The sequence below is a fragment of the Peromyscus eremicus genome, unplaced genomic scaffold (assembly GCF_949786415.1).
Source record: "Peromyscus eremicus unplaced genomic scaffold, PerEre_H2_v1 PerEre#2#chrX_unloc_1, whole genome shotgun sequence".
Classification (NCBI taxonomy): domain Eukaryota; kingdom Metazoa; phylum Chordata; class Mammalia; order Rodentia; family Cricetidae; genus Peromyscus; species Peromyscus eremicus.
The window spans coordinates 2,784,280-2,924,412 of record NW_026734288.1 but is presented as its reverse complement, the minus strand read 5'-3'; the positions used below and the strand labels follow the sequence as shown (position 1 = coordinate 2,924,412).

General features: G+C 38.4%; 2 protein-coding genes across 2 annotated transcripts; one reads left to right on the top strand and one right to left on the bottom strand.

The window, feature by feature from the left end:
- Positions 1-52,970: 52,970 nt before the first annotated feature.
- Positions 52,971-137,790, bottom strand: LOC131900909 (zinc finger protein 431-like). The gene is made up of 6 exons (XM_059252229.1): positions 137,782-137,790; positions 137,558-137,684; positions 137,096-137,156; positions 135,244-136,151; positions 102,538-102,551; positions 52,971-53,603 (listed from the first exon to the last, which is right to left on the bottom strand). The coding sequence occupies exons 1-6, from the start codon at positions 137,788-137,790 to the stop codon at positions 52,971-52,973; spliced, it is 1,752 nt and encodes a 583-aa protein (XP_059108212.1).
- On the top strand, positions 103,693-107,009 carry LOC131900882 (zinc finger protein 844-like). The gene is given in 4 exon segments (XM_059252208.1): positions 103,693-103,756; positions 104,517-104,636; positions 106,054-106,676; positions 106,746-107,009. Coding segments are annotated over 4 exon segments (1,071 nt in total).
- Positions 137,791-140,133: the final 2,343 nt, after the last annotated feature.

Here is a 140,133-nt window from a genome sequence, read left to right as displayed (position 1 = left end):
TCCTTGAAATTTGACATTTCAATGTTATCTGTTCTTTCTGCCACATTTACTGCCTCTTGACTTCATCCCATGGCATAATGGAGTCTTATTCTCATGGTACCTTAACCCCAATGAAACTCTTAGTTTTACACATTTCTGGTAATGGTGTTTAATCAAAATAATAGAAAATCACACATAGAATATAAAGAATAAAGCCAGCATTTTACCACCACCCCCCAAAGTCTATCAGTCTCATAGAAATATTCTTCAATCCATAATTGCCATGATACAAAAGATGGAAGAACTATCATAAACACTATTAAAGTAGAAAAAGTGCTTAAATTAGACAAACAGCCCAATAAAATTAATGAGAAGAACCTAAAAAACCTGAGTGATGTAAGAAACACAAAGACGTAAATGAAGACAGTCCAGTTTCAAAAAAATTCCAAAAAAGGATAGATTTATTGATGAGAACTCAGTCTAAAGTGAAGTTGTAACAGGAATATAATAAGAAAAGTCAAGATAAAGCTTTATAAGTAAGACAGAAAAATAGCAAATATAATATCAAACTCAGTAAAAACAAGAAGAGCAATTTAACTGCATATCAGAAACAGACACATATATATTTGTATTTCTAAATATAGTACTAAAAATATTACACAGGTAATGATCAAAACTATAGTAATATATATATATATACATATATATATATATATGTATGTATATATATGTAAGATAAGAATCTTACCTCAATGGCATAAATAAAATCTTCCCCAAGATGATGAAAGACAAATTTGCCAAACTCAAGAAAGTCATAACATTGCAGATACTGGAAACCTTCACAACACCAAATAGGCAAAAATATAAAAAGAAATTCCACACAGAAAGCACTAGTTAATATACAAAACAAAACAAGAGCATTAAAATATGAAGATGGGGGGGGGCTTGAGAGATGGCACAGTGGTTAAGAACACTGGCTATTTTTCCAGAGTACTCAGGTTCCATTCCCAGCACCCACATGGCAGCTCACAGCTGTCTGTAACTTCAGTTCCAGGAGATCTGACACCTTCACACCAATGCACATAAAATAAAATTAAATAAATTATAAAAAAATAAAATAAAATATGAAGAAGGGAAATAAATGTCTCATGTAAAGGAAAGCCCATTAGAATAATAACTGATTTCAGAGGAGAAGGAACTAACCAAAAGAGCAAGGGACAGTGCAATTCTAAAGAGAATAAGGGCTGATACTGACTACAGTAGTAAGCAAAACTGTCTGCTATAATTGAAGGAGGAGAAAATTTTTTTATGAATTAGAAGGTATGAAATGATTCATAACATGCACACCAATAGAAAACAAGGGACAAAAAACAGTATTTAAGACTGACAGGTAACTCCAGCCAGAACAGCAGATATACTAACTGTAGACCTTCACCTCAATTTTTTCTTTTCTTAATCCAATCCCACAGTCCCATCTTCAGCTCTGATAAAATGGCCTGCTGCAGGTTCCCTGCTGCCTGTGATTTCATCTCCAATAGTTAAAACACATCTTCCAATTCTAACACCATTTTTCACAACCTTTCTTGATCTCAGCACACAACTCTGGCAGGAATTCCCTGGAACTCCAGAGGCCCTCCTGCCAGGAAAGACGTAAACTCCAGGACTTCACCTCTCACAATGACTCTTTAACTCCAATGTAACAGATTCAGCCCAAGCTCTGTAGGATAACTCCAGCAGCCTCATCCTTCCCTATGTCAGAGTATCCCAAAACCCACCGCTGAACCTTCCTTCTATTCCTGATTGCATTGTCCACACTCCAAATCCAGCAGAAACAAAGACCCAGGGACCCAACTGGGAAGGGAAGCAGGGAAGCAAATTGCTGATTTTCACCTTTTTCTCTGCTCTTCTAAATCTATCCCTCAAGACTCATCCCCAGATTTGGAAGAAAACACAACTTCTGAAGACATTTCTTCCCTCCTGCCCTAATCTAAAAAGGATCACACAGATTTCCCCATCCAAATTTTCATCTCATAACTCATTGATTTGTTCCTACTTGAAACTACAGCAGTAATTCTCTTCAAACAGAGGCCATCCTTACCAGAGAATCAAATACACTAGTTGCACATTATCAATTCTGCATCCATGTCCCCATGTCCTATGTCCCAATCTCATCCTCAGACCTTTATCAGACATTCTGTTATGGACTCTACTCACTCATGGTCCACTTATTAGTGGATAAGAGCCATGAAGAAAATGATAACAAAGCCACAATCTGTAGAAGCACAAGGGGAATGAAACAGATATATCTTGTTTAGGAAGGGAAATAAATAAACAAGTTTGAATAGATAGAACAGGGTGAATAGAGATGAGGTTCTAGACAGGAGTACAGGTTGAGACTGATAAAATTAATGTCATTTGAAGTGTAGCATTGAACCAAAATTCAGTAGGAACTTCCAGATATACATGAAAGATATCAAAAAAATATTGCTAAATAATAGGGGAATCAGAGTCCAAAATATCGCTCTCTTATAATCTAAGACACATTTCATTATAAAAATTGTGTTCCAAACAATTGAATGTTAGCGAAGTAGACCAAAGTATATACCCAAACATGCCTGGCATTTGCTAGTTTTACCCCTTCCTCTCTGTGAACTGAAAATAAAATTTAATTACTGAAGACAATAATGATATAAATCATTGAAAATTGAGACATAGGCCTAGTGCCTACAGAGAGCACTAAACCCCTATTTTCTTTGAAAGAAGAACAACTTCTGCATTTTCAACAGAAACATATGCCAACTCATTCCAAACAGCCATTTTCTTCAATGGTATTCTGCCAGCAAGATAAGGTAGGACAAAGGTGGAACAAAGATTGATGGAGCAAGTAACCAATAATTGATTTGAATTAAGGCCATTTCTCTAGATGGATACCATACCTGACATTTCTTAGATGACCATAAACTTGATACTAGAAAGCCCATAGAATTAGGATAAAACAACATACTGCTTATCTAAAGAAAGAAAAATTGTAGCAATAAAATGGCTCCTCATGACATTCTGCAATACTCATAGGTCAGTGTGTTGTTTACATGTTGTCAGGGAAGGTTTCTCCTAAAGAATATACAAAAATAAAGAGATACTGCCAGAAATTCTACAGTGAGTCAGAGACCTTGAACACTCAACTCTAAATGAGATCTTTCTATCGAATACCTCCCCTCCATTGCTCAGGAAACCCTGCAGAAGTGGAGGTGGAGATAGTGTAAGAGCCACAGGGATGGCAAATATCAAGAAAACAAGGCCCTCTAAATTAACATGGGGGGATTTCATATGAACTCAGAGAGAATGAAGCAACAAACACAGGGACTGCACAGGTTTGTTCAAATTTTCTGTGTAAAAATTATAGCTTCTGGTTTAATGGTTTTATGGGATTATTGAGCATGACAATGAGTTGATCTTTGATTATTATGCCTGTTCTTTGACTTTTTTCTGTTTTTTTGTCTTGTAAAACTCCAACATGATAGATTTAAACTTATAAGAATTAATTTTGTCATATTTAAAAATAATCAAAGATTGAATTAAACCAAACCACTATTTTACATGTGAACAAGTGAACTGACACTTAACATGCTGAGACACAACATAACTTTTCTCCAATAGAGTGACACTCAGTCTATCTATAGGTCTTTCAATTTTTCAGTTGCCTAAGAATATCTTAAATTTATAAAAAGACTTGCCTTTCATCTCAGCATTTGAAAGGCAGAGACAGGTGATTATCTATGGTTATTAGGCCATCCTGATCTACATATTCAGTTCCTGGCCAACTAGGGCTACATGGTTACACACCCTGTCTCAAAAAAGAGGAAAGGTGAGAAAAGTAAATCATATGTCCAGACAATAAAAAAATGCCAATAGCATCAACTAGGCAACGTTGTCCTGAGGAACATTAAGATGAATGGGTTTCTCCTCTTTAAAACTAGTTGTCAGCAAAGTAAACCTTGATCTTGGCCTCACTATGTCCTGTCCTAGTGTAACTAACTGATAGAACTACCCCAGATGGCCCTTCGATGTGAATCACAGTCTGACTTTTTCTTAAAGTATTCTTCACTGCCTTGAATGCAGACTGTGAGTGGTAGCCAGAGTGCATTACAATCTGTATTTTGCAAAGTCTTAGATCTCTAATAAATTTCTATTCAAAAACGCAGAAAAGCAAGCTGGACAGTGGTGACACATGCCTTTAGTCTCAGCACTCAGGACACAGAGGCTTTAATTTCAGAACTCTGGGGGCAGAGGCTGGCAAATCTCTGTGAGTTCCTGGCTGGCCTGGACTACAGAGCAAGGTCTGGACAGCCAGGGCAGTTACAAATAGAAACTCTGTCCCCCAAGAAGCACCACATTGATAAAAGACCTACTGAATAAAATTTATAATTTCAAAGTAGACTGAAAGGTAGAATTGTATTTCAAAGTAAAATATCATAACTCAGAGTTTACATGTGAAATTCAAAAATTCTTCTTAAGTGTAAATTATTTTAAATATAATTATATAATTTCATTTTAACATTATCCTTGCCACTTTTCTTCCAAATCCTCCCATATCTTCAAATAAATAATATAACCTCCAGTTGATAATTGTTACAGTTACATATTTATGTAAATATTTTTTCAAGTATACATACAAAATATATAACTTCAGAATATTAGTCCAACTTTATTGTTAATAATTATGTCATTTCAGGTCTCAACAGTTTGCATTAGACAAGCACTAACAGGGATAACCCATGGCAGATGGCAATTCTCCTGGTCACAGCATTCAATAGGTGTCTATCATTCTTTGATTAGAGATTTGAGATAGAGGGACACTATGAATTGGGAAACAAAAATTTGGGAAAAATTTTCAGTTATGATGGAAGGAAAGTCAGTACAATAGGTGAAAGAGAGAATAGCAGTAACCTTAGCACCAAGCATAAGAATCTTGATTCAAATTTTCTGGTATAAAATACATATTATGTGTAATGTAGATTCTATGTCATTTCTTTTCCTACCTGTATCCCCTTGAATGTCATATCATCTTAGACTGACACATAAGTCCTCAAGCATAACATATAACAGGTATGGAGAGAGTGAGAATCCTTTATTTTCCCATTTACAGAAGAACTGTTTTGAGCTTTCTCCATTTAAAATGTTTATGTTGTAATTACTTGCAATAAACATATTCTATGATATGTAGATGTGTTCCTCCTACTGTTGAATTTTATAATGAAGTGGTATGTTCGTCAAAAGACTTTTCTGAATTTAATGAAGTGATCATTTGGGATCTCATAGACTGTTCTAATGTATTACATGTATTGATTAATTAAGTTGATTCTCATTAGCATCTCTTTGATGAAGCCACCTTGATCCTAGTAGACAATTATTTTCATGTGTTCTTGAAATGAAAATTTTCCATTTTGTCCTATAATTGCAAATGTATTGGTGTCAGTTTTTCTCTAATTATCTGGAGGGATTCTTTCCTGTATTCATTTGGCTTTCTTAAATTGAATTTTTTTTATTGTTCTTTCTGTTCAACTTTAGAATATGCAACATAATACATTATTTATGTCATTTGATTTATTTTTGTTAGGTTCTATGCTAAGAAATTCACTCATTTGTTTTTGATATTATACATATTGTAGGTAAATGGATGGAACTGAGAAGATTTATAATAAGTAACTTAACCTAGAAAGACAAATATTGCATATTTTCTCAAATTTATGGATGCTAGCTTTTAAGATTTTAGTCTCTATGTTTTCCAGAGTTTTTAATTAGCTAGTATGAGCCAAATGGGATGTTGGGATTTTCAACAGAAGGAATAATTAAAAACATCACTGTTAAAAAAAGGAGAAATTAAAACAGTATTAAGTCATTGAAGTGATGATAGAGTAGTGTAGAAGAGCATATAAAAAAAGGAGCTACTATGATTATAGGCTTGTTCTTGATAATCTTAAAATTTTATTTATATATTTATTGACTCTATGTATATGGGCATGTATATGATTGGATGGTAGTTTTGAGAAACCTTGTTCCACTGTCTTTGTCCTGGTGATTGAACTCTGCAATTCAGATTTGCAGGAAAGTATTTTTATCTCTCTGGACCACTGGAGAAATCTTTTGAAGAAGCATAGACAACTGTACTTCTGTAGAATCTTGTTAAAAACTTGTGTATATCTAAAAACAATTTAAATGTCTTTACTATGTGGTGGTGTACCCAATACCCAAACATGAAATCATGTGCCAACAAATAATGCTATATTGTTATATCACTAGATTTGTGCATCACTCATCCTTCACTTAAGAAACTTAATGTGAAGATTTTGGAGAACTAATCCCTACCTAGGATTCCTTCATCTTAATCCTTGCATCAGGGTTCAGGCACATATGAATAAATGGATGCAGAGAGAACATAAAGACAAAAAATGGTAAATGACTCTAGGGAAGAAGTTTACAAATAGTATAAGAATAATGGCCATATAATCACCAAGTCCGTGACAGTAAGGCCAAAACTCACAGAAACTCAAGACAGACAAAATCTCAGCTTGTAAAGTCAAAAGTAGAACAATAGTCACAACTTTTTGACAAGAACATGTGCAGTCCTTAGCTTCCAGGAGTCAGAAAACCATTTTTTTAATTGAGTAACACCAGGGTATATCAATCATATTCAAAGCCTTGTGTTCAGAAATAGTTGGCCAGCAGAAATCTTCCTCAATTTTTTAATGTATTTTCAGTTATTTCTTTGATAGAGAGAATGAGATGGGATGTGGGAATCAGGATATTAGGTGAGTGGGGTAAAGGGATGGTATGCAAGAGGTAAAAGAAATAACAATAAATTGATCCAGAAATATTGTAAAAATTTTCAAAAAATACAGAAAAACACGAAAATCACTTTCATATAGGAAAAAATCCAGGTATTTACTGGAAAACAAAGTACCACAAACATTGTCAAATTGCTATTGGCATTCTAAATTTCACCTACTCACTATTCTGAATAAATGAGGAAAAATCATGTAAAATTCTCTGTGTGCTTGATCCTAGTATACAATTCTAAATGAAATTCTCAGGCATCTCTTCTTGTGAGGATCTAGGCTAATCCAAATGAAGTCATTATTTGTTTCTTTCTTTGTACTTGACAAATGAACCAGTTCCCTTCTAACTCACCTGAGTCTCTACCTTCTACTTCCCCTATGTTCGTGATCCAGGGTTCTTTGTTCTGTTCAAGACAGCTGACTAGCTCAGGTTTTGATACAGAAAGGCCTGTGAATTAGAGGAGAGATATGAAAATTACTTAACATGATGTGGGAAAGTATTGGGATCTAACACAGGCTTATACTCAGTGAATATGAAGTTACATAAAGAAAGACTAATAAGTGGAGTCTTTTTACTATATACTTGACAGGTTCTGTAGACTTTTAAGAAAACTTAATGTTCATTTTGTATACATTCCACTTTTCTTTAATTACCCCATTACAAAAACAAAACTGTTGGAATCAAACTATATTCACAAATTATTATAACTGACTGACTGACTGCAAATATTTGGATTTAAGGAACTATTAGGCTAAATTAAAAAGGCCATTTAAAATTTAAAATAAGAAAAGTTTCAGTCACTATTACTCTCACCAAAATGTAGAAATAATTGGAATTCATTGATAGAAAACATTTCAAATACTAATACAAGTTGCTAGACATTCCTGGTGCTAAGCAGCAATCATGAGAGAATTTATTCTCACCTACAGAAACCAGGTTGCTGTAGTTCTCCAACATGACCTCTCTGTATAAATTCCTCTGAGAAGTGCCCAGGCATTCCCATTCCTCCTTGGAGAAACTGATGGCCACGTCCTTGAAAGTCAATGGACTCTGAAGTGAAAATTCAAATTTTCTTTGTTATGTTGTTTTGAGTCCTTATTTGCTCCACAAAAGAGTATTTAACTAAATAAATCCCTATATTATCAGTAATCATTCTTCAATTTTCAAATGTTATACGTTAAGAGGGAGGATGTTGTGACACTTTCATGAGATCAAAGTGCCCAACATCTAAACATTTCATGAAATATGTACCTTTTCTCAGTGATAATGTCTGAAGTTGTCCTCAGTATGAATTGAGTTTCAATATTCATCTACAATATCAGAAAATTTATAAATACTTCAGATCATGAAGTCATGTAGAAAAGTCATATTGGGAAATAAAAGAGGCAGGAAAGAATTAAAATCAGGATGTAGAACAGAAATGACAGTGATAATAAAGAATTTATTTCGAAAATATAAGAAAATATAAAAATATAGTTTTTGTAAGAATTTTTGAGAGCTCTGCAAATGAAGCACTTTTGTGTGGAATGTCAATCTGTCCCATCCTTGTGCAAGCATTTACCTGAGAACATTCTATCTGTTCTTCCCCTTTCCCATGGATCCTGTTAGGAAGTTTATCCTTTTATTTTATTCTATTTTTTTTTTTTTTTGGTTTTTTGAGAAAGGGCTTCTCTGTGTGGTTTTGGAGCCTTTCCTGGAACTCACTCTGTAGCCCAGGCTGGCCTGCAATTCACAGAGATCCACCGGCCTCTGCCTCTAGAGTGCTGGGATTAAAGGTATGTGCCATGACCGCTTGGCCAGGAAGTTCATCTTAACGTTTCACTTTTTTGATACTATTCTACATGCAAAGGTAGCAGCAGCTGTATTCCCTGCTACCACACTCAGAGACCAGAAAGCAGGTTAAAAAAATGTCCTCCATCAGTGATTTGGGACATAGCAGAGATGCAGAGATCATGAATTTTTACAGAGAGATCAAAACTTAGTTTCTCCTTTTCTGCATTGAGAGTGTCTGTTATTCCAGCAGATCATGGCAATTTCTACAACCTGAGCAAGTGGCCTCACCACCCTGATTTTTATTGTGCACAGACATTTTAAATTGAGTCTGAACACAATTGTAAGAAATTGTAGTGACCCCTTCCTCACATTCCATTTCCCTGACATCATTAATTGTAACATAACAGACACCTGTATTTGAAATAGTGCATGGAATCTGAGCCGTAGCCTTAACTGAATGTATTTCTTGCCCTGGCTTAAATAATACACTTGCCTACAACCAAGGCACAGTAGAAAATTGATACCTCAACAGAGTCTCCAATGAGGCATTGCCTTTAGTTTCCATGTTTCATTCTACAATTCCACTATTTTTCAGTTTTGCAGAAAAACAAATGATTAGATTCTCTCTTATGTTTATTTTAAATAGTGAAAATCCTTCTTTTGGATTCACTTGCAAACACTATCTAAATAATGGCATCCTTGCACCCAGGTTAATATTATTGGTCATAATGAAGTCACTTCATCTCCTACCACCTAAAATTTCCTTGTTGAGACTAATTGATTGTTTGTGAAATCAACATGAATATAAATACACTATGCCTACAAATTCTCCAATAGTTCATTTGTTCAAAAATGTACTCTATAACCATAGGATGTAATATTGCATCAGCTCTCAGGTGAGTGATTGTTAGCATGTGTCAGCATAACAGAAGAGCATTGGAAGTTCACTGTAGGGTTAATAGATAGCAAAGAGAAACAATGGAATAGACTCTCTGAATCCAGCCACAAAACAGAACAATAAGCAGAAGAAAACTTGCCTGATAGGATAATTTCATATTACCTTATGACTGGCAAATTCCATTTGGAAGTTTGTATTACATTTAAATACCTCAACCTAGTATATAACACGGTATGTCTTTCATAGAAATAATAATTTAAACATTATCCATTGACAGGAAGACATTCCATCCTTTTTCATAGTGCCATTTTCTTCAACAGTCTATACTGAGCAAATAGATACCCGAGTAAAAAGATCATGGAACATAGTTTTTTTTCTCATTCATATGAGATGACTCAATTCCATTTTCTTAAGACATGGGTATGCATGTATTTTTATATATCAAATTTTTATACTATGCATTAAGTGCAGTGAATTTATTTTGAAAAATAAAGTGAGAAAACAGTGGAAAGCAGCACACACTCATATAACATGCATTCAAAAAAAACTTTACATTGACAACCACATCAAAAATAGAAAAAAAGAGCATTGTAAAAACTTTGAGATAATGTAAATGTTTGGGATCATCACAAAAGAAGCATTTGTAGGAGAACAGGCAACAAATCTCACCTCCATACACACATTTACCTGAGAAAAAGCCATCTTTTTTTTCCCTTCCATCTGGATCCTCTCAGGAAACTTTATCTCAAAATTTCACCTTTCTGATAATATTTGGGGTTTCAAAGCAAGAAAACCCTCTATACTTTTTACCACACTAAGAGACTGGAAGGAGGATCAAAAACCTCACTCTTTATACTTTATTGGAGCAGTGATGTAGAAAAAGATGGGCTCCCAGAAGCAGACAAAACTCAACGTTCTAATTTCATGCATTCATGTAGGTAGACTGTTTGGCCAGAATAAATGACTTTAGAACAGACCTGGCAACATGGTTAAATTGACTTGCTAGAGCTAGCAGAATTAGGTGGGCATTGCAAATTGAGGCTGAGCACAGCTGACATCGAGAAGCATTAATGAATCTCACATTTTCTTACTCTGAGGTGCTTGATTAAAGCAAAATGCGGCTTCCATGGAGGATAACACACAGTATCTGTAGGGTATCTAAGATGAAAGTAATTCTTCAACTGGGTAAAAACATATAGTTGTGTCCAAGAACCATAAAGGCAATGCATTTCCCTCTAAAGTTTCCACTGACATTTCCATTTGTTACCATGATACAATTTATAATATTAAGATTCTGTAACTTTGCAGTGATTAAAACATTTCACAAATTTATTTTCACAATGACATTAATTCACCCAGGAACACTGTTAAGTAATTACGGGTGAAAAATGTGGAGACGGGCACTGGTGGTACATGCCTTTAATCCCAGCATTTGGGAGGCAGAGGCTGGTGAATCCCTGTGTGTTTGAAGCCAGCCTGGGCTACAAACTGAGTTCCAGGACAGGGTCCAAAAGCAACATAAAGAAATTCTGTCTTGAAATATCAAAAAAAAAAAGAAAGAAAGAAGAAAGAAAAATGAGAATCAGGTAGAATTTTTTTTTACAAAATGTGAGCTCCAAAGAATCATCTAATACCTTAAGATTTTAGTTGAAAACACTGAATTCCATCCTTTAACATCATTGTTTTTGGTGGCAATTTAACATATATCAATGGTTACAATAGGGGAAATTCATGGAAAATACCCTGGAAGTTACATTGACAACATAGAAATCTACACACACTTATTTTATCTTTGTTTTCTACATGAATTGCATTGTAATTTCTCAGACATTCCATTAGTATTTGAAATTAAATAGACATTTTTTTTGTCTTTTTTTGCACATATGTAAAGTATCTACTGGTATACAGAGCGAGCTCCAGGAAAGGCGCTACACAGAGAAACCTTGTCTCGTAAAACCAAAAAAAAAAAAAAAAAAGGATCTTGCTCTGTAGACTAGGCTGGCCTTGAACTCACAGAGATCCACCAGGCTTTGCCTCCCCAGTGACGGGATTAAAGGCATGCACCACCACCACCCAGCCCTGGTGCTGATTAAAAAGTAGAATTCTCCTTCATTTGAGAGAATGAGGCAGGGAAAAATTCCCTAATTATTTGTCCAATACAACATGGTCAGTCAATTATCCATATATGTACAACCAACAACAATGGATGCAGCAGGTTGTATTCATGTACTTCAGCATACTGATTCACCCACAATTAACAAGGAAGAGATTAGAAGGGATTTGGGATGGGCGTGAAAGAAGAGATAAAAGGGGAAAGGGATATAATATCCTTTAGTTCAAAATTTATGGATATAAATTTTAATTAAAAAGAGGGGCTAGATGGTTCAGTCTTTCAGAACACTTGCTGTTGTTACAGAGGACCCAGGTTCATTTTCTAGAACTCACATGATAGTTAACAATTTGCTATAACTCCAATCCCAGGGATCTTCTGCTGTCCTTTGTTAGATTTAAGTACTATTCATTGGCACATGCATGGAAAACATCTATATAATTTTTTTTAAGTTAGAAATGGGGAAGAAAAGAATTTTCTACAGTGATGTCACAGCGCTTAGACTGACAGCAGCCAGGGCTAGTTAAAATGACATCCCTGTGTTCTTACATGACAGAAGTGGTGACCTTTCTCTGAGCCACTCTGTTCAGAGGAAAAAGCAGCCTTGTTTTGACATTAATAAAACTCATCATAACCACTCATCTAGGATCAGAGTATACAGTACAGTTAAGTGACTTTTCCTTGAAGTTTTCTGCATTTGTGTTCTCTATCTTTTGTGTCTGTGAGAATTGTGGCATTGGTAGTTAACTTCTAGATTGAACATCAAGATTGACAGATTGCGTAGGCTTTAATGCAATAATTTTTCATTGGTTTACTTAGTGATTTTCAGGTAAGACCTTGTGGTATGAGATGCCTGATGAATTTCTTTCCATTATTTTTATAATTTATGTATGTTTCTGCATGACATTGCAGTAAGAATACCCCTAAATATCTTGGCTTTTACTTTGTGATCATGTTCAGAAGTGGACTTGTTTACTCACTTGTTTAGGAATAGGGAGAATTTTATATGAACATGTCCAGATTTTCTAAGTAAAATTAACATATTCCCTAGTTTAGGAAAAGCATGCTTTCCCTGCCTCTTGCAGGTAAGAAAATTTTCTTGTTTCTTCTTTCTTGGCTGTTGTGATGGCTATTCTTTTTAGTCACACTGACTACTTCTGGAATTAACTAAAACCCAAAGAGTTGGGTATGCTTATGAGAGATTTTTGTTTTGTTTTGAAATTAAAGGTCCATTTTTAATCTTGGTTATTTAAGGTGATATCCACATTTAGCACCTTGGTGACTGTATACACCTTTAACTCAAGCACCCAGGAGGTAGAAACAGTTGGATTTTCCGGAAATTGTCTCTGACCTGGTCTACAGAATGAGTTCCTGGGCTACAAAGATAAACCCTGTCTTGAAAACACCAAAAATAAATATATAAAAAAATAAAAATTAATTTCCATATTTAATCTGGATTGCACTTCTTGTGGCATCCTGCACATATAAAGTATAGTGAAGGAGAACTCTCTCTGTCTCTGTCTCTATCTGTCTCTGTCTGTCTATCTGTCTTTCTCTCTCTCTCTCTCTCTCTCTCTCTCTCTCTCTCTCTCTCTCTTTGCTTCCTTACCATAGCACTGGCTACCAATAGCTTTACCAGCATTAGAACATATTTCCTTGGTATTTTGGTGTATACTGAGGTCCAGTTGAAATATTTAGCCTCATGAACTAAACAACTACTGGGATCTTCAAATTTCCATTGGTAGGAGCCTCTGTTGGAATACCTGGACCACAGCTTGTAAGATGTTCTGTTAAAATAAAATTTCTACATACATGGAGAGATTCAGTCTACCAGTCCAGATCATGTAGAGAAACTTGAATGATACAGTTGTGCTTTTTTTCATCTTCTCAAAGAGAAAGATGTGCTGGCTAACAATGGTGCTCATAAGTGTATTCTTCTTAACTCCATTACACTCTAAGTATACAAATTTCCATTAAGACTACTCATTATTATTATTATTTATTTTGCCAACAGTTTGCTCTGAATTTCAGGAATAAAAATCCTTAAGCAATGGACTCATCATCTAGCTTTCTCATGGGAGAAAGACCTTTTATCTTATTTGTGATCTACTTCCTGATTTTCTTTCCTGGTTGTCTGAAGTACCTGTGACAAGCAGATAAAAAGTACATTCAACCCACCTGACGTCAGTGTGAAGCCACCTAACAAACATTTTTGTGTATGTGTGATTAAATTTCTCTTCATTTACTAATATTCCGGGTACCTTTCGACCTGTGTAACAGGGAACCACTCCACCCCACATAGTATGGTGGCCTGTATGAGCTAGCTAACCACATTGTGCCCAGTAGGAAGAAGGGGAAGTGCCTGTGGAGGGCAGAAAGAGAGCAGGGTCTGCTATTGGAGCCAGGAGAGGTGCTACTAGAATGTAAATCTCTCATGTTTCAGAAAAGGTCTTTGTCTGGGGTGGAAGAGAGGATCAGGAACCATTGATCTGTGCTTAAGGCACAGTATAACCCTATAGGAGGTGCTCTTGTCACTCAGGCCTCACTAGCCAATCAGGCCCTCCAGGCAACTGGCTAGTCAGAAATTGTGCAGGGTCCTTCCGGTCACTAGCTTCAGTCTTGACTTGAAGATGAGCTGGTGCCAGTGGTGTTGTGTGGTGTGCTGTGATTGCTGCTGCAGAAAGCTGAGCTGAGAGCTTGGGCAAGCTAGAAAACCACAACATGGTGAGTGAGGGGCTGCTGTCCCCAGACTGGGAGGAGTGGATGGTTGAGTTATGGGAGCCAGTTTGGTGAGTCCTGCCCTTGCTGGGTGGGAGTCAATGGCAGGATGTAGAGTTCCACTTGTTCTTGCATGGCCCTTCATGGTTTTTCTCTGTGTGATCATGCAATGTCTTTGCAATTCCTGGGCCTGCTGGCAGCCTTTGTGTAACTTCACTCCACAGACTGCATCTGTGCAGAGCATTGGGAGTGGGACTGGGCTGTAAATAAGCTTGTTGTTGACATCGCTGTGAAATGCCTGTGCCTTTAGTGCTTATGTTGTCGCCTTGAAACAAAGATTTGCCAAACTCAGATAACTGTCATCCCATATCATCTTTATCTTCCAGAAGTACTGCACTTTGAGCTTTTTTCACATTTAGGTTTAGGGTCCATCTGGAATTAATTCCATGGAGCTCATAAACAGTATCTCCAGTGTAAAGTAGCACTCCACTGCTAAAATGTGACATGGAAAAATATAATTGATGGTAACAGAATTTATGGTATAAGGTGTTACCAGTTCTTAGCAGACATCAATTCACAAAGTAGAATTTAGGTAAGGGAGGAATGCATCCCAAATACCCCAAAGATAAGAAGTATGTGTTGGTTTTTTTTTTTTTTTGGCACTCTTACTCTGCGAGAAAAAGTCAGGAAACATGACAGAATCCACTAACAAGAGTTTTATTAAGATGAGGAGAAAGGGATAGATGTGAACAGGCCTGTGGAAAGACACTAGTGTGAAGGTGGCTGGGAAAACATGGTGCTGGCTTATAAAGGCTGGGTCAAGCCTGTGCACACAGGCCCATGTGGCTATTCCATGAATGCACATAGATCACATGGTTGCCCTGCATGCTTTATACAAGCACAGGGCCATGGGGTCATGGGTCAGGCAGGACATTTGACTCAGAAAGGACTAGGAAGAAGTGACTAAGAGTCCTGCCGGGCATGCATGTCCATGCCCCTGGGGGCATGTTGGGAGTTTCTATCAGTATGTTAACCATGCCTGTTGGAGATTAGTATAATAAGATGTAAATATTTGTTCCCCAGGATTATCCAGCTACATTCCCATAACAAAAGAGACAACCCTGATTTATAACCAACAGAAAGGACCATCCCTCCATTAATAAACAGGCCCCTAAATTCTGCTCTAGAGATAAGTACAAGGTCGCAACCAACATTAAATCTTGGTGTGGAGTAAAGGTATATTAATTCTAGAACAGGAGCATTTCCAGTGTTTTTGAAAAGCGATTTTGTGCCATGGTCTCTGATGTTTCTTGATGTGGACTTGCACCCTGTATGTCACCTCACAGGGCATTTCCCTTGGTAGCCTGACTAACCAGACTAAATCTTGGATTATATATACATCTACACCACCACTGAATTCTAAAATTACCAATTTGAGACACATATTGGACTGTCCAATGCAGAACAGAGAAAGGATTTGTGTGTGGAGCATGGCTTCTCCCTCCAGACTAAAAGAAGAGGAACAATGTATTATGTACACTGCAGGGGGAGACAGACTAGACAACAGCTAGATCACAGACTGAAGCTGAAGGCAGTGAGCTGCTGGGGTCTCCATTACAAAGAGGGGCATGGTGAGTGACTTTCTCTGTAATTTTCCTATATGTATTAATTTCTTCCCTGTGAATGAAGGCAGACAGAATTGGTGGGTGTACTGATTTGGGAGAATAGGCTGAATTACTATGTATTCAGTTTCCAATTAGAGAACACTCCTATGTAGATATGTGCAATCCTGGTTGACACAATTAAGTTAACTCAGTGGTTTGAAACATAGGCCACTGGCTGTAACTCCATGTGTTAGCTCACAATAATCAGAGGCTAACATTTCACATGGGACAAAGACATACAGAGTCTTATTAATGGTATTCTCTCTATCAAGGTATTACCAACTCCATTTCAACAGCTGTATATCTAAGTGTAATTCTAATCATTTTTATCATTATAAAACTTAATTGTTATCATTTTTAAAATTTATTTTCTTTAAATGTATTACTATAATTTTTACTGTTTAATATTTTCCAGTTAGAGAATCTCATTCCACTTTTTAATAGTGCTATTTTTTTCTATATATTTTTATTAGTTAGAGCAGTGATTCTCCACATTGGGGATCATGGCTCCCTTTGGGACATCAAATGACTATCACACGACTGGCCTAAGGCCATTGGAAAACACAGATAGACATTTATAATTCCTAACCATAGCAAAAATATAGTTATGAATTAGCAGTGAAAATAATTTTTTATAAGAGGGGTCATCACATCGTGAGGAACTGTATTAAAGAGTCACAGTATTAGGTAGGTTTAGAACCACAGGTCAATTTCCCTTGTAGCTCAGGCTTGTCTCAAATTATATAATTAAGAATTATTTTGAACACCTACTCTTGCCTCTGCTGCCCAGTGCTGAAAAAAACATACTGAAACTCTTTCCAGGTTGGTCCTTGACTGGTCTGTGAGAGAGAAAAGTAGACCAGTGAATGAATATCCTTCAACTTCTCTATATTTTATTATGAATTTACAAATGAAGTGGGACCTGTGTAAGAACTGAGCTCACTGACAAACTGTAAAGCAGATGTAGCCATAGCTGAGAGAGGGATGGGCAAGAAAGAGGGTGAAAGCTTTTCTGCTTTGACAGTAGTTGACATTAACAATGAGTAGTGAGGTAATCAATGTTAGACGATCAATAAAGGTTTTGATTGGCCATTTCTTGAGTCTATAGGACAGGCTGTCTATAATCTGGATAACCAACTCAATTTTCGTGAAACCAAATGACTGTAAGTAGTAGATGTGGATAAAATGGTATGAGCCTGTCTAATATGAATGTGTCTTCCAAGTTTAAGATGTATACCCAAGCTGGGCGGTGGTGGCGCACGCCTTTAATCCCAGCACTCGGGAGGCAGAGGCAGGTGGATCTCTGTGAGTTCAAGGCCAGCCTGGTCTACCAAGCGAGTTCTAGGAAAGGCATAAAGCTACACAGAGAAACCCTATCTCAAAAAACAAAACAAACAAACAAAAAAAAGATGTATACCCAGAGAGAAATAATGTTAGTACTTGGTTTGCTCTAATACAAATCCCTTGTGTCTGTAGCACATGGCCATAAAGCCTGTTTCAACTTTTTAACAGAATTTTTTGGAATTATAATTACATTACTTCCTCTATATTATTTCCTACCTCCAATTCCTCCCATAGACCACTGTGTTTTAATTCATGGTCTCGTTTTGTTTAATAACAGATATGATTTGAATGAGACTTGTGTTTGGTTGCAGCTGTGAAATACAGGGCTGTCTACTCTGAACATTTACTGTGTAATAGAATGTGTACAAATAGGACCTTTAGAAGAGGAACAGGAAGTGCTCTGGGAGAATGGAGGATTTTACTGAACTACAAATTTCCTGGAATAGGATCCTGTCTGACCACAGTGTGGAAGGATCAGGGAAGGTTTTTTGTTCTCTGAGTAATTTAATCTGTGCTCACCCAGTAGGGGAGCTGTTAATATTGTGAAGCCTAGCAGGGTAGGCCTAGCTGGGTGGCCCTAGCCAATGAGGAACTCTGGCAAGGCTTAGCAATTAGGAGAACTAATGGAAGGTGGCTTGCAGGTTCTTTCCAGGATTCTCCACTGCTTCTGCTGTAGTGTGTTGTAAAGATGACCCCAAAATATGCCATTGTGAGCGTAGAGTGTTCAATGCAGGTCTGCTGAGCTGTCATTTCTGCTGGGATTTGGATCAACCATGTGTCAGACTGTGGTTCTGTTGGCTCATGTGGGACCTGGGCAGTGACACTTGTTCTCTGAGCCTCACTGTGTGTGGATTTCTTGGGTAGGGAGAGACTCTGCAGTCCTGGCATGGGAGGATATGATGCTTGTAGTGTCACTGCCCAGTGTGCACACATGGGCATGCTTTTGGTGTGCAGTTGGAAGACAGTTTGGAAAATTGAAGGTCTAATTTCTATAAGTTTAAATATTGCATTCCACTTTTAGGTTGTCTCCAGATGTTTCAAATAGTTTAGAAATTGGTAGAAAGATGCTGATGGGGATTGTTTTCCAGCAATATATGGTTAGAATGCTCTTGGTTTCTGCTACTACCAACCACAGTAGTGTGATTCTGTAAAGTTTAGTTCCAGGGGACAAAAGGAGTTTCTGATCTTCTGAGCTTTCTTGTGTGTGCATGATGTTGGATGGACAGAAAGGGCAGACTCCACATCTTGTGCCATAATCCATGTGTCAGGAAGCATTCACAACTGAAAAGAAGTCTCTGTGTCATGATTTTGGAGCTGGATCCTGGCACAAAAGAAAATCTGCTACGTGCCTCCACTTACTCCATTTCAAATTGGTTGTTTCTCTTTTGTTATTTACATATCTATGCTCATAAATAAATATGAACTACTGGGTCCATTTGATATTTCTATATTTATATGATTTCAGGGCAGAACACTTTGTTTAGGATAACTAACTAGGATGCTGACATCTGGGAAAAACCATTTTCCCTCTTAATAGTCATTAGGTTCCTCCAGTACTTTTTCTAGAAAGAGTGTCTCATTAGATCTCCCTAGACCTTCTATGTTAGTATGTGTACTGGCCATGTTTGCTTCTCTACCTGAGATCTTTTTGCAGATCTTAGGGTCAGTCTTCCATGCTAGCTGTGGCTTTGGCTTCCCAGCTTCCTGCTCTAGAGGTCCAGGTCTCCTCCTCCAGGGCCCTGTGGTTTGCAGTGGATAGGCTTCCTTGCTGTCTCCACTGTCCTTGATCTTAGAGCAGCTCTTCATTTTAGCTGCCAATCACTCCCCATTCTGACTCTTTCCCCCAAACTGATGTCACCACAGGAGTCCCAAGTCCTCTGAGTAAGGCTAAGAATAATGTCTGGAAGGGCATTTCCAGGGAGGGAAAATGTCTGTGAGCATGTTGTGTTTGGGCGTGTCTGTGAGGGACTTGCCTGGGGGTGCATCTGGAGATTGCTGTGCTTGTGAGGAAATAAGTCAGGAATTTCTGTTGGGTTTGCCTCAGGGAGAAGGTGTGTTTAGGAGGTGATCTGTGGGCTTGGCCGAGGGAGGCAGGAAGGTGGGGCTGCAAAAGCTCACAGACCCTGTGCACCAACCCAGCTCTATTCTTGCTTCTCTCAGTTATCTATGGAGCTGAAGGAGGTGTTCATGGAGTGTCATCTGGCCTGATTATTTGCAGCCCTGGAACTAGTCCCTGGAAACCCCCAGGCCCTAGACAAGGAGTCAGACAAGGCTGATGATGAAATTCAGAGATATGGAGGTCACAGTACTGCTGCTCTTATTGTTAGAAGTAGCAGGATGATGGAACATGATCATAGAGGCGAGAACCTGATGCAGGAAATGTGAGCCAGGAATCCACCTACACTTTCTAAGAATTTTCCTGCCACCAGGATGTCTTCTGATTTCTCAGTCTCTCAGCCACTCTCTAGACCCTTCTTTGAGTGCAAATTCTTTCCAAATATTTCTTGGTGCCCAGCTTCTTCCCAGAGCTTTTCAGGGAGCCACCATTGCCTTCTGAGACTTCAGATACTGCTAGAGTCTTGGAAGTTCCTGAGACAGCATGGTGATCCTCATAGATGAGCTAGTTGGTAAAACTGGAAATGTCATAAGGCAAAGAAACTTATAACTGTTGCTTTGTGCCATTTGCTATTTTCTATTTAAAAATTTAGTTATATAGGTTATTATCAGAATTACAGAGCTTGTTGAAATTATAAGTTGCTGCTGTTCCTATAGATTTTGGTTAGATGAGTCAGAGTTAGACAATTGTTTGGAAGCTCTCTCTTGTACAGAAATCTGTCATGTTTTGAATAATGAGCCCATGGTATAGAATGAAATGTTTACTGGATTTTTTTTTGTTTATTTGTTTTGTTTTGTGAGAGGGTTTTTCTTTTCTTTTCTTTTTTTTTTTTTTTTTTTTTTTTTTTTTTGGTTTTTCGAGACAGGGTTTCTCTGTGTAGCTTTGCGCCTTTCCTGGAACTCGCTTTGGAGACCAGGCTGGCCTCGAACTCACAGAGATCCGCCTAGCTCTGCCTCCCGAGTGCTGGGATTAAAGGCGTGCGCCACCACTGCCCGGCTCGAGAGGGTTTTTCATTGAAACAGTCCTGGCTATCCTGGAATTCACTCTGTAGACCAGGCTGTCCTCAAACTCACAGAGATCTGCTGGCCTCTGCCTTCTGAGTGCAGGGATTAAAGGTATGCACCATCATGGCCTGGCAAATTTATCTTACATATTCAATGCATATTATTTTATATTTGTTTTATATATTCCATATTTTTAATATATATTATTCATTAAGCTGTACAAAGTGATTTTTAGGCTAGCTGGAACTTTCTAATGAGATCTTGTCTCAAACAACAAAGCAAAATTATATTCAACTGTGTGTGTGTGTGTGTGTGTGTGTGTGTGTGTGTGTGTATGTGCACTGTATAGGCCAAATTCAAAGAGATCTATCTACCTGGCTCTGCTACCATACTCAGCTCTATTCATTTCTGAGAATGATTTATCAGAGACTAGTGGTGGACACCTAAAATGACTTTAAGAGTTATTGTCCAGTGTTATGAGACCACTGCAGCAGTTAAGCTGGGACACTTCAGTGCATTTTGTAAAACATTTCCAGGATGAGTCAATACAAATCAGAGTTGGAATTTTATTTTAAGACAGGTTTTCTCTATATATCTCTAGTTGTCCCTGAACTCAGAATGCAGGCAACATTGGCCCCAAAGTCCCAGAACTCTGCCTGCCTTTACCATCCAAGTATTGGAATAAAATATGTGTGCCACATCCTCTGATTACAACTTTATTATTTATGTACTTATGATTATTTGTATGTATGTGCTCATTTATGTGTGCATATATGTCACGGTTTGGGTGTAAGAGTCAGAGAACAATTTTGGATGGCGGTCCTTTCCCTTTAGCATGTTTGAGACAGGGTCAGTAATTTGCTATCACATGTCAATCGGCTTGCAGGATTTCTCCTGTCAGCCTTTTCTCTTGTCTTAAAACACTGGATTACACGCATGCACTCTTGAAACTGTCTTTAATGCAGAAGTAAAGTGATAGTTACAAGGTGAGCACTTTATGTGTTAAACCATTTTCACAGCCCTCAAGTTTATGAAGCAGAGAATTTTGGATTGAGTCTTTTGAGACTCACATTCTAACCTTGTCTGGCCTGGAACTCTCTATGTAGTAGATATGCTAGGCCTGCAATTTGAAGATGTCCACCAGCCTCTATCACACGTGATGATACCTGGGTAAAAAGAAATTTTTATTATGGAATTTTACAGATTATTAGTAGAAAGAAGTTTGGGAAAGTGTAGCCTTATGAGGGAGAGCCCCACTTAATTGATAGGAAGCCATCTTACAGGTTTGGTGACTTTGTAAGATCCATCCATGAGTTCTTAGGGAGTCTCTGTGTGTGTGTCTCTCTCTTCTCAGTGTCTTTCTGTCTGTCTGTCTGTTTCTCTCTCCTTTTCTTTGGTAACAAGATCATAGGTCAGTTCCTGAGGATGCTTGGATGGGACTCTGTGTTAATGAGGTAAAAGTGTGGATCAGAAGAGTTCTACACTGTGCCTTACTCTACATGAGATTCATAATTTGGTCCTGCAATCTTGAGACAATTGCTGCTTATATCTGGGAAAGGAGTAAGTCCATGCTCAAAAGGTTTTACATGCTTTGGCCTCAAACATGGCTCATTCATATTTGACATATCACTAAAAAAAGAAAAGTTTTCTGTCTACACAGTAAATTTTATTAATTTTGTGAGATGGTTAATATTGAATTTCAACTTGATAAGATTTAGAATCAGCTAAGGGACACTCCTCCAGGCACACGTGGGAAGGATTATCTAGATCATGTTATTCTCTGGGGTGTGTTTATGAGAGATTGTCTTGTATATGAAGTTCATTGATAGGAGAGGTCTTTTCTCTCTTCCAGAAGTGATAGCACCATTCCATTCCATTTTCTTGGTACTGGATTATGCAATAAGAACCAACATTTATCATTCTCTGACTCCAGACTATGGATAGAGTTTAATCACGTTAATAGTAGAATCAACATACAGTAGATTGAAGGAATAGAGACTACCCTTGTTTGCAATCTGGGTAGAGCCCAGATGTTTGGGCGTTTGCTGAGATTCTTCTTCCTTGGTGTCTTGACTGCCAATCTGAGATTGAAGGGTTCATGGAGATCTGATCACTATGTCACAGATTTTAAATACCTGCAGAGAGGGCTTGAGAAAACACTGCTTACAGCAGGAACCTGAAGCTATGGTATATTCTAGAACCATAGGATAACCATGGAGAGGTGCAAGTGTGCAATAGTATCAGCACTGTAGGAAAGCTGTGTGTGCTAAGGATGGCAAAGCCTGAAACATGGAGCTTGTCTAGTCCATGAGATCCCAGAATACCATTAAGAGTCTCAGAATTTGCACAATGAGATGCAGGATGCTATTCTTCCCTTTGTGAAAACAGTGAACTAGGTTATTACTCATTTTTTTTCTACAGAATATAACTTTAGGAAACTGTAGACTCTTTAAATGTTGGAATTTTTAAAGACTATGGGAAATGTCTAATGTTATGATTAACATGAGATTCTGGGGACCATAAACGGTAACATTTTCTTTGGTAGGGATGTACAATAAAATTTTGAGTCAAGTGAATATTTTCCACCAAATTTACTTTGGGTCTGGTTATTTTATCCACTTAATAGAAATGAGACTACTCCACCACCCAGTTTGCTGCACAAGATTAACAGAACCCAGATTATGAATTCATGGACATCTACCAGGCCTCCTACTTGAAACACTTTTAATAGTGATCTTTGACATACAAGCTTGAATATTTTTCTGTGTCACTAATATATAATTCCTTAAGGCTCTCATCCCCACAACCATGTACATAAAATTTCCAAAAAACAGACTTAGAAGACTGTCTTCATGTATATTAGCATACTTTTTCATACATAGTTTTCAAGGAAGAAGTTGGAATGGAAGTATTTGAGAAGGGATGGAGTGAAGAGAAAAAAGGAGAAAGTGGTGTAATATCTTTTAAGTAAAATTATAGCAATATATTTTAATTAAAAAGAAGGGCTCAAGAGATGGCTCAGCAATTGGTAGCATTGGGGGTTGTTACAGAATACCTAAGTTCTATTCCTAGAACCCATATGGTAGCTAAGCATTTGCTCTCGCTCCAGTCCTGGTCATCTCCTGCCTTCTTCTGGACTCTTTAGTGTGCAGAGAGACATGTAGGCAAAACTCCCACCTAAGTAAAGTTAAAAACAGTAAAGATTAAAGAATGGATTTCTCTTCAGTGGTGTCACAGGCCTGAGACAGACAGCAGCCAGAGATAGTGAAAATGAACTCCTTTGTGTCCATCATGGAAAGAGCTGTGGCCTTCTTCAGAGCCAGCCTCCAGAGGCAAAAGCAGCCTTGTTCTGAGCTGAAAATAGCTCAGCAGAGTCATCCAATTAAGAGCAGTGACCACAATGCTGATAGATGACATTTTCTTGAAGTTTTGTGTATTTGTGTTCCCTATCTTTTGTACTTGTGCGAACTGTCACATTGGTACAGCTATCTTTTAGATCAAAGGTCAAGATTGACAGGTAACATAGTCTCCAAAGCAATCTACTTTCATGGTGCCATTTCCTTGACTTTCAGGTAAGACCTTGTACTGCAATATGAACATGCCAGAGGCATGTCTTTCCATCATTTTTATAATTTATGTTTGTCCCTGCATTACTTTGAAGTAAAAATATCCCTTGAGTAGTACTGCTGTGTTTTGATGTTTTTCACCTGTCTGCTGTGGAAATTGTTCTAGTTAAAAATACTGTTCCTAGCTGCTGCGTTCTTCCTTGCTCCATTTCTCTAAGTATTCAACTTATTGTAAAGACTTCACTTCTTACTATTAAATTGCCAAGAGATTAAATTTCATAAGGAAACTCCTAAAGCAATGGAGCCATCATCCAGCCTTGTGGTGGGAGAAGGACTGATCATCTTGTTTATGATCTGGTTTCTGCTTTTCTCTCTTGGTTTTCTGAAGTCCCTGTGTCAACATTAAAAGTATCTTCAGTTCACCTCTCCTCAGTGTGAAACCACAGAACAAACACCATCTGTTGTATACTAAAATCTATTTAATTGTTAATATTCTGGACACTCCTCCTCCTGGAGAAGAGGGAAATCACTCCACTCCACATTGTGCAATGGACTGTACAAGCTATCCACTTTGTCTCCATGAGGAAGGGAAAGCGCCTATGGAGTGCAGGAAGATAAAAGTATCTGTTATTGAATCCAGGGGCCAGTTCTAGTGAAATGCAAATCTCTGCAGATCTGGAAAAGGCCTGGGTCAGGGGTAGAACAACGGGCCAGGAACCACTCTGCTGTGTTCTGTAATCACATTGTAACCCTAGGGATGTGCCCATCCAGCTTTCTGATGGGAGAAAGATCTATTATCATGTTTGTGGTCTAGTTCCTAATCTGTTTGTGAACTAGTTCTTCTAGTTCACCTCAATAAGAAGTCACAGAATACACATCTGTGTGATATTTTATTCATGCTCCAAGAAACAAAACACATCTGGCTATCAGAGGACAGAAACATCCTCTATTTAGACATAGAGATCAGACTGTGGTGGCACACATGCCTTTAATCCTATCACTTGGAAGGTAGAAATCCATTTGGATCTCTATGAGTTCAAAGCCACACTGGGAAGAGAGTCAGGTGTGGTGGCACACAGCTTTAATCCCAGCACTTGAGATCTCATGTCTTTGCTTAGGAAGGACACACACCTTTAATCCTAGGAATTGATGGCGGGATGCAGAAAGGTATATAAGGGGTGAGGATCAGGAAATAGAGGCTTTTTAAGCCCTCCAATTGAGATCTTCAGAAGTGAGGCCTCAAAGGCTTTCAGTCTGAGGAAACAGGATCAGCTGAAGAGTTTGTGAGGTGAGGTTGGCTGTGGCTTGCTCTGCTTCTCTGATCTTTCAGTTTTTACCCCAATATCTGGCTCCAGGTTTTTATTAATAAGACCCTGTAACAATTCATGTTACAAACATCTCCTTTTTTGCCTTTAAATCTCTTTTCAGTTGTTAATATTCTGGAAACCCTTCCACCTGTGTGACAGGGAATCACCCCACACCACACAGTGCAGTGGGCTGTGCACACTAGCTAGCCATATTGTCTCCAGAAGGAAGAAGAGAATGTGCCTATGGAGTACAATAAGATTGCAGGGTTTGTATTGGAGCCTGGGACAAGTGCTATTGAAATGCAGAAATTTGCTGATTTAGAAAATGGCTTCTGTGGAAGGCAGGCTTAAGAACCACTGTGCTGTGTTTTTAAGCATAGTGTAACCCTATCAGTGGTGCTCTTGTCACTCAGGCCTCGCTAGACAATCAGTCCCTCCAGGTGACTTGTCAGTCAGAAAGCTTTGGGCTTGACTTTGAAGAGGAGAACCCGCCAGTGGTTTCCTGTGGTCTGCTGTGAGTGCTCCTGCAGGGAGCTCAGCAGAGAGCATGGACAAGCTGGAAACAACAATATTTTGAGTGAGGTGTTGCTGTCCCCAGATGGGGTGGGGCAGATGATGAGGTGCAGGAGACAGTGTGGTGGGGCCTCCCCAGATATGGGTGGGAACTTGCAGCCAGAGATGTCCCATGTGGTCCTTGAAACTTCCTGTCCCAGGCTAGTACTCTCAATAACTTTGCTCTGTGGGCTGAATCTGCACACAGCATGGGGGGCAGGGAGATGTTTGTAGAAACATCTTTGTAGTCAACTTCATTATGCTTTTGGTGCTACCATTAAAAGTGTTATGCTCAGCTCACAGGAATCCCCTAAAGACCAACAAGGAGACTGAATCCAGTATGTAAAAGTAAAGAGCCTTTATTTTCAAGCTCAGAGGCTTGATCTGTCTGTCCCACACAACAGTGAGAGCAGAGAGCCCTGAGCTGAGATGGAGTGGGGTTTTTATAATAGCAGTGTTTGAGGTGAAGGGATTTTCAGGGTTCAGGACCCTGATTGGCTGACAATTGTCTAGGAGTATCTGTAAAACAAAAATAGGTGTGTGCTAGACTCAGGGACATCTAGCCACCTTATCTAATTTTTGGAGTGTTTGGCATGTTAAGTGCTTCCCCATCTGTGGGCGGATACTTGGGTGGTATAATCTTATGGATTTTTCTGTATCTGGCTGTTGCCTGCTAGTAAGCCGGTCACAGAAGCTGTGTCTGGGCCCTTAGACCTGCCATGACACTATGTGGTCAAGCTGGTTTTGCGCCTTCCACAAAAACAGTTTTTCAAATTGAAGAGGCCTAGTTTCTCCAGTACCTTGTAGAGGTTTAGCACTTTGCATTTACTTTTCACGTTTAAGATTCATTTACACTTACTTTTGTGGAGGTTGTAAAAGGCATCTTATGTGTTGGGTATCACTCCACTACTAAGGTGTGATGTAGAAGGGTAGAATTGGTGATATAACAGATTTACTAATTCTTAGGGGATAGTATGTCTCACAAAATAGAATTTAGTTAAGGGAGGACTGCCTCAAAAAATCCCCCCAAAGATAAGTGTACTGTAGCCAGGCCTGTTAGAGATTAGGACAGTAGAGTGCACATTTGTTCACTTGATTGTCCAGATGTTTGGCTCCAAACCATTACAAAGGAGCCACCCCTGGTTTACAACCAGCCACTAGGCCTAAACCTATATCAAAAAATATCTAACAAGCTGCTCATTGAGGCATTATAGGGTCACAAAAAAACTTAAGTCCTGCCATGCCTTAAAGTTCCAGTGTTCTTCTTGAGGAAAGCAGAGTTCTGCCAGATGGGCAATATGACACCAGGTGACAACTATTGGAAAAGTGAAACACTAGCGGGGCTGTGGTGGTGCATACCTTTGATCCCATCACTCACTTGGGAGGCAGAGGCAGGGTGATCTCTGTGAGTTTGAGGTCAGTCTTGTCTACAGAGTGAGTTCCAGGACAAGCTCCAAAGCTACACAGTGAAAACCTCTCTTAATAAAAAAGAAGGAAGAAAAGTAAAACACTATTGTGTTACAGAGTTGTCTGATCAAGCAAGGATCTCATTTACACCCTCAGGAATGGAGGAGGAAAATTCTTGGGAAGGCAGTTAAAGCCTGGGACCTAAGCCTTGGGAGCTTTACCTTAGGGCCTGATATATTGAAATCAAAACAGAGCTCCTTACCTAAAACCAGGAATATCCTTTGGAGAGCTGGTAATGGCCTGGGACAAGGGCCTTTGTGGTGGAATTGCTTCAGAACCTGAATCTGTCCCATTGTATTATAGTTTGAGCTGACTTCATAGAAGTCATCCATTTCCTTCCCTTTCCCCCCTGGTTGTAGTTTACATGTTGCTATTCTTCTTAAGAAGCTTAGTTGACATGGCACATAGATTGTGCAAGACCTCCCCACCCCAGCTTTTATCTTTTCTACCTTATACTTCTCCTCTCTTTCTCATTCCTTGTGAACTTCTCCTCTGAACCCTGTCACTGAAGAAGCTCCTGCTGTTTCACTGGGGTATTTAAGAAATAATTTTGGAAATATTCTTGCTGTGTAAGTCTCCCATCTGTCTATCTGGGTAGACTTGCAATCTTCTGTCCCTTTTTATATTGCTTAAAGTGTAATCTGGATCATGAATCTAAAAGTCACAAGAATAATAACATATGTTGAATGCAAAAATCTTTTCTAGGCTGGATCCTCTGTGTGCCTTAGGTGGAAGTGGATGCATCCTATCATTAAAGATATTTTTCCTTATTAATCTCTTAAGTGTGTGTAGTGATTTCTCCCTGGGAAGGCATATTAATTATAGGACACCTGCATTTTAATCCTGTTAAAAAATGTTTCTGACACAAGTTCTCTTTTATTGACACAAGTGGCCTTGGTCCCAGTCTGTTGCTCTCCAGGGCAGTGACATTGCTGTCTTCTTTATCACACCTGCAAAATCTTAAATTGAATGATTGTATTATCTCAGATTTTCAAACTATCTATCTGAGTCATGCAATTGAATATCTATTGCAGTAAAAGGAAAAGGATTTACATGTGAAGAATATTTTCTGTCTTTAGACCAGAATAGAGTTAATAGTTTATTGTGTACACTGCTGGGGGAAACAGGGAAGGCAAACAGCTGTTGGATGCACCATTATGAAAAAGGACCTGATTGCTGCAGGAGGAGTGATTTCATAATTCCAAAGAGTTTACTAATTGATGTGTCGTTCATGAAGACAGACAAGACTGACTGGGGATGTAGGGAGTGTGGAAATTTTATGTGCTGATGACCAGCCAGCCTTGACTCAGCATACCTTGTAGGCAGGGCAAGTGTCAGTTGAAAATTTTGTGGCTGGCTTGGTGTCCCAGTTCCATCACTGGAAGCCTTATGTGGTTATAGTAGATGCCTGATTCAGCCTCCATATTCTTAATTATTTGCAGTCCTCACTAGGGTCACCCTCATAGATTCCAGGATATTTGTAATGCATTGTTTTCATGCCCCCTTCTAAAAGCTCCTGTATGCCAGTTATCTCTCCCTACCTTCTTCTCCCCCTCTGTCCCTTTCTTACTCACTTGATTCTGACTGTTCCCATCTCTACTAGCCTCCAGTGCACCCCAAAATATGCATTCTACTTTCTCTTTCAAGGGATAGCCGCACATCCTGCCTAAGGCCATTGTTGTTATTTAGCCTCTCTGCATCTATGGATTGTACTGTCATTAACTATGATTATTGTGATTATATCTTACTTAACTGCTAATACCCACTTATAAGTGAGTATACCATGTTTGTGTATGTGATTCTAGCTTGCCTGACTGAGGATAGTAAAGAAAGCAAGAAACTATACAACAAACCAAATAATCCAAGTATAAATGGGATACACCTCTAAAAAGTATTCTCAGTAGTGAATCTAAAGTGGCTGAGAAACACTTGAAGAAATGTGCAACATTCGTCGCCATCAGGGAAATACATATCAAAACTACTTTGAGTTCTCATCTTACACCTTTCAGAATGGTTAAAAACAATAACACAAGTGACAGATAATGCTAGCAAGGACATGGGGCAAGGGGATTCATTGCTGTTGAAAATGCAAATTTGTATAACTACTGTGGAAATTAATATGCAATCCTCAGAAAATTGAGAGTCATTTTCTACAAGATTCAGCTATACTATTCTTGAGCATTTATCTGAATGATGCCCCTCTATATAACCACAAAAGTACTTGCTCAAATATGTTCATAGTGGCTTTATTCATAATAGTCAGAAACTGCTTTGTCTGTGATAGATTGTGTTGATTGATGACTGATGTGGGAAGGTTCCTCAACTGAGGGTGGCAATATCCTAAAGAAAGGAGGCCTTGGCTGGAAAAGGAAGCTGTGTGAGTATGAGAGAGTGACTAGGCAAGAAAGAAGTCCAGAAACAATCTTGGCCCATGGGTTATTCCTTTAATTGTTAGCATGAGTTTCTGTCCTAATCTCCCAAGGTGATGGAGTGTAATCTGACACAATCAGCCAAATAAATGCATTAATTGCCTGAGATATTTCTTGTCAGAAAATTTAATCACAGCAGGATAAAAGCAACATATAAAAAAAACTGGAACAACAAAAGTGGTGTTGTTCCTAAATAGAACTTTCGATATTGTCTTTTGGAAAAATGTGGATGATATGAAGAATTTAGTTGGCAAAAACCAAAGAAAGTTGTTCATAGAACTTAATTGGCTGTTCTTTTAAGACCAGGAAGATAGGAATGTTAAGAGTAATGACAGTAATGACGGAAACAGATGCAGTCCAAAGAAAGTAAGTTAGAGGTTATTTGGGTGATATTTTGGCTCCACAATTTTTCTTATTCTGCCTATGCCCTGGAACTTTAGCAAGACAGAATTTTTAAAAAAAAGGGCTAGTTCTTTAAAAGGAATATCGAATTTGTTAGATGGTTATTACTGAAGACTCATTCAGGTCTAGAGTGAAAAGATAACAAATGGCGCAGAAATAAATGAAAATGAATAGGTAGATTCAGATGGCATTTAACTGGGAAATGTTGTGCCCAGAGTGTGACCTCCAGAGAGACCACCAAGGACGAGCATACCAGAATGCAAAAGCAAGGTTTATTTCTGTTACAAGTCATGACAGGGAACTCATCTCAAGCACTCTCTGGCCGCAGTGCAGTGAGGCAGGGAGGAGTTACTCTTTCTTGGGTAAGTTAGTTTTTATAGACATAAAATTTCTTAGAGGGAAGGGGATTAGTATGGGTCCATCCTTGATTCATCCAGTTTTTCTTAGGCTTGGAGTTTGTCTTATTTCAGCATATCTATTTGCCCTGTCAGGAGTTTTACAACCCATAACCAGGGTCTGGTCATGTTATCTCCGGAGAGGGGCATGTAATGGTTAATCAATCACCACCAGACATCCTGAATTTATTCTTTTGAAAACACCTGACTTCACCCTCTCTAGGAAGGGGGAACTGACTCAGTTCTGTTTATTTTAAAATATCTCTTCCCTCAGCTCTTCTAGGTTTTGGGGGAACTGTGTCTGGGCCTTTGGTGGGAGTCTTTCAGAAACAGGCAGGAAATTTCAAAGAGTTTATCACAATTATAAAGAAGGTGCTTGCTATGCAATGGAAGCCTAGCAAAGTGCCCTAAGGGTAAGACTCCATTCTGCTAAATGTTCAATTTGTGGAAGCAGTAAGTCAAGTGATTCCTACTCTCAGGAAGCAACTTAATACAAAATTGGCTGTATCTGTGGTTCAATCATGTTAGTTTCCACCCTAATTAAGAAATCAAACTTTGCAGGATCCCCCTTCATGTGCTGTCCTGGAAAGAAGAATGAATATAAATTTAGGGTCATGAATTCTTAGTCTGTGATTACAGTTCAGCATTTGTTGCAGGCATCTATGTTGACAGAGGCAGAAACCCAATGAGGGCACTGTGGGTACTCACTGCATGAAACTATGAGAATGAAGCCTAGTGTTGTTGATAGCTTTTTTCCCTCTTTACTCTTTAAGGGGCCTGCCACCCAGTTCTCAAATAAATAACACACGGAGGCTTATTTTTTCTTATAAATGTCTGGCCTTTGCTTGTTTCTAATTACCTTTTCTTTTTTTTCTTTTCTTTTCTTACTTTGGGTTTTTCAAGACAGGGTTTCTCAGTGTAGCTTTGTGCCTTTTCTGCATCTTGCTCTGAACACAAGGCTGGCCTCAAACTCACAAAATCTGAATGCCTCTGCCTCCTGTGTGCTAGGATTAAAGGTGGGCTCCACCACATCCCAGCTTAAGCAGCCTTTCTTAACTTAAATTACCCCATCTACCTGTTGCCTCTGGTCTCTTATCTTCCTCTATTCTGTTTACCTTTCATTACCTCTTATTTGTTGGCTTGCTGTGCAGCTGCATGGCTGGCCTCTGGTGTCCTCTTCTCTTCATGAATCTCCTTCCTTTTTTCCTCCTAGATTTCTCCTTCCATTTATTTTTTCTGCCTATCCCCTCTTGGCAAGCTATTGGACATTCAGGTCTTTGTTAGCTCAATCAAGTATTTTAGATAGCCTATGAAAGTATCACAGTTTCACAGAGTTAAATAAATGCATCTGAAAAGAATGCAACAAATATTTGAATCATTAAAGCAAAAGTTCCACAGCATAAACAAATATAATACATCTTAAAATCATATGGTACAACAGCCTGAGTTGCCTTTAAAAACCACAAGGTGTTGAGACACCTAAGCTATGAGACATCTTCCATGGAGCATTTTCAGAATATAGGGATTTGAAATAACCAAGGAGAGAGATGTATGGGAAGTTGCAGGGATATGGCCAACTAAGCCCTTTGAAACTGAAGCCACATGCATCTGAGACAGAGATAAAGGGATTTGATATTTGTCCTGCTGTGCTTCAGTCTTGCCTTGTTCCAATAATTCCTCACTGTGTTGTGTCTCCATTTTTCTCTTTCAGAATGTGAATGGTGTACTGTGACATTGTATGTTAGGCAGATTTAAGTTTGTTTTTTTTTTCTGATTTTACCAGATGTAACTCTGAAGAAATTCACTTGAGTGTAAAAAGAGTCTTTGGACATTTTAACAGTACAAGGGCTGTTGCATACAATGAAGATCACTGAGGTGACTAAATGCATTTTCTTCATGGATGACCATGAGCCTATAGTGACCTGGGTCAGAGTATAATTGATTGAATAAAAAACATCCTATAAAGGTTGATGTATTTGAAGATATGTCTCTCCTTGGTTACTTTCTTCACATTGTTTGTAAAACATTTAGAAGCAGGAACAATTCCTGCTGAAATTCCTCATTGTGGTTGTGATATGAGTCTCTGTAGCCTCAATCTATTCCTGCTTTTTGAGTCTACAGTTTTTTGGTTGAAACTAATTTGCCAGCTACCTGCTTTTTCTGTCATGATTTCACCAGCATTGTAGACTCTATCTCTAATTCACATAGATATAGTAGAAGCAAATGGTATTTATTGCTAAGGCAGTTTGGTAGCCTGTTGTTTTAATTATTTTCTTTGTTTTTTTTTTTTATGACAAGGTTTGTGTGTATAGCCCTGGCTGTTCTGAAAGTACACCCCTTTACATCAGGCTGGCCTTGGACTCGGAGATCCCATTGACTCTGGATCCCAAGTCCTGGGAATAATAGTGGACCAACATTTGTGGATTTTTTTATGTTAATAAGCAATGGGAGTTGAATGTAGGTTTTCATACATATCAAGCATATGCTGTTGTACTGAGCTTCACCCATATTTTGAAATTTAAACTTTTGGCTGAGAGTATCATTGGTTTTCTCAGGATAGCATGTACTCATGTCACTAATAATGCCTGAACATTCTCAGTCAATGGATTGCAGATACATGACCTTCTTGCTGCATGGTATGTGTTTTAAATTTTTCATGCATATGAATTTTTACCCTGTATGCATGGATATGCATCATGTAGGTCCCTGTTTTTCACAGTGAAAAATGATGCTCTTAGAAACCCTCATTTCCTAGCACTCAGGAGGCAGAGGCAGGCGAATCTCTGTGAGTTTGAGGCCAGCCTGGGCTACCAAGTAAGTTCCAGGAAAGGCGCAAAGCTACACAGAGAAACCCTGTCTCAAAAAACCAAAAAAAAAAAAAAGTAACCCTGATCTTGGAATAATGGATATCTGTGTTCCCCCACTTAGGTACTTGCAATTGAGTCCACTTATATGCATGACCAACAAAAGCCTTTTGCTACTGAGTCATCTTTCCTGCCCTGTATTTATTATTTATAATCAACATTTACATTTGTAATATTTTCATCTTTCCATTTGTAATTGTTTAAAAACACAGTTTCTTTAATAAAATCTTATTGATGTTACAGTTTGAATATAGAACTGGAGTGAATGCATAACTCTCTGTAGGGACTTCAGTAAAAACCTCTGAGTTCTTTCTATCTTTATTGTTTGTTTGTTTGTTTGTATGGGATATAGGATCTTACTATGTACTTCTGGCTTTCCTGGACCTGATTGCATAGACTTGGCTGGCATTTATCTCAGAGGCAGATATACCTGCCTCAGTCTTTTGAGTTCTGAGGTTAAAGGCCTGAGACAATAAACCCAATTTGTCCATTTTCTTTTTCTTTTTGTAGTTACTGATTGTACATTCAATTTCTCTCATGTGTACTCTGTACTGTTGATCTGTTTACTTGTCTCTGTATGTTTGTTAATAGGCATGTTCCTGGCAAATTGATATGTTATTCAAAGAGTATAGAAATGACAGAGGTGAAATCTCTACTTCATTTTCATTCTAAAATGAATTGATGATTACATTATAATGTTTATGTCATAAAATAAGTATAGGGAACACCAAGATTATATGACTACAGGGCCACGAAGTATACATTTACAATGTTGTAAATATCATGCTTTCTGTTGCACCCATGTATGGGATACTTTAGAATGCAGTTTCCTAGGATGATATCCATGTCAATTTCACTTGGGAAGAGTGGACTTTGCTGATTCCTTCCCAGAAGAATCTCTACAAAGATGTAATGCTGGAGACCTACAGGAACCTCACTACTATAGGTAAGACTAAATTTTCCTTCATGCTTTAAAATAAGGACAACCGATCCTTGGTAAGTGATGCTATTCGATAATTTGATTGAGAAAGAAGACTGAGGTGAATTAATCAGGCATGTTTCTAAATTACACTGGAGATAGTAATTAAAATTTTACACAATTTTCAATAATAAACATACATTTTCTTGTACTATATTTTAGGATGCATTTGGGAAGATCATAATGTTGAAGAACATTGTCAAAGTTCTAGAAGACAATGAAAGGTAATTATCACATGAAAGAGGATACAAATATACTTGTGAAAACATTGTAATCTGTTCTGCAAGTTTTAAGCAAAATTAAATGTGTAAATAAGGACAGTTTATACTGCATTGATAATTATTAAATTCTCACAAAACACTTATTTCAACTTCATAATTGTATTTGCATATCATTCTTTTAAGAAAAAAAATCACAGTAATAATGCCTTTTGAGATATCACCACTTGAAACATAGCCCAAAAAACTATGCTGTAGTACTGTCAATCCATTTGTTTCATAACATTCATACTACAAAATGTATACATATTGAAGAGGAAATAAATATAACTCTGAAATGTCCTAATACAAAAATAGCCCATAGCAATGCTAGCATTACTCATATACTTGTTGTGACTGTACTGTTTAGTGAGAGGAGCAGTTAGAATCAGGAGTCAATGAGCATTGTTGTGGCAAAATCTTAATCCTTATACTACAAGTCTATGGTTTCAGGAAGTCATGGAAAACTTTGATTTTTATTCTTACTTTACAGGGTATAACACGTGTCACTCTGGATACAACACATATCAGCATAGGGATATGGACATATATCACATATCCCTGTCTCAGAACAATTAGAAGATATGTAGCAGTCCCCATGTTGAGGATATGTGTTAAATTTGCTTCAAGTAAACAAGTAATTATCATTCTAGTTTCATTATTAATACATCAATAAACTTACACAGATATAAAGATTTAACAGTGTATTGAATGGGTAATCTTTTAACATGGGCAGTTATTCTTGCAGACATGGAATAAATCAGACTGGAGAAAAAATCTTCTGTAAATACTCAATGTGTTAAAGCCTTTGAATATCCCAGTACTCTTCAAAAGCATAAAATAGAATTTACTTCAGAGAAACCCTATGAATGTAAGCAATGTGGTAAAGCCTTTATATGTCACAATACTCTTTAAATGCATAAAAGAACACATACCTAAGAGAAACCCTATGAATGTATTCAGTGTGGTAAAGCATTTACACAGCCCAGTACTCTTCAAATGAATAAAAAAACACATACTGGAGAGAAAACCTATGAATGTAATCAGTGTGGTAAAGCCTTTACATACTGCAATACTCTTCAAATGCATAAAAGAACGCATACACGAGAGAAATCCTATGAATGTAGTCAGTGTGGTAAAGCCTTTGCATATCACACAATTCTTCAAGTGCATAAAAGAATACATACTGGAGAGAAACCCTATGAATGTAATCAGTGTGGTAAAGCCTTTACATGCCTCAGTACTCTTCACTTGCACAAAAGAATACATAATGGAGAGACACCCTATGAATGTAATCAGTGTGGTAAAGCCTTTGCACAGCATAGTCATCTTCAAATGCCTAAAAGAACACATACTGGAGGCAAACCCTATGAATATAATCAGTGTGGTAAAGCCTTTACCTGCCTCAGTACTTTTCACTTGCATGAAAGAACACATACTGGAAAGACACCCTATGAATGTAATCAGTGTGGTAAAGCCTTTGTACATCACAATGATTTTCAAATGCCTAAAAGAACACATACTGGAGGGAAACCCTATGAATGTAATCAGTGTGGGAAAGCCTTTACACATGACAAAGTTCTTCATATTCATAAAAGAGCACATACTGGAGAGAAACCCTATGAATGTTATCAGTGTAGTAAAGCCTTTGTACATGACAATGATTTTCAAATGCCTAAAAGAACACATATTGGAGAGAAACCCTATGAATGTACTCAGTGTGATAAAGTCTTTGGATGTCACACAAGTCTTCAACATCATAAAAGAACACATACTGGAGAGAAAACCAATGAATATAATCAGTTTTGTAAAGCCTTTACATGTATCAGTAACCTTCAAAATCATGAGAAAAAAATGATACTGTAGAGAAACTCCATAAATATAGTCAGTGTCATAAGTTTTGCACATTTTTCAAGAGTAAAACTTTTTTGTGCAGTCAAGCTTTTAAACCCTTTCTATGTTTTAATAAGAGAAAGATACTGAGGGTATCTTATTATAAAGTACTTCATAAGATCTTTATCCAATACACAATCAGTTACAGAAGAGTATGTATCCTATAAAAAATATGAACAGCATCAACAAACTGTTCAAGCATTATGATGTCTGTTTCTATATTGTTTGTACTAGCAAACTCGCGTAAATTTTTTTTTATTTCATGAAGGCTTATGTATAGGGGCCAGCCACCAAAAGACACTCTGATCCTGAAGCCAGACTCTAAATATTTAAAGGAGCAAGTGTACACAACACACTTTGGAACTGAAATCAGAGCCAAAGAAACACACTCTACCATTGACCAACTAAAAACAAAACTAACCAATCTCTGAGATTGAAACCAACAAATTCCATAGCTTGCAATCTAGCCCATCTTTGAGTTTGTTCAAGCCTGATGCCTGTTCAGTTGGCAGTTGCCTTTTTCCACCCTGGAAGTGGCAGCCTCTCTCCTGGATTCCTTGTTCTCAAATAAATCTCTTGAATGTGTTTGGGTGGAAAACTTTCAAGGAAGAAGGTCAGAAACTCACTATTGGATTTGACCAGAGAAATGGCATATTTCTGCAGCAATTTCCCCCTTACTTGAGTGAAACATAAAAGTAAAAATTTGGGCTGGATCTGAGAAGAAATGGACATCTCTGCTGGAAACTCCCTAATAGAGCAGAACAGAGCAGAGAAGCATTTGAAAGCTCTTATGAGAAACTCCCTCAGATGGTGGAGCAGAGCAACAATGGACATATCTGCTTGGAAGTTCTCTTTGAACAATGGCTCAGAGCCCAGCTGTAAGGGTTCCTTTTTGGAGAAGAGCAGGATTACAATTTTCTGTAGGGAGACAATTCACCACTGAAACACAGCGTCTGTTATAGCCTGACTTCCTAATAGTCAGGAAACCTTTCTCTTCAGAGCTGTAGGTATCTAGGATATCTTCCTTTCACAGCTGTAGGTGTAGCCTGACTTCTGACAGTCACGTTACCTTTTTCTCTAGAGCTATAAAACTTGCACTATAAATTTAAATAATAATGAAACCCTTAAATTGCATGAAATAACTATTTCAGGTGTAAACTTTATGGATTTGTATGAGTTCTATTTCTGTTGTTGTGATACAAAGTGTAAGTCAACTAATAATGGAGCTTAATTTGGACCTTGGTTCTAGAAGAATACAGTATCAACATGAAAGTGGCTTTGCAACAAGTGTTCAGACATGGTAGCTAAAGCATAAAGTTAAAAATTCACATCTTTAACTTGCAGCATGTAGCATAGGGTAGGAACCGGAAATGGTGTGTGGATGTAATTTCTCAAATCCTAACCCAGTGGCATATTACCTCCAGCACGGCAGCAATTCCTAAATATTCCCAAATGATACCACCAAATTAGAAGAACTGATGTTTCTGACTTCATGGTTATGTGCCTTTTTTTCTGTTACATAAACCAATTCATGAAGAAGAAGAAGCCTGCAAGCCTTTAGATGCCTTAACACCTGTTTCAGGAATTATCGCTTACAAGAGAGAAACCTGCTGGGCGGTGGTGACACACGCCTTTAATCCCAGCACTTGGGAGGCAGAGCCAGGTGGATCTCTGTGAGTTTGAGGCCAACCTGGTCTGCAAGAGGAAGATCCAGGAAAGGCGCAAAGCTACACAGAGAAACCCTGTCTCGAAAAACCAAAAAAAAAGAGAGAGAGAGAGAAACCTTTATGAAAAATTGTTTGTTTAAAGAATTATTTTACTTGTAATTGTGTGATGTCACTGTGTGTTTGTGTTCGTGTGTGATTGTGCTTTCTGGTTCCTGAGAATGTTAGACTCGTTTATCTTGTAGCAGGAATTGTAGGAAGTTTTAAAAATCAGACCTTGGTCCTGGGAATGAACATTTCTTAACTGCCTAGGCATGACTCTAGTGCTGTAAGTATTTTAAAGCCTGTATCATTTTGAAGGCAGGAAAAGGGGATAAACTAATACAAGAGAAAAACCCTATTCATGTAAATAATTTGGTAAATACTTTAGATATCAGAGTTGTCTGCAAATTCAAGGAAAAAATATGTTTCATTTTATTTTCATCATAGTCTTGAAGGAAGTAAATTACCTAACATGTTCTGTCAGGAGTGATGGTGGAGATCACTGCATTGTGATTTCTATGTTGAAACTTTTGGCATATGCTGTAGGATGTTATGTATGGCAAATGTGTTGCTCTCATTGGTTAGTAAAAAAACACTGATTGGCCAGTTGTAGCAGGAATCTTAATAGTTCTTATTAATAAAATCAAACCTGAGCCAGATAATGGAAGGTCAAAGAGACAGAACAAACCAAAGATAACCTCACCTGACCAACTTCTCGGCTGGTCTTGTTTCCTCAGACTGGAAGCTTCTGTGTCCTCATCCCAATGGCTCTCAGCTGAACTGCTGCTAGAAGTTCTGAATGCTTAACCAGCCAAATGCTTAACCAGGCAAATGCTTCTAGTTTCTGGTCCTCATGCCTTATAAACCTTTCTGCTTTCTACCACCACTCCCTGGGATTAAAGGCTGCTTTTTGGATTAAAGGCGTGAGTCACCATGCCTGGCTGTTTCCAATGCGGCCTTGAACTCACAGAGATCCAGAGGAATTTCTGTCTCTGGAATGCTAGGATTAAAGGCGTGTGCCAACATTTTCTAGCCTAAGTATCTTGTGGCTTTTCTGTTCTCTGACCCCAGATAAGTTTATTAAGGTATACAATATTTTGGGGAACACAATACCACCACAGCCAGTAGTCAGGCAGGAGGAAGTATAGGCGGGACAAGGAGGAGAAGAATTCTGGGACATGGAAGACTGAGTCAGAGACACTGCCAGCCACCACCATGACAAACAGCATGTGAAGATGCCGGTAAGCCATGAGCCACGTGGCAAGGTATAGATATATAGAAATGGATAAATTTAAGATATAAGAACAGTTAGTAAGAAGCCTGCCACGGCCATGCAGTTTGTAAGCAATATAAGTCTCTGTGTTTACTTGGTTGGGTCTGAGCAGCTGTGGGACTGGCCAGTGAGAGAGATTTGTCCTGACTGTGGGCCAGGCAGGAAAACTCTAGCTACAAATGGCACCCAACGTGTTGGCAATTTTTCCACCTAAAACCTGAGAAAAGAATCTAAAATGGAGCTAAAAACAGCTTCCTAATTCTCTCTATCAAATGAGCGGCAGCCTGCTGATTTGAACTACTGGTGGGTTCCTAGCATGCACGCTCGACCTGCAGTATGGCAGGAAGAGGCCTCTGCAAGTGGCACATTAAGCTGCGTGGTGGATTTAGCCTTTTCTAGTACAAAACAAAAAAAGAGGTTTCTGGGATACACGCTGCTTGGATAAAAACATAGACCCATGATAGCTCTCAGAGCTGGCTGTAAACGTACCACCACCATGTTGGGAAGCTGTGGTGGGTGGAGCCATCAGCCACAACTGCTGCAGTTTAAAGCAATAGATTCACAATAAGACAGATTCAGATGTAATAGTTTGCAATGTGTGTAAAATATACATAGGCTTGAAAGAGACAAAAAAGGTAATATATACAGTTACGTAAACAAATACATAGTTTTAAAAAATAAAATCTTTAAAGAGACAGTAAATTAATATAAAAAATAAGCCACGTAAAGATGAATATTACACAGACAATCTGGATTGTGTTGTCTTTGAGATTTTTTTTTTTTTTTTTTTTTTTTAGACAGGGTTTCTCTGTGTAGCTTTGCGCCTTTCCTGGAACTCACTTGGTAGCCCAGGCTGGCCTCGAACTCACAGAGATCCACCTGCCTCTGCCTCCCAAGTGCTGGGATTAAAGGCGTGCGCCACCACCGCCCGGCAGTCTTTGAGATTTTTAACTGCAGAAAAACATTTGATCATAAAAGATGTTGAATTAAACCAATATGTATATTTTAAAGATAGCTTGACTTCAAAATTTGGATGTAAGGATGTGTTGCTTTGAAAAGGAGGCTCTGCTTTTGTTTCCATAGAAAGCAAGAGGCTATGGATTTGTTCCAGATTAAGATACATCAGGTTTGACCAGCCAAGATCCCCTGAAAGGTCTCCGATGACACCATGGCCCAGATGATCCAACATCCAGAACCATTTCAAGGCAACTGGCTCAGACAATACACCCTCATGGACTATTCCATAATCCTAAAATTTTCTTTGTGTCCCGATAAGATACAGTGCCCACCTCCAGCACGAAGTAGTAAGAGAAGCTATGCCCAAATTCCCAAATTATATGTAATTTTAACTTGTTAAGGTTAAAACCTTCCTTTTTGAAAAAAAAAGAAAGAAAAGAAAAGGGGAAGTGCTGTGGGATGGTCTGTATGTCAAGTGTGTTGCTGATTGGTCGATAAATAAATCACTGATTGTCCAGTGGCCAGGCAGGAAATATAGGCGGGATAAGGAGGAAAATAAAGCTGGGAAGTGGAAGGCTGAGTCAGAGAGACAATGCCAGCTGCCATGATGAGAAACAGCATGTGAAGGTGCCAGTAAGCCACAAGCCACATGGCAAGGTATAAATTAATAGGAATGGATTAATTTAAGCTGTAAGAACAGTTAGCAAGAAGCCTGCCACGGCCATACAGTTTGTAAGCAATATTAGTCTCTGTGTTTACTTGGTTGTGTCAGAGCAGCTGTGGGACTTGCAGGTGTGGGAGATTTATCCTGACTGTGGGCCAGGCAGGGAAACTCTAGGTACAAACCAGCGCATAGGAGCTTAAAGGAGAGATTGATGCTCCACAGTCATATCCAGAATTGAGTGAACATCTAATATTACTAAACCCCTTAGGAGACTGCTAATTGATTTTGTAATAAAAAAAAATCTGGATTTTCAGATATCACCTGCTGTTTTCAACTGCTTCTTGCCCAGAAGCAGTTTGAAACATGGTACTTCACATAAAGATAAAGATATTGAAACCAACCCTGTGATCAACAAGTACTTAGTGATAACATAATATAATTTTAAGGTTTGTAATGTTTACATGTCTTATGGGTGATGGGAGAGTAGGAGAGTTCAGAAAATTTGCAGAAGGATAATGACTCTAGGCACATATATAAACCCACCACAATAGAAATATTGTTTTTATTAGTTTTTTTTCATTTTACATACCAATCAAAGATCCAACTCTTCCCTCCTCCTGTCCCTGCAGCTTCCCCCTCCCAATCCTAGAATCATTCTTAACTATATGTATGTACTTGTATAAAACCCAGTTGGAGTGGACATGACCTACATGAGTGGCACTGCCTTGTCTTTGTGGATAGATTTCCACAATGTATAAAATGAAAGGGCCAGTTAAAGGCATGGCTTACTTCCTTTTGAGTGAGGTGTGTTCTCACTGACCCCATAAGCTCATTCATTTGAATGCCTTTCTCTAGGAGGTAGATCTCTTTAGCAAAGTTTAGAAGTTATGTCTTCAAAAAGGTTGTTTCTCATCTTGGATGGGCTTTGATCTATCAAAGGCACATTTCATGCATGAGTAAGCAACACAAATGTAAAGGCATACAACTTGGGCCTGCTTCAGCATCTCTGCCATTAACAGCTTGAGTGCAGATACAGAATGTTGGAAATTTTCTCCTGTGTCACAAATGAGTAAAGATGATACCTGAAGAGAAACTCCAGTTTCCACATTAATCCTGATTAAATTTGCATATCCATCTGTAAATTTCCTCAAAGCTGTTACTACTGCTAAAGAGAAAACAGTGAACTCTAAGTGATAAAGGCAAATGTGAACTGCTCAGCCAGGGCAAGAAAATTAGCCTCAGCCCCTATGGAGAGATTGGTAGTAGGTGTCAGCACAACTGAAGGGCACTGCAGGTTCACTAGAATGTTAGTAGCTAACAAAGATGAACAATGGAATAGACTCTTTAAATGTATTTTAAAAAAACCAGAAGAGTAAAAAGAAGAAAAAACTTCTGTTAGGATAATTTCACACCACTTATGGCTGACAAATTCCAATTGGAAGTTTGTATCACATTTAAATACTTCAACTTAGTATATGATACGGTATGTCTTTTATAAAAATTCTATTTTAAACATTATTTTTTCAGGGGCTAGAGAGATGGCTCAGTGGTTAAGAGCACCGACTGCTCTCCTAGAGGTCCTGAGTTCAATTCCCAGCAACCACATGGTGGCTCACAATCACCTGTAATGAGATCTGGTGCCCTCTTCTGTCCTGCAGGGACACATGCAGGCAGAATACTGTATGCATAGTAAATAAATAAATCTTTAAAAAAAACACATTATTTTTTTGCAATGCAGACATTTCATCTTGTTTCTTCATGCCTCTTTCTTTGACTTTTACATAATGCACAATTGATCTCTGGGAGGAAGGATCATATAACATGTCTCCCTCCTCAGTGATTGAAATGACTCAATTTACATTCTAAATAGGAGGTGAGTATCTATGTTTGTGTGTAATATCAAAAAATCTATATTATGAATTAATTGAGAGAATTTATCCAGAAAAATACTAAAATGGTGAGAAACTGAAAAGTGGGTAATTCACATAGGTCATGTGCACTCAAAAGTATTTACTCTCACAACCATTTGAAAAAAAGAAAAATCCCTTGTAAAAACTAAGGGGTAAATTAAACATTAGGAAGTACTGCAAATGAAGCATTTCTGTAACAACAGTCATCATACCTTATCTCTGTTTATAATTTTACCTGAGACTATGTCATCTTTCTCTTCCCTTCCATGTGGATTCTATCAGAAAACTTTATTTTAAAACTTCACCTTCCTGGTAATATTTCAGATTTCAAACACCAACAGCACCCTGAGCTTGCTACCACACATAGAGACTGGAAGGCAAGGATCAAAAACCTTATTCTATGTTCTATAGCAGAGCAAAGATACAGAGTACTATTGATTCTTAGAGGCAGACCAAACTAAAGGTTCCCCTTTCATGCATTCAGACCAGCATCATGAAGGTATTTAGTAGGTGAGAATATGATCGAATTAAGCTCCTACATACAACAGAGTCAGCTAGCCATTTCACATGGAGGCTCAGCACAGCTGTTATTCAGAACTTTCAAGGATCCTTAAGGACACACACACATTCTGTCTCTCTTTAGTGACTGATTAAAACACCTTTGATGCTTTAATTGAGTATGACAGACAAAATCTGTGGAGCAGATGCAGATGAAAGTATTTCATCTGTCAAAAAAAACTATGTATTTGAGGCAAAAAGCATAAGGACAATCCATGCCTCATTAATGCCTTCAGTGACATTTCCCATTGTCTCCCATGACCTAGTTTACTATAATTACTTATGTCATATAATTAATATTATTTTATCTTTTTATTTTTGAAGGCAGGGTTTTTCTGTGTAACCAACTTGGCTGTCCTTGAACTCACTCTTTAGACCAAGATGGCCTCAAACTGACAAGGATTGACCTGTCTGTGCCTCTCCAGTGGTGATATTAAAGTTGGCTGATGATGTCATAGGAAAAAAAATTCATTGAAATGAAAAAGGAACACACAAAATAGCTGTAATTAGGTGAACCCTGCCCTCTGATGGAAAAAACAACATCTCAGACATTTCTGCCTATTTATTACCAAAAAATGAACAATGTTTCAGGCATAATACCTACAGGCAGAAGGGTCATTCTATCCAGGTGAGTAAGAAGTCAGGTTGGAATCATGTCAGGAAGGACAGTAGGGGATCACTGCTGAGGCTTAAACTATTATTGGAGAAGACTGGGGGTGAATATTTTCTGAACACTACCAACATTCACATGCAGGACAGGAGGTTCTCATTCTGCTGTGCCAGAAATGGTTGGTTTTACAAGTTTCCCATTTATCTGAGTGTGTGGTCTCTGACATGGAAGTTTCCCTGTACACAAATGACACTCATTCAGTTTTTCACAAATTCCAAACTTCTTCTGCTCCTCATATACACATTTACTGATTTGTATGTTAGAACTTACATCAAGTAATGTAGTATGAAATAAACACATTTTAGTTCGTATTATGATCCAAGGAGCCGATAATGTTAATGACACATTTCTACCATTAAATGAACACTTATCATTCCAATTCAGCATTTACTGAGAACAAACCATTAATATATGTATCCAGAATTTAATTAAGAAAATAATTAAAAGTTAAAATGTTCTATAATATACTTAGTTATAATTGTAAATATTGTGAACATAATAATCTTCATGTACAATGTAACACAAACACTAATATCCGATCTTACTGATGGTTATAAACTAGTACTACCTGAGTTTAAGTCCTTACATTTTACTCATTTTTGCTTTAGTTAATTTTGGTACAAATTTAGCACCATAATAAAAAATAATTTCTGTATAAAATCAATCTATATGAAATTTTATTGCCTATGCAGTTTTTTTTTTAACCAAGAAGCTGCTCAGTGAATATCAGCTATATTTCTTGGTAAAATGGTTCTAAATTTCATTTATACATATGGCTTCTTTATTTATTTTCTTTGACATCAGTTAAGATATGAACATGGTTTAATATACTCTAGTCAAGTCATTCTAATTTAAAGAACATTTTCTCTGTTTAAACCCTGGGAAAGTGATTGTCACATTTTTAACTATTTACAAATTTTCTGAAGTAATATAACTTTTGAGCTTGAGGGATCATACTTGCAATATTCTTTATATCTGTATAGTTTCTCCCTAGTGTAAATTCCGCAATGATCTTTAAGAGTTGATAAGCAGTTAACGGACTTCTCATATTGTTCCCATTTACTGGGGCTATGTGGGGTATGCCACTTCAAATTTGGTGATTTTATTGAATCTTTTCTGTACTTACCATAGTCAAACTATATATTTCAGAATTGCTGTAGTTCTAGTTCTAGTACACGGACAACAATTTCAGGACTCATTTAAAATTTCTTCTTTCGAGTTGCTTCTATAAACCTGATCTTGGGTATGCATCTGCTACAGAAAAAAAGACTGTGAATATTGTTCAGGCCTATTCTGAAATTTGACATTGTTATAATGATTTATGAACAGCAATTTAGTGAAAACTAGTAAGTTTAAGAGACAAAACAGAGTTCTCAGTTTTCATTATTCATTGTGAAATTAATAAATCTCTGTTGCAAAGTGTCTGAAGAAGAATCATATAAAGCACATAAGAGCATTCTGACACTTGGCACAGTTCCTACCAAAGGAAATCTCCTAAACAGCAGGCTTCCATTTCATGAAAGCTAGAATGTGCTATTTCTTAAAAATTATGTGGTTGTCATGCAGGCTTTTCTGAGACAGACATACATTCTGTGAATAAGAGCTCTGTGGAACTTGACACATTGAGGACACTGGGAAACATTCTGTAAAACTTACATTTCTACTTCAAGTACACGGGAATGTTCTGTTTCTTAAACACGAAGGGCTGTTATGTTGCCATCTACTTTTACAAGTGGCTCTATGGATATGTTCATCACAGTTGTCTACTAAGCAAAACATTCTATTTCCATGTCCATGTGGTTTACTGATTAAATAGTATCTTTGCATGCCATTGGCCATAATAACTACTCAGCATTGAGTCAAGGTGTGGTGATTTATGACATTAATCCTCCCAACAAGTGGCACTGGAAGAAGGATATCTGTCAATTTGAGGCCAAATTTATGTACATCACACGTTGCAGGGTATAGCGATATACAGTACAATTCTGTCTCTAAACAAACAAGCAAAAATACTCCAGGGAGTAGGGAACACACAAAAACCTCAGCAATGAGAATACTTTGGATGATTAGAGCTTCTTGCACGGTCATTGTGTTCTTAAAGTCACCTTCTGAGAATTAATATTTCAGACGGGGAGTCTTGATTCATAGACTGAGCTGAGCTACCTGCTCCAAACTTCTGCTTGTCTTTGAGGAAGGCTGTGCTACCGTGTTTCACAAATGCACGCTGGATTGACATAGGGATCAAATACCAGAATCTTGTGCATTCAGTATTTTAATTATTTTTATTTGACATGAGTATATTAAAATGAATTTCTCCTAAAAAATTTGATGTGTAGAAACTCTGGATTTTGAGTTACTTTCAAATTGCTGAGCCATAATGAGACTAGAGTGCTCCAATTAATAAACACTCTTTTCTGCATAATTTGGCTCTTTTGTGTGGGTCCTATTTTCTAGTTCCAGTCTTCTACTTTGAACATCTATGAGGTTGTATGAGTGAAAACGTGTGCATGGATGTGTACATATGGTTTATAGGAAACATTCTTGATTGTTCATCTTATTAACTGAGGCAAGATAAACCCACAACTTGTCAAGATAGCTAGTCTTTCTATGTTTCAATATGTTCTGTGGGTATCCATGACTCTCCCTGCAAGGCTTGAATTACAGGCTTGCTACCCCACTTGGCATTTACTTGGGTTATAGTGATCTGTAATATGCTCCTCTCTAAATTTATTCACTACATTTCCCATTCCACTTATGAATGAGTCTATTCACTCTTTGCTTTTTTAATTATTCCTAGCCTTGATACACACTAACACTGTTGTCCCTAACACTCCAAATTACTAACCTCCCCATTTCTGTATGAACATATTGTTACAATTACCATTATCCAAATTACAATAATAGTAAGACACCTCATGTATCTTAATTGTTCTTTTCCTCCATGCTGAGGACATCTTGACTTAATTTTTCCTCTGACACCTTATATCATTTCCCCTTCTTTTTAATTTTTAAGCATTCTCTATATCTGATGCCCATGAGTCTTCTCTGGTTACCTCTATTTTTTCATTCTCTACTATTTCCTTATAGCTAGCCTCTATTGCCAAGTGTTTAATAATGACATTTTCTTATATTGTGTATGTTTTGATTATCATTGTTTCAATGCCTCCCTCTTCTTTTTGTTCAGGAGCCTGTGATACTTTCAAATTCCTTCTAAATCCTTAGTACATTATGTGTTCCTGTTTCATTTTCTTTCCAATCACTTACTTTGAGAATTCTTCTTTCCATTTGACAGAACACTTTCTAATTTCATGACGTATACCAATATCGTCCCACACATTGATATGCATATGTAAATGAAAGTAAAATATCCATATGGGATCGTCAAAAGTTATTCAGTTTTTTGTAAAACAGTCATGCTTTTTAACAAAATTATTTTCAATTGTGATGATTCTCCTACAACTTTCACAATTTTGATTTTCTTTAATGCTGTGTAATTCCATTATCTATATCACATTTTTAAATCTTTTTCTGTGGAAAAATTTATAAATAACAGAGATAATTTCTTTTCCCATAGGGACATTAATTACCATCATGCAATTTGCAGGCAAATTGATGGAACTAGAAAAAATTATCCTTAGTGAGGTAACCCAAACTTAGAAAGACAAACATGGTATGTATTCACTTATAATGGATTCTAGATATAAAATAAAGATCAGACTACAGCCCACAGAACCATGGAGGCTACATATATATAGCATGGAGGACCCTAGGACGACCATGGCTTATAATAAATTTTGGTTTTACTCAAAAAAAATTACCTTCATGCAACATTTTTGGTAGTGGAATGGTGAAGTATACTCAAAGTTTATTTTATGGAAGTCCTTAAAAAAAGGTATGTCTTGTTAAAGAACAAATCTTTTCCAACCAACTCCTTCAGAACAGAAAAAAAGAAACATAAAAATGAAAAGTAATACATCAAGTATCAGTAAATATGTAGCTGAAGAAAAGGAGGTGTATTGTACAAGCTAGGGCATCAGAGACAGTTGAACTTAGCTTGTGGGAACTCATAGACTCTAAACCAACAGTTAGAGAGCCTGCATGGAACCATCCTAGACCCTTTGCATATGTGCGAAAGTTGTGTACCTCCATCTGTTTGGAAGGCTCCTAGCAGTGGGATCAGGATCTGTGCCTGGTGCTTAGCTGGCATTTGGTAACTTCTTGTCTATGCTGTATTACTTGCCCAGCCTTGGTGCAAGAGAAAGCTGTTGATTTTGTCTTACTTGATGTTCCATGCTTGGTTCAAGCCCATAGGAGGCCTGCACCTTTCTGAATGGAGATGGAGAAGGAATGAGTGGGGAGTGGGGTAGATGGCAGGAAGTGAGAGGAAATATGAGTTCAGGAGAAAAATCTGTTCTCAGTATGGGAAATAAATAAAAAATGAAAATAAAATAAATCATTAAAATTTTTAAAAAGAAAAAGGACACATCACTGTTTCGGGTATGGAAGTGTCTTAAAGATGAGAAACAGTGTAATTCACTTCGTTAATCTACTAAAATTCAAACAAAATCACCCTAGTAGTTTTAGTAAATGGTCTTAGTTCATTGATGCTGATATATTCTGCTGTTTGGAATTAATGTAATTAATGTAAATATCTGAATGATGATGCATGGGAGCAAGTGTCTTTTCACTCTTACATCTTTACTGCATAATACTTATTGTACAAATTAAGCTCAGTTCTCCCTTTCTCTCACACCCCAAGTGGCACCTTAGGGCAACTTACTTAGAACAAAAGGTTTTTCTTCATACCAGGTCCTTCAAGACGTGATGCATGCTATGCTGTTATCAATTACTCTTCTCCTGCCCTGCTAGAAAATGGAGACATAGAAAAATAAAGGCAGTTTTACTTTAGTGCCTCATAGGTGCTCTTACCTAACCACTTGCTAGATTGTAGTTTGAGCTCATTTATAATAAACTCATAAGGTGTCACCTAACCACCAATAAAGATATATTTTGTGCAAATAAATTCCCTTTCTGACTTATTCTAGGCCATATGTGACCCCATCTCCTTTATTCATGCCCCTTTTGGGTACAAATGAAGCTGACTATCACTGCTCTTATGGGGACTTTAAAGTGTTTGCATTGTATTGTAAAAGAGTGGCTGCTGGTGAGGTTGTGGACTGGTTCTGTGAGAAAACTGCCAGAATTTTGTCACAGAGGTATAAAGTGAATGGAGAAAAGAGCTTGGTGTACTTAGAGTTTTTTTTTTCCTCAGATTATTCTTGCTGATGGTAGCAATTCTTCTGGAGACCCTGGGAAGGAAATATTAGAGACTGAACCCTAATAGTTTATTATTTTATTAATGAGGCATTTAATGTTTTTTTTTATATTCTCTTCTATTAAGCATTTCAACATTAACATTGTTAAATTGTTTTGACAAAACAGTACACATTGGGAGTACAACATCTACCCTTAGATTTGCATTCTGAAAAAGACACATGAGGATCATGAGTTCAAATGAATCCTTGAATTATTACTGACATCCATGCCAGGATGAATAATAAACAACAAAATCTCAAAGGTATATATGAAAAACAAAACCTGGAACAAAAACCCATCACCCCTTCATAAACACACTTGCTTGAAAAGTATGACCACACACTGCCTGATATTTAAATAAACAATGGACTACTTAGGTGATGGGGATCCCATTCTATACATCGTGGCAGAAAATACCTGTCACTAACTAAAAACACAATAGAAGATAAACAAAAGCCACAGAAGGACTATAAAAACTACAAAATAAACTTCACTAAATGGATTTGCCATACATAGAAGACACGTTATTGTCTACCTTAAATGTTTCAAAATAGAAACCATAATGCAGTGATCTTCACCATCAATCTTGAGTGAATGTAATAAGTAATTTACTTCCTTCAAGGGTACAATGAAAAATAAATGAAATGCGATTTTTTTCTCTTGAAGCTGAAGACAACTATGATGTCTAAAGTCTTTACCAAATTGTTTACTTGCATAGGGTTTTTCTTTTGTATGAGTTTCTTCCCATTTCCAGACTTCAAAACTATATAAATAGCTTTAAAATACTTACAGCACTAGAAACATGTCTGGGCAGTTAAGAAATGTTCATTCCCTGGACCAAGGTCTGATTTTTGACAACTTTTTATAATTCCTGCTACAAGATCCAAGGGTTTAACATCTCAGGATCCAGCATGCACATTCACATATCCCCACAGACACACAGTGACATCACATAATTACAATTAAAACAAATTTTTAAACAACCAAATTTGATGAAGGTTTTTCTTCTGTAAGCATTAATTCCTATAACAAGTGTTGAGGCTTTTAATGGCTTACATACAGAGTTTTTCTTCACCATAATTTGGTTCATGTAACAAAAAATAACCATTTAAGCATAAAGTTTGGGAAATCAATCCTCGTAAGATGGTGATTTCATTTGGGAATATATAGGAGATGCTGCCCTGCTGGAAGAAATATCTCACTAGGGGTAGGCTGTTAGAATTCACATCCACACACCATTTCCAGTTCCCTCTCTGCTTCATACTAAATCTTAAGGAAGTGAGTTCTTAGCTTTCTATTTTAGCTGCCACGTCTGAAACTTGTTGCCATGCCACTTTCATGGTAATTCTCTATCACTCTGGAATGAAGGGCCATATTAAATTCACTTATAAACTGACCTAGACATTATATCACAACAGAAAAGTAACTAATACAAACCCACAAAGTTTTATACCTGAATTACTCATTTTTATGCAATTTAAGTATAAAGTCTAACAGGGTTACATTATCATTTAAATTTATACTTTAAGTGTTAAAGCTCTGAAGAGAAAGGTTTATTGACTTTCAGAATCAGGTTATACTGACAGCTGTGAAGGAAAGGTATCCTGGATTCCTACAGCTGTGAGAAAAAAAGTTCCCTGACAATTGGGAAGTCAGGCTATATATACCTAAAGCTGTATTCCAATGGGGAATGGTCTCCCTACAGGATTTAATAATTTTGCTTTTCTCCAAAAAAAGCCATTGCAGCTGGACTCTGCTCTATTCTGCTGAGAGTTTCCCAGTGGAGATGTCCATGGTTGCCCTGTTCCACTCCCCTAAGGGAGTTTCTCAGCAGACCTGTCAAATGCTTCTCTGCTCTGCTTTACTAGAGAGTTTCCCAGGGGAGATGTTCATTTCTTTTCAGCTCCAGCCCAAATTGTTACTTCTCGACTTCACTCAAGTAAAGGGGAAAACTGCTGCAGAAATGTAGCAGTCATTGATGAAAAGGTTGTTACTTCTGCTCTGGTCCTTTAAGAGAGCTTGCCAGCAGAGGTATCTGTTGTATCTATGCTCCAATCTAGTAGTGAGTTTCTGATCTGCTCCAGTGAAAGGTGTTCACACAGAACTCATTCAATCAATTTACTTTAAAAGGAGGAATCCAGAAGTGTGTCTGCCTCTGTAAGGGTGGAAAAGGAGAGCTGCCAACTGAAAAAAGTACAGGGCTTATACAAAGCTTCTTAGAGGCAGAGTTTTTCTGTGGGGAGGATTTTCAAGGTAGGAATTGGTCAGATTTCAGTACCTGAGCTTGTACAAGCTCAGAGATTGGCTGGATATTGTACTCAGGGATTGGGTGATTTTGAGCTCAGAGATTGGTTGGCTTTGTGCTCAGTTGGTCAAGGGTAGAGTGTGTTTCATTGGCTCTGGTTTCAGGTCCCTATTCACCATTTAGGCCTGGTTTCAGAGTCAGGGAGTTTTTTTTCTTTTCACTAGCTCTTGATTTAGGGTGTTCCTTTGACTCTGTTTTCAGGATCATTGTTTGTTTCTTTGGCTCCAGTTTCAGGACCAAAGTGTGTGTCTTTCACTAGCTCTGGTTTCAGGGTCCAGGTGTGTTTCTTGGTTGACCCTTTACTCTACACATAGGGCTTCGTAAATTCATAAATTCATTGTTTCCATCAGTTTGCTCTTGTAAATAATATAAAAGTGGCCATGATAATGCTTGAACAGATTATTGACACTGTCAGTTTTTCCCTAAAATACTCTTATAAAATTGATAAGAGGGTTGGCTAAAGATCTTGTCAAATACTTTATAATAAGCCCTTGGTAACTCTTTCAGGTGTCGCTGGGTACCAATGGCTCCCTCAGGGGAGGGAGTAAGAAAACATGGTGTCAACAACACAGACAGCATGGATTGGTTGAAGGCAAACAGCGGAATTGATTATTCAATGATGGGGAAGGCCTTATATACCCTCCTCCCAGCACTCAGACTGTGTCCCAATCTGGTGACATTATCAGGAATTCTAACAGTGTCTGTTGCTAGGCCCTCATGCAGATGCAGCATAATCAGGTACTCTGACAGCACCAGTTGCTAGGCTCTCAGGCAGACTCCCAGTGGTCTCATAAGGAAGTACATTATGTGCATGCCTTGGCCAATTTGAGCTGCTTTTAGCCAATTTCCTCAACACTATGGGCCTGTTCTACTACATTCAGGTAGTCAAAGACTATTGTAATATGCAAAGGATTTAAGTGATTGTTTAGACACAAAGTTTTACTCACATGTAAAACACAAACCTTAACCACTCTGACTACATTTATGGGATTTTTCTGCAATATGATATTTTCTCATGATTTTGAAGATTCCTGATACTTTCAAAGGCTTTACCAGACTAATTACATTCATATGGTTTCTCTCCAGTATGTGTTCTATGATGCATTTGAAGATAAATATTACGTGTAAAGGCTTTTCCACATTGATTACATTCATATGGCTTCTCTCCAGTATGTGTTCTTCTATGCATTTGAAGACAACCATGATGTGCAAAGGCCTTTCCACATTGATTACATTCATATGGTTTCTCTCCAGTATGTGTTCTTTTATGCCTTTGAAGAGTACCCTGTTGTGCAAAGGCCTTACCACACTGATTACATTCATATGGTTTCTCTCCAGTATGTGTTCTTCTATGCATTTGAAGATGATGGTGTTGTGCAAAGGCTTTACCACACTGATTACACTCATATGGTTTCTCTCCAGTATGAGTTCTTTTATGTATTTGAAGATGATTGTGACATTCAAAGGCTTTACCACATCGACTACATCCATAGGATTTCTCTCCAGTATGAGTTCTTTTATGTATTTGAAGAGTAATGTGATGAGCATGGGCTTTGGAACACTGGTTACATTCATAGGGTTTCACTCCAGTATGTATTGTTTCATGCATTTGAAGATGATTGTGACATACAAAGCCTTTACCATATTGATTACATACAAAAGATTTCACTCCAGTGTGTGATCTTTTATGCTTTTGAAAGTTATTTTGACATGCAATAATTTCACCACATCGAGAATACACAGAAGTTTTCTCTGTAATTTGGCTTCTTTCATTCCTGCAAGGATAATGTTCATGTAAAAGCTTTAGACCATTCAACACACTGTTGACTCCTTATATGTTTGAATTAAGTTTACAATTTGGTCCAACTGTAATCAGAACTTAAATTTTTATCACTGTCTTAACTCTCATGTAATATTTACACAGTCTGTTACTCATAGGTCTTTCTTGTCACATGAGTTTATTGATTTATTAACAATAAAGCTAGAAAACTAATTACTTTTATACTTGAATCAAACTTAACAAGTATATTCAATGTGAAGACTGCTACAAACTTTCTAATTGTTCTGACGAGAGAGGTATGTTATGTCTTTCTCATCCTTATTTTCATATGGCTTGTATTCAGAGTGACATATGTTATACCTAGTAATAGAAGAATAACTAATAAAAAAGGTTTTACATTGAATACACAGTTTGCCTTTCTGTCCTCATAGACTTGTGGTATAGGAATTAAGGATTCTCTATAACAATTAACTCTTGCCGGGCAGTGGAGGCAGTGGTGGCACATACCTTTAATTCCAGCACTTGAGAGGCAGAGACAGGTGGATCTCTGGGAGTTCAAGGCCAGCCTGGGCTACAGAGTGAGTTCCAGGAAAGGCACAAAGCTACACAGAGAAACCCTGTCTCAAGAAACCAAAAAAACAAAAACAAAATAAACAAACAAAAAAATTACCTTTTGAATCTTGATTCTAACAACCCTGCTTACTAAACTTAGCACTATCACAACAAGTACAATATCTTTACTATGGACTATTTGCTTATTACAAGATTTTGAAGATATACTTATCAACACTTCAACATGTAGAAATTATGTAATATGAGTGGTATGAAATAAATGGACTGAAATTTCTATATCAAAGCCCTTATGGTGCTATGATTAAAATGGTGATATCTGTTAAGGCATTGTTTCCTTGTCTTTTTTATTAAAAAAAATGCCTTGCAAATGCAATTCAATTACCTGAAATTGATTTATATGATTTTGTGAGAATTTAATAATCATCAATGTACTTTAAACAGTGCTTATTTACACTGTTGCTTTTGTTTACAACTTTCTGTGTTTGCCAGGTGGTGTTGACATATGCTTTTAATCCTAGCACTTGGAAGGCAGAAGCAGGTGTATCTCTGTGAGTTCAAGGCTAACCTGTTCTACAGAGTGAGTTCCAGAATAGGCTCCAAAACTACACAGAAAAACCCTGTCTCAAAATAATAAAAAAATAAAAAATCTTCCAGGACACAATCTAATTTCTTCAGAGGCACACTTGTATCAGCTTGCTCAAGGAAATCACCTTTCACGTTGTCTAGAACTTTGACAATGTTCTTCAATATTATGGTCTTCTCACTTGTATCCTGAAATATAATACCAGAAAAGATTTATTATTGATAACTGTGCAAAATTTAAGTTCCTATCTTCAGTGTACCTTACAACCATGCATGATTTATTCACCTCATTCTTCTTTCTCAATCAAATTACAGAAGAGCTCCCAAAACCAAAGAACAATTGTCCCCTTATTTTAAAATATGAAAAAAAAATGCTGTCTTACCTATAATAGTGAGATTCCTGTAGATCTCCAACATCACATCTTTGTACAGATTCTTCTGGGAAGGATTCAGCAAAGTCCATTCTTCCCAAGTGAAGTCAACATGCACATCATTATAGGTCACTGCATTCTAAAATATCCATGCATGTGTACAATGGAAAGTATGATACTGAAAACATTGCAAATGTATACTTATTTGACAGTATATTCATATAATTCTTGTGCTCCTTAGTCTTACTCCACAACATAGGCATTATAATGTAATCAAGGCACTTTAGAAAAAAACTGAATAAGAGGTTCACCTTTTTCATTTCTGTACCTTTGGAAGAGATATCACGTTGCAAGAGAAATGCCTGTTAACAAACATAGAGACAAGTAAACAGATAAACAATACAGAGTACACATGAGAGAAATTGTGTGAATAATTACTAACTCCAAAAAAGAAAAATAAGATGGACACACTGGGTGTGTTGGCTCACCCCTTTAACCCTAGGTGTATCTGCTTCTGAATTGAATATAAGCTTAGTCTATGCAATTAGGTCCAGGACAGCCAGAAGTACATATTAAGTAAGACCCTGTCTCCCATGTAAAAATCAGTCAAATAAAAAAGAAGATAGAAAGAATTCAGAGGCTTTTACTGAAGTTCCTACAAAGAGTTATACATTCACTCCAGTTCTGTATTCACCTTCCAGAAATCTGAAGTGCCCCCAATTCAAACTACCATCAACAAGATTTTACTAAAAGCTACTACATGCTGTAACAATTACAAAATGGACAGATGAAAACATTAGCAATGTAAATATTGATAGTAAAAAAATCAACATAGGGCAGAAGAGATGAAACAGTAGTAAAGAGCTCTTGCTAGTCTTACATAGAGTTTGGCTAAATTGACAGTATTTACATGTGTTATCACAACTATCTATTATTCTTAGTTCAGGGTTTGTGAGATTGTCATTGATCACTCTACAGACCAGGCACCCTTATGGTGCATATTCATGCATACAGGTAAAATACTTATATTCATTTGAAACAAAAACACTAGACAGGAAGAAGGTCATGAACTTGTAACTCAATAGCTCAGAAGGATCAGACAGTGTTAGTATCATGGATATATGCTATTCTGAGTAACAGAATGAAGCACACTGCCAAATTTTAAAATTCAAGATATGGATGAAGCTTAGTACAATAGCACATGCTTCATGTATACAAAAACATGTATCTCAGGCCAATCACTCAATAGTAATAATAATAATAATAATAATAATAATAATAATAATAATAATAATAATTAAAAAAAGCCAGCCTGGCTGTAGTGGCACATGCCCTTAATCCTAGCACTCGGGAGGCAGAGGCAGGAGGATCTTTGCGAGTTCGAGGCCAGCCTGTTCTACAGAGTGAGATCCAGAAAAGGCACAAAGCTACACAGAGAAACCCTGTCTCGAAAAACTAAAAAAAAAAAAAAAAAAAAAAAGCCAAGAATGTTGGTTTACTTTTAATCCCAAAACTTGGGAGCCAATGTCAGGGAATCTCTGAGTTCAAGACCAGCATAGTATGCAGAAGTTCTTTCAGGGTGGCTAGAACTACACAGACAATATTTGTCTTCAAAAACAAACAAACAAAAAAAATAAATCAGCAGGCTACCAAACTGCCATAGCACTGAACAGCAATTGCTTCTACTGTAATCTTGTGATATAGAGATAGAGTCTATAATGATGATGAAGGCATGACAACATAAAAAGAAATAAGTCGCCGGGCAGTGGTGGCGCACGCCTTTAATCCCAGCACTCGGGAGGCAGAGCCAGGCAGATCTCTGTGAGTTCGAGGCCAGCCTGGGCTACCAAGTGAGTTCCAGGAAAAGGTGCAAAGCTACACAGAGAAACCCTGTCTCGAAAAACCAAAAAAAAAAAAAAAAAAAAAAAAGAAATAAGTCTGATTATTTTAAACCAAAACACAGTAGACACAAAGTACAGGAAAAGGGTTGAGATTATAGAGATGCATATCATACCCCCAGTGAGGAATTTCATCCAGAAAGTCTGCTCCTACAAAAAGTTTCACAAGCAATCACAATTCATGAAAAAGAGAGACATGTTGAAATACATCACCACATCTAGGAGGTTTTTTATCCAATAAACTATATTTGACCAAAGTAATGGTAGGCTCATGGTCAGAAATGAAGAAAATGCATTTAGTCACATTATTGATTCTCATAGTCTACAACAGCCCCTGTATGGTTAAAATGTCTAAAGTGTCTTTGACTCTCAAGATGATCTCTTGACAGTGACATCTTATAAAATCAGAAAATGAGTTACATCTTTCCAACATACAATGGCACATAATAACATTCACATTCCAACACAGAGAAATGGAGACATTGAGGGAAAAAACTGGACTAAGTCAAGACTAAAGCACAACATGACAAACAACAAATCCTTTATCTCTGTGTTAGATGAATAGGGCATCAGTTTCAAAGGGGTCAGATGGCCCTATCCCTGCAACTTGTCATCTCTCTCTCTCTCTCTCTCTCTCTCTCTCTCTCTGGTTACTTCCACTCTCTCTGTGCAACTATCTCTCCATCAAAGATGTCTCACGGCTTAGTTATCTCAACAACTTGTGGTCACCAATTGCAACCCAGTCTGTTGAAGAAAATTATTTTAAGATGGGTTATATTTGTCTATGCTGTGGTACAATTGTTTTAACAATGCAAATACGTGTGGCATTATTTGATGTTGCATTTGTTTAACTCTGTGGTATTGTGCCTGTCTAAAATACCTGATTGGTCTGATAAAGAGTTGAACGGGCAATAGCTTGACGGAAAAGGATAAACAGGGCTGAAAGGCAGAGAGAATAAATGGGAGGAGAGATCTGGGAGGAAAAAAATGAAGGAGCAAAAAAACGAGAGGACACCAGTGGCCAGTCACACAGCTACACAGCAAGCCCTGGAATAAGAAGTAAAGAAAGATATACAGAATAGAGAAAGATAAAAGCACAGAGGCAAAAGATAGAAGGAATAATTTATGTTAAGAAAACTAACTATAAACAAGGCAACTAAGGCCATGCACTTAGAAGAAAGAATAAACCTCCCTGTGTGTGATGTATTTGAGAGTTGGTGGCTGACTCACCAAAAGAATAAAGAGTAAACCAACAACAACAAAAACCCAAAACCACTACCACCACCTTCAATCCTCACAGCATCATGCAGTGAACTCTCACTGTGCCCTCACAGGATTTCTGCCTCTGCCAAACATAAATGCCTGCAGCAGTGCTAAACTGCAACCACAGACTAAGAATTTACGACCATAAATTTTGTTTCTTTCTTGTTTCCAGGACCAATACATGATGGGGAATCCTGTCAAGTTTGACTTTTTAATTGGGATGGACACTAACGTGCTTGGATGACAGGTGCAGAAGCTTTTGTATGAAGATGCTTTCTGGGAGTAGGAATCACTTTGCTTACTCTTTCCACATATTGAATGCTTAACTGGATGGAGTTTCATACTTTGGGCACTTTGCTAGACTTCCATTACATGGCAAGGGCCTCCTCTATAATGGTGATTAAACTCCTAGAAAATTCCTGCCTATTTCAATACTTGAGTGCCCTCTGAATCTACCATTTCATTTTCATTTATTTCTGCCTCCCTTTTTTCCACTAGAGACCATAATGAGTCATCAGTAATAACCATCCAACAGATTCAAAATTCCACTTTAGAAACCAATCAATGATTTTTAATTTGGCCACAACCCTAAACCTAACACTAAATTTCCAGGTTATGGGTAGAATAAGATTTTAGAGTGAAATTATCACACAAATGACCTCTAGGTTAAACTTTATGCAGTCTATTTCTGACTAAAATCCTATTATCTCAATCTTCATTCTCTGCAATTACTCTTAATATTCTCTCCCATCTTCCTGGTTCTACAAAAGAACAGTCAGTTAAGGTCTGTGTACAAGTTTTTATGATTTTTGCTACGTAAAGTCCTGATGTCTTCTACATTCTTCCAAAAGACAACATTCCCAGGTTCTACCTTGCAACAAATTCACCTTTGGTGTTTCTTTGTGGTTCTAACTTTTTTTTAGCCAGCTGTGATTAAATTTTCTTACCAAAACATCTTAGGCAATGAATGTTTTTATTTGGCTGATTGTGTCAGATCACACTCCATCATTTTGGGGGCTTAGGAAAGAATCTCAAGGTAACATTTAAAGATGAAACCCATGGGAAAAGATTGTTTCCTGGCTTTCTCTCTTGCCTAGTTACCGTATCTTGATCAGTTAGCTCCCTTTTCTAGCCCAACACAACTTTTTTAGGGATATTGCCTCTTGGTGGAGGATCCTTCCCACATCAATCATCAATCAATACAATCTTTCACAGACATATAACAGCTTCTGACTTTTACAAATAAAGCCACTATGAACATAGTTCAGCAAATATCCTTGTGGTAGAATGAAAAATTATCATTTACATATATGCTCAAGAGTGTTATAGCTGGGTCTTGAGGTAGATTGATACCAAATTTTCTGAGGATTGCATATGAATTTCCACAAGGGCTGTACAAGTTTGCACTTGCAATAGTAATGAATCCCATTGCTCCATGTCTTTGCCAGTGTTAGCTGTCACCTGTGTTATTGATCTTAATCAAACTGACAGGTGTAAGATAAAATCTCAAAAAAGTTTCAGTATGTTTCTCGCTGAACACTACGGATCTTGAACATTTTTCAAGTGTTTCTCAGTCACTTTAGATTCCTCTACTGAGAATTCTGTTTAGAGGTGCACCTAATCATAATGGCATTATTTGGGTTCTTGTTGTCTAGTTTGTTTGTTGAGTTCTTTATTATCCTTAGTGAGGCAACTCAGAAACACATTGGCAATCATGGTATGTACTCACTTATAAGTGGAAATTAGCAGTTAAGTAAAGTACAATCACTGTGAACACAATCACATTATAATCCATGGATGCAGAGAAGCTAAATAACAAAAATGGCTCTGAGAGAGATGCATGGATCTTCATGAGAAAAGGAAATAGAATAGTTTTGTGGGTCCACTGAAATCAGGTAGGAATGGAAACAGGAAGGGGAAGGTGAGTAAGAAAGAGAAAGGGGTGGAGAAGGCAAGGGGAGATGACTGGAATAGGGATGATTTTAGCAGGGATCTCGGAAATAGTGCAATGCAAACTTTCTGGAACCTATAAGGGTGGTCTCAGTGAGGAATCCTAGTAATCAAGAACACAGAGGCTGAACCAGCGCTCTTCTGTAATCACATAAGGCTCCAAGTGTTAGAAATGGCACAACATGCCAGCCACAAAACCTTAGAACCACACTTGTCCTGCCTGCAAGATATGCTGGGCCACTGGTGGCTCAGAGAGATTATATAGTGGACAACAAATGACTTGTGTAAATTGTAGCCCAAGCTGTGAGAGGCTACACATATTCTTGAATAATCAGAAGCTTACACACAGACCCCTTGATTGCTAATGAGAGGCTACTTTGATGTATTTCATGAGAGTTGTCAGGATGTCTTTGTTCTTAGCAATGTCTTTATCTATGAATGCAAGTTTTTTTGTGACTTTTATTCCCTGAAAGAGTTTGTTGGAATATATAAACTGTAAAAAAAAAATGATAGGATAGCGCAATGAGAGAGAACAGCATGATGAGAACAACATGAGAGAAATAAGAAAAGAAACCATCAAGAAAGCACATAAGTGTCCTGACATTTCATAATAACCCTCAGATAGAAAAGTCACAGTTTCACCAGGCTGTGGATTTCTCTTTGACTCCTGAGTGCTGTTCTAAAGACTGGACCTTGGGGACCATTCTAGGAAACTCCAGTTTGGATACATTACATGAGAGAATACATTTTTTAAAAAAAGAAAGTAAAGGATATGGGCAAAGTGAGAAAAGTTTGGAACAAAGCAAGACTAAAACTCAGCAGGGTAAACAACAACTACTGTTATCTTTGTCTCAGACAGGTGGGTCTTCATTCTCAAAGGGCTTAAATAACTCTATCCCTGAAAACTTTCATACATGTTTCTCCTTTGCTACTTCCACTCATTGTATGCAGCTCTGTGACAGATTTCTCATAGGCTGTTTATCTCTATATTCTATCATCTCAAAATCCAACAATGGCTTCATCTTCACAGCTTCATGCAATGGACTCTCACAGTCTCCTTACTTGGTTTTTGCCTCTGCCAAACCCAGATTGTGCAACAGTGCTGAACTGAAATCACAGAAGAAAAATCCATAACCTACTAGTATTGCATCTTTTGCATCTACATCTTCCTTGTTCAGAGAACCAGTACAACATGGATTAACCCCCCCCCCCCAGATTTGGCTTCTAAGTTGTGATGGATGCTATCATGCTTGGATAAGAGTTACAACAAATTCTGTATGAAGTTGCTTCTTTGAATTAGGAATCAAGTTAGCAACTTCCATAAATAGAAGACTTAGAAATATGGAATCTTATACTTAGGTTACCTTTCTAGGCTTTAAATGCTGAGAAGGGCTTCTCTTTATTTTCCTTTAGTTATTATTAAGAAATTTTCTATTAATTTTACATACCACCCATTGATCCCCCTGTCCTCCTTTTTCTCACCCTTCAGCTCTTGCCCCAACCCACTCCCCATTCACATCTTGTTCAAGGCAAGGCCTCCCATGGGGAGTCAGCAGAGCCTGGTATACTCATTTGAGGCAAGTCTAAGCCTCTCCCTATTCACCAAGGCTGTGCGAGGTGTCCCACCATAGGTACTGGGTTCTAAAAAGCCACTCATGCAACAGGGATGGATCCTGATCCCACTGTCTTGTATCCCCTTAAATAGTTCAAGCCAAACAAGTCTCTTGCCTATACAGATGTCCTAGTCCAGTCCTATGGATGATCCACAGCTATTCATCCACAGTTCATGAGTTGCCACTAGTTTGGTTTGGTTGTTTCTCTACATGTCCCCATCATGATCTTGATGCCCCATGCTCATAGAATCACGCTTTTCTCTCTCTTTGATGGGAATCCTGAAGCTTGGCCTGGTGTTGGCTGTGGATTTTTGCATCTGCTTCCATCAATTACTGGATAAAGGCTTTATGATGACAGTTAGGTTATTCCACAATCTAATTCCTGGAGTAGACCAGTTCCAGCACCCTCTCCACTATTGCTATTACTCTAAGGTTGGGTCATCCTTGGGGATTCCTGGGAACCTACCTAAGACCCTGTCTCCCTCTATCATGGTATCTCTTTCTTTTCTCAACCACTCTGTACGTCTTCCAGCTTGATGATCCTGTTCTCTTATATTTTCATCTTCCATCTCTTACCCCGTCCCTCATCCTCATCCCTATCTCATCTTCCTTCCCTCTAGAGATATAGTAATATAAACAGCTTGGTGGTATTGGCATAAAAACTGACATGTGGACCAAAGGAGTCTAATTGAAGTTCCTGATATTAATCTGCACATCTATGAACACCTGATTTTTGACAAAGAAGTCAAAACTGTAAAATGGAAAAAAGAAAGCATCTTCTTTATGGTGCTAACATAACTGGATGTCAACTTGTGGGAGATTTCAAATAGATTCATATATGTCACTATACTCAAAATTCAAGTCCAAGTGAATAAAAGACCACAACATCAATCCAGTTACACTGAACTTTTTATAGATGAGAAAGTAGTAAGTAGTCTTGAAAGCAGGGACAGAGAAGATCACTTCCTAAATATAAAAACAGTAGCATACACAGTGAGAGCAACAAATAATAAATGGGACTTCCTGAAACTGAGGAACCTTTTGTAGGGCAAAGATTCCATCAATAAGACAAAATAACAGCCTACAGAATGGGAAAAGATCGTTACCAACCTCACATCTGACAGAGGGCTGATCCCTAAAATATATAAAGTATTCAAGAAACTAGACATCAAAATACTGAACAATCCAGTTAAAAAATGGGCAACAGAACTAAACAGTGAATTCTCAACAGAAGAATCTCAAATGACTCGATAAACTTTTAAAGAATTGCTCAACATCCTTAGTCCTCAGGGAAATGTAAATCAAAATGACTCTGAGACACCATCTTGCACCTGCTAGAATGGCTATGATTAAAAACTCTAATAACAGCTTATGTTGGAGAGAATGCAGAGCAAGTAGAACACTCTTCTACTGTTGGTGGGCCTTCTCTTTAATAGTGTTAAACATCTTGAAATTTCCTGCCTCTGCTTCACCATCCAACTGCCATTTGATACTATCTCATGCTGTTTTTCTCTATGTGTTGGATTAGAGAAGAATACATTTTTTAAAAAAGAAAAAAAAAGGGATGTGAACACTGAGCTTTTATTTGTTTCTGCACCACTTGTTTCTTTTCCACTGTAAACCTAATTGGGTCATCAGTAATATATACCAGGCAGAATCAATACTTTGTCCAAAAAATCAGCCACTTTTTTTTTAAGATTTATTTATTTACTATGTATATAGTATGCCTGTACACCAGAAGAAGGCACCAGATCTCATTATAGATGGCTGTGAGCCGTCATGTGGGTGCTGGGAATTGAACTCAGGACCTCTGGAAGAGCAGCCAGTGCTCTTAACCCCTGAGCCATCTCTCCAGCCCAAGCCAATTACTTTTTAATTCTGCCTTACTTGATTTCTCAGAGAATGAAGAAAATAGGAAGGATTTGGGAACATAGTATTGTACAAATAACCTCTAGCTAAATTTTTCATGGAATCTATTTCCCACTTAAATCCTATAACCTCAAGCTCCACTGTCTGCAATAATTTAAAAACTTCCATATCGTCTCTATAAAAATATAGCCAATTAAACTCTGCATGCAGCTTTCTATGGCTTTGCTATCTAAAGTCCTACTATCTTCCACATTCCTCCAAAAGACCACATTACCACATTCTACTCAGCAACAAAATTATTTTTGGTGTATCAGATTTTGATTCAACTTACTTGTTTCTTGCTGTGGTTAAATTCTCTAATCAAAAGCATCTCAGGTAATGAACAGGTTTATTTGACTGCTATTGCCAGATCTAATCAACAATTGTAGAAGCTTAGGAGAGAAGCTAAGAAATGAAGGCAAAACCACGGGGAAATTGTATTTACTGGAATTCTCTCTTGCTTGGTCACTGTCATGCCCTAAGCTAGATCTCTCAAGCATCTCAGGACCACTTACTTAGGACATGGAAACTTTAGTGGGAGAGCTTTCCCACACCAATGAACACAATTTGTCACAAACATAGTAACTATCAATTCTGATCTGGGCAGAGCCTCGATTGATGTTTCCTCAGATGATTTGAGGCTATATAACATTGACAGTTGAAGCCAATAAAGACAGAGACAATAACATTAGAAGGTTTTAAAAACACAAACCCCAGCCGGGCGGTGGTGGCATGTGACTTTAATCCCAGCACTCGGGAGGCAGAGCCAGGCAGATCTCTGTGAGTTCAAGGCCAGCCTGGGCTACCAAGTGAGTTCCAGGAAAGGCACAAAGCTACAGAGAGAATCCCTGTCTCAAAAAACAAAAACAAAAACAAAAACAAACAAACAAAAAAACTACACAAACCCCAAATATTAACCATGTCAATCACTTAAGCAGCAGAAACCCAAACATGAAGGTGGCAACAACTGGAAAATACAGATTTGTCAAGAAATAAAAAGTGAGCCTCTAAGATCAACAAAAGAAAACTAAAACTGTCTCTACACAGAAACTTTTGAAGTAACAAAAACTCAAAACACCCATGACATCATATAGCAAATTTTCTGCAAAAATATTGGTGAAGATCCATCAATTTCCAGAGAAACAATACTTCTAGATGACAATTAATAAAACCAACAACATAGATGGCACCACCGATCAAACTTGACATAAAAACTTATCTACAAATACATGTCACTGTCCCTTAAATAAGAACAGATTCTTAACAAAATTAAACCACAATGCACTCTAGTTTTGTCTTTGGAAATAATAGAAAATGAGTTGAGTGAGGAGAGCTTTTCTATCGAAGTTGAAGAGATTTGAATGAAGATTTCTCATGTTTTAACTTTTTAGAAAATAGTTCTGATTACTAAAAGGATCTCATTATCTTATAATAAAAACAAGGTAAATTTTAGGATAACTTAGGCACCATTTTGTTTCCTATGACTGATGACTATGTGTGAGTCTCCATCAGAGTGAGGAAATGAAAACTTTTCCAAACCAAATGCAAGATAACAGATTTTTAAAGAAATAGTGTATGATTTGCATTGTTCACCTAAAGTAACTTGTTTTGCTCTGATTGCTTTATGAGTCACAAGAACTTTTGAAAATTGTATCTCCATATTTTGTGTACGTTTGTATGAGGAAGGATGTCTTCTAAGTATTTACAGGTGACATGTAAAAAAAGAGTGTGTCACATCCACTGATTCTGGAGTAGCAGGTGGTTATGAGCATCTCAACTTAGATACTGGGATATGAACTCAGGTTATCCCCAAGAAGAATACATGCTTATCACATTCCCAGCCCTATATTACTTTTTATCCAATAAAATAAAAGACTTCTACAGATTAACAACAATAAAACCTAAATTAATGCTGCAAGCCACAAGAATATATTATAGATCTCCAGCTGTATATAATAAAGCTATACCTAGAAAGTTCAATGAATTTTTTCCAGAGGGATGCCATTTATCAGTGAATATTTGGTGTTATTCAGCTTTTAGTACATCAGCTGTCTTCTACTATTAATTTCTTGTGTGCTCATGTACTACTAGGCCATATGGCAAACAATACAATCTTATACCTACTGCTGATCTTCTAGGTAGCACCCTTACAGAGCCTAGGAGATAGGCAGACTATAGATCCATAACTTTGTTCTTGCACATATGAGGCTCAGACCGTTGCTTTCCTTCAGGCCTAGTGGCATGGCAAAGCTATTGGCTGAAGACAAAAGATATTTTTTGCATACCCAGGTGAAGTAAAGGCTAGCAGAATTTCTGATCGAGGTAGAGTCATGTGGCCAGGAAGAGGAGAACAAGGCAGAGTTTCTGTAGATGGTTAGGAAGACTAGGTCAGGCTGAGGGTAAGGAGCAAGGAAAAGTTCTGAAGACTGTAGATGGATCTGAATCAGAACAGGAGAGGGGAAGATAAAATTAAGATGGAGGACAGGGGAATGGAATTTGAAGGTGAGGTTCAGAGTATATATGCTTAGCTATTACTATGGCTAGGAGAGGCCAGAAAAGGAAGTGATAGAGAAGAACTGAGTATCAGAACAGAACTGAAGCTATATAGTTAGTAGTTGGTTATGGCTGGGCAGTGGTAGCATATACATTAAGTCCCAAAACTTGTGAGGCAGAGGCAGGCAGATCTCTGTGAATTTGAGGCCAGCCTGGTCTACAGAGAGAGATCCAAGACAGGGACCAAAACAACACTGGAAAGACCTGTCTCAAAAAAAAGAGGTTTGTTATAGAGAAATAAAGTAAACAGACAAAATAAATTGGTGTACGTAGATTCCTTGACCTCAGATAACCCCACACCAGACGTAGCATCTTCCCCTAGACTCTTGGAAGGATTTGCTCATGGCAGGACACAGGGAAAATTCTGATAACATAGAAGTAAACAAATGATGCATGGGAACATAATGCATCAATATTAAGAGGTTTTTGTATGGTAAATTTGCATCATGAATTGAATATAATACAAAGAAATGCCTGAACAATTTATGACAGGATTCCTGGTTCCAATTCTCTATGCAAAGTGGAAACACTCAGAATACTCAAACGTATCATTAAAAAGTAATATACATATTGACACTATGTGACTTCTTTATTTACCACAAAGTTACAACAATCAAGAATATGTACAATATTTGTGAAAGAATAAAGGAGATAGACAAGAACAAAAGCAGGAAAATATAGTCAACTTATAATTAATTAAAAGACCAAAGGAAACTTATCCAGGAAAAGTGTGATCTTGACCAGTGTTACAGCTACCTATAATTCTATGTGTATAGAAATTAACACAGACTTGACAGATTCCATAAAATTATCTCAAACTTACCCTTAAAGCTTCTGACCTTCCAGCTACTACTGACATTTCTTTTAGACAGAGAGACTTCAAACTCTAGGTTCTCTTGGCAAATGGAGGTAACCTCCTGCTATGGCTCTGCAAAGTCTCATGTACCCTTGTGGTTCCAGGTAAATCCAGCCAAATTGATGCTCAATCACAAAAAAGGTAGAATAATTTAATGACTATTTCCTGCCACATGGGTTATGGCACATGATCTGGAATCAGCTCTATCCACCTGCCTAACAACATGCAAATATATTACATATATCACAGTCTCCCATAGCCAGGACAGCAGACGCTTAACCCTCCTCATAGAATCCACACTCAGGTGTCTCAGAGAAGAAGGGCCATTTCCCAGATCACCACAGGGACCAACAGAACCAGTCTGGCTCATAGTCCCTCAAAGTCACAGAAGCTCTGACAGCTCAGCAGAACTGATCCTCTTGATCTGGAGTCAGTGGTCCCCACACTCACCATAGCATGACTTGTGTTCTCCCTCACAGCTCCCTATAGCAGACCCAGAGGAACATCCGGGAAAGAACCTGACAGCTACGTCCCATTGGTACACCCAATTACTAAGCCTTCCCAGGGCCTCACATTAGCTAAAGCTACTGAGCGAGGACTCAGGAAAGTAGCAGCTCCCCTACTGAGTGATCAGAGATCAAATGACATAAAAAGCAGAGGCCTTCTCAGCTCTGCCCTTCCATACTAAGGGGAGACAGGGCCCTAATTTGGGAAATTTGTATTGTAGTAGAAAAACTCCCTGTCTCCCAAAGCAATTTCTGTTCCCCTTCCAAGATACATAGTCCTTTTTGTACAAATACATGCTGACTGTCCAGTACAGGCAACTCTTTACTTCATAGCTGGGAAGTCAGCCAGCCAAACATAGGTCACATTCAAAATAGTAACTGTTCTTACTGAGTAACTGTTAAAGAAAAATAGACCATGAATTAGAAAACAATTAGTGGTCAATTGTAAGGCTTGTGGGTAGGAAAGAGACCATGGACATGATGTAGTCATAATCTCAAATAAACATTTTGAAAAATTGGAATAGAATACTTGACTACATATTTCAGATACTAGATAGAGGTTTTTGTGAGACCAAACCAAGGATTTCTCACATGCATTTTTTTCCTGAGGCTACACATCATAAACAAGGAAAATAGCAGTTCTGTTAGGCAGGGCCATGCCATTTTACCCAGATCTTCTATATTGGTTGAACAAGTGTAACGACAGTAATTTCATTGTGCTACAAGGTAAGTCCTTTATCCAGATTACTGAATGATCTGGTCTATGGACCCCAAGAAATAGGCAGTCAGGACATATATGGAGAATCTAAAATTGATTACATGACTCCACGTTGCAAATCTCGTCTACTGTTGAAGCAGGTAAGCTCTCACCCTCCTTCATGCCCCCACTTTTCTGCACAGTCACTCAATCAATTTTAGGACATGTCTCTGTTGATTTATTTGTCACCCACAAAAACCAGAGAGACTGGTGGACACTAATTAACTGGTCCATTTTCCCTTCTCACTATATCCAGCTTAGAAGGTGTTGCAAAACTCTCTTCCCATCACTGGGCATGAGACAGGATTAGGTATTCAAAGCAATTCTCCATTATATAGCATGAGGCAAGCCTGGGCTACAGGAGACACTGCTCCACACAGAAATCAATAATCAACTGCTCTTGAGGGACAGAAATGAAACAATTATTGACATAGGAACATTAGAGAACAGAAACAAATAGATAAGGATAGTAATGTACTTTAAAAAATGTTAAAAATAATAACAGTAAGACAAATTTTGAAATGATAAAGTAATGTATTTTTTAAAGATCAAACACTTAGGTATATTGACTTGCAAGAAGAGTGTGACTTTCTCTAGTAGAGGGAATGTCATTAATAAGCATCTGTTGACTGCTGAGATCTGTAACCTGATACACAGAGTTACAGTCAATGGCCTTTTTCTCAAACCACTGAGCTGACATAACACTGCCAAGCAGGACTGAAACTCTCTTGTGGTGGTATTTTACTTGTACTGAAATGTGATTTTAATTGTATGTTAATAAATAAAGTTGCCTGGGGGTCAGAGTTATAGAGCCATAGCAAGTGCGTGGCGGTGGTGGCGCATGCCTTTAAGGACCTGTAGGGCGGTACATACAGGCAATGACAAGGCAGTCATGTGTTTAGTTTACAACCAATGAGAAGGCAGAACATCTAGACTATTTAAAGACGTACACACAGGAAGTAGGCCTCTTTTTCGGAGAGCTCTCTTGGCTGAAGCAGGATAGCTGAAGCAGGAAGGGTAAGGCTCTTAGTTCTGACCTCTTGGCTTTCTTCTCTGAATCGGCTCTGTGTTTCTTATTTAATAAGACGGTTGGTTACATCTACATTTGGAGCCCAACGTGATAAGAATCCATTAAAACCGCTTAACTTGGCTTGGCGGCAGGTCCAGGTTCCCGCCAGGGCGGCCGGCAGGTCTGGTTTCCCACCAGGGCGGCCGGCTCCCTAGCCCGGGCCCAGGTCGGCTTGGCCTCAGGCCGGACTAACCTTGAGCTACTTGCCTAAAGCCAGTGCTACAAACAACTCAGGCCTGCCCTGCCGAACAGGGCCCCTGCCTGTAAAACCAACGCACGTGGTTGGAGCTTAAGGTAGCCAGAGCCAAGGCTTGACTAGGCTCAAGCGGGAACACGTGGCTGGATTCAAGCTCTTAGGCAGAACTTGTGGCTACGCTTGCTTGCTCTCTCTCTCTCTCTCTCTCTCTCTCTCTCTCTCTCTCTCTCTCTCTCTCTGGACTCACACCTCGGACACTAGGTGGCTGTTTGAAATTCCCTCGGATTGGTACTGTTCTACAAGGACTTGGTAAGTCACTTAACATATCAGATATTTTAAAGAAAACTATTTAAAAGAAAAAAATTTTTCCACATTAAAAAAATATGGGTTTTCTGTGTACATTGGAAGAAAATTTGTTTGCAATTTTAGACAGTCTGACAATGGAACAGCTATATGAGAAGATTACTGTTGATCGAATTATGCATTTTATTACTATGTTTATCCTCATTTTACTATTTAAAAAGATAGTCAATTTAAGTGCCAGGATGACATCTTTAGAAAAACCTATTAAACCTGTAAAAACTCAGACAGAAGAAACTAACAGTGAAGCTGCTTCAAGATTGGATCATAGGGTTACAGAAAGAAAGCCTGTTTTCACACAATCACCCTTAGTTTGTCCAGTAACTGTACAGCAGTCGCCTGATCAAATGACTACACAAAATATTTGGGCTCCAATTGAAATGATAGATTTATGAAGGTTTAAGGAGGCAATAGTATCTTATGGTATGCATTCCCCACATGTAAAGCAAATGTTAAACTCTTGGTCAACATATAATAGGATTGTACCACAGGACTGGCGGGAGCTGGCACAAGGTGTTCTTGAACCCAGTCAAAGGCTTCAGTGGCTAACTTGGTTCAAGGACGAAGCTAAAAACATAGAAAAGCAGTGGAGGGATAAAGGAATACAAGTCTGCCAGGATCAGCTTATTGGAGAAGGTCAATATGCTTCAGCACAAACACAATGTTTATATGATGTCCAAACCCTAATTTTATGTTGAACAGCAGCCTTGAATGCATGGGACAGAGTTGAGAAACCAGGAAAAAAAACTGAGTCATTTGCAAAGGTTGTACAAGGCCCAAAAGAATCTTTCACAGATTTTTTACAAAGACTGGCTTCAGCAGTAAAGAGAATGGTCCCGGATTCAGAAGATAGTAAGATAATAATTGAATCTTTGGCCTTTGAGAATGCGAATGCAGCATGCAAAACAATAATCAGGCCGTTAAAGGCAAGATCTGCACCTTTGGAAGATTGGATTAGAGATACGGTTAATGTTGAAGCTCATGAGCATGATGATACGTGGGTAGGAGAAGCAATTTCAAAAGGTTTGAGGAATGTTAGATGTTTTGGATGTGGAAAGCAAGGACATTTGAAAAGGGACTGTAAACAGGTCATTCCTAGAAACAATGTTTCTTCAAGGAACAATGGCAACAGAAAGCCCCTTCCTTCTGGAGTATGCAGAAGGTGTGGTAAGGGAAAACACTGGACCAACGAATGTTGATCAACAAGAGACAGACAGGGTAATCCTTTGCCTCAGTCTTCGGGAAACTCCCAGAGGGGCCTCATGCAGGCCCCAATAGCAAATCCAGTTCAAACCTTTCCTGCAGTCATAGAGGAAACCCCTACCCAGAGCAATTAAATAACCAAATGCCTATTGGAATAAGTCATGCTGGTCAGGATGATGAAACAGACAGAATAGAAAATTCAGGAGCAAATATAAAGAAAATTTTTTGGCAAACTTTTATTAATGAACAAAGACCAAAATTATCGATAAAAATAAATGGTGTTTTGTTGTCTGGTCTGGTAGACACAGGTGCGGACATTACCATAATTGCACCAGAATTTTGGCATCCAACTTGGCCTCTTCAGGAGGTAAATGTTCAACTGTTAGGAATTGGGACATTATCTCAGGTGAAACAGAGTGCAAGATGGCTCGAGTGTATAGGTCCAGAAGGACAGAGAGGAAAATTGAAACCATATGTAGCTAACATAGCTATGAACTTGTGGGGTCGAGACTTGTTACAACAATGGAATACTCAGATTAACATCCCTCCAATCTCAGAAACAAATCATAAATTAGCACATGTTTCTGAGAGAAATATTAGAAGGCATTATTCTGAGTGGTCACCAGCCATCCAAAGACACCAACAGCTCTACCTTTAAAATGGTTAACAGACAAGCCTGTATGGGTCCAGCAATGGCCTTTAACAACAGAGAAACTCCAGGCTTTAGAAGAGCTGGTAGAAGAACAGTTAAATGCTAATCATATTGAGGAATCAACCAGCCCTTGGAATTCTCCTGTATTTGTTATTAAAAAGAAATCTGGTAAATGGAGAATGGTAACAGACCTTAGAGCAATTAACAAAGTAATTCAGCCAATGGGCTCTCTACAATCTGGAATTCCTCTGCCTACTCTGTTACCAAAAGGATGGCCTCTCATAGTTATTGATTTAAAAGATTGTTTCTTTTCAATACCGTTACAAGAAAAAGACAGAGAAAGATTTGCTTTCACAGTGCCTACTTATAATAATTCTCAACCGGTTAAAAGATTTCAATGGAGGGTCCTCCCACAGGGAATGTTGAATAGCCCAACTCTGTGCCAATATTTTGTACAACAGCCATTGGAAGTGATACGTAAAAAATTTCCTAAATCTATACTTTATCATTATATGGATGATATTTTACTAGCTGACTCAAATGCAGATACTTTAGAAAGAATGTTTGAAGATGTAAAGAAAATTTTGCCTTGCTGGGGATTACAAATTGCTCCTGAAAAGATACAAAGAGGAGATTCTATTAATTATTTAGGATATAAAATAGAGCTACAAAAAATTAGACCCCAAAAGGTGCAAATTAGGAGAGATAGACTACAGACTCTTAATGACTTTCAAAGATTATTTGGAAATATTTCTCATCTACGAACTATTGTTGGGGTAAAAAATGATGAACTGAATAATTTGTTCAAAACCTTAGAAGGTGACAAGGACCTAAATAGTCCAAGAGAGTTATCACCTGAAGCTGAGAAAGAATTGGCCTTGGTAGAAAAGAAAGTACATGAAGGGCATATCGATCGTATTGATCCAAAGCTGGATTGCATTTTGGTTATTTTACCTTCTAGGCATTCTCCTACAGGAATATTAATGCAGAGGGAAGATATTATATTAGAATGGATATTTTTACCAAATAAACCAAACAAAAAATTAAAAACTTATGTGGAAAAAATCTCTGACTTGATTTGGAAAGGAAAATTGAGACTTCGTCAATTAGCAGGAATAGACCCAGCAGAAATTGTCGTACCTTTAACTAAGGAGGACATTGAAAAATTATGGACAGAAAGTGAACCTTGGCAAAGAGCTTGCAGTAATTTTTTGGGAGAAATTAACAGCAAATATCCCAAAAGCGATAGAATTGATCTTATAAAGAGAGCTGATTGGCTCTTGCCTCGAATTGTACGGGTAAAGCCCATATCTGGAGTTCGTACATTTTATACAGATGCCAACAAACAAGGAAAGGCAGGTTACAAATCAGAAAATTTAAGTAAAGTGGTTCAAAGTCCTTATAATTCAGTTCAAAAATCAGAATTATATGCTATTCTGTTGGTATTAATGGATTTTTCAGAACCTCTCAACATAGTAACTGACTCTCAGTATGCTGAAAGAGTAGTATTACATATTGAGACTGCAGAATTTATCCCTGATGCTTCAGAATTAACTTCATTATTTATTCAATTACAAGATACAATCAGGAAAAGGAGTCATCCTTTATATATAACTCACATTCGATCCCATACTGGTCTGCCAGGCCCTCTAGCACAAGGCAATGATGAGATTGATAAGTTATTAATAGGAAATGTGCTGGAGGCCTCAGAATGTCATAAAAAACATCATGTCAATAGTAAAGGTTTAAAAAAGGATTTTTCCATAACCTGGCAACAAGCCAAAGAAATAGTAAAGAAATGTCCTACTTGTTCCTTCTACAGTCAAACGCCATTACCAGCAGGATGTAACCCAAAGGGTACTCAAAGGAATGAAATCTGGCAGATGGACGTATTTCACTTTGCAGAATTTGGAAAACTGAAATATGTACACCACACTATCGATACTTATTCAGGATTTCAGTGGGCAACTGCTTTGAGTTCTGAAAAAGCTGATTCTGTAATCACTCATTTGCTAGAAGTTATGGTCATCATGGGTATACCTGCACAAATCAAAACTGACAATGCTCCATCATATGTCTCTGTTAAAATGAAACAGTTTTTTGCTTATTACAATATAAAGCATATTACAGGCATACCACATAATCCTACAGGTCAAGCAGTTATAGAAAGATCAAACAGAACTCTAAAGGATATGCTAAATAAACAGAAAGGGGCAACAAAAACCCCCAGAAATAGACTGCATAATGCTCTATTAACTTTGAATTTTCTTAATGCCAATGAGAAAGGAACAACAGCTGCAGAAAGACATTGGATAATAGAAAAAACTACAGAATTAAATCAGCCTATATATTTTAAGGATGTGCTGACCTCAGAATGGAAACCAGGGTATGTGTTACATTGGGGACGAGGTTTTGCTTTTGTTTCTACAGGAGAAGATAAGTTGTGGGTACCATCAAAATTGATAAAGGTTCGATTTGAACAAGAGAAACCTCTTAATTAGAGGAGGTGATAGCTCATCAACCAACATGAACATCCAATTTAAACTAACTTATACCAGTAACACATGTCTTTTCATTTAATCAGATAATAACTTGCCAAAAAGGAACATCCCCAAAATTAGTCTTGGGGAAAGGTTTTTGTTTTTGTCTTTTAGGAGAATGAAGGTTAAGGAATCTGAAGAACACTGGACAAATAAGACAACTGAAGAAAAGGGACAAATCATCTATCCCAGGAAGCAGAGTGAAATGGCATATGGGTATATATTATCTAAAAAAATGTATGTCTTCCTAAATGTTTGTTTCTGCTTTTCTCAAAAGATTTAACACTATTGGTCTTCTAATAGTCCCAGTCCAATTAAAATTTAAAGCTGACTTTGGAGTTGGAGAATGGCTCTCTCCTTCTTTAAACTCAAGCATGTTGTTAAAAGGAAAATGCAAACTCCCTGTATCATGCCAGAATAAAAGAGCCATCTTCTGCTATGAGACAGGAGAAAAGCCAAATTAATTAAGGGACTATTCTATTACTAATCTCAACTCTTTGATTCTATTCTGATTCTTTAAACTTTTCTTAAAGTATACATTTTATATCAAAACTTACAAGATTAATATATATAGATATATAGATATATAGATATATAGATATATATATATACATTTTAAACTTCGCTAAGATATGAATGGTCATATAGAGTACTGATTAATTCTAAAAAAAAAAAGGCTTCAATTAGCTGCATATATATGTCTTTGTGTTTGAGTCTCTTATCAGTTTTCTGCAGGAATTCACGGCCAGGCCTAACATCAACTGAAGTCTCCAGGAAGAAGTTGGGGCCCCACAACAACAACAATTCCACGTGGACAATAATAACATCACTAAGCTGACAAACATCATCTACAGATCAGCTTTGAACTACAAGGTGCTCAGAGCAATTTTGAGATGACTAGCTGAGATGATCCAGTCTCAAAGACTACTTGAATAAGGACTTGAGATAAACCCTGAACTTTGGCATTATACACAGAATGGATAATGAAGGATATAGTTACCTTTCCTAGAATTTGACAATTAACCTAAATTTTTTTTTTCAGGATAAAGATAACTTCGCCCATACCCAGCAGGAAGCAATTTTAAGAATACGATGCCCACATTCCCAAAGAGGTGGTGTGGGGTGGGTGGTTTTTTGGTCTTTTTAATGGGTTTTGGGTCTGGGATAATTTTCATTGTTTAGGGGGGTTGGTTACAAGTTGTTGTCAAGGGTTAGGAAAAAGACTAAGCAGATTAGATTTAAGGTTCTTATTTAAAAAAAAAGAGAGAAAGAAAGAAGAAGAAAAAGACAATTACTAGTTTTAAATACTTTACATTGGATTGGATTGTTTTATATTATATACAAATTATATATATTGAAATTGATATTGTTAGAAAATGCTATATGTATATTTCTAATTGTACTTATATCGTTCATTTAACAATGCAATTTTCTGATCCTTGAATGTTATTATTACCAACTATTAGGATATAAAGAAATGATAGTTAGTAGTTAGACATTACAATAGAACTTGTAGTCATATTAGATATGTTTTAAAAATTGAGCAGATATATTTTAGATAGGTCATCTTCAAACCCTTCAGAGATCTACAGTATATGGCATTTAAAATGTTTTAATAACTTAGAAAATTTTTCTTTTTTGTTATGACTATGAGACATGTCGGCTCCTGGCAGTACCAATCTACTTCAGAGAAAATATGGGCATTGAAGAAACTGCATATGGAGTTAGCTTTCATTGTGGCAAAAGTTAGCCACTGGACAACAAAGTATCCTCGAATCAACTGCTGACAAAATGGACAGACAGGACATGAAACAAAGGACTACTGATTCTTGCCTAAACAAGCGTGGTTATGGCTTTATCAAAAGGCATCTTCTGAGGCCAGGACAATATGGCACCATCCCTGACGTGGCCTTCGCAACTTGGAAAAGGTACAGTGCCCTTTTCTTTGAAGGCAGCCGAACAGGCAGTCGGCCGATGGCTTCTGATGTGCTATGGAACAGCAGCTGAAACAGTTATTCTTGAAGAGTAACTAAGCTCACGCCTCTCAATAGTAGACTGGCATTTGATAGAGAGATGTGGAGAAGAACGGGATGCTGAGATGAAGCCATATGTACACAGCCAAGAAGAATGGAGAGCTGAACTAAAAAACCATCAACATTTTCCAGAATTTAAAATCCTGAATCATGACATGACATTAGTGGAATTCAGGTGTTTCTGGTGCATGGACTGCTCTCAACCAATGTGAGGTTGAACTGTTGACCTTGTGTACATCCTACTTCACAAATGAGTCTGTCAGATATGCTAAGCCTATATAGGCTGAAGATGATGCCCCAGCATTGCGGAGAAACCTCAGGTGACTGTCCAGGCAGTTGGCTGTTTCTGTCAACTCACAAATTTTTTGGAAGTTGCTTGCATGCACTTTCTGTTTTTATTTTTGTTAGCTAATATTATTTCCTTCTTGGGTCTCTGAGGGAGTTGAAGATTAGTTAGTTATAGTTGAAGGTTAATTAGTTGAAGATTAATTAGGATAGAAAGTGAATTAGATACATTTTGGACTTAATAAAATAGGATAATGAAATTATCATCTCTGAATTTGTCAAATACAAATGGACTAGACATTGTTTAGACATTTATTATTTGTATATATTGTATATAGTTATTGTACTTTTGTATATAGTTTTTCTTTTGTTAGTTATAACCTTTTTCTTTTTTTTTCCTTTTTATTAAAATAGAAAAGGGGAAATGTGGTGGTATTTTACTTGTACTGAAATGTGATTTTAATTGTATGTTAATAAATAAAGTTGCCTGGGGGTCAGAGTTATAGAGCCATAGCAAGTGCGTGGCGGTGGTGGTGCATGCCTTTAAGGACCTGTAGGGCGGTACATACAGGCAATGACAAGGCAGTCATGTGTTTAGTTTACAACCAATGAGAAGGCAGAACATCTAGACTATTTAAAGATGTACACACAGGAAGTAGGCCTCTTTTTCGGAGAGCTCTCTTGGCTGAAGCAGGATAGCTGAAGCAGGAAGGGTAAGGCTCTTAGTTCTGACCTCTTGGCTTTCTTCTCTGAATCGGCTCTGTGTTTCATATTTAATAAGACAGTTGGTTACATCTACACTCTCTGCACAGGAGCACTGCATAATGAAAAATTCAATATCCTTTGGTGAAAGTTTATCTTGCCAAATTGTACACCAGTCAATCTGGTCTGTCTTCATGCACAAGACATCAATTAGTACATACTGGAAAATTACAAAATCAATCCCCGTGCTACAATTAGATCCTTTTAAACAATGGTGACTCCAGAAGCTTATTGCCTACCATGCAGCGTACACAACAAACTATTCCTTCTATTCTGGTCTGAAGGTAGAAACCATGCTCCACATGGAAATTCTTTTCCTTTACTGCAATGGATAAGCAAATGCATGACTCAAGTAGGTAAGTTTGAAACTCTGAGGTGATACAATTATTGAATTTAAGATTTTTAATGTGTAATATTGAGCAGAGGAAAAGTCATTGCCATAGAGAGCAACAGACTGAGACCAAGACCATTTGTGTCAACATAAGAGAGCTTGTTTCAGAAACATTATTCTAGCAGGATCAAAATACTTGTGTTCTAGAATTAACATGCCTTCCTAAGGAGAAATCACTTCATGTACTTCAGAGATTAATAAAAAAAAAATCTCTTTAATGATATCCTGTATCCATCTCCAGCTAATGCTAAAAGAGGAGCCAGACTAGAAGTGATTTTGGATTCCACATATTCTATCAACCTTGGAACATTTAGATTCAGGTTCCAGGTTATACAATGAACAATTTAATTAGGGACAGAAAATTGCAAGTCTACCTTCTTAGACAGATGGGAGACTTAAACAGCAAAAATATTTCCAAAATTGTTTCTTAAGTACCCCAGTGATGTGAAACAGCAGAATCTTCTTCAGTGACATGGTTCTGAAGAGATTATCACAAGGGATGAGAAAGAGGGGAAAAGTATAATGTAGAAAAGATAAAAGCTGGTATGAGAAGGTCTTGCACAAGCTATATCTCATGTCAACTAAGCTTCTTAAGAAGAATAGCACCTTTATACTACCAGGGGAGACATGGAAGGAAATGGTAAAGTTCTAGGAAGTCAGCAGAAAGTATCATACAATGGGACAGACTCAGAGATGAGGCTAATCAAACCATGTTGCACAAAGGGAAACAGTGTATCTCAAGAATATTACTGACTAATCCCACAGTGATCTGTGGATGGATAACCATAGCCCCACATAGTAGAAAGTGTTGGTTTCTCAGGATCTGAAGCAACCCCACCACAAAGGCCCTGGTTCCAGACCATTGCCAGTTATCCAAAGTCTATTCCCAGTTTTAGGGAAGGAGCACTGTTTAATCATCAATACATCAGACTCCCAAGGCCTAGGCCCCAGGATGTTACTAGATCTCCCAAGAATTTTCCTAATCCCTGCCTGAGGGCCCAAAGGAAAACCTTGCTGGATCAGGGCAGTCTTTTACACAACAGTGTTTTATTTTTCTGTTTGTTTTATGCATTTTTGTTGTTGTTGTTTATTGAGACATATTTTCACTGTATAACTTTGGAGTCTGTCCTAGACATACCTCTGTGGATCAAGCTGACCTCAAACACACAGAGATCAACCTGCCTCTACTTCCTGAGTGCGTGCTGGGATTAAAGGTGTGTACCTCCACTGCCCAGCTAGTGTTTTACTTTTCAAATACCTGTCACTTGGTGTCATATTGCCCATCTGGAAGAACTATGCTGCTCTCAAGAAGAAAACTGGAATTTTATGGCATACTAGGACTTAAGGTTAGTTATGACTCTGTAATGCCTCAACGAGCAGCTTGTTAGAGTTCCTTTCTTTGATGTGGCCTCTAGGCTGGTTATGCCTCTTGGCTTGTTGTAAATCAGTGATGGCTCCTTTGTGATGGTTTGAAGCCAAATGTCTGGACAATCTTGGTGAACAAATGTGTATCCTACTGTCCTAATCTCCAACAGGGCTGGCTACTATACTCTTATGTTTGAGTTTTTATTTTATTTATTTACTCATTCATTTGTTTGTTTGTTTGTTTTTGATACAGGGTTTCTCTGTGTAGTTTTGGTACCTGTCCTGGATCTTGCTCTCTAGACAAGGCTGGCCTCAAACTCACAAAGATCTGCTTGGCTCTGCTTCCTCAGTGCTGGGATTAAAGGCATGTGGCAACACTACCTGGCTGTTTGTTTGTTTGTTTGTTTTGTAGTCCTTCCTCAGGTAAATTCATTTTGGGAGACTCACTATCTCCTAAGAATTAGTAAATCCTTTATATCACGAGTTCAATTCTTCTCTCTTCTCTCTTACACCTTAGGAGTGGAGTGCTACCCAACAAATGAGATGTCTTTTACAACCTCCACAAAATTAACTATAAATGGGTCTCACACATGAAAGTTAAATACACAGTGATGAAGCTCTAGAAGGTATTGGAGAAACTAGGCTGATCCAAGTTTTGCAACCTGCTTTCCATGGGTGCAGTAAAAGCATGTTTAAGCTGACTACAAGGATGTTTCTACACACATTTCCCTGCTCCCAATTCTGTGAACAGATGCGGCCCACATGGAAAGGATATCCAGAGGCCTCCCCTGTAAACAGGAAGTTTCAAAGACCACATGGGACCTCACAGGATAAGGATTCTAGCTGAAGGATCCCACCCGGGTCTGAGAAGGACCCACCACACTGGCTCCTGCACCTCACTCACCATGTTGTGGTTTCCCAGCTCAGCCATGTTCTCTGCTCAGCTCCCTGCAGCAACTCTCACAGCACTGCTCACAAAACTGCTGGCAGCAGTTTTTTCAAAGCCAAGCTTAAAGCTGGCAGCCAGGAAGGACCCTGCACAACTTCTGACTGGCAGGTCACCTGGAGGGCCTGATTGGCTACTGAGGTCTGAGGGACAAGAGCACCTCCCATAGGGTTACACTGTGCTTAAAGTCACAGCACAATGGTTCCTGATCCTGCCTTCCACCACAGACCCAGAGCTTTTCTGAAACTGCAGAGCTTTGCATTTCCATAGCACTTGCCCCTGACTCCAATAACAGACCCTGCTATCTTTCTGCTCTCAGTAGGCACTTCCCCTTCTTCCTCCTGGACACTGTGTGGCTAGCATGTACAGCCCACAATACTATGTGGGGTGGAGTGATTCCCTGTCCCTCAGGTGGAAGTGTGCCCAGAATATTAACAACTCAAGTGAAATATAAAGACATAAAATATTTTTGTTTTGTGATTTCACATTGATGTCAGGTGAACTGAAGGTACATGTTACCTAGCTGTCACAGGGACTTCAGACAACCAGCAAAAAAAAAGCAGGAAGTAGATCACAAACAAGATAATAGGTCTTCCTCCCGTCAGAAAGTGGGATGATGGCTCCATTGCTTTATAAATTTTATTCCTGAAATTCAGAGCAAACTGTTGGCAAATTAAAAAATAATAAAGAGTAACCTTCAAGGAAAGATGAAAGTTTAAAACATAATAGAATAAGTAAGAATATGTTCACAAGCACTATTATTAGTCAGTACACCTTTCTCCTAGGACAGTGGAAAAAAAAACCACTGCATTATTCCAATTTCTGCACTTGAACAGAATTATGAATTGTATAAAGAAGGCTCTGGCAAGTAGAGAGCCAAGGTGCCCCAATGCTGGGGACAGAAAGAGACGACATGCAGAAAAACTCAGTGAGGAGGTTTATTTGGTGGGGGAAGGAAGAAAGGGGAAGAGGAAGAGGGAAAGAGAGAGGGGGAGAAAGATTGAGAAGTCTGAGGGTGTGCACACTTCCTGGGAGGAAAGCAGGAGAGAGAGGCGGGAAATGGGTGGAATTTTCCCTTAAGAATAAGCTTCTATGTCAGGACATAGCGTGGTGCTAAGGGGCGGGATTAGAATATTAACAAACAGGACTGGGAGAATGAATCTCTCTATGTATGTAGAAAGTGCAATTATTACAATGTCTCACATGCTGTGGTTGAGCTAGTCCAACAATGGCTGTCTACCAATGGAAATTTGAAAAGTCCAGTAGTTCCTCAGTCCATGTCTCACCTGGTCTTCAGGATACACCAAAATTCTAAGGAAGTAGGCTCCCATGCTAGTAAAGGAATAAACTTGGTAGCCAGAGCTAGCAGAAGCAGACAGAGAGATTCCTCCTTCAATATCTTTTATATATGTAGGCTGCCACCAAGAGTTGCTATCCAGATTAAAGGTGGACCTTAATCCAGTTTTTGTTTGTTTGTTTGTTTGTTTTGTTTTGTTTGTTTGTTAGTTAGTGTTGATAGTGTTGCTCCCTGTAGTTTAAGTGCATGTCTGAATTTCACTCTGTAGGTAAGGCTGGACTTGAACTCACAGAGATCCACCTGGCTCTGCATCCCAAGTGCTGGGAATAAAGGCGTGCACTACCAACACTTGGCTCCTTACTCTTGTTTATTGTTTATTGGTTCTTTTGAGTTTTCTGAAAAGGTTTATCTGTGTATCTCTCAAACTCATTCTGTAGATCGACCTGGCTTCAAACTCAGAAATCCAACTGGCTCAGCTTCCTGAGTGCTAGGGTAAAAGGTGTGCACTGCCACCAAGCAGCTAAATGTGGATTGATTAACTCAAATTATCTGGATTAAAGGTAGGTCTTTAACTTCAAAATCATTAAGGACAATCCCTCACACATGTATCCAAATCTTGGGGTTTTAATTAGTTACAGAGGTAGTCAGTTTGACTATTGAGGATATCCAACACAACAGACAAGACAGATGAAATGAGAAGAATTTCTTATCTGCTAAAAGCCAGACAGCATGAAAGTTATTTTCAATACTTTTCATAAAAAAAGAAAGCATGTAGATTTTCCTGAGGGAGTCTAGACATGTTCATGTATAGTTCTTTCTTTTCCTAGTTACATTCAATTAACAAATCCATTTCTAAACATGATCACAATGTAAAAGCAGAGACATTAAGGGACATTCTTGCATGAAAGTCATGCAGAAACATAATTATTTAAAATGATGGCAAGACATGCCTCTGGCATGTTCATCTTGTACCACAAGATCTTACCTGAAAGTCAAGGAAATGACACTTTGCATGTAGATTCCTTTGGAGACTATGCTACCTGTCAATCTTGATGTTTGTTCTAAAAGAGAACTGTACCAATGTGTTAATTCTCACATATACATAAGATAGAGAAAACATCAAGGAAAAGTCACCTAACAGCACTGTATACTCTGCTCCTAGATGAATGGTTATGATGATTTTTATTATACTCAGAAGAAAGCTGCTATTACCTCTCTGTAGGCTGGCTCTCTACAAGGCCAACGCTGCTTCCATGCAAGACCAGAAGATTTCATTTTAATTAGCCCTGGCTTCTGTTAGTATCATGGCTGTAGTATCACTGTAGAGAATTCCATTCTCTCATTTTTTCTAACTTCTTTTAAAAAATATTTATACAGGTGTTTTGCCTGTATATGTCTGTGGACAATACCTATAGAGGCCATAAGAGGTCAAGAGATGTCTCTCTAGAGTTATAGCAAAGGTTAACTACCATACAGATCATGGTAATGGAACATGGCTCCTCTGTAAAAAACCCAGTGCTCATAATTGCTGAGCCATCTATCTAGTCCCTCTTTTAATTTGAATTTTATTTCTATAAATTGTTAATTAAAAAATATTACATCACAATTCCATCTTATCTCATTGTTTCATGCCTTCCCAAATCCCTTCCAATTTCTTCTTTGTTAGGTATGGGTAAATAAGTTTGCAGAATACATAAATACCACCTGCTTTATCTATTTTTGCTGGTTGTTTATATATATGTGTGTGTGTGTGTGTGTGTGTGTGTGTGTGTGTGTATTGATAATGGGCTGACCACATCATATGGGATAAACAATCAGGGAACTCATCCCTGCCTGAGGCCAATTCTCTCAAATGGAGGAAAATTCCGTTTTAAATCATCATCAGACTTACTGTGATGCCTTGGACAGAAAACCTAATCAAGAACATATAACTTAGTGTGGAAAAATACCTTAACAGCTAAGGGCACTAAAAATTCTTTCAGAGCATCCTGGTTACATTTCCAGCTCACAAAAAAAGTGCACTACTATCTGTAATTCCAGCATCAGGGGTTCTGACACCATCTCCTGGCCTCCCTAGCCAGGATAAGAGGAGACTAGAGCATAAAAATTATTTTTAAAGCTGAGTGTGGTAGTGCAATCTTTTGGTACCAGCACTCCAGACACAGAGGCAGAAAGATCACTGTGAGTCATAAACCCTGGGCTATACAGTCTACACATACACACACACACACACAAAAAAAACCCACATGCATACACGCACAGAGGAAAAGAACAAAACTGAATAACATACAAGAAAAGGAACATTAAAGAATTGGGACAATACAATATCTATTGAAGTCATTTCAGGTCTTCGCCACTGGAGCCCATAGAATCATTTTCAAAAATAAATATGGCCAAGCATGTGAGCACAAGCCATTATTACCACCAACTGGGAAAAAGTGAATGTTTCATAGTTAGCCAACACCTTACCATGAAACTTGAACTATCCATCATGACCTCGGTGGTATTGCACACACCTAGTCATAAAAAAGGAGATGCTGCCCAAATGCTTTTAGTTTCTGCTTTTGTTACAATGCCTTCTGCTCTCAAGCATGCACATCCAGCCTCATGGGGTGTGTTCCCTATGATTGGTTGACTAAGGAAGAGAAGACAAGGGCTTAGTTTACTGATGGTTCTGTACATCATGCAGGCACCACACAGAAGTGGAGAGCTGCAGCATTTCAACTCCATTCTGGCACAAGCCTGAAAGATACTTGTGATGCGGAAATCTTCACTGTAGGCAGAAGTTCAGGCAGTATACAGGGTCATAGAGTTTGTTTGGAAGGAGACATGGCCTAATGTACAACTATTCATTGATTGATGGGCCATTGTCAATGGACTGGCTGGGTGGTCAGGGACTTGGAAAAAGCAAGATTGAAAAGAGAAAGACATGTGAGGAAGAAGTATGTGCATAGATCTCTACACATGGCAAAGGATGTGAAGACACTTGTGTCCCTTGTAAATGTTCACCAAAAGGTGACTTCAGCTGAGAAGGAGTTTAATAGTCAAATAGATAGGATGATTTTCTGTAGACAGTCAGCCTCTCTTCTCAGCCATTCCTGTCAATGCCCAATGGGCCCATGACCAAAGTGGCCATGATAGCACAAATGGGAACTATGCATGGGCTCAACAACATGGTCTTCCACTCACCAAGGGTGTCCTGGGTACATCTGCTGCTGAGTGCCAGATCATCCAACAACAGTACATCAAAAATCAATACTAAGCCCCAGATATGGCACCATTCCCTGGGGTGACCAGTCAGCAACCTTGTGGCAGATTGAGTACATTGGACCACTTCTGTAGAAAGGACAACTCTTTGTCTTTGCTGGAGTAGAAACTTATTCTGATTATGGAACTGCCTTTCCTACATGTAATGCTTCACAAAATACCATCAATGGATTTACAGAATGTCTTACCCACCGACATGTTATTCCAGAGTCATGTTTCAGACCAAGGAACTCACTACACTCCCAGAGAAGCACTACAGTGGGCCCATACTCATGGAATCCACTGTTTTTACCTTATTCTCCTGCATCCTGAAGAAACTGACCAGATAGAAAGATGGAGTGGAATTTGGTCTGTTGAAGATACTGTTCCAGCACCAATTAGATGGCAGCATCTTGAGGGTGGGGCAAGTTTCTCTAGGAGGCAATGTATGCTCTGAATCAGTATCCAATATATGGTACATTTTCTCCTATAGCCAGGATCTATGTGTCCAGTAATCAAGGGCTGGTAAAGGGGATAGTTCAACTCACTATTGCCCCTAGTGACTGACTAGGACAGTTTTGCTGTCTGGTTCTGCAACACTAAGTTTTGCTGCCCTAGAAGTTTTTGTTCGGAGGCTGTTTAGCTCCTGTAAGGAGGCCCAACAAACTTTTCATTGAGCTGGAAACTCAGACTGACCCCTGATTATTTTGATTTTCAAATGCCCTTAAAAAACAGACTGAAGAAGGAATAACATCATCAGGATGGGTGATATATCGAGATTACCATAGAGAAATTGGACTGTCTCTCTACAATGAGGGAAAGAAGGATTATGTCTGGAGTGCAGGAGATCCTTTGGGGCATCTCTTGGTGCTACTGTGCCCTGTGATTAAAGGCATTAGGGAACTACAACAATCTAATCCAGAAAGGATGACAAAGGGCACAGATCCATCAGGAATGAAGATATGGGTCACTCTTCCAGGAAATGAACCAGATGTGCCAAAGTGCTTGCAGAGGGTGGAAGAAATACAGAATGGGTACTAGAGGAAGATAGTTCTAAACACCATCTACATTCATGTGACCAGCTGCAGAAATTAGGATTATAACTGAAATGAGTGCTTGTGTTGTATTTTGTTAATAATGCCTTTGTACAGAAAATTGTATGTTCTTTCAGTATACTTATAATACTTTGCAACATCATTTAAGAGAATATCATGGCCAGGCAGTGGTAGTGCATGCCTTTGATCCTAGCACTTGGGAAGCAGAGACAAGTGAATCTCAGTGAGTTTGACGCTCTACAGAGTGAGATGCAGGACAGGCACAAAAACTATACAGAGAGAAACCCTGTCTCAAAAAACCACAAAAGAACCAATGAAACAACCAACCAACCAACCAAATAAACAAACAGACAAACAACAAAGACCACCAAGGAGCCAGTTTCTAATGAAAACACATAAGGGTCCTTGTATTATCAGGTTTGAATCTGATGATTCCACTCTCCTGCTGAAGGGAAATGTGGCAGCATCATCAAGCCCAGAGATAGAGAGGTTTCCTAAGGAAAAAACAAAATCTGGGAATTACATGCTTTGGCAACTTGGGATTTGGGAGAAAGAATATGGGGCAAGGTATTTTTTTGAAACTACTGGTCTAGATTTTGAGCATGAAACCACATTTGAAACCATTGGGTTGGACTTTTTGGTGGGAAACCACAACTTGCTGAGCAGGATTATCTGGGCTACTCAGTAGGATTTTCTAGATAGCTTCAAGGGACATAAATCTCAGACAGAATGTCTAGAGAAGCAAATTGCCCTTTATCTGTTCAAATTGTCATGGCACATTCCTGAGATCCTTCCTGTAACTGAGTACAGTAGGTAGTCTAAGGTGGTTGCCTTTTCCTAAGATGGAGTCTGTATTGCCTTCACAGTTATCAGATGTAAGTTTGAGATACTAGAGAGTTGTCCACAAGGGTCATTGCTACTATGCTAAATATATAATGCATTTCTGATTTTATGTGGAATAGTTGTGTTATTTTTAGGCATAATTATGACCTGGTTATTGTTTTTTATTTGGAAACTAATCATGACATAAGGAGATATGATTGTGTCAAGTTGATAAGTTGTGGAATATGATCACTATTCTTGGTTGTCAACTCAATTGACTATATCTGCAATGAACTATGATTCAGAAATACAGGGCACAACTGTGATCTGGACCTTGAGGCCAGAAGACAACAGTGCATTTGACCCAGATCCTGAGGCTAGATGACACACACCTTTAGTGCAGAATTTGAGGCTGGAAGACACACATTTAATCTGGATCACTGTTGGGGACCAATTCCGGACAGCACAGCGGTGTCCTTTATCAAGCCTTACAAAGGCAGGAAGTTCCTGGCCTAACCTTGGGCTGTACAACATCCTGGAGTACCTGCTAATCAGCCAGCTGCAGGGGCCTGGGACCAAAGTGACCTCACCCTCTCTTAGGAATTTTCCATTCTTCTCTCCGTGCTTCCCCTGTTCCCCCTCCCTGCCTGAAGCCCTGTTTATAAGCCTCAACACCCAGTCAATAAACGAGACCTCGACGCAACTCAGACTGACTCTGTCTTCCTTTACGTGCCTGGTCTCCTTTCTCTCTCGCCCCCATTGATCTTTCAGGAGGTGCCTCCTCGGGTCTCATCAAATAACCTGGCCCGCAGGACCGGGCAAGTGGCGCCCAGGTAAATTCCACAAGGAGACACCGCCTAGGAGAGGTGGATGTTAAGTAATAGCTTTACACAGTTTAGCTTGGACCCTCCCTTTTATATACCGGGACTTCCAGGGCACAGAAAGAAAAAGAAAAAAGAGAATGGAAGAACTAGATGGGTAAGAACTTGAGAGGAACAAACTGAGATGGGGAAGAACTAGATCGAAGGGCTAAAAGAGAAGACTAGAGGAATGAGATGGAAGATGAGGAAGAGCCAGATGGGAAGAACAAGATGAGAAAGAGCCAGATGAGAGAGAAGGAGATGGGAGAGGAGCTGATAGGGGAAAGAACTAGATAGATGAGAACCTAGAAGGGTCAGAACTATATGAAGGAATTAAGATAGAACCTAGAGGTAGATAAATATAGAGAAATCAGTCAAGAAAGGAGCTAGACATGAGAGCAGAATAGAAGCTATGTAGAGAGAGAACTGTCACAGAATAATAAAGTGTATGAACAAAACAAAACAAAACAAAAAGGTGCATGTCTGACTGACAAGGATGTGGAAGCCCCTGATGTCTGTTTGATCAAGGACAGAGATCCTGGAGTCTGGATTGTTTTTGATGTGATTGAGCCTGAAGGGTTACCCCCCCCCCCAGAGCACGTCAGGCTGTCATTGTTCTTGGAGCTTTGTTGGTTGTCTTGTTGGGGCAAAGTTTTTTCGTGTGCCTTTGGTCTTGTGTGTAATGTATTAATTGCTCTCATTGTTGATTTGACTGTGACGGACGCTATGGGACAGTTCCCTTCTTCTCTACTAGACCTTTGCCTAGCCCACTGGAAGGATGTGTGAGCCACAATAGAGGGAACTGGGTTCCCCACCCCCACTCCCCGATGGAACTGAGATAAACAGGTAGCTCCTGCCAGGTGGGGCTTGCATACTGCAGGAGGGGCTTGCTGGCTGTGAATGAGGTCGCTGTCTCAGTGCTGATGTACCGGTACTTGGATTGTCTGTGTAAATGTTATTTGTTTCTGTCTGCTAACCTCCCTTATTTTCCTAGAGGAAGAGGAAGAGAGAGAGGCATAGCAAAGGCCACCTCCCTCCCTCCCTAACTCTCTTGCTATCAGGACTGCAGCCAGCTGGCTGCTCTCAGGAGGGTGGGGTGCGTGCTCTCGGTACAGGCGGGCAAAGACAGGAGCTCTGGACAGGGCAATGGGGACTGCCTGCAACTGACAAAAACTGTGTGAACACTAAAGAGAGAATCTGACCCTCCCTTCCTTTACTGTGATAACTTCAAGGTCTCTTCTGCCAGCCAGCAGCTTCTCTTGTTAACCCTTCTCTGTCCTGATATTGCTTAAAAAGAAATGTTAAATTACCAGTTCAAGATACTGGGAAAATTATGCTTTTGTTTCCACAGGAAAAATAAAAATTTACATGGGTTTTGGTCATTTGAGTTCAGTGGGTTACAAATACTTGCCATCATTTAAGAGAATTGGTTTCAAATTATTGTTGGTTAAGATAAAATATAATGTTTTTATGAAAAATGACTTGAGATATATATATATAAAAAAAAACATGTTTCAGATTTCTTTGTCTTGCTATTCTGCTGTTACATTGAGACTCCAAAGGGTCATAGTTGTAAAAATGTCTGTCTACTCTACAGGTATAAATGAAAAATGTGGCCACATGTATGTTTGGTTTTGAATGTCTGAGTTTGCATGTCCTTTGTGTTAAGAAATACAAGTTAATACTAGTCATCTGGCTATTCAGATACTAGTTTAAAACATAAACTGTTCTATGTAAATAAAAAACTGAGAGGTATATTTGACTAATATATTTATAGGAGAACAAATTGGCCTGGTTATTGTTACCAAACTTAGAGATATTTTCAAGATTAGGCCTAGATTTGTTTGATACATTTAATGGATAATGGTCCTCAAACCTGTCAAGGATCTGATGAATATGGTATTTACATTATTTGATAAAAAGATTACTATAATAAACAGAGACTCCGAGCTCCCCAGCTCCTAGCAATGACTCCCAAGGTCTCCAAAGAAGATATGAAACAACGACAAGAAGATGCCACCTGAATTGTGGACAATGCTGTCCTGACACCTGTCCTGCCAACACTATGAAGACTATAGGAGCCTGGGATGATGACAGTCTGGGTAATGAATAGTCTATGTTGTTTTTTTAAATAGATTTAAAAGTCTGCACTCAGGTAAAGTTTATCCTTCTCAGATCTTTGATGACATTGATGACTGGACTAGCTATAGCTTTCTCAGCTTAATAATTGATTGATCAATGGATTAATTAATTAAAGTTAATAAGTCTCTTTAAAAAAGATAAACAGGTTCTAAATATAGACTTATAGATGCTTTTCATTGGGCCAAGGAAATTTCAGTCCAATCTATATTTGGTTCTCTAGACAAAAAAGACACTATGGATTTCAGGGCAAATTGATAATACTACAATTACTAAGACTATGGGTCTAAAAGTTCCAAATAAGTTCATAAGTTTTAACTCCTGTTCCTAGTTTATATCTATCTCAACAGGTTTCCACTTGGCTGACAGATACATCCAAGCATCATTTGCTGGTGACAACCTACTGCAAATGACTATGAGCCCTGAACTTGCTGAAAGCTGATATGGACCAATTCAGCCGATATGTATACCATCTCTTCAGCTGGTTAATAAAACGTTCCCTCTTGTCTTTGACTAACATTCTGGCTTTCCAGGGCCTTGACGACAACGTCCCAATGTCAGCAGGAAGTAATTACAGAAGAGAGAAAACATCGCCCCTGTTTCCCCCCCACTCCAGAATGTTAGCTCAAAAGGGAATTTCTTGTCATAGGGAACCTGAGATAAAGTTCCAAGTTGCTTGAGGATAAGGAACTCTGTCAGCCATCACAAGGCTTTTGGCCTTGTGCTTCTGCTAATTACTGTTGGCTCTTATATCACTGATGTCTTAACTAAATGATGATTCATGTCTGGGTACCACTAAACTGAGGATGCTAGAATTCCAATATCCACCTCTGAACCCATGACACACTTGCAGATGGCAAAAACTAAATAAGGGGAAGCTCGCTTTGCGATTGATAATGGGAAAACTCTTATGCTCTGGTCCAATTAGTCTCCGATATGGAATTCTTTGAGCAGAGAGGCAGATACACTCGAGAACCTGTGTCTATGACTATTGCCCTCTTGTTAGGTATTGGGGCATCACTGCAGGAATTGGTACAGGAACTACTGCTCTCGTGCAGATCAACCACCTTATGCAGTTACAAATGGCTATGACCACTGACCTAGAGGCCATAGAAAGACCCATTTCTGCTCTGGAGAAATCTTTAATCTCGCTCTCTGAGGTTGTGTTACAAAACAAAAGAGGTCTGGATTTACTATTTTTAAAGGAGGGGGGATTATGTGCAGCCTTGAAGGAAGAATGCTGCTTTTATGCCGACCATACTGGTATTGTCAGGGAATCAATGGAAAAATTAAGGGAAAGGCTGGCTCAAAGAAAAAGGGAGTTTGAAAATCAGCATGGGTGGTTTGACCTTTGGTCCCTGGGCCTTTCAGCGGTTGACTCGGTTTATCAAAAATCAGATTGATTCGGCCTTACCACAACACGTCTCGATTCATTATCACAGAGTAGATTCCGAGGAGGCCGGCCAGGAGCCCCATCAAGGACTCAGATTCAGTGTCCTAAGGCCCTAACGTCCCCACGGTCCTGCTAGAGGGTACTCAATGACGGGAATAGTACAGGGCCCACGCCGGAGACAACAGCATACAGAGGTCACCCGAGACCGGCTCAACACGGCATGCTGCCGAGCGTGGGAAGCCCCCTGTGTAGCCTAAGACAGGGAGTCTCTCGGACCTTAGCCACCCCGATCACATGGACTTGATCCATTTTTGAGAAAAGAGGGGGAACTGTCAATAAACAGAGACCTCGACGCAACTCAGACTGACTCTGTCTTCCTTTACGCGCCTGGTCTCCTTTCTCTCTCGCCCCCATTGATCTTTCAGGAGGTGCCTCCTCGGGTCTCATCAAATAACCTGGCCCACGGGACCGGGCAGATCACACCTTCTGCTGGAAGTACAAGAAAAATGAAAGATATGTATTAATTATTTGTCTGTTTTACCTCGCCTTGACAGCACATCCATTCTTTAACTGGCATTGAAAACGACTTCCTTAGGAGTCCAGCAAAAAACAAAAACAAAAACAAAAAAAACAAAATACTGGGATACCCAGACTCATGGGATTGAGCAACTACTAGATTTATCAACTTTCCATTTATACCTTGCAATTTTTGAGCTGAGCTTGTAAGGCATTCCAATTAATTCCCATATGAATATCTATGTGTGTATGTATGTACATATATATGTATACATATATATGCACACAGAAATATTGATAGAATGATACATGGATTGATAAGCAGGTAGGGAGAAAGAGATACAGAGACAGAGAGACAGAAAGATTCATTCCATACGTTCTGTTACTCTGGAGAACTCTGACTAATACACAGGGGTTCCAAGTCAATTAAGTTTCTATTCTTTTAAGTTCTAATTTTCAGTTTGTATTCTACACATCTGAAATACTCTTAGCAAATACTTCCATACCAGGTCATATAAATTTTCAGAAAATGCCTTTAATATTGTAAAGCTAAAGAACACGTGAACAGTGAAACATCAGATTGGATATTATTTCTGATGAAAAATTTATGAAATAGTAATAGCTCTTAGATACATGGCAAGATTAGATTATTTGTTTGGATCAAGTTGATAGATACTTGTTACTTAGTGGAATGCTACTTATTTATTCAATCTAGTATGCACTCATTCTTTTATCTATTAAATTCAAATATTAAATAAATTGATGATTAAAAGGGAAACACAAACATCAATGTTCCAATCACCAAGGAAGGAAAAAGTAAACTCAAGTTCTAAAGCCATCATTAGAATTGTAGTTAATGGACTGAATGATAGTGCTGGGAAGATGACTCAGTGGTTAAAGAACACTGACTACTCTTCTAGAATATCTGGATTTAATTCTTAGCACCCTCATGGTAGATCACAACTGTCAGTAGCTCCAGGTCTAGGGGGTCAGATACCCTCACACAGACATCTGGCAATACTGACCTATTCTTATGTAATGTTTGGAATGTCAGGTATTTTCCATTAGTTGCTGGCCGTCTTTGGGTGGATCCTTGAATGGTGTCAATTTATGGATCCAGTTGTTGTCTACCAGTAAGCCTGTCATGGCAGCAGTACCTGGTTCCCTAATCCTTTCATGGCAGCTATGTAGTCAAGCTCTTTTGGGCCCCCTACACCCTTCACCAATATCTTTTAGGCTTTCCAAAAATGGGGATGAAAGGCTGTTACTGTCTACTTCTGGGTGGTACCTGCGTAATGTACAGGATAATCAACTGACCCAGGTCTTCTCTTACTCTGTCACCCAAACACAAGGAATACCCCATGAGCCTGTAGGTGCATGCTTGACAGAATAAGGCATTTTAACAGGAGTAGAGACTATAGGAATTTGGGCAAATTCTTCATGTAGCCTTCTTGTGCCTTCAAGACCTGCTTGGGCCCAAGCCAACTAACAAACATCTTTTGTGGGCTAAAATCTCACTTTAGTTATAAATATTCTGGGTACCCTTCCATATGAATGACAGGGATTCACTCCACCCCACACAGAATAGTGGGCTGCACAAGCTAGCTAGCCCCATTGTGTTCAGGATAATGAAGAGGAAGTGCCTATGGAAAGCAGGAAGATCACAAGTTGGCTATTGGAGCCAGGGGCAAGTGCTATTGAAATGCAAATTTCTGCTGGTTCTGAAAAGGTCTGGGTCTAGGGTGGAAGGCAGGATCAGGAATCTTTGTGAAGTTGTCTTTAAGCATAATGTAACCATGTGGGGGATGCTCTAGTCAGTCAGGCCCCACTAGACAATTAGGCTCTCCAGGCTACCTGCCAGTCAGAAGTTTTGCAGGGTCCTTCCAGCTACCAGCCTCAGTATTGGCTTTAAAGAGAATCTGTCTCCATTAGTTTTGTTTGCTGTGCAGCTCGAGTGTTGCTGCAGGGAGCTGAGCAGAAAGCATGGCCAAGATGGAAAACCACAATATGGTGAGTGAGGGGCTTCCATGCCCGGACTCAAAGGAGTGCTCATTGAGTTATGGGAGTCAGTGTGTTGGGTCTTTTTCTTGCTGGGTGGGAGCAAGTGTTCAGATGTAGAGTTCAGCTTATTCTTTCCTCATCATGCATTGTCCAGCATGGTCCCACTCATCCTGCATGCTCCAGTGTAGATATTTGTTTTCCTGCATGGTTCTGTATAGTCTTTGCAATTCTTGAGGCTCGCTGGCTGCCTCTGAATAAACTCACTCTGCTGGCTGTATCTGTGAAGAGCATTGGGAGCAGGACTCTTCTTTGAAATGTCCTTGTTGACATAATGTGAAATGCTGGCACCATACATGTATTGTTTCTACGGAACACAGATTTCCAAAGTCAAAGAGGCCTGGTTTTTCCCTTATCTTCCAGAAATTCTACACTTTGAACATTTATCATGAAGATTTAGAATCCAACTGGAATTAATTTTAGGAGCTTCTAAACAGTATTTCCTGTGTAAAGTTGCACTCCCATGCTAAACTGTGATATAGAAGAGTAGAATTGATGGTAATCGAATTATGGTACATTGTCTTTACAGTTCTTAGGATACATTAAGTCACAAAGTAGAATTTAGGTAACAGAGGGCTGCATCACAAATACCCTAAAGATAAGTAGTATGCTAACCATGCTGGTTAGACCTTAGTGTGATAAGATGTAAATTTTGTTCCCCAAGAATAACCAGCTACATTCCATAACATGGGAGACAATCCTGGTTTACAACAGGTAGAAAATCCCATCCTTCCATTAAATAATTGTCCTCTAACATGCTGCTTAAGAGAGCATTACAGGGTCAAAACCAACATTTAGTCCTGGTATGCCATGGAGGTATATTAATTCTAGAACTAACGCATTTCCAGTCTTTTTGAAAAGCAGTTTTAAGTCAAGGTCTCCTACATTGTTTGATGTGGAATTGAACCCGGTCTGTAGCCCCACAGAGCATTGTCTTTATTATCTCCTGACTCATCACCCCATGTTTGGTTTACATGTCTGTACAATCTGAGTTCTAAAATTACCAGTTTAAGTCACATAATGAATTTTCCATTGCACAACAGGGAAAGGAAATGTGTGTGGAAAATGGCTTCTTCCTTCAGACCAGAAGAGGAAGAAGAGTGGAATTGGCCTGCAGACAGGGGTGGGGCCTGCAGACAGGGGAGTGGGACACTGTGTACACAGAGGGGGCATTAGACTAGACAACAGCTTGATCACAGACTGAAGTTGAGTGCAGTAAGCTTCAGGGTCTCCAATACAAAGAAGGACTGATGGGGTGTGGTAAGTGACTTTCTCTGTAATTTCTCTGCATGTATTAATTCCTTCCATGTGAATGAAGTCAGACACTATTGGCTGGTGTACAGTTTATGGAGGATAGCTTGAACTACTAAGTATTCAGTTTCCAATTAGCAAACTCTCCTATGCAGGTATGTTCAATCCTGGTTGACACAGTTAAGTCAGCTAAGAGGATTGAGATATTGGCCATTTTCTGTTAGATTACAGCAGTCACTGGCTAACATTTTACATGGGACAAAATCATACAGTCTCATATTAATGATATTCACTCTACCATGGAGGTGCCTACTCCATTTAAAGTTTGTATAGCGCCGGGCGGTGGTGGCGCATGCCTTTAATCCCAGCACTCGGGAGGCAGAGCCAGGTGGATCTCTGTGAGTTCGAGGCCAGCCTGGGCTACCAAGTGAGTTCCAGGAAAGGTGCAAAGCTACACAGAGAAACCCTGTCTCGAAAAACCAAAATAAATAAATAAATAAATAAATAAATAAAGTTTGTATAGCTACATATGCTTTCAATTGGTTTTTATCATTTTAAAACTCTAATTATTGGTATTATTTTTTAATGTTCATTTTCTTTTAATGCATTACTAATAGTTTTTTTTAATTTTTCTATGTTTCCCAGTTTAAGAGTTTTATTCAATTTTTTAAACTGCTGTTTGTTTATGAATTTATTTATGTCACCATATAGCAGTGCTTCTTAACTTTGGAGATCATGGCTCCCTTTGGGGGATCAAATGACCCTATCACAGGACTGACCAAAGACTGTCAGGAAATGCAGATATGTATATTATAATTCATTAACAGGAACAAAAATATAGTTATGAAGAAGCAGTGAATTTTATAGTTTGTGTGTCACCACATCATGAGAAACTGTATTAAAGAGTCACAACATTAGGAAGGTTGTGAACCATTGGTTCAGGTCCTGTAGCTCAGGCTTGTCTCACATTATATAATTGAGATTGCCTTGATCACCTAATCCTGTCTCTGTCTCTCAGTGCTGGAAAGATAGTCCTGCAACTCCTACCAGGTTGGGCCTTGATTGATCAGTGGGAAGGAAAAATAAACCAGTGAATGAGTATCCTCCAACTTTTCTAGATTTTATTGTGAATTTACAAATGTAGTGGGATTGTGTAAAAATTGAGTTCACCGACCAGCTGTGAATCAGGTATAGTAATAGCAGAAAGAGGGATGAGGAAGAAAGAGTGTGAAAACTTTCCTGCTGTGATATTAGTTGACCTTAGCAGTGAGTAGTGAGGTAAGCAATGTTACAGGAGCAATAAATGTTCTGACTTGCCATTTCTTTGATCCACAGACCAGGCAATCAAGAATATGGATAAAGAACTTAATGTTTGTGAAATCAAATTACAGTAGTTACAGCAGTTGAACCTAAGTAGTAGAACTGGATAAAAATGGTGTGTCCCTGCCTGACATGCCTGTGTTTTCCAGGTATAAGATTTATACACCAAGAGAAATGGTGTGAGCAGTACTTGTTGTGCTCTAATACAAATCCCTAGTCACTGGAGCACATGACCATAAAGTCTGTTTCAACTTTTTAACAGAATTATTTGGGATAATATTTACATTATTATCACTATCTCTTCTGCGCCTCCAACCCCTCCCATAGACCCTTCATTGTGTTCTAATCCATTGCCTCTTTTTGTTTAACAAGTTACTGTTTGAATGTGACCTGTGTTTGGTTGCAGGACTTCCTAGCTATGAAGTGAAAGTTTGTCTGCACTGGACATTGAATATGTAATGGAATGTGCACACATATGGTCTCTTGCCTGGAAAGAGGAACAGGAAATGCTCTGGGAGATTGGAGGAATTTACTAAACTACCAAATCCCCTGCCTGGTTAGTGTCCTGTCCAACCATAGTGTGGAAGGAACTACCTGGAAGGATTTTTCTCTCTGAGTCCTTTGATCTTTTCTCATCTGGTAGGGAAACTGTTAATGTCCTGTGGCCTAGCTGAGTTGTCCTAGCAGATGAGGGACTCCAAGGAGGGTTAGCAATCAGGAGCATCAGCATAAGGTAGCTTCTTCGTTCTTCCCAGGATTCTCCTCTGCTTCTGCTATAAGGAGCTGTAAGGAAGTCCACAAGCCATTCCATGGTGAGAGTAGCATGTTCAGAGCAGGTCTGCTGAGCTGTCATTTCTGCTGGGACTTGGATGGACCATGAGCCAGACTGTGGTTCTGTTCATCCATGTAGTGATCTGAGTGAGCAGTAGTCCTTGTCCTCTGAGCCTCCCTGTGTATGGATTTCCTGGGTATGGGGAGACTCTGAAAAAGAATATGTTTGAAATATCATTGTATATTTGCACACACAGGCAAGACTTTGGTGTGTAGTAGGAAGACATATTGGAAAACTAGTTTCTAAAAGTTCTGAACATTGCACTACAGTTTCTTGTTTGTCTTATAAATTTTACAAATAATTTAGAAACTGGTTTTGAAGATGGTGATGTGGATCATCTTTCAGCAATACATGATTGCAATGCTTCTAACTTTCTGCTACCACCAGCCACAATGGTGTGATATGGTGAAGTTTGGTTCTAGGGAACAAAGGGAATAGCTGATCTGCAGAGATTTCTCAGGTGTGCATGGTGTTGGGTGGGTATAAAGGACAGAGTCCACATTTTGTGCCATAATCCATGTGACAGGAAGCATTCATAACTAATAAGAAGTCTCTCAGCCATAATTTGGGAACTGATTGGTTGCTCAAAAAAAAAAAACTGCTACATGCCCTCATTTACTCAGTCTTAAATTAGTTCTTTATCTTTTGCTATTATTATTGCATATATATATTTATATGTCTATGCACATAAATAAATATGAACTACTGAGTCCATTTGGTATTTCTTCTCTTTATATGATTTCATGGCAGACCAATGTTTTTGGATAACCAACTAGGAGAATCATCCTTGGGAAAAAACAATTTTCCCCTTAACAGTCATTAGTTTCCTGTAGTATTTGGTCTAGAGAGAGGGTCTCATTAGATCCACCCAAACCTTCTAAGTTAGTTTGTGTATTGGCCATGTTTTCTCCTTCACCTGAGATCTTGCAGGACTCAGGGTTGATCTACCTTGCCAGATTTGGCTTTGGGTTCTTAGCTCCTGTATTATTCCTGTTCTAGAGGTCCAGTTCTCCTCTTCCACAGCCTATGGATGCAGTGGATGGGCTGTCATTCTGTCTCCACTGGCCTTGATCTTAGAGCAGCTCTCCAGTTTAGCTACCACACACTCTACATTGTGCCTTTTTTTTTTTTCCGAGACAGGATTTCTGTGTAGCTTTGTGTCTTTCCTGGATCTCACTCTCTAGACCAGACAGGCTTTGAACTCATAGAGATCCACTTGCCTCAGCCTCCTGAGTGCTGGGATTAAAGGTGAGCACCATCACCACATGGCTTCTGCCTCTTTCTTCAAAACTGAAGTCAGATAGGAGTCCCAGGTCCTCTACATCAGGATAAAAATAATGTCTGGAAGGACATTCCAGAGATGGGGAATGTCTTAGAGCATGTTCTGTGGGTGTGTCTGAAAGGGACTTGTCTGGGGGTACATCTGGAGATTGCTGTGCTTGTGAGGAGAGGACTGGAGGAATTTCCATCCTCAGGGAGAGGAGGTGTTTAGTAGGTGACCCACAGGCTTGGCCCAGAGAGGCAACAAGGTGGGGCTTCATAAGCTCACAGGACCTGTGCATCATCCGAGCTCTTGTCTTGCCTATCTCAAATATCTGTGGAGCTGAAAGAGTTCTTCAAGGAGTGTCACCTGTTCTGATCATTTGCAGCCCTTGAACTAGTCCATGGCTTTCCCCATTGTCTATTGTTAAGGGCCCCCTTTCATTTTTGATTTTATTAATTAGGACTAATTTTCTCTTTGGTAGTTTGGATAAGTGTCTGTCTTATTGATTTCCTCAAAGAACTAATTCCGTGTTTCATTAAATCCTTGTATTTTTTCTTTCTTTCTATTTGGTTAATTTTAACCCTCATTTGATACTTTCTTCATGTCTACTCCTCTTGGGTATACTTATTCTTTTTGTTCTTGTACTTTCATGTGTGCTGTTAAGTTGCTGGTAGTGAAGTCTTTTTCTTTTTTTTAATGGAGAAACTCAGTTCTATACAGTTTCCTCATATTATCACTTTCATTGTGTCCTCTGACTTTGGGTAGCTTGTGAAATTATTTTCATTGAATTCTATAAACACTTTAAATTCCTCCTTTATTTCTGTCTTGACCCATTTTCTTCAGAAGAATGTTGTTCAGTTTTCATCAGTTTTTTAAGATTTCTGGTTATTTTTTTTAATCCAGCTATAATCCATGGTGGTCTGATAGAATGCAAGGAGCTATTTTTATTTTAATCTGTTGAGACTTGAATTATGTCCAAATGTGTCATCAACTATGGAGAAAATTCCATGTGGTGCCAAGAAGAAGGTGTATTCTTTTTCTTTGGGTGGAATGTTCTGTAGTATGTAAGATTCATGTGGTTTATAAAATCCATAAGCTCAAATATTTCTCCATTTGGTTATTGTCTGGATGACCTGTCCATTGGTGAGAGTGTGGTATTTTAGTCTACCACTATCAAACACTGTGTGAGAGTTAATGTGTCATGTAATCTGTGGAAGTATTTCTTTTACAAATGTGGGTGGCCTTGTGTTTGGGGCATAGATATTAATAGTTGAAATGTCAGATTAGTGGAGTTTACCTTTGATGACTAAGGAGTATTCATCCACATCACTTTTGATTAATTTTTGTTTGAAGTCTATTTTGGCAGATAATAAAATAGCTACACAAGCCTGCTGTTTAGTTTCAATTGCTTTAAATACGTTTTTTTTTTTCCAGCTTTCACATTTTGGTAATCTCTATCCTTGATGTTGAAGTGTTTCATTTATGCAGTGGAAGGATGTAATATTTTAGAATTTGTACTGTTAATCTGTGTCTTCATTGGGGAACTGAGACATTTGATACTGAGAAATATCAGGAACAATTATTATTTATATCTTTTAATTTGTTGTTGTTGTTCATGGTGATGATGGTATGTGTATCAGAGTATGTTGTTTTGTGTTTGGGTTAATGTTGTGTGTTTCCCTTTTTTTGGTTTTGCTGATGTGATATTACTTATTTGCTGTCTTTTAGTGTGTGCAGTTAGCTTCCTTGGGTTAGATATTTTCTTCTGAAAACCTCCTGTAAGGTTGGACTTGTACCTAGATATTGTTTAAATTTCACTTTATTATGAAATATCTTATGTTCTCTATTTATGGTGATTGAAAATTTTCTGGATATAGTAATCTGGGATGGCATCTGTGGTTAATTAGAGACTGCATTGCATGTGTCCAAGCACTTATGTCTTGTAGAATTGCCGTTAAGAAGTGAGCTGTAGCCGGGTGTTGGTGGCGCACACCTTTAATCCCAGCACTTGGGAGGCAGAGCCAGGCGGATCTCTGTGAGTTTGAGGCCAGCCTGGGCTACCAAGTGAGTTCCAGGAAAAGGCGCAAAGCTACACAGAGAAACCCTGTCTCAAAAAAAAAAAAAAAAAAAAAGAAGTGAGCTGTAATTCTCATACGTCTGACTTTGTAGGTTACTTGATTTTACACTTTGTAGCTTTTAATATTTTTCTTTTTTCTGTAAGATTAGTGATTTGGTTATTATGTGACAAGGAGACTTTCTTTTCTGGCCCAATCTATTTGGTGTTTTGGATGCTTCTTTGTACCTTCATCAACACCTCCATTAAATTAAAAAAAAATCAGACTATTTTATTAAAAATATTTAGTGGACATTGGAGCTGGGTTTTATCCCTTTCCTTTGTTTTTGTCATTCATAGGTTTGATCTTTGCATAATTACTGAAAGCCATAGAATATATGAAGTAGGATTTCAGCTGATTATGACAAACTAATACCTGGAAAAAGCCAAAAGCCTTCCAGAGATCAAGTTGAGACTCAAAGAGTCTTGTTAATATTGTCATTTTATTTTTTTTTATTTTTTTGGGGGGGGGGGGTTTTTGAGACAAGGTTTCTCTGTGTAGCTTTGCGCCTTTCCTGGAACTTGCTTTGGAGACCAGGCTGGCCTCGAACTTCCAGAGATCCGCCTGGCTCTGCCTCCCGAGTGCTGGGATAAAAGGCGTGCGCCACCACCGCCCGGTTGTCATTTTATTATTAGCTGTTTCCTGCTATGAATTTCTCATGTGCTCTTGTAGCTTTTCCATCATTCATTGGGCACATTTTCCCTTCTACTAAAGGAATATTTAGATAACTTTCTGTGCACAAACTTAGCCAGGATCCCTAATTTCAGGCCCTTCTGTCATTATTATCTTTAGCAGCCAGGACCAGCTATCTCTGATAAGACACAAAGGTGTCTTATCAGAGATAGCTCTGTACTCTCTAGAAACAGACTTAAGCATCTAGAATACCTGTTTGAGGAGATCTGGTACATGCTCTGATTAAGTTTACCTTTCTCATTTCTAAAGTCTTATCCTTAGTTTTAGATTCACCCTTAACAATTAACTCAGAACTAAAAGATTCCTACTTAAGGTACATCTAGCCATGATGGAATTTGCCTAGCCAAGTTGCCTAATGTCTGAGCACACTTGCCAGAAACCACAGGAGCAGAGATATCTTGGAGAAATAAGGGTTAAGGGAATAAAAAGGAACTTTATTTTCAGAGTTGGATGGGCAGAGAAGAGAAAAGAGGGACTAGAAGAACTAGATTGTTAAGAACTGGAGAGGAATGTACTAAAATGGGAAAGAACAAGATAGAAGGGCTAGAAGAGAGTACTAGAGGACCAAGATGGAGGATGCCAGATAAGGAAGAACAAGATGAGAAGGAAGGAGATGGGAGAGGAACTAATGAGGAAAAGAACTAGATGGATGAGAACCTACATGGGGCAGAACTAAGGTAAGAGAATTAAGATAGGACTTAGAGGTGACAGAAGACAAATGCAGATATAAATCTGGGAAGAAGGATGCGAGGTAAGAGAGCAGAATAGAAGCAAAAAATTGACTCAGAAAAATAAAATGTATGGAATAAAAAAATTTGTTTATGTAGATTCATTTCCTGTCATCAAAGAATAAATTACTGATTGGTTATAGATTCTTCCTGGATCTTGGGATGGGCCTGTTGAGGAGCTGGATCCACATAGTCTCTGAAACATGATGTCCCAGATTACCTGGTTATTTTGTGTCAAGAAATTTTTATATTAAGCATTTTGTTTGACTGATATGTCCATTTCTTCTATTTTGTCTCTACTGCCTGAGATTCTTTCTTCCATCTCTCTATTTTATTTGTGAAACTTGCCTCTGTACTTCCTGTTTTTAGTCCTAAATTTTTCATTTGTGGAATATTCTCAGTTTCTGATTTCTTTATTGTTTCTATTTCCATTTGAGGTCTTAAACAGTTTTATTTGTCTCCTTCAACTATTTTTTTTGTTTTATTTTGGCTTTATTTAAGTTGTTTATTTGTTTACTCCAATAGTTTATTTGTTTGTGCTTTCATAAATTTATTTAAGAGATTTATTCATTTTCTTCTTAAGAACCTCTGTGGTGGTATTGTGTTCCCCAAAATATTGTGCACCCTAATAAACTTATCTGGGGTCAGAGACAGAAGGCTAGAAAATGGTGGCACTCACACCTTTAATCCTAGCATTCCAGAGACAGAAATCCCTCTGGATCTCTGTAAGTTCAATTCCACATTGGAAACAGCCAGGCATGGTGACACACACCTTTAATCCCAGAAAGTGAGCCTTTGATCCCAGGGAGTGGTGGTAGAAAGCAGAAAGGCTTATAAGGTGTGAGGACCAGAAACTAGAAGCATTTGGCTGGTTAAGCTTTTATGTTTTGAGCAGCACAGTTCAGCTGAGACCCATTCTGGATGAGGACTCAGAAGCCTCCAGTCTGAGGAAACAAGACTAGTTGAAGATCCAGTGAGGAGGTGGCTGTGGCTTGTTCTGGTTCTCTGACCTTCCAGTTCACCCCAATACCTGGCTCAGGTTTGATTTTATTAATAGGAACTTCTAAGATTCCTGCTACAGATCTCTATCATCTGGGTTGTATTTTGAGACCATAAGATGTTGAGATAATTAAGCTGTGAGATATCATTCATGGAGAACTTGCTGCATATATGGAGTAGAAATAACCAAAGAGAGAGATGAATGGGAAGTTGTGGGGACAGAGAAATCTAAGCCCTTTGAAAATGAAGCCCCATGTGTCTGCCATCGAACTACTAGATTTGATTGTTGTCATGCTGGGTTTCAGTCTTCCCTTTGTCTTCCTTCACTTTTGTCTCAATTCCTCTTTGGAATGAGAATTGGGTTTTCTGTAGCATTTGTATGTTGAAAAGATTTAACATATTCTTTGATCTTATAAAATGACACAGTCAAGAATTGGTCTTGAGTGTCAAAAGAGATTTTGGATATTTGAACAGTGTAGGGGCTGTTGCAGACTATGAGCATCATTGAAATTACTAAATGCATTTTTTTAATGGATGACCCTGAGCATATAGTGACCTGCATCAGGAGCTAATCAACTGAATGAAAAACTCCCAGATAGGAGTCTGGGCCTTCTGAGTCATTAGATTACAAAGTGTGTGGTATTCTTCTTGCTTCTTGTGTTTGTTTTGATGTTTATTAATTAATATGATTTTTTTTCTGTATAAATGGATATGTACCACATGTATGCCTGGTCCTCATAGTAGTCCAAAAAGAGTCTTAGAACCCACAAGCTTGGAATAATGAACAGTTGTGTGGTTTCCCCATATAAGTACTGGCCATTGAGGCCCTCTATATACAAGACCAGTAAGAGCTCTTAACTTTTGAGCCATCTCTTCTTCCCTGTGTTGATTATTTATGACCAACATTGATATTTCTAATGTTATCATCTTTAAAATTGTAACTGTTTAAATACATGGTTTCTTTTAGTAAGGTTTATTAAAGTATAGTTTAAATTGGAGAAATTCAGATTTCTGAAAAATAAATACAGAACTAGAGTGAATGCTTAACTCTTTGTAGGAATTTCAGTAAAACAATCTCTGAGTTCATCTTAAATTTTTGTTTGTTTGATGGAATTTTACAGAGCAGATGGGTTCTTAATATTTATTTCTTCCTGTCCTATAACTGATTACATAGACTGGCTAACTTTCAACTCTGAAGCACATATACCTGCCTCTACCTTCTAAGTTCTGGAATTAAATACATGAGCCATTACACCCAACTTACAAATGTTCTTTGTAGTTAGTAATTGTTCATACAATTTCTCTGTGTGCTCAGTACTGTTAAAATATTTGCTTGTCACTCTATTTCTGTTAATCGGCATTTTTCTTGCAAGGTGATTTTCAATTCAAAGCATTCAGAAATAATAGATGTAAATCTCCTATTCAGTTTCTTTGTGAAATAACTTGATGATTTCACTGTAATGTCTGAGTTATAGAATATGTGTAGCAGTCACCAGAATTATGTGGCTATTTGTCAAAGAAGCACACATATACAATGATGTATCATGCCTTTTGTTTTATTCATATGGATGACATATTTATGTATGGCATATTTTAGAATACAGTGACCTATAATGATGTGCATATCAACATCACTCAGGAAGAGTGGGCATTGATGGATCCTTCACAGAAGAATCTCTACAAAGATGTGATGGAGGAGACCTATATGAACCTCACAGCTATAGGTAATACTATAAATTTTCCTTCACATTTTAAATAACGGGACAACTGTTTCTTGGTTATTGATGCTCTTCTCCAATTCTGATTGAGAATGAGGAAGAATGAAATGAATAAATCAGATTTGGTTCTAAGGATCACTGCAGATAATAATGTAAATTTTTCAGCTTACTGTAATATTTCATACATTTTTCTTGTCCTATATTTTAGGCTACAATTGGGATGATCTTGAAGTTGAAGAACATTGTCAAAGTTCTCAAAAACATGAAAGGTAATTTTCATGTAAAAGCTGATAGAGATGGGCCTGTAGATATATATAATTTATCTGGAAGCCTTAGTGAAATAAAGCAGTGTAAATAATCACAGTTTAAAGTGCATCAATGACAATTAAATGCTCATAAACACATGTACCTCAATGGTAGGTAAGTGAATTATGTTTGCAAGTCATTCTTTTAAGAAGGAAGAAAAAAAACAATGCCTTAGCAGAAATCACCGTTTCAGTAATGGCTTCATCAAAGCTATGCTGTACAACTGACAATCCATTTAGTTTCATAGTTTTCATATTACAAAAGACATACTCATTGAATATGTGATAAGAATATATACACAACCTTGTAATAAGCAAATAGTCGATAGAATATTTACTCATATAGGTGTTTTGCCTTTCTAATTTTAGTTAGATGGGTAGATAGAGTCAAGAGTTAAGGGGAGGGGGGAGTTGTTGTAGAGAAACATTATTCCCTATACCATATATTGATGAAGAACAGAAAGTCCAACTGTAAATGAAATGTAAATATTCTTGTTTTTATTCTTTCTTTAATAGTTATATCATATGTCACTCTGAATACCAGTTCTATGAACATAAGGGTATGGGAAGAAACAATGTCCATCTCTCAATTTCAGAACATAGAATATATGTAGTAGTCCCATGTTGAGTAAACTTGTTGAATGTGATTCAAGTTTACAAACAATTGGTTTTCCAGTTCATTCAGAATAGATCAACAAATACACCACAGAAAAGGCCTATGGGTACTAGGACTGTCTGTGTACATGCTTCTGTTTGTCCTGGTTAACTTTGAACATGTAGCATGACTCACAGTATAGGAAAATTTATCAATGGAATAAGTGAATGTCCAAATTCTCCCAGTTCTCTTCAAATATGTGAAAAACCTCACATATTTGTGAGAAAAATGATGCCATAAATATGAGCCAGGTAATAAAGGCTCTTACCATGACAGGCATGTTCAAATATGCAAAGCCATCCTTAATGCAGGGGAACAATGTGAGTGTAAACAACATGCTAAAACATTAAGATATCAGTTCTCTATATATTTAGAACAATTGTAAAATTAATTCATGCAGATATAAAGACTCAACAATGTAATGAATGTGGTAAAGCTTTTGAATTTTCAATTATTCTTGCAGGCATGAAAGAAGTCATACTAGAGAGAAACCACATGAATATACTGAGAGTGATAAAACCTTTGCATGTAGTCTTCCACAAAGGCATGAAAAAACACATACTGGAGAGAAATCCTATGAATATAATCAACGTGGTAAAACATTTACACAACACAGTCATCTTCAAAGGCATGAAACTACACATACTGTTAAAAAACCTTATGAATATAATCAAGGTGCAAAAGACTTTGCTCACTGGAAAGTTCTTCAATTGCATAGAATAACACATCCGGGAGAGAAACCCTATGAATGTAATCAATGTGATAAAACCTTTACAGAGCCCAGCCATCTTAAAGTACATAAAAGAACACATACTGGAGAGAAACACTATGAATGTCATCAGTGTGGTAAAGCCTTTGCACGACACAGTGCTCTTCAATTGCATGAAAGAACACATACGGGAGAAAAACCCTATGAATGTAAACAATGTGGTAAAGCTTTTGTACAGTCCAGTCATCTTCAAGTACATAAAAGAACACATACTGGAGAGAAACCCTATGAATGTAATCAATGTGGTAAAGCCTTTACACAGCCCCACAATCTTCAAGTACATAAAAGAACACATACTGGAGAGAAACCCTATGAATGTCATCAGTGTGGGAAGGCTTTTGCTTGTCATAGTGTTCTTCGATTGCATGAAAGAACACATACTGGAGAGAAACCGTATGAATGTAATCAGTGTGGTAAAACCTTTGCTCAAAACAATACTCTTCAAAGGCATGAAAGAACACATACTGGAGAGAAACCCTACGAATGTAAACAATGTGGTAAAACCTTTGCACAGTCCAGTCATCTTCAAGTACATAAAAGAACACATACTGGAGAGAAACCCTATTAATGTAATCAGTGTGGTAAAGCCTATGCTTGTCACAATGCTCTTCAATTGCATGAAAGAAAACTATGGGAGAAAAGCCCTATGAATGAAAACAATGTGGTAAAGCTTTTGCATGTTATAGTGATCTTCAAAGGCATAAAAGAACACCTACCGGAGAGAAACTCTATGAATTTAATCAATGTGATAGAGCCTTTTGCTCAGCCCCATAATCTTCAAGTACATAGAAGAACACATACAGGAGAGATGCCCTATGAATGTCATCAGTGTGGTAAAGCCTTTGCTCAAAACAGTGTTCTTCAAAGGCATGAAAGAATACATACTGGAGAGAAACCCTATGAATGTCATCAGTGTGGTAAAGCCTTTGCTAAAAACAGTGTTCTTCAAAGGCATGAAAGAATATATACTGGAGAGAAACCCTATGAATGTCATCAGTGTGGTGAAGCCTTTGCTCAAAACAGTGTTCTTCAAAGGCATGAAAGAATACATACTGGAGAGAAACTCTATGAATGTAATCAGTGTGGGAAAGCCTTTGTTCGTCATAGTGCCCTTCAATTGCATGAAATAATTTATAACTGAGGGAAATGATGTGAATATAAACAGTGTGGTAATGCCTTTGTACAGCCCAGTCATCTTCAAGTGTATTAAAGAACACATATTGGAGAGAAATCCTATGAATATAATCAATGTGGTAATGCCTAGTCACAACACAGAGCAACCCTGTAACTGTAAAACTTTTAGTGTGTAATTGGTCTCTTAAAGCCTTTGAATATAACATTAGACTTTGAGGATCAGAAAAGAACTCATACCAAAGGAAATCTGAATATATATGAATTGGCATGATCTTCATCCAACATACATTCAATTACACAAGATTAATTATTTTGGAAAAAAATTAAAATGTGTCAATAATATGTTCAAGCATTATAATATCTCTTTTTTTGTTTTTTTTTTTTTGTTTTTTTGTTTTGTTTTTCGAGACAGGGTTTCTCTGTGTAGCTTTGCACCTTTCCTGGGACTCACTTGGTAGCCCAGGCTGGCCTCGAACTCACAGAGATCTGCCTGGCTCTGCCTCCCGAGTGCTGGGATTAAAGGCATGTGCCACCACCGCCCGGCCCTAATATCTCTTTTAATTTTGTTTACACCTGTCATATAATATGGACAAAAGAGTGATAGTGGATTCAGCTCAGTTGTAGAGCGCTTGCCTAGCAGGCACAAGTCCCTCAGTTCGATCATCAGCTTTAAAAAAAATATGAACAAAAGACCTATAAATTTAAATGATAATGTAACCCTTTTAGATTTATACTTCTCTTCAAATACATGAAATAATGAATTCTGGTGTAAATTTTCATAGATGTGTATCATTGCTTTTCTGTTGCTTTGATAGTAGATCATATCTAAGTGAACTTAGAAAAGGTTTTAATTTGGCCCTTGGTTCCAGAGCAGTACAATTACCCCATAAAAGGGGCATGGAAACAAGTATCAGACATGGCAGCTAAAGCAGGCAGCTAAGAATTCACACTATTGTCCTGCAGTATGAAGCAGAAAGTGTAAATTAGAAATGGTATGCAAGGCATCCAGGCAGTGGTACCAGGTCCTGTGCTCATTGCATGAGTCGGCTGTTTGAAACCTGGGACCTTTGCAGGATTGCTTGGCTCAGCCTGGGAGGAGGGGACTGGACCTACCTGGACTGAGTCTACCAGGTTGATCTCAGTCCGTGGGGGAGGCTTTACCACGGAGGAGGTGGGAATGGGGGATGGGCTGAGGGGAAGGTGAGGGGGGTGAGAGGGGGGAGAACAAGGGAATCCATGGCTGATATATAGAACTGAATTGTATTGCAAAATTTAAAAAAAAAAAAAAAAGAAATGGTGTGCAGATGTAAACGCTGAGGCCAACCCTCATGACTGAATTCTTCCAGCAGGGTACCATTTTCTAAATCTTCTCAAATGATGTCACAGACTGAAAATGATAGATTACTCCAGCTTCAAGACTGCATGCTTGTTTTCTGTTAAATGGACCAAGTCATTATGGAGAAAATTTCTGCAATCATTTAGATGCTTCAAAACCCATGTTACCAGAATTATAATAGAAAAACATTCATGATTGAAAATTAGTTTAAATATTTGTTTTTATTTTAATTATGCTATATGTGAGTGTCTTCCTCTGGGTAGATGTATGTGAATTTTGGTTCCCAAGAAGGTTAGACCGTTGGAGCTTCTTGTTGCAAGAATTACTGGAAGTCATCCAAAACCAGATATTGGTAGAGGGAATGAACTTGTGTTAAAGTCTTGGCCATGTTTCTATTCCTGTCAATATTTTAAAGCTTTTTATATCATCTTGATGTCAGGAAATAGGTACTCATATGAAAGAAAACCCCATTTATGTAAACAATTTGGTTAAGACTTTAGACATCACAATTGTTTTCAATTTCAAGGAAAAAACCTTGTTTTAAGTCTTTTTCATTGTAGATTTGAAGTAAATATTAACCAGATTCACCAAAGACTGATGTGAAGATCCCATTGTGGCTTCTATTTTGCAACATGTGAGAAAGATATTGAAGTGTGGGATATGTGTGGCAAATTTAATTAGTAAAGTATATTTTGTGGTCCTTATATTCCTTCTGTGGTGTTTTTTCATCTTCTTTTGCACTTTCACTTATTCAGAGGTGTGGCTTCTATTTTGCAACATGTGAGAAAGATATTGAAGTGTGGGATATGTGTGGCAAATTCAATTAGTAAAGTTTATTTTGTGGTCCTTATATTCCTTCTGTGGCATTTGTTCATCTTCTTTTGCACTTTCACTTATTCAGAGGTATTTATCTGCTGCCTTGTATAGAATGTGATGGCTATCATCTATGTGGTTCATTTTTATTTAACTCTCAGGAAGTATGTGTTCACACTTTCAAGTAAGGGTGTCTGTGAAAGGGTGATGGATTTTTATTCATTTTTTATTATTTAATATTCATGGTTGTATTTTTAATATTTAATATTCACAAATGTGCTTGAAATGTTTGTTATCTAGCCTGGCTTGAATGTCAGTAATTAGCCAGGGATACATTAGAATTCATGATCCTTGTGTGTCAGTCTCTTGAGTACAAATCTAAGGGTAGATGATGTACTACCATTGATTTTTGTTTTGTCATAACTGTAGGGGAATGGGTTTGGCTAAAGAAACAAACCCTGATCCTGGAGCCCAGAACTATGAAAAGATGGCTCAGATATGGCCAGTGAAAGAAACACTGTTTGGTTCAAATCGAAGACATATCTGCCCCTGGTGAACTGACTTTTGAAACCAACCAATCACAGAGTAGGACAGTAGAATTTTTGCACTATGGCCCAGGACCAGGAAAAGAAAAATATCTTATGTTTGGGACCTGAGCCAGAGAAATGAACCAAAGAACTAGGTCCTGACTCTGAATCTAGTACCAAAATAATGCTCCTGATCCCTAGAATCAGAGTCAGTAAAAGAAATGAGCCCTGATCTTAGAGGTAGTGTCAAAAAGCCAAGATATGGGGGCTGGAGAGATGGCTCAGTGGTTAAGAGCACTGACTGCTCTTCTAGAAGTCCTGAGTTCAATTCCCAGCACCCACATGGTGGCTCACAACCACCTAATGAGATCTGGCACCCTCTTCTGGTGTGCAGGCATACATGCAGACAGAACACTGTATATGTAATAAATAAATAAACCTTTAAAAAAAAAAGCCAAGATATGCCTTTGGAAAAAATACAGTTTGGCCCTGAAATCAGGGCCATCTCTGTCCCTAGTCCACATAACTGGCCAATCCCTGGGCAAGAAAAAAAAAAACTAACCAATCACAGGTTGACTCTGCCACCAGGATTTCCTGTATAAACCACACTCCCTGGTCAGTTGTGAGCTGTTCTTTCCATTCTGGTAGAGGCAGATACTCTCCTGGACTCTTTCTTCTCAAATAAATCTCAAAAGAATTTTGAATGTGAAGATCTTCATTCACTGGTACACAGAAAAACCATGCTGGGATGTCACGTAGTGGATTGACCAAGGGGGAGCTAAACAGAAGATCCTTGCTTAGATATGCCATAGTGGATGCCATTGTTAATACTCAAAATACAGAGGGTATACATGCGGCTTTCTCAACCCCTAGGAATAGAAACAGTAGAAGTGGTCCAAAGCCCCTCAAACCCTCTCACATCCCGAAAGTCACCCTTATTTGAGGATGCTTATTCAAACTCCTTGTCACACCATCTCATTTTTCAGATCCTTACTACCGTATATCAGCTGTACAATGATGCTCAGCCTGACAGTTTTGGAGAATGTTGGTTATGTGTCCCTCCAGGATCAAATGCTCATTCACCATTTGTAGCCTCACCCATCGTCCTATTAGATTCTCTCACCTTACAATTTGTTAATTGCTTCAAGCCAAATGTCTCTACTACCACTTATCTCTCTCACATTTCTCTTTTTTGCATTACAGACTACTCTAAGTCCTCAGGAATACACTTTTTGTGTACTCTGGATTCTGCAGACTGCAATAATACTATTACCTTTGGTACTAACACCCAGCCCCTATGTCCAAACATTCACAATGCCTCTATTCTCTTTGGTACTCATGTTTATCACTGTTTACCTGCTAGATGGTCTGGGACTCATAACCTGGTATTACTGTTTTGTAAATTAGAGGTGGTACCTGGTGAAGAGTCCTTGCCAATTCCCAATATCAAGTTCATAGCAGTAAGGCATGACAAATGAGCCATTCAAATAATACTCTTTCTAGCAGCCCTGGGCATAAGTGCAGGTATAGCCACTGGAATAGCAGGACTGACTACTCCCCTAGCTATTTACCATCAGCTTTCCTCATAATTCGTCCAAGATTTCCAACGAGTAGCTCAGACCATCCTTACTCTTCAGGAACTGATAAACTCACTGGCCACTGTAGTATTACAAAGGGAGAGAGGATTAGATTTATTAACAGCAGAAAGAGGTGGTCTTTGTCTATTTCTTGTGGAAGAGTGTTGCTTTTATGTCAAACAATAAGGGATAATGAAAGATAAGATCCAACAACACCAGATGAATCTTCAAACAAAAAACAGCTTGATGCCCCCAGACAGTGGAGCACTAACAGTCAGATATGGAAATGGATTCTGATTTCTTGTTCCCTCTTTTCCTCTTTTGCCTAGCCATACTAATTGCACACTGCCTCATAAACATCTTGGTTAGTTTTCTTTAGCAACAGATCCAAAATATTTCTAACTGAACTTTGAGTCACTTAATATTACAGGATTACTGGTCCCTATTGACAAAGCAGATCTGCTGAACCTGTTTACAACCTGAGAAGGAAGATCAAGATTGTTCCAAGAACCTCGATGCCCCAAATCAGTAGGAAACAGTTTAATGATAACCCCCACTTTTCCAGCCCTGAGCTGCCTATTTACACTTTCCAACTCCTAATTCCTTATTACCCTCTCCAAATCCCAGCTGCTTATTACCCTTTGCAACCCCCAGTGGCTTATTTCTAAACAAAAAAGGGGGGAATGTAGGCGATAAAACTAGCTAAAGAAACCCACCTTGACCCTGGAGGCCAGAACAAGGAAAAGATGGCTCTGATAAAGCTTGTGAAAGAAACACAGTTTGGATCAAATCAGAGCCATCTCTGACCCTGGTGAGCTGACTTGTGAAACCAACCAATCACAGAGTAGGACAGTAGAATCATGGCCCTAGGGCTCATTACCAGGAAAAGAATTACAGCCTATGTTTGAGATCTGAGCCAGAGAAATTAACCCTTCATCTCCAAACCCAGAACTGAGAATATATGTTGTGACTCTGAATCTAGTGCCAAAATAACACTCTTGGTTCCTAGAATCAGAGTCAGTGAAAGAAATGAGCCCTGGTCTTAGAGGTAGTATCAAAAAGCCAAGAAAAGATAGTGAAATAAACACAGTTTGGCCCTGAAATTGGGACCATCTTTGTACCTCATCCACAAAACTGGCTAATCCCTGTGCAGAAAAAACAAACAAACAAAGAAACAACTAACCCATCATGGGTTGACTCTGCCCCCAGGACATCCTTTGTAACCATCCTGCCTTGTCAGTTGTGAGCTGTTCTCTCCACCCTGGTAGAGGCAGCTACTTTCTGTATTCATCCTTCCCAAATAAATCATGTTCTCAAAAGAGTTTTGGGTGTGAAGACCTTCATTCACTGGTGCACAGAAGAACCTTACTGAGATATCCCATAGTAGATTGAGCAAGGGGGAGCTGAACAGAAGATCCTTGCTGAGATGTCTGTCAGTTGATAGAGCAAGAGAGAGCTTAAAAGTAACATTTTTCTCCTGCGCTGGAGGAGATGGCTACAATTTTGCAATTTCTTAGGCAGAAGAAGCAGAACTTTGCTAGGAAGCCCTCTTAAGTGGGGGCTGAGTGGAAACTCTACTGTAGTGGCTCTCCACGAGAGTAACAGGATTGCTTTATCCTGCAGGGAGACCATCTCCCGTCATACCAGGTATAGCCTGACTTTCCTGAACAGTCAGGATAAATTTTGCTGCTGAAGTAGTTCCAGCCCTGCCTTTTCTGAGAAATGAGAAAAAACATCCTTCCAGGGCTGAACTATCTCCTTGCAGTCCCAACCATCAGAGCTGTGCTAAACAGCTTCAGGTATCTAGGACACCTTCAGGGCAGACCTAGTGTTCTGAGCAGCTTGAAGTGTTCAGGATACCTTTCCCTCCAGGGCTGAACTGTCTCCTTTTAGTTCCAGCTGTCAAAGTTGTCGTAAGCAGCTCAAGGTGTTTTCTGACTCTCAAGGAGTCAGTACACCTTTCCTCAGAGTTGCAAAACTCACGTTTTGGTAACAAAATCTGGGACCAACCCCAGAGTTGTTGCAACCAATTTACTTACAAATACATTTTAATGATGTTAATTTTAAAATACTCAATAGAGAATTTGAAAATCATTAAATACTTCATATATGTATCCAAAGAAACATTTTCATTTATCTGGAAGAGATGTAATAATTTAAGTGAGTCAGTAATCAACTGTATATTTCACAATAAAATTAATGTGCTATGAATATGTATACATTATTTAAAGTCCCATGCATCTTCTTGTCCTCATCTGTTATGCATTTGGCACTTCATCCCAAAGTATTGTCTTCTAAGATGATTATCCAGAGATGCCAGATAATGAAATAGCAGTGAGATATATTTTGTGGGGTCTACTTTTGTCCAACTTCATATGGTGATCAACATAACATTACAGACTTGTACAAGAAATACATTTCCAACAAAGAGGTCTCACTGATGCTCAAATAGAATTAGTTGTAATATTCAATCAATAAAATAGCATCTTTTCAGATTGTAAACATATATTCATTGAAAGATTAGGCAAAGTAGGGGAAATTGAATGATAAATCCTATTCATAAATGAAAATGATATATTGGCACCTCTTTTGTTTTTCTTTTTATTGCATGTTAAATTATTTAGTTTATTCTGAGGACCAAACATTTGTTCATAGCACTTTCTCAGACCAACAAGTGAATGTGAGAGAATAGCTTGAATGTAAGTAAGTAGTCATTGATACTTATGAATTCATGATTTCATTTGGGCTTCGATATGCATGGCTGTAATTCCAGCATTTGGAAGAGGGTAGCATGCAACTTTCTCTTAGTTTGAGGTCAGCTTGGTCCATATAGTGAGTTCCAGGACACCCAGGGATATGTAGAGATACCCTATCTCCAAAAACTTCCAAAAATGAATAGAAATATCAAATTATGGCAGTTATCCTAATATAATCTGACGGGATTCTGACTTGTTTCAACCAAAAGTTTTGTTATCTTTACTCACGTTAAGGGAACTTTGTTAACAATAAAAATATGACACTATGTGGAGAGTCCTTTTACAGAAGAAGAGAAAGCCATTGAATCCTTTGAAAACCATCTGGAGACTTCCATCACATTTAAATGAGAAAAGACAAAAGGAATAATGGGGCATTTTCATCTTTCGTATTTTAATGATGTGTTTGGAAGCTGGAGAGTTTGCTCAATATTACTGTTCTTAGGTACCCCAGTTTGGTTCATAGCATCTACCTCAAATGGCTCAGAACTACTAGTATATGCAGATCAAAGAAATGTGATGCATTCTTCTGGCCTCCTAGAGCACCAGATATGCAAAAGGTGAAATAACCGATATTTATGTGTGTCCATATTTTTAAAAAATGTTTTCTTTATGTATATGTTATTTTCAAAAAGGATTACATTTAATTTAGGCATATAAGTTTAGCCAGTGTATATATCAGTTGCATGCCAGGTACCAGTAGAGGTCACAAGAGTATCTGTTTCTCAGTGCCTGTAGTTAAAGAAAGTTGTGACCTGTCTCTTGGTGTTTGGGAATCAAAGTCAGGCCCCTGTGGATGAGCAGTCAGTACTCATAAGTGTTGAGCAAACTATTTAGCCACATGAACATTTTATTAAAGCAGTAAAATGTGAATGGATAATCCTGAATTCATCTTTACCTCAGCCCTGATGATCCAGAAGAGATACAAGCTGATAGCATCATTAACTCATTTACATTACATGCTTAAATAAGTTTCCATACCTAAATATCCACAAAATGAGAGAAGAGTACAAAATAATCAGGAGTGGGATTCACAATCCAAGTCTTAAAAGTAGCTGATAGCTTGATCAAAGCCAAAAGACTTAGTTTATCACCAGGGTCATAAATGAGCAGTAATGCAAACAGACAAGAATATATGTCATGTGTACTCTTGCTGGAATTTATACCTCCTATACAGAGACAAAAAGAACTTGCAGTTATAAAAACTGATCTGTCTGAAGGAGATCATATGCATCTTCCCTGATTCCCCAAAGAAAACCTTCAGTTAGGAACCTTTTTTTTTGTTGTGACTTCAGATGACATCCAGGTTGTCAGGAGATCCTGAGACTAAAACAGAAATCACTAAGAGTTGGACACTCAGGCATTTACAAAGAGCTATGAAGTATGGAGGTATGGTTAGGGAGGGAACTTTGGGTGTAAAAGCCAAAATATCAAATGCTCAGAGAACAATGCTTGGTGAGTACCTGAGGACAAGCTGATTCAAACTGTGCCCTGTTTATCCAATCACCTGTGATGGGTTAGCCATATCCAGGTCTTCTGCTTTTTCCTTTTTTTTGGCAACTACCTGTACCTGTCAATGACTATAACCTGCTCTCCCCACTTTGCATCTCTCCTTAGACCTTAATGTGCCTCACTCTCCACCCTGATATGTCTGTAATCAGCCTGCATAGCAGGAATAGGCATGTTCTGAAGTCATTTATATTACTTTTTTGGCTAACAACTAATGAGACAGTGGACCCCATGAACTTGTAATTTCCCTGGGAATCCCATTGTGGGAAAAGACTGAGTTCTCAGGATGAAAATGTTTCTAGAAACATTTACTCCTTATCTGACCACATGGCTAGAGAGACAGGACCTGAAGATGGGGGAAGGTTTTAGAGACTGAAAAATTCATTATATGACTTCATTAGATTACTCATTTTTGTTTATCTTTTGCTTTCTAAACTTTTTAAGAACTCAAGAATGGATTGGGTACCTTATATATCTATAACCAAATAAGTATAACTGAATAAATATCATGTTTTCATTGTTCACTAGTAATTTGCTTTTTTGCTTTTTGATTCTTTTCTTCTTTCTTTCTTTCTTTCTTTCTCCTTTTTGTTTTAAAGTATAATATTAGTAAATAACCTTGTGTGAACTGGGAACTCACTGTATAGACTAAACTGTCATAGGACACCAGAGAGATCTGCTCACCTTGCTGCCAGAGTGAATGCATTATAAGTGGGCACATCACAAGTGGCTAACTTGTTTTACATAATTTTACTCAGATGAATGTCTGAGCCTGGTGTCAAGGGTAAAATCTCTTGCCCTTACTACAGTAACAGAAGATGGCTTCCATAAGATTGATCCCTCCTTCTTTCAAGTCTACTGTCTTCCAACTATGACCACTATTGTCTTACTTTATCATTGATTCTGTTAAAACTCATCAAGGAGTAGGAGTGGGTTCTGTCTATATTCTCCAGATGATGAAACCCAAGTTCAAAGAATTATTTGATTTTGTATATGGTTAAGTGTTTCTGCTCAACTCACTTATCCTGTTATTCTAATGCTTCACTAAATACAGTTGAAGCCTCCTGGGTCAGATATAATGGCTCAGACCAGTAATCATGGTATTTAGAATTTGAGGCAGAAATTTCAGGATTTCAAGGTCATCCAAGGTGAACATGGTCAATTGAGTATGGTGTGAAGCCCATGGAACCAAGGGAACTGTGACTGGTTGAAGTATTTAGTCTTCTCTGCAGTTCTAGAGCTACAAAACCATAGCTACAGCAAGTGTCTGCTGAAGTATTGATAACCCAGGTTTTCTATTCCTGGTAATGTTTCATGACTACTGCAGCCTAGATCACTTTGGGAGTCTATTCCTGATGCTCATTAAAAAGTAAAATACTCCTTTATGTGACAGAATTAGCCTTGGGTAAGGATAAACTCCCTAATTGCTCATCTAATGCTGTGTGCTCAGTACTCTAACCAACACACAACCAACAGAAATGGACTCATCAGGTTTTATTCATATATTTGTCCATACTTAATTTGTGAATGCTTAACAAGAAAGAAACTAGGGAAGAATTTGTGAAAAAGAATAGAGAAATGACAAAAAAGGGGAAAGCGATACAATACGTGTTAGTTAAAATGTTTGAAAATAAATTTTAAGTAAAAAAGCAGCAAGAGAGATGGCTTAGAAATTAAGAGCACTGGGTGCTTTTACAGAGGACAGAGGTTCCATTCACAGAAACCAACTGGTAGCTAACTAACATTTTTAACACCAGGTTCACAGGGTCTGATGTCCTCTTTTGACCTCTGCAGGTACTGCACACAGACATTTGCAGGCAAACAGCCATATTCATAAAATGAAAATAAAGTTTAAAAATAAAGAATTCTGGCTGGGTTTTGGTGGTGCACACCTTTAATCCCAGCCCTTGGGAGGCAGGCAGATCTCTGTGAGTTCGAGGCCTTTGTGGGCTACAGAGTGATTTCCAGGAAAGGCAGAAAGCTGCAGAGAGAAACCCTGTCTTGAAAAAATAATTATATATATGTATATATGTAATATATATATATATATATATATATATATATATATATATATATATATATATATATATATATATGTAATTCTCTACAATGATGTCACAACCCTGAGACAGACAGCAGGCAAGGCTATTTAAAATGAACTCCTTCCCATCTTTCATGGAAACAACTGTGTGCTTCCTCTGATGCAGCATGCTTAGAGCAAAGTGCAGCCTTATTCTGAGGTTTGCATAGCTCAGCAGGACAGTTCATCTAAAAACATCATCCATGGTACTGATATTTGACTCTCTTCGGTGTTTTTGTATTTGTGTTCTCTGCCTTTTGTATGTGTGAAAATTAGAGACAATGACACATTTTTTTAATGTATTGATACATATTTTAATTGTAGATTATAATTTGATCTGAAACACAGATATTTCTCTGTATATCTTCATTTGCCTAATAGCTACACTTGCCATATTTAGATTGTTCAAAGTATGGGTTGTGGTCTGGTCCTAAGAGTGATATAAGGATAATATCACATATATAATGCAAAATCTTTTCTAGTCATGCTCCTCTTGTAGCCTTAGCCAGAGATGAATGCACAATGTTACTAAATAGAGTTTTGTTGATTAATAATTCAAGTATATGGAGTGATTTGTTTCTAGGAAGACATTAATTGTGAAACAGCTGTACACCCAGTCATTAAGAAAATGATTCTGAATCAAGCTCTCCTTATGTTAGTTATGGTGACCATGATCCCATTCGGTTGCTTCTCAGGAAAATGACCTTACTGTCCTCTTGATTAAATAAACTAAATTCTTAAAAGGCTCAACCATAAGTGAGTTTTAGAATTACCCATTTGAGTCATGTAGTCAACTGTCTATTGCAGTAACTGGTAAAAGATTTACATGTGAACCATGGTTTCTGTGTTCAGAACAGAATAGGAAGAATAATTTATGTGTTCACTGCAGGGGAAAGAAGATAGGCAATTAACTGCTGGAGTTACCATTATGAAATAGGACCAGATTGTGGCAGGGCAACTGATTTGTAATTTCTCACCATGTATTAACTCATATCATGTTAATGAAGGCAGGCCCGATTAGTGTATATACAATTTGGAAAGGTTCTTTTGAGCCAATGCATACTGAATTTCTAACTATTGAACTCTCTTGCAGATATATTTAATCCTGTTTTGCACTGTTAAGTCAGCTCAAAGAGTTGAGAGACAGGTCATTGATTGTAGATGTGTGTGTCAGGTGACTAAGCTCAGCAGCAAACATAAAACAAAGTGCAAAGTCAAACAGTTGGTTTTAATGCCAGTCCTGTACCAGGAAATGGCCTGCTCCTAATCAAAGTCCTGTTAGCTATGTGTTTTTCAATTATATTTATATTTTTAAATGTCAATTATTATTTTCACTTTTTGTAATTGATTTTCTTTAATTGTATCACTCCTCTAATCTGTTTGTTTTATTCTATGTATTTCCCAGTCAATGAGTATTTCCTTGAATTTTTCTCAGGTATTGGTTATTTTTATTTTTCTATTTAGAGCACTTTCTTCTCTCACCCAGGCTTTCCTCACACAATGTAATTGAGAATTGCTTTGATCGTTTAATCCTGACTGTGCTGTTGAGTGCTGGGAAGACAGTCATGCCATTCCTTCTATTTTGGGTCATAGCTGGTCAGTGAAAAAGAAAAATAGACCAGGGAATGAGTATCCTCGAAAGTATCTGACATTTTTTGGAAATTTATAAGTGAAGAGGGACACAAGTGAAGAGGGACACGTGCAATAATTGAGTTTACAGACCAACTTTAATCAAGTTTAGACAAAGTAAAGAAAAAGATGAGCAAGAAAGTTGGTGAAACCTTTCCTGCTGTGACAATAGATGACGTTAGTAATGAATAGTAAAGTAATCAATGTCAGATGATCAATAACAGTCCTGACTGCCCAAGACCAAGCAATCAAGAATGCAGCTAAAGAACATGAAACCAAATTACTATTTTTAACTCTAGTTGAACCAAAATAGAAGATCTGAATATAAAGCTGTGATCCTGACTAAGAAGACTGTTGTTTTCCAGGTTTAAGATGTTTAGCCTGAGAGAAAAACTATGAGTAGTCCTTGTGCTCTAATACAAATCTCTAGTCTCTGGAGCACATGGCCATAAAGCCTGTTTCTGTAGCTAGAGTTTTCCTGCCTGGCCCACAGTCAGGACAAATCTCTATCACCTGCCAGTCCCACAGCCGCTCAGACCCGACCAAGTAAACACAGAGACTTATATTGCTTTCAAACTGTATGGCCGTGGCAGGCTTCTTGCTAACTGTTCTTATAGCTTAAATTAATCCATTTCCATTAATCTGTACCTTGCCACATGGCTCATGGCTTACTGACATCTTCACATGCTGTTTGTCATCGTGGTGGCTGGCAGTGTCTCTCTGACTCAGCCTTCCACTTCCCAGCTTTATTCTCCTCCTTGCCCCGCCTATACTTCCTGCCTAGCCAATGGCCAATCAGTGTTTTATTGATTAATCAGCAACACATTTCCCATACATCCCACAGCACTTCCCCCCCCCTTTTTTTTTTTCAAAAAGGAAGGTTTTAACCTTAACAAAGTAAAGCAACATAAGTCTCTGTGTTTACTTGGTCGGGTTTGAGAGGCTGTGGGACTGGCAGGTGAAAGAGATTTGCCCTGACTGTGGGCCAGGCAGGAAAACTCAAGCTACAAATGGCATCCAACGTGGTGGCAAGAGTTTCCACCTAAAACCTGAGAAAAAAGATTCTAAAATGGAGCTAAAAACAGTTCCTAATTGTCTCTCTCAAATGAGCGGCAGCTGCCAGTTTGAGCTACTGGCGGGTTCCTAGCATATGTGCTTGACCTGCAGTATGGTGGGAATGAGGCCTCTGCAAGTGGCACATTAAGCTGCATGGTGGATTTAGCCTTTGCAGGTACAAAAAAAAAAGAGGTTTCTCGGCTACACTCTGCTTGGATAAAAGCATAGACCCACGATTGCTCCCAGAGCTGGTGGTAAAGTACCACTGCCATGTGGGGAAGCTGAGGTGGGTGGAGCCAGCAGCCATAGCTGCTGCAGTTTAAGGCAAGAGATTCACAATAAGACAGATTCAGAAGTAATAGTTTACAATGTGTGTAAAAGATACGTAGGCTTGAAAGAGACAAAAAAGGTGATATATAGAGTTATAGAAACAAATACATAGTTTTAAAAAATAAAGTCTTTAAAGAGACAGTAAAGGTAGTATAAAAAATAAGCCACGTAAAGATGAATATTACACAGAGAATCTGGATTGTGTTGTCTTTGGGATTTTTAACTGCAGAGAGATATTTGATTGTAAAGGAAGCTGAGTTAAACCAATATGCATATTTTAAAGATATCTTGACTTCAAAATTTGGATATAAGGATATGTTACTTTGGAAAAGAGTCTCTTTTGTTCCCACAGAAAGCCAGAGGCTATGGATTTGTTCCAGATTAAGATACATCAGGTTTGACCAGCCAAGACCCCCTGAAAGGTCTCCGATGACACCATGGCCCAGATGATCCAACATCCAGAATGGTTTGAAGGCATCTGGCTCAGACGATACAGCCTCATGGACTATTCCATAATTCTAAAATTTTCTTTGTTTCCCCATAAGATACAGCGCCCCCTTCCAGCAGGAAGTAGTAAGAGAAGCTACGCCCAAATTCCCAAATTATATGTAATTTTACTTTGTTAAGGTTAAAACCTTCCTTTTTGAAAAAAAAAGGGGGGGAAGTGCTGTGGGATGTATGGCAAATGTGTTGCTAATTAATCAATAAAACACTGATTGGCCGTTGGCTAGGCAGGAAGTATAGGCAGGGCAAGGAGGAGAATAAAGCTGGGAAGTGGAAGGCTGAGTGAGAGAGACACTGCCAGCTGCCACGATGAGAAACAGCTTGTAAAGATGCCAGTAAGCCACGAGTCACGTGGCAAGGTATAGATTTATAGAAGTGGATTAATTTAAGCTATAAGAACAGTTAGCAAGAAGCCTGCCACGGCCATACAGTTTGAAAGCAACATAAGTCTCTGTGTTTACTTGGTCGGGTCTGAGAGGCTGTGGGACTGGCAGGTGAAAGAGATTTGCCCTGACTGTGGGTCAGGCAGGAAAACTCAAGCTACATGTTTCAATTTCTTTTTCTTTTTTTAATATTTATTTATTTATTTATTTATTTATTTATTTATTTATTTATTTATTTTGTATACAATGTTTTGGCTGTTTGTTTGCCTGCAGGCCAGAAGAGGGCAACAGATTTCATTACAGATGATTGTAAACCAACATGTGTTTCTGGGAATAGAACTCAGGACCTCTGGAAGAGCAGCCAATGCTCTTAAATGTTGAGCCCCTGTTTCAATTTCTTAACATAATTTTGGGGATTATCACTTCATCATCTTCATCATCTATTTCCTGCCTCTAAGCACAAATGTGTCAGGCATTCTAGGCTGGACCTTTCCTGATCAGTGAGAAGGCAAGAGGAACAGGGCAATGCATGTTTTAGTTGAGTCCATGGTTTTTAATGTGAAGTAGCATTGCAGAAATGCTTGTGTAAGAATAGGAATTTGTTATGCACATATTACAAGCATTGGGGTTCACAGTACAGAAAGGGAGGGGTGGAAAGGAGGCATAAAATTTTCCAGTTTTCTCTGTAGTGTGGGTTGCCAATGTATAATCAATTAATCAATTTTCAGTAATTAATAAATGTCCTGAGTGATCTCATTTCTTGGACTCCACTGACTAGGTCCCTTGTCTGGGAGATTGACATATCCTCACTGAAATGTTAGTTCAGTACCTAGGACAAAGATCCTATTCTCCTGACCAAGGTCCTTTTTAACATGCCATCATTACTTTTACTTTTCTCCTTCAAAAATCATGTAGAATCACTCATCATCAGAGATCAGAGATCCAAAAACACTTTTGGCATCTTTGGCTTTTGTTTTCTTTTTACCCTAAACTGTCTAGTTGATTTTTACCTCCAGTTTTTTTCAGAACTCCCTCTGAAGGTTTAAGCCTAACTGCCATCATGGGATGGGGTCAGCAACTGATCTGTTTTCTTCCAATTGAATTTTAGTTGTCAGGTGGCAGTATTAGGATACCCTTCCAGAGGGCCACTTGTCAAGACCAAAGTCTCAATTGTAGATAAGAAAGGAATTTCTTTACTGGTGTCCCAGAAAGACCTCTAATATGCTGCTCAAGGGTCCATTACAGGGTCACAACCTACACTGAGTCCTGGTGTGCCATGAAGGTGTCAGAATTCTACAACAGCCACATTTCCAGCCTTTTCAGAAAGGAGTGTTGGGTCAAGGGCTCCTACATTGGTAGAGGTGGATTTGAACACTGTCTGTACCCTCACGGGACATTATCTTTATTATTCTCCTGACTAATTACCCCAAATTCTCAGATTACAGGCCTGCAATACCGCAGTGTTCTAAAATTATCAGTTTGAGTCACATAGTGGGCTGTCCAGTACAGTAACAGCAAAAATATTTGTGTGTGCAGCATAGCTTCTCCTTCAGATCAGAAAAGTAGGAACAGTGTACTGTGTACACTGCAGGGATAAAAAAAATTGAAAATACCTAGCTCAGGGAGTGATTATGGTGGTATTTTATTTGTACTGAAATGTGATTTTAATTGTATGTTAATAAATATAGTTGCCCGGGGGTCAGAGCTTTTAGAGCCATAGCAAAAGCTGGGTATTGGTGGTGCACGCTTTTAATCCCTGCACATCGTAGGCAGAGCTAGGTAGATCTCTGTGTGTTCAAGGATACAGCCAACAGACAGTGACGAGGCAGTCATGTAGTTGCTTTTACAACCAATGAGAAGGCATAATAGAAAGTCTATATAAAAACAAACAGACAGGAAGTAGGTGTCTTTCGGAGAGGTCTCTTGGCTGAAGAGGCTAGCTGCAGCAGGCAGGTAAGTCTCTTAGCTCTGATCTCTTGGCTTTCTTCTTTGCATTGGTTCTGTGTTTCTTATTTAATAAGACGGTTGGTTACATCTACAGGTGATAGTTAAGGCAGTGAACTTCAGGGGTCTCCTTCACAAAGAAGGACTGATGATGCATTTACTGGGGACAATTGTAAGAGTGATGCCATAGTGTCTGCCTGAGTTAAGTTTCTGTTGTCCTGTATTGATCCACTTACCAGAAACTTTTGACATGCCTGGACAAGTTCTAAGTTATTAGAAAATAACATTTCCTTATCTTTCTGCTATACTGACCATTAGTAGCAATGTATTGTGGTTGGGTTGCTTGGTTGGGTTACTTAGCAACCCAACAGTCCCCTGATCTTTTCCCTAGGAAAGCTTCCTGGTCTGCTAACTATAAAACCTGCCTGAGGCCGGGCAGTGGTGGTGCACGCCTTTAATCCCAGCACTCGGGAGGCAGAGCCAGGCGGATCTCTGTGAGTTCGAGGCCAGCCTGGGATACCAAGTGAGTTCCAGGAAAATGCACAAAGCTACACAGAGAAACCCTGTCTTGAAAAACCAAAAACCAAAAAAAAAAAAAAAAAAAAAAACCTGCCTGAGAAAAATAAAATTTTGCAGCTTGATCAGAATACTGTCTTGTTGTTAATTCTTTGTGTCTCTTGTCCCTTTCATTTGCCATTCCCCCTTCTAGGGTCCCTGATGAAGTTCCTCTGGCTAGGACAACTGGCACCCAGTGTGAGTCTTGAGGGTATGGAGGTTTGGTGAATGTCATCACACACCAGGACAGGCCTGCCTGAGAATTGGACCACTAAGGAAGATGGCTCCATGAGAAAAGGTCCAGTCAGTGATAGCCATGAAAACACCTGGCCATGAGACAGATCCGGAGGATTTGCAACATGACAACAAAAGTTAAGTTTACCATGGGACAAGCATTTAATAAACAGGATTTGTTTATTCGGGACTGAAACTGTCTCTCAAGACATGAGAAACTAGGGTCAAAAAGAAAGACTTAAAAAACCTTCTTTACTATATTGGAGATGTCTGTCCTTGGTTTCCCCAAAAAGGGACCATAGGTGAAAAGCACTGGAGATGGCTTGGCGACTGTTTAAATGATTTTTACCAGACCTTTGGTCCTGGAAAGGTCCCAGTTCAAACCTTTTCCTACTGGAATTTACTTAATGATGTTTTAAAATTTTATAATCATTTCCCTGATGTTCAAAAATTAATTAAGGTGGGAGAAAAAGTCCTAAAAGTGTCCTCCTATCCACCCTCTGTCAGTATTAATATTCCTGAACCCCCACATCTAAAATTGTCACAGCTGCCACATCACCCACTGAGAAAAACCACCCTCTCATATTTTCCCTCACAGCAAATATACCCTTCCCTCAAAAATTTTGATGATGATTTAACTCCAGAGGAGGAAGCCTCTTTAGAGGAGGAAGCCGCCAAGTACCATAATCCTGATTGCGCCCCCCCTCCTCAAACATGCCCTCCATCAAACTTCCTCCTTTTAAAACCCTTCCTACCAGTTTCCACCACAGGGTGTGATGGCCTCTGCACCACCCTTTTGTGCACCAGTTATTGGGGTGAGGAAACCTCCGCTCTCTTACAAAGAGCCAAGAGCCTTCTCCTCACTGAGGTTTCCTCCCTCAGGGAGTTCCTCCAACAAAAGCGTGAACATCTTCAACTCATAAAAGAACTCCACACTGTTGCCAAAGAACCACATAAGCCTTAAAATCTCAAGATGACCTTAAATATAACCCAGGGGATGCTAAAAACTGCCCAAAAAAAGGTGCCCACAAAAACAAATCTAAAAAGGGCTCCTCCTCCTAAAGCTCCTCACTCTCTCTATGCCTTCCCAGTAACCTAAATGATTTCCAAAATTATTAGGTGATATTCAATGGCTCAGACCTTATTTAAAACTTAACACTGATGAACTAGACCCCATTAATCAGATTCTAAATGGAGACTCAAACCCTCCATCTGCCAGAAAGCTTATGCTTGAGGACCAGGCCTCTCTGACTCTAGTTAATAAAATTATTCAAAACCAAACTGTTTTCCAGATATCCTGTTCTGACCCCCTGTTATACATTGCTTTTGCAATGTCCCATGTCCCAACAGGAGACTTCTGGCAACAAATAACCATCAGAGAAGAAAAAAGAGGGACTCCTCTACTCTGGGTCCACCTACCCACCTCTCCCTCAAGGTCCTGACCACTTATCCATCTTTAATGGCCAAGCTAATTATTAAGGGCAGAGAAACAAGTCGCCAATACTTTCAAAAAGATCCTGACTCCATAGTTGTCCCCTATATGTGAGAACAATTAGATTGGCTGCTTCAAACAAATGATGAATGGCCCATTGCCTGCTCCTCCTTCCATGGTACTATCAATAACCATTATCCTAGTGATCCCTTGTTACAGTTTTCCAGAATTCATCCCTTTGTTTTCCACAAATTAACTGCCTCACAACCTGTAAGGGAGGCTCCCCTGATATTTACAGATGGCTCGGCCAATGAACTTGCGGCCTATGTTGTGGATGGAAAGGCTCCCTCCTGCCTCTCCCCATATTCCTCAGCACAGCTTGTTGAACTTTATGCAGTCATTCAAGTTTTTCAACTATTTCATTCTCACCCTTTAATTTGTATACTGATAGTGCTTATGTTGCCCATTCTGTTCCCTTATTGGAAACTGTTCCCTTTATTAAACCCTCTACCAATGCAGCTTCACTTTTTCTTCAGCTGCACTCCTTGATTATGACTAGATAGTGCTCCTTTTTTATTGGTCATCTATGGGACCATTTAAAATTGCCTGGTCCTCTATTTGAAGGAAATGCCTTTGCTGATGCAGCCACACAATCAGTTTTTTCTGTTCTTGCAGGATTCCTTTCTCAGGCTGCCCAAGCACACTCTCTTCACCATTTAAATGCTCATTCCCTTCATTTGTTGTTTAAGCTTACCTGAGAACAGGCCTGAAAAATTGTTTAAAATTGCACTGACTGTAGTCTCCCTCCCAGTTCAACATTTGGGAGTTAACCCGCGGGGCTTGGTTCCCAATGAAATTTGGCAAATGGATGTTACACATTTAATTTAATTTGGTAAACTTAAATACATACATGTTACAGTTGATACCTATAGTGGTTTTATATTTGCCTCTCTCCAGGCTGGAGAGGCCTCCAAAAAGGTTATTTCCCATATTTTACAATGCTTTTCTGTCCCTAGGAAAGCCTAAAGTTGTAAAAACTGATAATGGGCCAGCATATACTGGAAAAAATTTTACTATTTTTGCCACAACTTCAGATTAAGCATGTCACTGGCATTCCTTCCAACCCCCACGGCCAGGGCATCATTGAACGTGCTCATCAGACTCTAAAATCCATGCTTAACAAACTAAAGAGGAGAAGCCTATATGATACTCAACGCAACCCCCAAATTTTTTACATCATTCCCTTTTTGTCCTTAATTTCCTTACCTTGGATAAGAATGAAAGGTCTGCAGTGGATTGCTTTTGGCATCCACAAACTCAAAGCCACCAAGAACTGGTTATGTGGCAAGACCCCTTAACTGCCCAGTGGAAAAGGCCTGACCCAGTCCTGATCTGGGTTCGAGGGTCAGCATGCCTCTATGACCAAACAGGGAGGCCCTCCTTGGCTCCCTGAGAGATTAGTTAAACAAGTCAACTCTAACCAATCACCGAGGGAAGAGGATACCCCCTGAGATCATTTTCTCTTTCCTTCTCCTTCTTTACAGATACTGATGAAGAAAAAACTGGGAGAATTTCCCTGGATATTTGGGATCTTGCTGCTGCCTGTACCTTCTTATCAGGACCAGAGACCAGTTGCCAGATCCCCATTTGCATGGTGCTTTTATTTGACTGAAAATTATACTAATTAAGCTAAAACACAGACCTTTGGATACCTGTTGGCTAATGCTGATTGCCCCTTGCAAGGATGCCAAAATCCCATTTTACTCAATTTTACTGATTTTCATAATTCCCCTGGCAAGGTGGCCCTTGCTATCTGGTATTTGTATGATCAGACTGTCCATAATTGCAAAACTTATTTGAAGGAGAAAAGCGTAGGATGCCCCTATTCTTACTGCAAAATTCATGATACCATTCCTCCTTCTAAGGGACAGGTAATTGGAAGAGAATGGAATGGTACTAAATTTTATAAAACATTTACAGGATATTCCCTAGTGGTTTGGGACCTGTGGGACTCTCGATGGACTAGTCCAGTAGAAGGAGCCTTGTACATGGCCCGAGCAGCCACATGGCCTAGCTCCAGACTCTACATTTGGTGCTCTAATGTACAATTACAATCTATAGTCCATCATAATATCCTAATACAAGAAAAAAAATTAATGACCCACTATCATCCTCCTCCTCTCCATTTTCTTGGCTTTCCCTCCACCGAGATTGCCTTATGTTTGCCAATGTTATTGGCATTGGGAATCTCTCATCACACTTTCTATGTGCAGCCCTGGGATGTCCTCCCCTGATAGCAGTACCCCTTCCTCAGGTCTTTAATTGCACCATCACTGATAATTCCCATGGCTTCCACCCCATGCCTGGAGTACCCTTGTTTCTTTACCCAGGCCACTCCAAGTTTGATTTTTGCTTTACCAATGTTTCCCTTCCCTTTTGCAACCAGACTGTATTACCCAGTCATCCTTTTGCTCTCCCTAGCTTTTTCTTTTGGTGCAATGGCACTCTATCAAAAAAATTGACCATCCCTATCCCACAGGACATGCTCTGCCTACCTTAAGCTCAGATCCCTTGTGGAATTCTTGGGATAAGAAACCCCTAGCCCAAACAAAAATGAGCTGTCTTCTTGCCTCGTTTGGCTGGAATTTCCCTCGCCACCTCCCTGGTCTCTGCAGGCTTGGTGGAAGGAGCCCTGGGTCACTTCCTCATAACAGCAGCTCACCTAGCAATTCAATGAGCTTCGGGTAGCAATTGAGGCTTCTGCAGCATCCTTATTCTCCCTTCAGAGGCAGTTAATCTGCCTTGAACAGGTTGCCCTGCAAAACCGATGGCCGGCCGGGTGGTGGTGGCACATGCCTTTAATCCCAGCACTCTGGAGGCAGAGGCAGGCAGATCTCTGTGAGTTCGAGGCCAGCCTGGTCTACAGAGTGAGTTCCAGGAAAGGCACAAAACTACACTGAGAAACTGTCTCAAAAAAAACAAACAAACAAACCAAAAAAAACCAAAGAAGAAAAAAAAAAAAAAACGATGCACCTTGGACCTCTTGACAGCAGAAAAGGGTGGGGCATGCCTTTTTCTGAGGGAAGAATGTTGTTATTATATTAATGAATCTGGAATGGCAGAAACCCAGACAAATAAGCTGCATAAAATTAGCCTATCACTACATTAGCAGCGATTCTCTGCCGCGGCAGATGACTGGTGAAGATCATCCATGTTCTCCATTTTGATGCTTCTCCCAGGACCATTAGTCAGCCTTTTGTTATTTGTAACTTTGGATCCCTTTGAAATTCACAGGCTAACCCAATTCATCATAAAACAAATAGACTCCTTGGCATCAAAACCTATATAGGTCCATTATCATAGGCTTGGTCTTGCCAATCAAGGCCACATAGAGACTTTGGGTCATGACTGTCCTTCAGGAACTGCATGAAAACCCAGAAACATGCAAGCTTGCCCCACTTGGGAAGAGCTTGGGTACCAAGGAAGTTGCCAGACCAATGGCACTGCAGGGGGAGGACCAAGCTTTCTGCCTCTGGGTCCCCCGAGGAATATCCCTGATTGCATAGGGTTGGTGTCTAAGAATGAAAACACATCCAGGGCCCCTCCTCCAGCAAAAGACACATATAATAAACCAGGAGGATCAGGACAATCTCTCCCCTCCTTGGTTAACGTCCATCACCACCAGGCGAATTTGTACCACCACCTTGGGATGACATAAATAATTAAAAGGGAGGAGATGATGGGAGCCATAAGCCTAAGTGACCCTTGCCACACATGCCACCATAGTTGGGCTTCTCTCTTCTTTTCTAAGATCTAAGCCTTGCTTAAATCTCCGTAGCATCAGATTCTCTTCTGACAAATACCAAAACCTCTTCTCAGAAAAGTTGACCATGCTGCAGTTAGTCAATTAGGCAGTTAGGCAAGAGTAGACAGATAACTCCCAGAGCAATGTTCTCTGCTAGCTGAACAACCCGTGATTAAAATCCCCTCCCTGCTTGCACCCTCCTTTGCCCCTGCCTATATATGCCTTAAGAGGAAAATAAAATTTTGGAGCTTGATTAGACATCCTGTCTTGCTCTTCTTCGTGTCTCTTGTCCCTCTCATTCACCAGCCCTTCCTTTAGGTCCCCGTTGAAGACCCTGCTGGCCGAGTCATTTGCTTCATAGGCTGAGCTGAGCTACCTGCTCCAAACTTCTGCTTATCTTTGAAGAAGGCTCTGATACCTTGTTTCACAAATGCACACTGGATTGACATAGGGATCAAATAATGGAATCTTGTGCACTCAGTACTTTTAATTATTTTTATTTGAGATAAGTATATTAAAATGTCATTTCTCCCAAAAAATTTTGTTGTGTAGAAACTCTGGATGCTGAGCCATAATGAGATTAGAGTGCTCCAATTAATAAAGTCTTATATGCATCACTTGACTTTTTGTGTGGGTTTTCTAGTTCCATTCTTCTATGTCAAATATATATGAGGCTGTATGCTTATGATCACATGTGCATGGATTTATACATATAGTTTATAGGAAACATTCTTGATTGTTCCTTTATTAACTGAGCCAAGTTAAACCCACAGCTCATCAAGATGGCTAGTCTTTCCAACCCATATGCTCTTTGGTATCCATGTCTCTGCCACCAAGGCTGGAATTACAGCTGGCCACACCACCTATCATTTATTTGGGTTATAGTGATTGGTACTATACTCCTCTCTAATTTCATTCACTATCTTTTCCATTTCACATATGAATAAGTCTATTCACTCTTTGTCTTTTCAATTATTCCCAGCCTTGATACATACTAACACTGTTGCCCCTAACACTCCAAAGTTACTTACCTCTCCATTTCTGTAGGAACATATTACTTATTTCCATTATCCTAATTTCAATGATAGTCAGACACCCCTTAAATGTTTTAATTGTTGTTTTCCTCCTCGTTGAGGACATCTTGACTTAATTTTGTCCAGGCATTGGACATTTTTCCCCTGCCTTATTTTTGAAATTTTTAAGCATTCCCTATATTTGATTCATGTGAATTTTCTCTAGTAACCTCTATTTTTTTATTATCTACTCTTTGTTTATACCTAGCATCTATAGCCAAAGGTATAATAATGACATTTTCTTACATTGTGTATGTTTTGATTATCATCCTTTTAATGGCTCCCTCTTCATTTTGTTCAAGAGCCTGTGATACTTTGGAATTACTTCTAAATCCTTAGTAGATTTTGTGTTCCTTTTCCATTCCCTTCCCAATCACTTCCTTTGAGAATTCTTTTCATTTGACAGAACACTTTCTAATTTCATGAAGTATAACAATATCTTCTCCCATATCCACATACATATATAAATTAAAGTAAAACATCCATATGGGACAGTCAAAAGTTATTCAGTTTTTTGTTTGTAAAATAGTCATGTTTTTAAAAAAAATTAATTTCAACAGTGATGATTCTCCTACAAGCTTCATGACTTAGATTTTCTTTAATGCTGAATGAATTCCATTGCCTATATCACATTTTAAAATCAACGTCTGTGGAGAAGTTTATGAGTAACAGCAAGATAATTTTTCCCTATAGGTGCTTAAAGAAATTTTGTGCAACATTTTCATGACAGAAGAGTATAGTATAGTCAAAATTTATTTTATGGAATTCCTAAAAAAATAATATATGTACTATTACAGAACAAATATTTTTCAACCAACTTCTTCAGAACAAAGAAAAATCATAAAAATGAAAAGTAATATATCAAGTAATAGTAAATAAAAAGCTGAAGAAATGGAGGATTGTACAAGCTGGGGGGTCAAGTTCATGATGAGGAACCCACAGACACAGCTGACCTTAGTTTGTGGGAGCTCATGGACTCTGAACAAATGGTTAATGTTTAATTAAACATTAACATTAAACATTAATGGTTTAATGTTCCTCATAGTCTCTTTTATTAAGCATTTTAACATTAACATTATTAAATTGTATTGACAAAACAGCACACATTGGAAGTACATCATTTACCTTTGGACTTGTATTCAGGAGGAAGACACATGAGGATCATGAGTTCAAATATATCCCTGAATGGTTACTGATATTCAAGCCACGATGAATAACAAATAACAAGAATATCAGGGGTATATGTGAAATATGAAAAACAAAACCAGGAACACAAAAACAACACCCTTTCACAGATACTCATACTTGAAAAGCATGATCACACACTGTCTCATATTTAAATAAACAATGGATGACTTAGATAATGGGCATAACATTCTAAACATTACAGCAGGAAAGCACCTATCACTAAGTAAAAGCACAATAGAAGATGAACAAAAGACACAGAAAGAGTATAAAGGCCACAAAATTAACTTCACAAAATAAATTTGCCACACATATAGCACTTTAGTATCTACCTCTTCCTAAAATCTTTCAAAATAGAAACCACAATGCAGTGATCTCCGCTATCAGTCTTGAGTGAACACACTAAGTAATTTACTTCCTTCAAGGGTACAATAAAAAATAAATGAGGGGCTTGAGAGATGGCTCAGAGGTTAAGAGCACTGACTATTCTTCCAGAGGTCCTGAGTTCAATTCCCAGCACCCATATGGTGGCTCACAACCATCTGTAATGAGATCTGGTACCCTCTTCTGTGTAAATAATAAATAAATAAATCTTTAAAATAAATAAATAAATGAAATATGACTTTTTTCTTCAAGCTGAAGACAACTTTGATGTCTAAAGTTTTAATCAAATCATTTACATGAATAGTAATTTCCTCTTATATGAATTTGTCCTAGTATTCTGACTTCAAAATGACATAAATAAGCTATAAAATACAGACAACACTAGAGACATGTCTAGACAGTTAAGAAATGTTCATTCCCAGGACCAAGGTCTGATTTTTGACAACTTCCTGTATTTCTACTACGACACGATCCAAGGGTTTGACATTCTCAGGATCCAGTATGCACATTCACATACCTACACAAAAGCACAGAGACATTACATAATCACAAGTAAAACAACTCATGAACCAAACATTTTTTCATGAAGGTTTTTCCCTTGTAAGCATTAATTCCTGTAACAGTTGTTGAGGTATCTAAAGGATTCCAGAATTTTCCTTCATAATGAATTGGCTCATATAGTAGAAAGCTAGCATGTAGGCTTGAAGTCAGAGAGATCAATCTTTCTTAGTTGGTGGTATCATATGGGGAGGTTTAGGAAATGCTGTCCTGCTATAAGAAATATGCCACTGGGGGTAGACTTTGAGAAATTACATCGACACACCATTTCCAGTTCCCACTCTCTGCTTTATGCTACAGGTAAATGTCATGAGTTCTTAGCTTCACGCTTTATCTGCCATGTCTGAACAGCTGTTGCCAAGCCACTTTCATGGTGGTCCTGTAAAGTCTGGTACAAAGGTCCAAATTAAACTCCTTTATTAGTTGACTTAGACATTATATCGCAACAACAGAAAAAAAACTAACACAAATCCACAAAGTTTTACACCTGAATTAGTTATTTCATGCAATTTAAGATAAGTACACAATCTAAAAGTGTTTCATTATCATGTAAATTCATAGTGCAAGTATTACAGCTCTAGAGGAAAAATTAACCTGACAATCAGAAGTCAGGCTATACCTAGAGATGTGAAAGGAAGGCTTCTTAGATACCTACAACTCTGAAGAGAAAGGAACACTGACTGTTGGAAGTCAGGTTATACCTTCAGCTGTGAAGGGAAGATATCCTGGATGCCTACAGCTGATAGGCAAGAGGTACCGTGACTATTGGGATGCTGGATTTCAGTGAGAAATTGTCTCCCCACAGAATCTTGTAATCTTGCTCCTCTCCAAGAGGGACCTGTTACATCTGAGCTCTGCATCACTCTGCTAAGAGAGTTTCCCAAGAGAGATGTCCATTTCTTCTCAGGTCCAGCCCTAATTGTTACGTCTATGCTTCACTCAAATGGGGGGGGGATTGTTGCAGAAATGTAATAGTCCATGAAGAAAAGTCGTTAGTTATGCTCCACTTCTTAAAGGGAGTTTTCCAACAGAGGTGTCTGTTGCTTCTCTGATCTAATCCAATAGTAAGTTTCTGACTTGCTTCCATGAAAGTTCTCCATTTAAAGCACAAACAAAAGATTTATTTGGAAGAAAAGAATCCAAGAGATTGGCTTCCTCTTCCATGATGAAAAAAGGCAGCTGCCATTTGAATAGAAAAATGGCTTGAGCAATCTCAAAGATTGGCTGGATGTCATGCTCAGGAATTGGTTGGTTTCAAGCTCAAGGACTGCATGATTTTGCGCTTGTTGGTCCATGGTACAGTGTGCTTCTTTGACTCTGGTTTCAGGTCCATAATGTTTTTTTCACTAGCCCCTTTTAACATTTTCAGTTTGATTTCAGGGTCAAGGTGTCTCTATAACTGGTTCTGAATTCAGAAACAAAATGTGCTTCTTTGACTCTAGCTTCAGAGTCAGGGTGTGATTTTTCCTCTGATTTCAGGGACAAAGGGTGTGTATTTCACAGGCTCTATTTTCAGTGTCAGAATGTGTTTTGGTGGCTGGCCCTTTTACACTACACATAAGTCTTCAAGTTCATTAATTCATTTTTTCCCATAAGTTTGCTGGTACAAACAACATAAAATCGGACAACATCATGCTTGAACAGTTTGATGACAGTCAAATATTTACCTACAGAATACATACTTTACTGTAAATGATTATAAATGTGTTGGATAAATATCTTACCAGATACTTCATAATAAGTTGCCCTCAGTATCTTTTACAGATAGTCAAAGACTATTGTCATATGGAAAGGCTTTAATAGATTGGCTGCACACACAGTTTTTCTCCTATATAATGTGCAAAATTAACCACATTGACTACATTTATAGGGTTTCTCTGCAGTATGTTTTTTTTTCTCATGATTTCAAAGTTCTGATACGTGCAAAGGCTTTAACACACTGATTGTATTCAAAGGACTTTTTCTCCAGTATGTGTTTGTCTATGCCTTTGAAAATTACTATGATGTGAAAAGGCTTTACCATACTGACTACTTTCCTAGAGTTTCTCTCCAGTATGTGTTCTTCTATGCATTTTAAGAGTACGATGCTGTGCAAAGGCCTTACCACATTGATTACATTCATAAGGTTTCTCTCCAGTATGTGTTCTTTGATGCTTTTGAAGATTACCATGACATACAAAGGCTTTACCACACTGATTACATTCATAGGGTTTTTCTCCAGTGTGTATTTTTTTATGCGTTTGAAGAGTACTGAGTTGGGTAAAGGCTTTACCACACTGATCACATAAATAGGGTTTCTCTCCAGTATGTGTTCTTTTATGCATTTGAAGACTTTTGTAACATGCAAAAGCTTTACCACATTGATTACATTCATAGGGTTTCTCTGCAGTGTGTGTTCTTTTATGGATTTGAAAAGTAGTGTGATGAGCAAAGGCTTTACCACATTGATTACATTCATAGGGTTTCTCTCCAGTATGTGTTCTTTTATGGATTTTAAGAGAATTGTGTTGTGCAAAGGCCTTCCCACACTGAATGCATTCATAAGGTTTCTCTCCAGTATGTGTTCTTTTATGTAAATGAAGAGCACTATAACATACAAAGGCTTTACTGCACTGATTACATTCATAGGGTTTCTCTCCAGTATGTGTTCTTTTATGCATTTGAAGATGACTGTTCTGTGCAAAGGTTTTACCACATTGTTTACATTCATAGGGTCTCAATCCAGTATGTGTTCTTTTATGGATTTGAAGAGTACCGTGTTTTGCAAAGGTCTTACCACACTGATTACATTCATAGGGTTTCTCTCCAGTTTGTGTTCTTTTATGACTTTGAAGTTGAATGTGATGAGCAAAGGCTTTAACACATTGATTACACTGAAAGGGTTTCTCTCTAGTATGTGCACTTTCATGCTTTTGAAGATGACTCTCATATGCAAAGATTTTACCATATTCAGTATATACAGGTTTCTCTCCAGTTTGACTTCTTTCGTGCCTGCAAGGATAATTGGAATATGTAAAATATTTACTACAATCAATGTACTGTTGACTTTTTATGTCTGTATGAATTCAATTTACAAATTGGTCTAATTGTAAAAAGGAATCAGATTTTAAGTTTTCATCATTGTTTTTACACCCATGTTTTATTTATACAGTCCTAGTTCTCACAGGGCTTCTTTGTAGTGTTAGTTTTTTGATATATTAACAATGAAGCAAGAAAATCAATTACTTATATACTAGAATCAAATTTAAAAATTATATTCAATGTGGGGACTGCTCCATATCTTCTAATTGTTCTCAGAGTGAGGTATGTTATACCTTCCATATCCCTATGCTCATATAACTTGTCTCCATTGTGACATATGATATACCTTGTAAAGGAGGAAAAACAAATAAAAGATTTTCACATTGAATTCAATTTTCACATTGAAAGACACAAATGACTTTCTGTCCTCAAAGACCTGTGTTATACGAATTAAGCTTTCTCCACAACAATTCTGCTTCACTCTTGACTTCAACTGTACCAATCACTAAACAGCACAATCACAACAATTATATGAGTTACACCAGCTTTACTATGGGCTATTTGCTTAATAGAAAGCTTTGAAAATATATGTATCACCTCTTCACTATGTGTATCTTTTGTAATATGAACGCTGTGAAATAAAAAGACTGACAGTTCTATAGCATAGCTCTCATGGTTCTATGATTCTAATGGTAACATCATTTGAGGCATTGTTTCCTTGACATTGTTTTTAAAGAATGCCTTGCAAATGCAAGTCAGGTGCCTGATGTTGAGGGTTATGGATCTGTGAGAAGGTAATAATCATCAATGTACTTTAAGCTGTACTTATTTACAATGTTGCTTTGTTTAAAATTTCCAGAACACATTGCAGTTTTTTAACAGGCATATTTTATCAGCTTGCACAAGAAAATTACCTTACATGTCTTCTAGAGCTTTGAAAATGTTCTTCAATATTATGGTCTTCCCAACTGTATCCTAAAATGTAGTCCCAGAGAAGTGTATATTATTTAAAATTGTGTGAAATTTAAGTTACTATCTTCAGTGAATCTTAGAAACATACCTGATGTATTCAATTCATTCCTTTTTCTCAATCAAACATTGGAAGAGCACCCAAAACCAAGAAACAGTTTTTTTTCCTTATCTTTATCTTACCACTCTTCATTTTTTTATTCTTTTTTTTTTAATTTTGGTTTTTTGAGACAGGGTTTCTCCATGTAGATTTTGGTGTCTGTCCTCAATCTCACTTTGTTGACCAGGTAGGCCTCTAACTCACAGAGATCCATCTGGCTCTGTCTCCCAAGTGCTGGGATTAAAGAAATGCACCACTGCCACCTGGCATTCCCTTATTTTAAAATGTGACAAAAATTCAGTCTTACCTATAACAGTGAGGTTCCTGTAGGTCTCCAGCATCACATCTTTGTAGAGATTCTTCTGGGAAGAATCCAGCAAAGTCCACTCTTCCCAAGTGAAGTTGACATGCACATAATTATATGTCACTGCATTCTAAAATATTCCATATATGTGTGCAACAAAAAATATGATACTGACAGCATTGAGAATGTATCTTTTGACAGTATATTCATACAAGTCTGGTGCCTACCACACTCATTACACGATATACATATTATAATGTAATCACCAGGTCACTTTAGAAGGAAACTCAATAGGAGGGTCACCTCTATCATTTTTGTACCCTTTATATGGGATATCACCTTGAAATAGAAAAGCCTATTAACAAACATAGAGAGACAAGTAAAGAGATCAACAATACAGAATACACATGAAAGAAATTGTATGAACAATTACTGACTAACTTCAGAGAAGAAAAATAAGAGGACAAGTTGGGCGTATTGGCTCATGACTTTAACCCCAACACTCCAAAGTCAGGCACAGGTATATCTGCCTCTGAGTGGAATGCCAGAATAGTCTATGGAATCAGATCCAAGACAGCCAGAACCTAGTTGAACAATTGTCCTTGTGGTAAGATGGAGGCGCACCATTGCGTATACGTCCAGAAGTGGTATAGCTGGGTCTTGAGGTAGATTGACTCCCAATTTTCTGAGGATTGCATATTGATTTGAACTTGTGACTGCAATGGATTCCCTTGATCCATGTCCTTGTTAGCATTAGCTGTCACTTACTTTATTGATCTTAACTATTCTGACAAGTGTAAGATGAAAACTCAAAATAGTTTTCATATGCATTTCCCCGATGGCTAAGGATGTTTAACATTTCTTCAAGTGTTTCTCAGGCACTTAGATTCATCAATTGAGAATTCTGTTTAGAGGTGTACCCCATTATAATTGCATTGATTGGTTTGTTATTGTCTGTTTTCCTGAGTTCTTTATTATATTTTGTGAGACAACCCAGAAGCACACAGACAAACATGTTGTGCTCACTTATACATAATTATTAGTTGTTAAGTAAAGTATAATCACAGTAACCATAGTTAATCATAGTACAATCCATAGATGTATAGAGGCTAAGTAACAAGAGCAGCTCTAGGGTATATGCATAAATCTCACTGGGAAAAGTAAATAGCGTAGATTTTGTGGGTGCACTGGAGGCAGTTGGTAGATGGGAAGAGGAAAGTTCTGGTGAGTTAGGAAAAAACAGATAAGACAAGGAGAGACAACTGGAATAGGGGAGATTTTAGCAGAAGATATGGAAACAGTGCAGTGCAAACTTCATGGAACCCTCAAAGGTAACCCTACTGAGGACTCTTAGTAACCAAGAATTTTGAAGCTGGCTGGGTAGTGGTAGCACACACACTAAATCCCAGCACTCAAGAGGAAGAGGCAGACAAAGTTCTGTGACGCTAACTTTCCCTACAAAGTGAGATCTAGGACAGGCTCCAAAAGCTACACAGAGAAACGCTGTCTCGAAAAACAAAAAAATAAGAATACAGAGGCTGAACCAACCATCTTCTGTAACCACACAAGGCTCCCAGTGGTAGGACTGGAACACCAAGCCAGAAACAAAACTTTCAGCTGATACTTGTCCTGGCTGAATGTTGTCCTGGGGCAATGGTGTCTCAGAGTGGCTAACCAATGATGCCCAATTGATGCCCAAGCTGTGAGAGGAGGCCCATGCCTGATACTGCCTAGATGGACAGGAACTGGTATTGGATGACTCAGAGAACAGGAAAGAACCAAATAAAACTGACTAGGGAACAAACAATGAGATGAACTATAACTATATTCCTTTATAATACAAGATTGGTACCTGGCCTAATTGTCACCAGAGAGGCTTCTTTCAGTAGATAATGAGAGCATGTGCAGAGATTCTCTACCCAAACATGACGATGAGCTCTAGGAATGCTGTGGAAGGAGGGAATGAGTATTGCAGGATATCGAAGGGTTGAGGAAACAAGTAAAACCTGGCCTACAGGATCAACTAAGCAGGGTGCATAGGGGTTCAGAGAAACTGAAGTGGCAATCATAAAGCCTGTGAGGCTCTATGTCAGGTCCTCTGCATACATGCTTTGGTTGTTTAGTTTGTGGGACTACTAACCATAGTCCTGGTGAAACATAACATTCAGGAAATGTGGAACACTATTAGAAGATCAAGCCTAAGAATAATAGGAATAGAAGGAGGAATATCTCAGCTCAAGAGCCCAGAAAAAAAATTTCAAAAACATTTTTCTAACTAAAAGGACAGAAAAGAACACAGCCCAGAGAATCTACTGAGCAGGGCTCATAGGGGCTCACAGAGACTGAAACAGTAATCACAGAATGCATGTGTCCACACCAGTTCCTCTGCCTATATTTTACCATTTTATAGCTTGGTGTTTTTGTGCAACTTCCAACAGTGGAAGTTGGGGGGGGGGTCTCTGACTCTTTTGCCAGCTGCTGTGGGATGGTCTGTATGTCAAATGTGTTGTTGATTGGTCAATAAATAAATCACTGATTGGTCAGTGGCCAGGCAGGAAGTATAGGCGGGACTAACAGAG

Bases quoted from the DNA above. Each gene is read 5' to 3' on its own strand.
- LOC131900909 (XM_059252229.1), bottom strand. The intron at 137,157-137,557 runs GTAAGACTGAAT...ACTACATTTTAG, and splicing joins CAGGAACCTCACTGTTATAG to GATACAGTTGGGAAGACCAT. The intron at 136,152-137,095 runs GTAATTTTCTTG...TTATCCTTGCAG, and splicing joins AGCTCTAGAAGACATGTAAG to GCACGAAAGAAGTCAAACTG.